Source organism: Narcine bancroftii, chromosome 3 (assembly GCF_036971445.1).
Source record: "Narcine bancroftii isolate sNarBan1 chromosome 3, sNarBan1.hap1, whole genome shotgun sequence".
NCBI lineage: Eukaryota > Metazoa > Chordata > Chondrichthyes > Torpediniformes > Narcinidae > Narcine > Narcine bancroftii.
In genome coordinates, this window is record NC_091471.1 from 228,530,393 (window position 1) to 228,674,571 (window position 144,179).

The window sequence follows — 144,179 nt, forward strand, 5'->3', positions numbered from 1 at the left end:
AAGCAAAAGAAAGTCCCCCCAGAGTCACTGAGTGTCCTTAGATTCCCCTCCAGCACTTCCACAACCCCAGTGTAGTCCAGTCCAGTCCAAGCCATTGGCAGCCTGAGCTCCAGATCCACACCTCCGATAGGGTCAGGAATCCTTTGGTGCCCTCGGCACCTCCTCGCACCCTGGTTCTGATATTTGGTACCCCTCCAGCCAATTTGAGCCAGTCTCCAGCAGCCCACAACTTCAATGGGGTCCTCGCCTCGAGTCACCAGCAGCCTGCCGCGTGCACTGGTCCCTCAGCCGCAGAGACCCCTCACAGGACCACCATCATGTTCAGTGTCCCCATGAGTCATCTCCTCTGCTTCTCCCTCTCAGACGGTGGATGATATTCCTGTCCTCTGGTACTCTGCTCAAGTTCTCTGTCTTCCCCAGGGTCTACAGCCCATCATGGCTGCTGCAAATTAATAGGCGCTGCCATTTTGGCACAGATCTGCGGTCACGGGATTTCAAATAAAAACCGCCATCAGGAGCACTGCAACTTCACTCTCTTGATACCCTTGGGTCCACCACATTGGCAGCGTTGCCTTGACAGTGGCTCTGGCAGCGTCGCCATCTCAAAACAAAAGGCAAATGTTATGCTTCCATGATTGGTCACCAGTTAAGTGAACTCCAAGGAACTTGGTGCTCTCTACTCTGTCTACTACAGAGCTGTTGATTCACAAGATTCACAAGACAAAGGAACAGAAGGAGGCCACTAGGTCCATCGAGTCTGTTCCTTAAATCTACACTAAGCTACTCTACACTAGTTCCAATTTCTGGCCTTTTCCTAATGCCCTCACTTATGAGATACTTGTCTATTTCTTGTATAAAAACTTCCAGTGATCTTGCTTCCACTGCTGTATGCGGCAGTGAGTTCCACAGATCCACGACCCTCTGGCTAAAGAAGTTCTTTCTAATTTCTGTTTTATATGGACAACTTCTAATTTTCAAACTATGACCCCTTGTTCTCGATTCACCCACCAAAGGAATCATCTTACCCACATCCATCCTACCTAAACCTTTCAAAATATGAAATGCCTCTATGAGATCTTCTCTTATTCTTCTACACTCCAATAAATACGATGCATGAGCTGCCAAACGCTCCTCGTACATTAGCACTTGTATCCTGGGAATCATCCTAGTAAATCTCCTCTGCAACCTCTCCAACAACATCACATCCTTTCTAGGATAGGAGGCCCAAAACTGCACACAGTACTCCAAATGAGGTCTCACCAGTGCCCCATAGAGCCTCATCAACACCTCTTTACTCTTGCACACTATTCCTCTTGATATGAAGGCCAACATAGCATTCGCTTTCTTCACTACCAATTTCACTTGGTCATTAGCTTTTAGGTTTCCCTGCATGAGGACACCCAGGTGTATAGTGGACGGTGGTCATTCCTAGTCCTCCTGAAGTTCACGGTTATCTCCTCCATCTTGTCAACATTGAAACTCAGGCAATTAATATTGCACGATTACATGAGATTTTCCACCTCTTCTCTGTAGTCCAACTCATTGTTGTTTCTGATGAGGCCAACCACTGTTATGTCATCTGCAAACTTGATGACACTGTTGGAGCTGAAGCTGGCAATGCAGTCATGGGTCAGTGTAAAAGAGTGTATGATAGTTGGCACACACTGGATTGGCTAAAACAGTGGTTTTCAACATTTTTCTTTCCACTCACATACCAATTTAAGTAATCTTTATGCCATAGATGCTCTGTGATTAGTAAGGGATCGCTTAAGGTGGTCTGTGGGTGGAAAAGAAAAGGTTGAGAACCTCTGATTTAATTGTACTTCATTGACCCCTTATGTGCACAGTTTCATAACTCCAATGGGCCAATGATAATTTTTCTCAAGCAAAATGTTTAAATAGGAATTGAGTCTAGAGCAGTGATTCTCAAACTTCCCTTCCCACTCATCATTTCCTTACTAATCACAGAGCACTGATGACATACAGATTGCTGAAGGTGGTCTGTGAGTTGAAAGAAAAAGGTTGAAAACCACTGGGCTAAAGTATCTGATCCTGTACCATATAACTTCATAATTACAGGAACCTGAAGACGAACACCCAATGGTACAAAAACAACTTCTTCCCCTCCACCGTCAGATTTCTGAACGGACAATGATCCACGGACACGACCTCCCTTCCTCTTCATTAATTTGTGTACTGTATTTTTAAAAAATGCAATTTATAGCAAATGTTTTGCACCTGTAATGCTACTGCAAAAGAACAATTTTTTGTGACACGTGCTCGTGTCAATAAATTACTATTCTAAATTACGGTCCTACAGCTCTCCCTTTTTTACACCTCAGCTCCAGTCTGGGAGGCCAGTTGGTCACCCTGCTCACTTCTTAAATATATTTCCTTATCTTATTAGTAGTTGGCAATAAAACGGAGCAGAATGGTAACTCTTACAATTACTGTTACTCCAACTTCATGAAACTTGCGGATCTGGATGACAAAATGTGAGAAATTGGATCAACACATTTGCTGATGACAAGATAGGAAAAGGATTTTTCAAAGCTTGCAGAGGGATTTGGACCAACTGGGAGAATGGGCCAAAAATGGCAGATGGAGTTTAAAGCAGACAAGTGTGAGGCGATGCATTTTGGAAGGGTGAACCAAGGAAGGACCTCCACGGTGAACAGTTGGGCACTGAAGAGCAGAGAGATCGGGAAATACAGATACATTGTTCCCTGAAGGTGGTGTCATAGGTGGGCAGGGTTGTAAAGAAAGCATTTGGTATCTTAGCCTTTATAAATCAAAGCACAGAGTATAGGAGTTAGGATGTAATGTTGAAGTTGATTAAGACATTCAGGGTATTGTGTGCAGTTCTGGTCGCCCACCTACAGGAAGGATAGAGTCGCAGAGAAGATTGACTAGGATGCTGCTGGGTCTTCAGGAGTTGAGTTACTTATAATAAGACCCTTGGAAGTGCTGGGTTCTCCAGAGACAAGTGAAGAAATGGGAATCCACATGTAAAGACTCTTCATTTGACTTGCTGCCAGCCATTAAACAGGGGCCACTGAGAGATAGTTCAATGACCATGACAGGGGTCACATCCGAAATCCAAGGTCAGGAATCAGGAACACAATCAGAATCAGATTTACTGACGTGAACATGTGTCGCAAAATTAGTTATTTTGGGGCATCAGTATTGAGAATTACAGGGTGCAAAATGGCAACAAATTACAGTCCTGTGAATACAAGATTGAAAAATATAATTAGTGCGAAAAATAGAAAAGTGAGATAGTGTCTGTGGTTCAGAAATCTGATGGCAGATGGGAACAATCTGTTTTTGTACCATTGGGTCTTCACCTTCAGACTCCTGTACCTCCACCTGATGGTAGGCGTGGCCTGGGTGGTAAGGATCCTTGATGATAGAGGCTGCTTTCTTGAGATGTCCTTAGAGGACAATAGACAATAGACAATAGACAATAGACAATAGACAATAGACAATAGACAATAGACAATAGAGAAGACTGATGCTCATGATGGCACTGGCTGAGTTGACAACCCTCTACAGCCTGTTCCTGTCCTGTGCATTGGCACTTCCATACCAGACAGTGATGCAACCAGTCAGAATGGTCTGAATGGTACCCCTGTAGAAATTTGCAAGTCTTTGATGACATACCAAAGAGTAGGTGTAATGTCAATTGACGAAGAAGGGCTCAGGTGGTAGGAGTTTGGTGTGAGGGTTCATTTCCAGAGACTAGCGGAGAGGGAAATTACAACTCCCAGTTGTTAAGTAGGGATCAGTTAAGTAAGGGAACAGAGATCATGGAAGGATTGGCAGCAGGAGTCAGGGTCAAGGTGAGGTACCATCAGCTTAGCGGATGGTCATTTTGCAGAGGGGGCAGCCTTTGAGCAGGGGTTCCACAGGAGAGTCATTGGCATTGCTTAAAATGAGGTTGAATCCTAAAGCTGGGCTGGGCTCTGTTCAGGAAGGTCCACTTTAAGTGATACAGAAGCAGATTCTAAATGTTTCATAGAAGGTCTCAAAGGAAAATCTGTAACTTTATGACCAGTGCAATAGGTTCCCAATATTGCATTTTGTTCTGTTTTTCATTGAAGTGGAATTACACAGCACACAATAAAAAAAGTGATGTTGATGGCCTCAATTCTCAGCAAGAACACAAACATATCGGGCCAAATGATCTCTTTTAGCTTATGAGCTATTTTCTGATCTGCCAGTTGTCTTCGATTCAAGTAGGGAAAAGTTCAAATGATGGGTATAGCTAGATATAAATGCTTTTCCAAGGTTCCAGGTTCCTTTTATTGTCACATAATAATACATTAAAAATGTAACATGCGTGATAAACTTTAAATTTTTCCCTGCCACAAGATTAAGAACCACTATTAGTATCGCTTGGCATCCCCATTTGCAGTACTCAAGACAAGAAAGCAAAAGAGAGTCCCTTCAGAGTCATTGAGAGCTCCCGCAGCTCCTCCCACTGAGGGTAGGTGAGATGCAAATTGGAGGGCACGGATTAAGGGTGAACGGGGGAAACGTTTCGGGGGAACCTCAGGGGAATTTCTTCGCACACAGAGAGTGGTGGAAGTGTGGAATTTGAAGTGGTGAATGCGGGCTCAATTTGAGCATTTTAAGAATGTTTGCACAGGTACATAGATGGGAGGGGTATGGAGGGCTATGGCCTGGATGCAGGCCCATGGGACTAGGCATAACTTTGAACAGATTAGAAAGGCTAAAGGGCCTGTTTTCTGTGCTGTAATGTTCTATGATTCCAAAAGTATCTGAAATGGAGTATTGTTCAACAATCTGCAATTTTTAAAAACTCAATTGCTAAGTAGTAACAATACCTGTCACCAGGTCACCAAGCCTGAAAAATCAGTTATGTATCTTTATCTTTGCTTTATAGAGGACACTGTTTGACCTGCTGAGTTTCTCCAGCATTGTGTTTTTTCTTCAATCACAGTGTCTCCAGACTTGCATTTAGGGAATCAAAACCAAGGACAATGAAAGAAGTATCAAAAGTGTGGTGTGGATTACAGATTCACATCTGTTGAGCTACTGACACTGCACTGTGATAAATATTTCTTTTCAGCATGTCATGAATGACAGTCTATTACAGTTTTAAATTCACAGAAGTTAAAGGGGGAGAGAAAGATTGCCCCTCAGGTCGTGAGTTGAACTTACCAGTGCATACGCAAGAGGTAAAACACAGGATTCTGTCTACACAGTGGTTAAATGAAAAAACACCCAAATGCTGTAGAAACTCAGCAGGTCAAACAGTGCCTTTATGTGTGTGGTGATACACCACCAGCCTACTACAGAGGGCAACCTCTGTACCTGCAGGAGTGTAAGGGGACAGGACAACACCTGGCTGGCTGCCAATCAGTCGGCCTGAATGGATCAAGCCTCACCCGGTCGGGTGTCAATCACTCTCTGGGATATAAGCCTGTGCTGGCCTCCCAAGGCCTCACACTGAGTTGCTGCAGGCACAGCCAGCCTGGCTCTGTGGAGGTCTTTGTGAATTAATGCCTGTTGTTCAGTCTTTACCTTGTGTGTGTCTGATTCTGTCTAACAGCGCACCACAATGTGGCAAAGGTGAAGATACATCACCAATGTTTCGAGCTTGAGCCCTTCATATGCAACGGTTGTAACTCTGGGATATTGTTCTGCCCATGTTGGCCCACATTGTAATTGTAATGAGATTTCACCATGATTATTTTACAGTCTTACAACCAATTTCTATTTTCTCGTGCTCAGGACAAAGACTACGATGTCTGAATTTCTCATCAGTCCCTTGTTTTGATTAGATTGAAGGGAAAAGCTACAATAGATTTCTAACCCCTCAAAACGTGCCCATGTTCCACTCATAAGGTGATTAGTCTCATGTTGGCCCTTGTAATGTCTTTTTGCTGAATTAATAAAATATGGTTATTAGTAACAATCGTGTGGGGGAAGAAAATATTCAAATTATTGTTCTCTTTCCCCAACAAAACGGCTGTGAGTCAATGGTTTGCAGTAGAGCAGAGCAGAAACAGCGTAAAAATAAATGTCTTTCAGCGCAAAGTTCTGAGGGAATTCAAGGGAGCAAATGTAAATTAAGGGACATGTAGAGGTTGTCAGGTCCCCGTCCACATAGTAGAGGTGATATTTAGCATCTAAAGGACAGTTATGGTTATCTTAACAGCAATGGTGATAAAGCTGTCCATTTTCTTCATTTCATCTGTTATGTCATTAAGAACAACCCAATAGCTGTCCGGGACTAGGTGTTCACAAGCTGACCTCCCAAACCAGTTTCACCATTTACAAGGCACAAGCTAAGAGTGTAATGAACACTTAGCTGGATGCATAAATTCCAACAACATTTGAAATGCCAGGTCAAGGTGACCTATTTGATTGGCAACCATCCCACCCGAGTACCTAAGCATTCATCCTCTCCACCTTTGCCACAGTTTGTATATTCAAAAGAATGCACTACATTTACTTGTAAACGTTATTCCCAAGCCTGCAACCTCTATCACCGAGAAGGACTAAGGCAGCAGCGATGTCAACACCGCCATAGGATGTTTCCTCTCGTATGCAAACTTGATAATGTCTCTAATATTCCTAATTTGGCCACATATCTGCCTTGCTCTGTCATCCTGTACTGTAAGTGGTGCCAGGTAATAGTAATTGTGACCCTTTCTCTGCCTTATGGCAAACTGAAGGAAGTTACGTGCAATATTACATCTTCTGTTTTATTACAGGATAATGAAAGAATGTTGAATACTGTATATGGCAATGTATCAGACAGTCCTAGAACTTTTAAAAAACTCACCCCCACCAGGGTAGTCTATACAGCAAGAACGAAATCCCAAACTTAACAGTGAAGTTTCAGCGCTCCCCGCAGGATACATCTGCCTAGTCTGACTGCTGTCAGCTCTGTAAAGGCTTAAACATCCGGTTAAAGGAGCTGACAGTGGTTTATTTTAGAATATGCTAATAAAATTTAAACCTTGACTGGATAATTTGCTTTTAATGTATTGTTAATTCGTATATTAAATAAGCCTAGCAGCATCAGTCCACTTGTCAGCAGTAAATGGGTTGTCTAATAGAATGAGTATAGTGCAAAACCTACATTTAAGGGGTCACCTCATACACGGGTCATCTGATACACCAGCGTATACGGTTAAATTATCTTGAATCCTTGGTTTAAAACCTTGAAGTTCCCTAACCAGGATGGTGAAAGAACACAAGAGTTTGAGTAATTGAAGAAGGAGAAGTCAGCTTATTAATTTTGGGTGAGGCTCTTACAACATCGTGAGGACCTGGTAAATACTAAATAGCTCACAGGCTATTTCTGAGAGTAAATGGTTTTCGAACCAGAAGGGGAAAGATGAAAGAGGGGCCTGAGGGAAACAGTTTTAAACAGAGGGCAGTCCGTTTCTGAAATGAGCTGCCAGAAGAGGAAATGGGATCTGTTACAATACTTAAAAAGCATTTGGACAAATTTATAGACGGGAAGGATATCGACCAAGCGGTCTGTCCCTGAATATCAACTTGGTGGACTGGTGAGCTGAAAAGGGCCTGTTCCATGATGTCTCACTCTGATATCTATGATTGAAATAACGAGACCTTTTAAAGGAAAATATGGAATGGTGTTTTCATCTCAAGGACTCAATGGATTGTTTACGGTGACAGGCACAAATAGAGTGGGGGAGAGGGAGCACAGGCAAATGAGACAGCTATCATCTGCCCAAGAGGTGGGAGGTTGAATTCCTTTCAGAGGTAAAGCAGAGACGAGGATGGAATGTAGCTGGATCATCCTTTCTATCCGCAGAGTGTTTTTAATTGATGGACTTTAGTACGGCTGCCCGTTTCAGTGGAGGTCAGAGCCTTCTCCAAAAGGAAGCACTACCAGGCAGTGAAGCAGTGGCTTAATGAACGAAGGTGACAAGGTTTGGGGGGTAGGCTGGTGGTTTCATTACTCTGTATTTGAGGCTGAGAAAACGATGGTGTCAGATTAATTCCTTTAATAAATAAATGATGCCTTTGATGTATGGGGGTTTCGGCTGGGGCTGCTGGAGGGGCAAGTGGCAAGGAAATTATCTCACTAAAATCACAGTGAGAGCTGGAACTATATTGAAGTAAGAATGTCAAAATATAATTTGGAATAGCGGGTTTTGATGGACTTCAAACATTTCACACAGAACAGGGAAAAGGGATTCTTGTTTGTTTTTCTGCCAGGTTGGCCACGATTTGCTGGAAAAGCAATTGACTGACAAGGGCAACCGAATCACAGGGTGAGCTTTCTGGTAGGTCTGGCAATTAATTTATTGTTTCAGATGCTCTTTCTCTGCCCTTCCTCATGTTAATGGATTCTCTCTTATTGTTTACGAACAAACTTCCTGGGGTGGAGGATGCCTGGGAATTTCATAGCAGCAGCTGTCCAGTCACTGGGCCCTGGCTGATTTGTTTAAATCACTTCACTGTTGAAAGTTAAAATGAGGCGATTGTCACTCACTTTAAATTCCTGATTCCAATGTGTTTATCTTAAGACTCTTTAGAAACAGTCTGCTATTTGCCTCTATCTTCTTCTGTCGTCCAAGAAGATAAGCACATCACAAGCTCAATGTGTGCACTGAGAACCTTTCATAACTGACTTTAAGCACTGGTTCCCTCTGCTGTGTTGAAACCTCTGCACATTTTCCTGTCAGCACTCATGGGTCTAATTGGTGTTGGATTGTTATAACAATAGTGACTGCTGTTTACATAAGTGAGTTCTATGACCAGTGGAGATGGAAACAGAGCCCTCTAGTTTTGCAACCAACACAATCTAAAGTAGTTTCAGCTGCTCCCTCGTTGAACAAAATCCAAAGTTATTTAGTTCATTAATCCAATTCCCCAGCTGCCAGGTAGTGTGAAGAGAAGTCTGCAAACCACTGAATTGATTCATTGCTGGTAGCTGATCCGGCGGGGACGGCTGCAAATGTGCCCTGTCCCAAAACACACTAGTTCACCAGAGTGATTGTATTTACTGAACTATTAAGAGACTAAGTGAAGTCAACCTGGAGGCAGAAGCAGGTCAAGAGCAAGGGGCAACGACTGAAGAGAGGACATCAAGAGCACTGCACCAGCGACAGAGGAAACCATGGAGGAGAGAGCTCAGTGGTTCGTCAACACAAATAAATGCAATCGTTTTAAATTTCCATGGAGGTTATTTATTTAGACATACTGCATGGTAGCAGACCCTTCCAGCCCATGAACCCCTGTTGCCCCATTACACCCAATTTACCTACAACCTCTGTGTGCTTTAAAGGGTGGGGGGAAACCCACGCAGACATGGGGAGAGCGTACTCCTCACAGCCAGCTCCCCATTCTAACCCGGGTCGCTGTTGCCGTAATAGCGTCGTGCTAAGCATGATGGACATCGACGCTGACTGTGCTGTCCATCCACGCTAACCGTTCTTCCACATCCTAGTCCAGGACTAGGATCTACTTGCACACTTCCTGCCGGGTTTCTGCTAGTCGGCCATTGAAGTCACAGTAAACATTTGGGAGAAACCATGGATACAGGGAGAGAAAGGATCACGATTACAGAGGAAGTTGCTGGGACAGGAAAAAGCATAAATCAAACGAAGGGTAGAGAAAGGCTTACAAGACCTATCATGCATGCAGATCATTAGACTTTGGGGCAGCGTGGGAGGACAACAAATTCACAGGGTTAAAGTAAACCAGCCACAGAGATAGATCAGATTAAAAGGAGAGAGCGAGGGAACACAAGACACGCAAACATAGAAGCAAAGCCAACTATAGACATAGGCTGAGCTAATAAATGGGAACCACAGAGAGAATAATGTACCACACAGGGAGATAGAGACGGAGATAAAACCACAGGCAGAGAGTAAGAACAAATCGCATTCTCGGGACAAAGTGACCCAGATAAGAAAGAGGAGAAATAACTTGCCTTACCCATCGGTGCCATTAAAACATTTCAATGTATTTTATAATCAATGAATTAATGCCCAGAAAAGTAGCATTCATAGACATGAGATCTTGAATTAAAGTCTTGCCTCAAAGGCAGTAGTACCACCGTATTGCATGATTAGGTACTAAAAATCCGTAATGGGGTAACATTCAACCTCCTAAATTAGAGGTGGAACGTGTGCTAAATGAGCTATCCACCATGCAATGATGACGAGACAAGTCAGAGATTGAGGGAACTGAAGAAAGGGATAATGTCGTAAACAAACTGAGAGACATGGGAAAAGAGAGAAAGCACAGCCGCACAGAGTTAAAAGCAAACGGGAAACTATGAATGTGTGCGGAAAGAAATAAAATAAGACGAAAAAAAAAAACAGCCCACAAGCTGATTTTCTCCTCAAAACCAACTTGTGAGTGAGCTCCAGATTAAGGCGATTCTTAAAAAAAACTCCGAAACAATTTGTCGTCCAGTTTCCAACAGTTGGAATATTGCCCGTCTGCCATTCGCGCCTCGCTGAGTGAGTGGTAAGAGCGATCAGTTTGACTCCTACCATCTCTCTCAATTTCAACGAAGTTTTTCTCCTCCAAAATCGCAGGATTAATTTTAGTAGGACAATGATAAGTCATGACTTTATTTTTTTATTAGCTAATTCTAGGTACATTGATCCAGCTTCTCTACAATTGGTATCAGAAAATAAACCTATTTCAATAAAACTGCTGTTCGTTGTGTTTGGACATGAAGAATAAAATCCGCAATAATGGGAATGGAGATCATTTTCTCTCTTGATTCTTGTGCGGTTGTTTACTCGGTGTCCCTTGTGCCCCGCGCCTCTGTGTGTGTGTGTGTGTGTGTGTGTGTGCCTGTTACTCTCTGAATCTCTTTCTGGGGTTTATTCCTTCTGTGCCTGTCCCAATGTGCATCTGTTATTTTCTGTAATACAGTGGCTCCATTTTGTGCTTTCAGTTTGTGTCTGATTATTCTCTCTTTGTATCACTGATGACATTTAGTGGTTCTTTGTCGCCGTCTCCCTGTATGTTTGCAGTTCCTTCTTCTGCCGTTGTGTAGGCATATAAACCTGCATCCCCGTGTGCATTGGTTGTCTTTTTTTTAATCCTTTCTCTCTGCGACCCCTTTCTGATCCCATGTGGGCTTGTGATTCGTTCTCAATACATCAATGTGTGATTGCATTTCTCTTTCTCTGGCTGGCTGTCTCCTTCTTTCTCTTGTCTTTTTATGAAAAGAAGACAATATCAGGTAGGTTATGTTAAATCCAGACTATCTCCGACTTGGAGGACGAAGCACAATTCTGATCTCTGCAGCGATACACCATGAGAGAAACAATAGGGAAGACTTTCAGGGACATCACCAAAGCCAAGCAACAATTGGAGTGAAACATGAAAGTCTGCAAATAAAAGTCTCTAATAAAAAAGCACAGTTCACGCGGCATCCATAGGAGGTAAAGATATATAATCGACGTTTCGAACCTGACCCCCTTCCTCAAGGTGTTTAGGAAAAGATTTGGTGGGAAAATTTTCCAAAAAGGAGAAATCTTGGGTAGATGTAACGAGGTCTTCAAAGCTGTGGAAGAGTTCTGATGTACCATCAATAATCACTAAAGGTTGATGTGGTGAAACTATCAGGCTTTTATTAACGAAAAAGTGGAACGACCATCGACCTCATTGACCTATCGAAGCAAAGAGAAAGGGGAACATGCAAAGGGACTGTGGTTAGGAACAATCTCAGGAGGTGTGTCCAGCCATCATGTTAAATGTGAAGTTTAAGATAAATATTTTTTTTGGAAAAAAAACCCAGAAAATGTTGGAAATACTCAACAAGTAAGGATACATGTTTGGAGAAGGAGAGTTATTATTGCAGGTTTATGTCCTTACAATGTATCAGGAAAAGTTAGAAATCAACTGTGTTAAGCTGTAAAAAGCCAGGGAGGGTTGGACAGTACAAACCCCTCACCTCCCCCCCCCCCCATCCACTCAACTCCGAGAGACCGGGAGCAGCACAGGGTCTGTTTCCCCCCCCCCCCCCCCCCAGCTCCAGGAGTCGAGGAGAAGTGCAGAGTCTCTTCCCCACCCTACCCCCACTCCCCCCAGCTCAGGGAGACTGGGAACAATGTAGAGGTAATTGCTTGCCTCACTCTTCCCCACCTCCCCCCCCCCCCACCCAGCTGGGGGAGACCGGGGAAGTTCAGAGGACATCACCCCAGCTCCAGGAGACCATGAGCAGTTCAAAGGCTGTTGCCCCCTCATCCCCCCCCCCCCCAGTTCCAGGAGAAGGAAAGGACACGCCAGCCAGGAGACAGAGAACCAGGAGCACACACAGACTGGCCCCCATCGACACCAGCAGCTTCACCCGAAAAGACCCCACTCCCAGAGGAAGATCTCTCCCTGTTCCTGAGCCAAGAATATGTTCTGCAGTTCACCGAAGGGGTGAGCATAAGGTTTCAGACTGATTGACACTGGACTGTAAGAAATGTGAACTAGAGACTTTAATAAATAACTATAAAGATTAAAATAGCAACCCTCAATGTGCACAGTGTCAAACGTATCATGCAATACCTGGCGAAGATCAAGGCAGATGTGATGTTCATGCAGGAGCGTGGGCTGCCACACCTCAGGAACTATCGGAGGTGGTCGCGATGGTGTATGGTTGGGGGGGTTTGTGGGGGGTGGAAAAATTCTCGTGCATCTGGTCTGGGTATCTTGCTGCAGGGAGGCCACCGTAAACGCCAAGATTAAGGAGGTTGTTGGGGGACAGCTCCTTGTGGTGGACCTAATGTACCACCACACCCCACTCCGGTTGATGAATGTGTACACCTTGCCTGTGCAGAGTGAGAGACTGGGCTCCCACCATTGAGCAGAATGGTCATTCTCACCAGTGAATTCTACTACATCATCAATGCAACTGGATGATCTGGCGGTGCCAATAGAACATTACACAGCTCGTCCAGACTCCTGATGGAGATGGTAAAGGATTTATAGATATGTGACTCCTTCAGCAGCCCTTCAGGTGGAGCACAGCCTCACCCCACCTTGTCGAGATCAGACAACTCAACCTGGACTCGGATAGATGTGTCAAAGGCCTTCATGTTCAGATCCACCAACATCAAGCCAGTGTTCTTCTCTGACCACTTCCTTCCTTTAAACCTCCTGTCCCCTACAGAAGGACAAGAGGGCAGGCAGGGGAATGTGGAAGTTGTTGACCCCAGAGGTCATAGGGAAATGTTTTCAATTTTTTAATAGTTTAAATTTGGACATACAGCACGACAACAACCATTTTGGCCCACGTCCATGCCGCCCAAATTACACCCCATTAACCTACACCCATGGTACACTTTGAATGGTGGAAGGAAACCAGAGCCCCCAGAAAAAATCCCATGCAGACACAGGGAGAACATACAAACTCCTTACAGACAGCACGAGACTCGAACCCAGCCCGGTCCTGATCGCTGACGCTGTGAAAGGCGTTATACTAACCACTAGGCCAAATGCGCAGCCCTTATTAACTCTGCTTCTTTACTGGAACTAAAGCAGGAGAACCACGTAAGCCTTCTTTGACTCCCCAGTGAATTGGTGGGATGTGATGAAGGAGAATATCGTTCTTTGTCCTCAAACGTGTGCAGAGACCAAAACAGAGGAAAAGGGGAACTGGGCCAACTCCAGACTGACCTGCAGAAACTTTTCTTTCTGCAGATGAGAAAAGTGGATGTGGGAGAGGAACTCCAAGATCATTTTTCAATCCAGTAGAAAAGGATGAGGCATCCTCATGCTTCTTCTTCCAAAATGTTCACCGAGAAAATTCTATGATCCACGGTCTGAACAAAGAGGATGGTTCAGTCACATCCTTGCCGACGGACACAAGGGAAATAATCAGATACTTTTATGCCAGAATGTACAACACTAAGGCTACAGACCGAACTTACTGTCCTCAATAAAAGAGGTCTTAGGTGACAGCAAGTGGGAAAGTCTGGATCAGACAATTACTCTGGGGGAGTTGACAGGCTCCATCCTTTCCTTTGGGTTGAGTAAAACTTCCAGAAATGATGCTTTGTGGGATTGGGTGGGCCCAGACCTGATCAAAGTATACAATGCTCCTGGTCGGATGAAGGGCCATTATCAACCTGATCTTCAAACACAGAGGGATAAGGAGGACATAAGGAATTGGCGACCCATTTCACTGTTAAGCATGTACTACAAAATCCTATGCAAAGCCATAGTCAATTAAGTCAAGTCTGCCCTGGGACAGATGATGGATCCAGATGAAATCTACACAGTTCCGGGCATGAAAATCTCTGTCAGCCATGTGCTGGTCAGAAATACCATCACCTACTTACAGGACAGTGGAGTGGAAAGCTGCCTGGTCGACCAGGAGAAGTCTTTTGATTGAAGGAAGCAGCTGATTAGAGCAAGAGAGGTGAGGTAACCTGAGGGATGGCAGCAGTTAAAATTTACAAAGGGGCAAGGCAGGAGCTCAAAGTTGATTGGAGGAAGAAACCGAGTACCCCTACAAAAGTGAGGGAGTGTGTAGCGGTCAGAGTGGACTGAGTCAGAGTGGTAAGGCTTTGGTGCAACAGACTTTGGAGAGAGCAGGCAAGGGATAGAGGGAGTTGAAGTAAGAAAGGGCCACCCTATTCAAGGAAGAAAAAGGATTCACCAGACAAGCACAGGTAAGGGCAGATTTTGTTCCTCTAATCTTAAACAGTGGCAGCCAAGGCAATGGACTGCTCCTGTTGCTGAAGGTCAGTCATCAGGGAAGCCAGTAGTATCCCTGATGACTTCATCTGTGAGAAGGGCGGCACAGATGGCATAGTGGTTAGCACAACACCTTTACAGTGCCAGTGATCGGCAACAAGGTTTGAGACCTGCGCTGACTTTAAGGAATATGTTCGTTCTCCCCCTGTCTGCTTGGGTTTTTCCTGAGGGCTCCTGTTTCCTCCCACCATTCGACTGTACCGAGGCGGGGGGTGGGTGGTGGTGTAGGTTAATTAGATGTAAATTGGGTGGCATGGATTTGTGAGCCGATATGGCCTGTTCCCGTGCTGTATATCTACATTTTTTTAAAAAGTGCATCCAGATACAGTTCCTGACAAGCCACGTTAAGGAATTGGAGCTCGATTTGGATGAATGCCGGATCATTCAGGTGCAGAAGGGGTAATAGACAAGTGTTATAGAAACACTCTCACACCTGCGAGGGAGAAGGAAGGTAGATGGACAACAGTCAAGAGATATAAAGGGAATCGAGAGGCGGTGCATGGCACCCCTGTGGCCATTTGCCTCAAGAACAAGTATACCATTTTGAATACTGTTGGGGGAAACAAGCCATAGTGATCAGGTTTCTGGCACGGAGTCTGGTCCTGTGGCTAAGAAGGGAATGGAGGAGAGGAGGCGAGCTGTAGCGATAGGTGATTCCATGGTTAGGAGGATAAATATGAGGTTCTGTGGAAGATATTGAATCTCCCAGATGGTAGTTTTCCTTCTTGGTGCCAGGATCTGAGATATCTCAGATGGAGTTCACAGCATTCTTAGGAGCAGCGTGATGTCATGGTCCATGTAGGGACCAATGATTTGGGTGGGAAAATTGAGGAGGTCCTGGGAGGAGAGTTCAAGGAGTTAGGCACCAGGCTGAAGGACAGGACCTCCAGAGTAGTGATCTCAGGATTGCTGCCCATGCCACGTGCTAGTGAGGTTAGAAATAGGAGGATAATGCACGTGGCTAAAGACGAGGTGCAGGAGGGAGGGCTTCAGGTTTCTGGGTCATTGGGCTCTCTTCCAGGGAAGGTGGGACCTGTCTGATGGGGCTGTTTGCAACTAAACAGGAAGGGGAATAATATCCCTGTGGGAAGGTTTGGTAGGGCTGCTCCAATGAGTTTAAACTAGATTTGCAGAGGGATGGGAAGAAGAGTGTCAGAGCAGATAGAGGAGAAGAGGAGGGAAGAGATGATATGAAAGTTCAAAATTCAAGATTCAATTTATTATCATAGAATAAAAGTGTCATATTACATGATTTTTTTTCTGCTTGCTGCAAGACCAACAGATTTGCCACCGGCAGGAATTGCCAAGGTGGCTCTTACTATCAGACGTAGTCAGAGAGAGAAAGAGGGAAGCAAAAGAGAGTCCCCCTGGAGTCATCGAATGTCCTTAGATTCACTTCCTGCACTTCCACAGCCCCTACAGCCACACAGAGACCAGTCCAAACCATTGGCAACCCAAGCTCCAGATCCGAACCTCCGACCTTTCAGCATGCTTGGCAACTCCTCACATCCCTGTTCTGATACCTAGTACCCCTCCAGCCAGTTCGAGCCAGTCTCCAGTGGTCCACAGCTAGGCAGGTGCCTCCCCACAACAGTCTCCAGTAGCCCATCACATGTACTGGTCTCTCGGCTGCAGAGCCCCTTCACTAGTCCACTGTCGAGGTCACTGTCCCCACAGGTCGTCTCCTCTGCTTCTCCCACTCAGATAAATGAGGTGATCTTCCTGTCCTCTGGTCCCCTGCACCAACCCTCCACTTCCTCAGAGTCTGCAGCCCCTCATGGCTGCTGCCGATTAATAGGCGTCACCATTTTGGGCACAGACCCCGGCAGTCACGGGATTTAAAATAGAAACCGCTATCGGCTCCTTCAATGGGCCACTGAAAGCCTATGTGGAGCCGACGGCAGTCGACTGGGTGGCTGGACCCCTAGAGTGCTCAGGTGGTGAACTTTAATATTTAAGAAGAGTTTGGACAGGTACATGGATGGGAGAGGTGTGGAGGGCTATGGACTGAGTGCATCAGTGGGACTAGGCAGCAAAAAGGTTCAGCATAGACCAGAAGGGCTGAAGGGTCCTCTCTCTGTGCTATAGTTTTCTATGCTTCTATGACCAGATATCACACAAATATATGATGGATGTGCTCTCCAAAATGGGCTTGTGGGAGGGAATCTGGAATTGGATTTAACTGCTCTACATGGACATCCCTAGTGCTGTCCAAATCAATGGGAGGGGAACAGATAGCTTCCTCATCAAGTGTGCAGTCAGGCAGGTTTGCCTTCTCTCTGCAGTCTCATTTGTGTGAGGCAGGAGCTATTTGCTAAATCTATCAGGAAGGACAAGGACATAAGAGGAGGGATGTTGTCAGGCAGTGGAGCACTTATGTCAAGGCCTCCCTGTACATGGACGGAGTTGACGACTTCTGTTCGGACACACAATCAATCTATTGACTGATCCGCATCTGTGATCACAAGTCTAGAGTTCTTCCATTAACAGGCATTGAGGGTAAACTAGAAGAAGAGTGAGGGAATGCTTTTTGGTCACCGGATTGACCATCCCCTTCTCAGTCTGATCTCTCTGTTGGGGATCTGGCTTGGAAGGGCCAAGGCATGCAGCATAAATTGGTTGGAGCAGATCTCACAAAATTGTGTCAGTGGACATGGTAAGAACCTGGTCATCGCTGAATGTGAATAGGTTGTGGCCCATCCCCCGCAACTTCACCTTCCTGGTCACCAAATATGGATCCAAGATGAATATGTTCCAAAGGGTCATCTTGTACAAGTTCCCAGATAACAGGGGCAAGGGCGCATCCAACGTGGTCCTCATTCTGATGACCACCTTCCTGTATGGCTCCACCAGGCTGTGCGTGGAATCAAAGTACGAGGGCACCAAGTGCCACTACCTGTCCCAGATGTGGCAAAGGATGGGCCTGACCCTGTTTCCTTGTAATGTCCCAGTCAACTGGACTTTGCCACATCACCCAGACAAACATCTTCAATCACAAGGCCATTAGCCATTGGTCAACACAGAAAATCCTGCCAATATTGAGAGATAAAGAATCGATGGACATGGTGGGGTGGTTCCTGGAACAGTGCATCCAGGTCACCTGGCTGATTGCCTCAGTGCCAATGCTTACAAACAAGCACCAGGATGTGGCCTGACTGTTAATGAGAGGGGCTCTCCCAATAAGATCCTTCTTGTACAACTGGAGAATCACCCTCCATAATGATATCCTCGGGATGACTGTGGTGGAGGGTATGAAGAAGGCTGCAAGAGTCCTTGTCATAGTTCATCCCCAGCAGCAGCGTGACAGAAGACTCTTTGATTTACAGGCTGTTCCCATAGATGAACAGAGTCAGACATCCAGAACTGCTGGAAGATCATCAACTCGATGAAAGACGCACTTTGGTCTTCCCGAAACCTGTTAGTCTTTCAGCAATCAAAGATGTCAGTGAGGGAATGCAGCCAACTGGCATATTCCAGGCTGTAGGAGTACATGCTAAGGGATGCACTGAGACCTGGTGCAGCCAATGTGAGGGCACTATGGGGAAGGGCCACAAGTCTAGAGTTCTTCCATTAACAGGCATTGAGGGGCTTCCCCTCAGACTCAAAGAAAACAGAGGTGCCACAGGGGTGGCAATGGTGTAAATAGAAATGAATGTAACTGTGATGACATGGATACCTGCCATTTCATCACTTGGCCACAGGGTGTCACCTGTGGCCACTCACTATTTCTTCTTCTCTTCTTCTTTGGCTTGGCATCGCGGATGAAGATTTATGGAGGGGTATGTCCACGTCTGCTGCAGGCTCGCAGGCATGGTTGCAGCGGTTACAAGGGAAAATTGGTTGGTTGGGGTTGGGTGTTGGGTTTTCCTCCTTTGTCTTTTGTCAGTGAGGTAGGCTCTGCGGTCTTCTTCGAAGGAGGTTGCTGCCTGCCAAACTGTGAGGCACCAAGATGCACGGTTGGAGGCAATATCAGCCCACTGGCAGTGGTCAATGTGGCAGGCACCAAGAGATTTCTTTAAGCAGTCCTTGTACCTCTTCTTTGGTGCACCTCTGTCTCGGTGGCCAGTGGAGAGCTCGCCATATAACACGATCTTGGGGAGGCGATGGTCCCCCATTCCACCCAGTGCAGTTGGTTCTTCAGCAGCACAGATTTGATGCTTGCGGACTCTGCCAGCTCGAGTACTTCGATGTTGGTGATGAAGTCATTCCAATGAATGTTGAGGATGGACCAACCCTCTTTACTATCTTCTTCAGCATGATGCTGAAACAAGCCACAAAAGACCACAACAATGAAGACGCTGTTTACATCTGGTACCGCACGGATGGCAGTCTCTTCAATCTGAGCGCCTGCACGCTGCTCTCCATTGCAGGCAAAATCTTCGCTAGGATTCTCCTTAATAGACTAATACCTAGTGTCGTCGAGAATGTTCTCCCAGAATCACAGTGCGGCTTTCGCGCAAACAGAGGAACTACTGACATGGTCTTTGCCCTCAGACAGCTCCAAGAAAAGTGCAGAGAACAAAACAAAGGACTCTACATCACCTTTGTTGACCTCACCAAAGCCTTCGACACCGTGAGCAGGAAAGGGCTTTGGCAAATACTAGAGCGCCTCAGATGCCCCCCAAAGTTCCTCAACATGGTTATCCAACTGCACAAAAACCAACAAGGTCGGGTCAGATACAGCAATGAGCTCTCTGAACCCTTCTCCATTAACAATGGCGTGAAGCAAGGCTGCGTTCTCACACCAACCCTCTTTTCAATCTTCTTCAGCATGATGCTGAAACAAGCCATGAAAGACCTCAACAATGTAGACGCTGTTTACATCCGGTACTGCACGAATGGCAGTCTCTTCAATCTGAGGCGCCTGCAAGCTCACACCAAGACACAAGAGCAACTTGTCCGTGAACTACTCTTTGCAGACGATGTCGCTTTAGTTGCCCATTCAGAGCCAGCTCTCCAGCGCATGACGTCCTGTTTTACGGAAAATGCCAAAATGTTTGGCCTGGAAGTCAGCCTGAAGAAAACCGAGGTCCTCCATTAGCCAGCTCCCCACCATGACCACCAGCCCCCCCACATCTCCATCGGGCACACTGAACTCAAAATGGTCAACTCACTATTTAAATGTGAGACAATTGCCTATTGAATACTTCTGACCTTCCTGGCTAGAGGCAAGGCTGTGTTAGGTTTCTTGGTTGATTAAATTGTAGTTCCCTTTCAATTTCATGCTCTACTTGTTGATGTGGTGCTTCAGTAACAATGTGCAGTGAGGGAAATGTATGGATTCAAAACTAAAATTGGGAAGAGGCTTTGAATAGATTTCCTTTTGATAATAATTTGTCGTGAACAAAGTCTATTTTTGGTTAGAAAAAATATTATCTGCTATTTACATTTCATCAAGACATCTGTTGTGGTCAACACAGTCTCAATCAGTGTTACTCAGTCTCTTTTCCATTACAGACATTCTTTCCACCTTTCATCCCTTTCTACAACTTAAAACAAATTTAACCTACATTTTATTACTTCTGAGAAAAAAAAAGATGTCAACCTGAAGCATGAACTTTGTTTCTCTTTACCTTGAAATTGTCCTTCTTCTAGGAAAGGTGAGGCTGACACCAAATCAATAATACGAGTAAAATCTTGAGCGGTTATGAAACTGGGAAAGCATAGCGGCTGAACGCCACTTGCACATGGACAAGAACAATCCTGAGGAGCACTGGTTGATCTAAATGCACTTCTTTTGTTCCATCATTTTTATACACTTCTGAAAGCCTTTGATACCCTTCAACGAATAACTACTCAAATCGGATTTCATACCTGAACATATTTGCCTTTCCTCTCCAACTCATAAAAGTGCTAATTATTCTTCAATCTTCCCACTGCACTAGAGCATTCTGAAGTAGATACATGAACTTTTGAGTCCACACTGCTAATTGAATGCAGTGCTCACATTTACATTTGGCTTGTGATGACACTCAGAAATAATCGAATTCAAGGCCAGTTTTTTCCACTCCACACTCTATTTTTACCCAGAAAGAGACACTGCAGAAGCTGGTAACACACAGGAAAATGGGAAATGCTCCCTCCGCCATACCTTCTGTTCAAATAATGTTCTCACGTTTCAGAATCCAGATTCATCATCCACATGATGACAAACCAATCCTGTGATTGTGATATTTTCTGCATGTTTTCCCTTATTTCCCCAGGGTTCTTGTGTTGGCTGCATTTTCTCCATGTTAACAGAATTCAAACTAATGCAGAAGTACTGAAACATTATTATTTCTCATTTCCCTCCTCAAAATTGTTGAAGAGATTTACTCAATGTGTGTGAGGGTTGAAGTCAATCCTTGTCAATACAAATTTGCACAAAATTTTAAATGAAGGGCTTACATCTACAAGGCTTTGCTTGCAATAAAGCCTGGAGTCCACGGAAGAATTTTCAACTCATAAGTATGTGATTGAAGCTGACAGGCGTTGCCCTAGTTCCATGTGCTCCATGTTTAGCAACTGATAGCCGTATATGTTTCTGATTGCCTTGCTTTAAAGTCCACATGACCCCTTTCATTATTGGTGCCAGAGGCAGTCAAGCGGAGTTTTGCAGTGTTGGAGATAAGACAGCTCCACCTTTGTTATCTACCTCCTCTCCACCCCTCTGCAGCAGAGGGACTTTTTAAATTCAAAACATCCCTTCATCTGACACAACTGAAGCTAGCATCTCTAACACATCATAAATTCAGCATCACTTCTGAGTAGATGCTTATTCCAATCAGTGGATGTCAGGGCACAAGTGATCTGAGCAAATGCCCTGGTAATTTAAATTCCCTCTCCGACACACTAATAATAGGAAATAATGCCAATGTTGATTTGATGAATCTATTTAGTTGAAATTAATTAACACTGCTAAAACTACGAGCAACATTTTGGTGCATACACTACAGTTGCTACTGCTGCTGGCCAGCTTTAATTTCTGGGCTGTGTACTGTTTCAATATTATTAAGAAAAGAGCAACATACTGCTCAGGCCCATCTCTATGGTATTTTTTCTGGCTCTCTGTCCCATAGGATGATGATGGTTCCTTTCAGCCAGTTTGCGAGGTTTGATATAAAGATACCCCATCCCTCAGAAAAGGGCTGCATGCGCATAAATAGATTTTAGGCGAGTAGGGGGGTTACACAGATACAGACCCACCCTATCGACATCCCCTCCTGGATCCAGCGGCATAGGGGAAGTTCTGTTGCGGTGAACGGCCAGACCAAGCTTCACCACAAGGATGCCCTCTCCGCGCTTCATGGCACGTCTTTGCTAGATGGCCGTTGACCTTACAAGAGGGTTCGTCCTCCGTTTTACAGGTCTTGTTTTTCACCCTGCAGGGTGTCTAGCCTGGTTGAGGGAGCCGGTTTAGTCACCAACCACCTGACCATGTGACAGGTAGCACTCGGACTAAACGTATGGCTGCATTTTAAAACTTTTTAATTCAGACACCTATTTGCTCCTTCCTCATACATTGAAGAAGGTCTTAGGCCTGAAATGTTAGTTATATCTCTTTACCTTCGATGGACGCTGCAAGGCCTGCTGAGTTCCTCCAGCATTTCAGAGTTTTTACTACAATCACAGAACCTGCAGACTTCCATGTTTCCCTCTTTTAAAGTTTATTGCTATGTATTTCTATGGAATTTCTCCCAATTTCATTCATTTAAATACATCCCTGCAGATTCTTTATCAAATTTTAAATAATGATTTTTCATTAATGGGGGCAGCTAATGACAAATCTACATTTAGTATCGAGTGTATGCATAAAATCTGTGAAGAGTATTTTTGTCTTTTTCAGGACATCTAATGTCAGACTGATGCAAAGGATAATCTTTCCTCGATTTCCTGTCAGGACTTTTTACCTCCCAGCTCAAAAACGACTTGCATCAATCCTCGTCAAATCACCTTTGTCATTATTTCTTATCACAAATCTGAATCAGTTAAGCTCTTACATATTTTTGGACTCTCCATATGATCTGCCCTCAACAAATTAGAAAAATTACACGTACAGCACAGTAACAGGCCCTTTTGGCCCATGAGCCTGGGCCACCCAATTAACCTACAACCCCCATGCATTTTGAAGGGGGGTGGGGTGAGAACACCAGTCTCCCTGGGGAAAACCCACACAGACACAGGGAGAACGTACAAACTCCTGCTAGTCAGCACTAGATTTGAACTCAGGTCACTGGCACGGTAATGGCATTTTTCTAACCATGCCACCCTGAAAAAAAAACACTCGCACATTACTCTTGCACATGAATCACATTTTCATATTTTATTAAGTAGAATGAAGCAGCTGGTACAGAGAACTCTAACGTTACTCTGCATGGGGCTAAAAGGCATTTCTGGTATGAGATCTTACCCTCATAGTTTTTCATTGTGGCAAGGAGTTGGTCTGGAATGACAGAGTGCTCCATCTACTGGAAAAGAAGCAATTTATAACATTCATTTTACTCAGTCAAAGACTTAATTCTCAGTATGAGATGGGATTTGACCCCATAACCTTTTGGAATAAATGTCCTCCATTCCACTGCCTGATCCACAAAGCCACTTTCCAATTATAAGTTCTTGCCTGAAGCTCAAATCCTTGGCAAATTATTCCAAGTATTGTTTTCCCCCTGCAAAACTTGATATGAAGTCGGTCGTACGAAGCAGCATTTTGTGAATGATGTCCGAGGAGTTTGTCCAATTGTCAGAGTTCAGCTTTACCATGTCAGAGTTTACCTGAGTTGATTATTCCCGCCTGCAATCTGTCGAGATAGAATGCGAGATAAGTGGGTTTCGGCAGTTGGAGTAATCTCCTTCCCATTCTCCCCTCCCCCTTCCTTTCCAGTGAGAAAACAAGAACTAGTTTGTGTTTTTTTTCAAAAATTGATTTATTGAGAGTGACATTCCGGTTTTGAGTCCCCTGACTCAATGATTGACAGCCAGCCCTGTAATTTCTGACATCAGCATCTATTTTTTCTCCCTCTCTCATGATTGAGTAAGTCACATGAAATAAAAGAGCTTGGTCGCTGATATCAGCTATTAAACCATATCTCTTTTGCAAATTTACAAATTTTGGAACAGTCGATCATTTTGTGGATGATTATTATTGAAGCCTACAAAAGTGTTGCAAGCACAAGTACACAAGAACTAAGATGATTTTTCAAAAATGAGGTTTGCCTGTGATAAAATGGAACATCTACAATGACCTTGTATTTTGCAATTATAAAATTATCCTTGAGGAAACATGTCAAATTTACTTGATGACCACTCATGGGTTTGAGTAATATTTCTGGACTTCTTTTGGGGAGGGGGGAGGAGGTGATGGATGGAAGAAAGAATTGGTTGGAAATATGGGCTGAAACATGAAAGCCTGCATATGCTGAAGCAAGTCTGGATGAGTACGTGATTGTAGAACTTGAGAGCAGCGGGGAGTGCAGATGGAGAGCTGTGAGAGAGACTCTCATAGAACTCCCTTCAAAGAGAGGAGGAGTACTTCTTCAGCACAGGCAAACCTCGAAGTGATTTTGCAGTGGAGCTACTCAATGGACTGAAACACGAAAGTCTGTGTAATGGCGCTTTGAAACCTGCTGAGCTCTGTGATGTTTATTTTATTGTAATAAAGAAACTTGGGTTCTTTTATAATAACTATACTTTATTAGCTACAGTACTCATTACCTCATGGAGGCATCTATTTCGAATCTTCTCTTAGCTGCAACAACTAATCTCTGACTCCCTCTAGTGGTCAAGATTATTGCTAGCACTCTATATTACATCCCTTTTCCTTGAGACATTTACTCAAACATTATGACACACTAATACAGTATTCATTTCATTTTAAAGTTCAACACAAATGTAAACATGAATATCAGTAACACAAACTTTAATAGTGTGCAGTTTTTTTTCTATTGTGTGTATAGTGTGTACACTTTCACTTCTGTTATGTTTCCCTTTGGAAAAACATTGTTTTGCACAATGATTCTATGCTTTGCACTTATTACAGACTTTTCCATAGGCTGGGCATTGTTTTAGTGCATGTTTAGTGCCACATTGTTTACAATTGAATGTCTCTCCACCTTTTTGTTGTTTCCTATATCTCATTTTTTGCTTATGTGTGTGTCCAGACATTGTGTCTGTGACTATGCCTTCATTTTCTCCAGCTTTTGCACTATCACTCAACTTTTTCACATGATGCAGAGCTATTCACTGGCGTGGCATAGCTTCACAGCTCCAGCCAAGATAAGTTCTGTCTCTCGCAGCAACCTTTCTCTCACTTTCTTATCAATCATCCCAAACACAATTTGATCATGAACCATTAAATCATGCAGTAATCCAAAATTGCATGTTCTTGCATTTAATGTTAAGTCCATTAAAAAAGTATCAAAGCTCTCTCTCTGCAGTTGTATGTGCGAGTGAAACACATACCCTCTTGAATGTGTCATTTTTCTTTGGTGAACAGTGTTCATCAAACATCTCAATAACCTTGTCGAACTTACCCTGGTCAGCTGCCTCGGAAAAATGAAATGTGTTGAAAACTTCTAGTGCTTGAGGTCCCACCACAGTAAGCAGCAGTCCTATCTTCCGTGCATCAGGTTTTCTGTCCAGTCCAATGACTTGAAGGTAGAGCATAAATCGTTGTTTGAACAACCTCCATGTGATTGACATTTTCAGTCCAATTTACAGCATCAAGATTCTTTACACTCTCTTTTTTTCTGCTGCTATTGACTGATTCACATTCTGCACCCTCCTGGTGTTTCTTTCACTCATGGTATCATGAGATGTTTCTTTTATTGTTATAAAGAAACAGGTTCTTTTATAGCAACCATACTTTATTCGTTACAGTGCTCATAACCTCGTGGAGGCATCCATTTTGAATCTACTCCTAGCTGCAACAACTTGTCTTTGACTCCCTCTAGTGGTCATGATTATCACTAGCACTCTATCATTACAGGTTCCTCTAGCATTACTGTGTTTTTTTTTAATAGAAAAGATAGTCTGCATCTGTAAAGATTCCATATATTGTGGAAATATTGTCTCAAATATAAGCATAAACTGAACTTGTTAAGGCTGTGGTGTAGTGGGCTAAAGGCAGAGTTTGGGGTTACTTGTACGGCAGAGGTGCCTCTTTTCTTTGGAATCTTCTTTGGACTGAACCAAAGCAAGAACAGCAGGATGAAAGGAGGTGTGGCCAAAAATAAATATTTTGTAGCAAGGGTTAACACTATGATATAAAAGTGAGAAGGGGTTTATAAACTTCCTGATGAACAGACTGCCATCCTAACTAGCAGTGTGTATGCAACTAGTCTGGAACTTGCAAAGATTTTCAAAGGTTTTAAAGTTTTCTCAAATGAATAAGGCAGGTGACATACATTTCTGGGGCATTTCTTAGAGATTGTCTCTTCAGTAATCATAGCATATAACCCCTGTCACAAATCTGATGGTTGTAGGAAGAAACACTATAGAAATATGGAGTGCTGGGCTGTGAGGAGGCAAGTGAAGTGAACTTAGAGTTATCGGAAAAGTTAGTCTGGAACATGATACTGACACAATTTCAAAAGTAAGAAACGAAAGCACAGTAATAGATAATTTCAATAAAGTATAAAATCCTACTTCATACAAAGAGGGATGAACATATGAATTTGGCACAGACTAGTGTAGAGGGAGCAAATTTCTTGGACACTTTCAAGAACCAATTTGATGCTTTAGAGCAGAATGTTCATGTTGCTTAGATGAATTAATTAAAATCAGCCAAATGGTCTATGTTCACAGTCATTATATCATGGGGGAGGTTCACCTACTCCTTCTGAACATCTCACAGCAACTTAGCCCAATGATTAAGCCCGATATGAATTAACGGTACTGACTGAAAATTAGAAACGTGTAACGTTTAATCGACACATTTTGTTTCTGTGGTTGTAACAATTTCTGACATGATCTTCACAGTTTCCCGAATCAAATGAAAATATCTGTATTACAGCTTGCACAGCTCAACCTTTCCAACCTTTAGCCTTGTCGGTTCATGTTGAATGAATGAAGGAAGTGCAAGTACGTCCCACTCCTCCAAAGTTTTAGACTGAAAGACCCAAGTAACAAAACAAAAATCTAGAAATTAGGTCATAAAATGACATTGAAAATGTCAATGTTCTAAAAATAATGGAAATTCAGTCATTAATATAAGGTCTTCTTGTTCCACACACTGTATTATCAATAGAAACATATTCAAAAGCATTAAAAAACTGAATTTTGTTAAGTTAGCAGTGCATGAAACCTCTTTTCACTTACCTTCAGCAAAGTCAAGTTCCTCTGACCTTCATCAGTGCTGGAAGATATCACCCTTGTGACCCCAATACTTTCTCCCAGATGTCTTCCACCAGAGCACATAAAGGAGGCTAAGTTATTTGTCAGTTGCAGCACCAATGAAATATTAATGAAGTATTTATAGTATTTTGGAGTCTTGCTTTTAGCTTCACCGATCTTACTGACGTGGTGTAATGGATAATCAATTGACAGAATGTCTCGTAAAGTCCTTAAATCTATTTTTGTCTTGTTATCTCCATGTGTACTTTTCAAGTTTTTCAATAAAAAAATATTTGTGACCTTCAAACTCTGTCAATTTTTGGGGTCAAGGAGAGGTTCCTAATCTCCCTGCCAATCACTTGCAAACATGCGTCAACTGTTTAAGTGGCCCAACCGAGCAGTTTGATATTAGCCTACCACTTTCTTGGAAGTAAGCTATAATTGCTCTAACTTGCCCCTTCCAAGTGCAGAGCAAGCTCGAAGCAAATTTAAAAAGAAAACTGCTGTGCTTAGAAATTTAATCATATAGCACTTCCTTTTTGAGGATTTCTAGGTGTGAATCACAGTCTAGCCACTGACCTGATTTCCATGGGCTATAAAATCATGGATTCATACAATACAGTCCATGGTATACATAAGTAATTTGGAGGAGGGGATTAAGTGAAATGAAACAAAGTTTGCAGATGGCACTACATTGAGTGGAATATCAAATTCGGTTAAGGAAACCAGTGGCACGGTTGGTGTAGCGGTTAGCGCGATTCAATTACAGAGCCAGTGACCCTTCCTCAAACCCAGCACTGTAAGGAGTTTGTGTATTCTCTTCCTTGTGTCTGTGTGGGTTTCTCCTGGATGCTCCGGTTTCATCCCGCCCTTCAAAACATACGGGATTGTCAGTTAATGTGGGTGTAATTGGGCAGCTTGGGTTTAAATGGCTGAAATCACCTTCTACCATGCTGCAAATAAAATGTTTTATAAACCTGTAGTGTTTGCATACTGAGATGGAATATTTGGAGATGTTTTTGGGAGATACATTGGTAAAATTAGAGTAGGTTGCATACATACATCCACTTTAAAACAAATCTTATTTGAAATACTGAAGAATTCACATCCAGTGACTTTACAAAAACTATGGAGAATGCTATGCACATTTCACAAGTAGGTGCTAATTGAAATGATGTCATGAAATGAATAGGTTATTGTCTTGGAAGAGCCAGGTTGTCTTTGTTGGACCTTTTTGCAAGACTTTTGACCTCTCTGCAAAGTGCTCATTCAGAGGTCATTGAGAGGTTTGTGTACCTAAAACAACAGATGGACTAGAAGACTGGCTCCTATTATTTGCTGAAGAAGGAAGGGGTTTTGCAAGTGAGAGAGAGAGAGAGAGAGGAGGACATGTGGCTGGCAGTTGGAATCTCAGAGAGAGGGAGAGACTGAACAGTGTCAGCCAGGAGAACCTTGTTGGAACTGAAACAGAAGCTCAAGAGTGGCGGGTGGCTGGAAGTGCTATCTGTCTGATGTTTCTCTTGGAATAAGGGGAAAGATAGGAACTCTGTAGTAGCCTGAAAGAAAGGGGTTATCATCTGGAGAACCCTCATATGGCAAGTTTCATCAGCAAGACATTGAGGTGATTAATGATGGTATCTCAATTGTGGAAATCCTGGAACAACACATCTCTCGCTGTAAAACTACAAGAACCTTACTGAGCTGTAAACAACTTCAACATTGAAGAAATGACTTAATTGTTTCAGAATCAGGGTTTATTGTCATTAACATGTCTTGAAAGGTGGTGTTTTGTGGCAGTGTTATATATGCAAAATATTGTGATGATGTGGCGCTCTGAGGAGCTGAAGTAAATCATGTTGAGGGTCGTTAACGACTCTTTTTATTCAAATTCAGGATGCCCCTTTAAGGGCAGCATGAGCTCAGTCACCTGGTGCATTGTGACATCATACTCGCTGCCCCGGGTGCGAGCTGGAAGGGATGCTGGAGCCAGAGAGAAACCTCTGACGACGCCATTTCCCTGTGGCTGCCCCACCATGTGGTGATACAAGCAGGGCCAGTTCGCCATTAGGCTGTGTGCCGCTGCAATGAATTATATTTGAAAAGTAAGTAAATTAATGCAAGAGAAGAGAAAGAAAGGCAGTGTCAGTGGTTCACTGATTATTCAAGAGTCTAATGGCAGCAGGGAAGAAGCTGTCCTTGTGCCATTGAGTTCTTGTCTTTAAGCTCCTGTACCTCTTTCCTGGTGGTAGCAGAGTGAAGAGGGCATGGCCTGGGTGGTGGGGGTCTTTGAGGATAGAGGCTGCTCTTTTAAGAGACCCCCTCATGTCAATGTCCCCGATGCCTATGATGTCGCAGGCCAAGTTAACAGCCCTATGGAGTTTTTTCAGTCCTGAGCATTGGCACTTCTGCACCTGACAGTGATGCAACCACCCAGAAAGTTCTCCACGATACAAACCGAATCTCCTGAAAACACCTCACAAAGTTTAGCTGCTGGTGAGCCTTCTTCATGATTGCATCAACATGGAGGCTCCAGGATACACCCAGGAATTGGAAGTTCTTGACCATTGCTGACCTCTCGATGAGGACCGGTTCATGTTCTCCTGACTTCCTCCTGAAGTTTACAATCATCTCTTTGATAATGTTGAGTGGGTTATTGTTTTCATTCCACTCAACGAGCTCCTTATTGCTTATTGCTATTTATGATTCTGCTGACAACCAAAGTGTCATCTCATCTTTCCCAAAAATAGTTCCAATATTGTAAAGATCTGTTTCCCTCCTACTCCATAAACAGACATTCATCTGACCTATCTGCAATGGAGGGTCAATCTAGAGATTATAACTTTAGAGTTATTCAATCTCTGACCTGGCTCTCTGAACTAATGTTACAAGATTTCATCTGTTTGCTTACTGAAGTAATGGTCAAACCACATCTCACGAGCCACATGCGACTCTGTGACATATAGTGTTCAGATCATGGAAATATGTTGATTAGAGGAGAGACCAGTGCTCCCGAAGGCGCCCTGGGACTCTCTGAATCCCTCATCCAGACCGGGAGTCCTGGGACAGTCACAGCCCGGGCTGTGTGACAAGAAGAGGGCAGAGGGTGGGACAGGGAGGAGATGTGGACCCCTTGACCTCACCCTGCCACAGGAGGCAGCTTTGAATTGGGTCACTTCCTGCATCATGTGCTGGACTGTAGGCACTGCAATGGTGCAGGTATTTGCAGAGGCATTCCTAAAGAGAATGCCTCAGAAACAAGGTGTCATTTATCTGGCCCATTGAGCCTGTTCCCACATTCAGTGAGCTCACAGCTGATTTGGCCATGGACCCAGCTCCACCTTTCCCCCATAAACCTTAATTCCCCAATGATGCAAAAATCTATTTACTGTACCTCAAATATATTTAATGAGGCAGTATCGACTGCTTCCATGGGTAGAGATTTCCACATAAAATCAGTCAGGATTTTGAAAATATTTGGTATTAAATGCATACATTTTGATTACTGAAACTAATTCAAATTTAAGAACAATATAGATGAATAAATATTACTAAGTAAATTTTTATATTCAATTTTTGTAACAAAACATGCATGTAAGAGGAAAAACGTACGTGTACTATTTCTTCATGTCTTGGAGTCCTCAAACCACTGAAGTTTATCGTGTGCGGCTGTTGCGTTAAGCAGGTTCAGCCACCCCTGACTTACAGTATTAGTACTATTAGTTCCAGTCAACTCCCCCTGTTAGAATGATCCGCAGTCACTCTGAGACATTGATGACAAGGAAGCAAAATACCAATCAAGGACCTCCTTTGTGGCAAACAAAATGCCTGCTTGCTCTCCTCGCAGTGGAGCCATCTATCACCACAGCCCTACTCTTACCCAAGCTCACAACTCGGCTCTTGCTGCTTTCCATTAAGAGGCCATTCCTTGCCCCGATCTTATATCTCCTTGAGAGGTGGATAAGCAGGGAGATCTATTCCACAGCTTGAGAGGAGGATGAGCATGGAGATCTATTCCACATCTTGAGAGGAAGATGAGCATGGAGATTTATTCCATTGCTTGAGAGGAGGATAAGCATGGAGATCTATTCCATTGTTTGAGAGGGGATGAGCATGGAGATTTATTCCACTGCTCGAGAGAGGGATTACCATGGAGATCTATTCCACTGCTCCAGATGGGATGAGCATGGAGATCTATTCCATTGCTTGAGAGGGGGATGAGCATGGAGATCTATTACAGAGCCACAGCTTGATAGGGGGATGAGCATGGAGATCTATTCTACTTCTCGAGAGGGAGATGAGCATGGAGATCTATTCCACTTCTCAAGAGGGGGATGAGCATGGAGATCTATTCCACTGCTCGAGAGGGAGATGAGCATGGAGATCTATTCCACAGCTTGAGAAGGGGATGTCTGTGGAGGGTTCTTCCACTGTTGACGGCTCAGCAGATGGTAACCCATCACTCTTCCATCTGTGAAACCAATAATTGCGTAGCGGGATGAGGCGGGACCAGTTTTCTGTGTATGTCAACCATAAATGTCTTCAGCATCTCCATCTGTGCAATCTAGTCATTCAGGGGCTGCACCAGGCTGGAATTCTAGCAAATAGGGACATCACAGGTACTTGAGGTGTCCCTGGTCTCCAATGTGGCACGGGATGAGATCACCTCCTTTATGGACCCTGGAATTACCTTTTCACTCAAGGGAATATTAAAATATTGTCGGGGGCTTGTATAACCCTCAGCACAATTTACCTTTACTCAGAGAATTAAAGCAGCCATTATAGGTGAAATATACTGTACAACACAAGATACCAATACACACATATATGTTTACTTAAACCACTATATTGTATATACACATGTCTAAATATCATAGTTAAATAAATGTAAAAAAAATACATACACAGGTAATAATAGTAATTAGACTGTATGTGTACTGGACTTAACATGAATGATGCTGAAGTGTTGGCAGTGTTATCACTTTTGAGCCCATATGTTGAATGCATGACTTCACATCTGCTAACGCCGGCCAACATTAGTCCCAGTGTAAATTTTAATTAAGCCCTCATGGTGACCTTGGATGTATCTGATATCAGACATTACTCAATCGGGAACAAGTCAAGGTTTAGCTGTACCCACTTCTGCTGCTCACATAAAACAGAGAAGAGTACCACACAGGAACAGGAACTACAGTCCATTTATCTGTGCTAAACACTGGATCAACTTAAGCTAAACCTCTGCTGCTTGCACAAGATACACATTCGCCTATTCCCTGCAAACCCCCAGCAAAGCCCATACTTGGAGATCACTTCTTTCTGTGATCTGGTCTGCAAAATCATTAGTCCTTTCATGGACTATTTCATGGAAAATCAAATCTAGTTGTCATGGGATTAACTGTTGTCAGATATTCCCAGAACAATGGAATTCTGCCAACATTATGCTGATTATCTTGTTAAGCCCTAACCTTACCTTGGATCATGCGCCAAAGCCACCCCTTCCCCATTAGCATGCAATGAAAAGTCAGTCATTTCACAAAGCTCATCCCAACCCTTTCCACAACTACTTTTGCATCTAGATCCCTCTCCTGTCATCTCCCATTTTATAACCATATAACCATTACAGCATAGACACTTTCTCGCACCTAACCACCCCACTGACCTACACTCAACCCGCAACCCTCCATTTGTTTCCCACCCTTAGACATATACAACTTCTCCTTAAGTGCTAATATCAAGCTTGCCTCAACCATTTCGTCTAGAAGCTTGTTCCACAAACATACCACTCTCTGAGTAAAGACATCCTCCCTCCCACTCAGGTTTCCTCTAAACTATTGCCCTCTAACTCTCAGCTCGTGCTCTCTTGTTTGTATCTCTCCCTTTCTTAAAGGAAAAAGGCTCTCCACGTCAACTCTATCTATACCCCTATATCCCGAATAATTTTAAATACCTCAATCCAATCCCCCCTCAACCTTCTATGCTCCAAAGAATAAAGATCTAACTTATTTAACCTTTGCCTATTACATAGACCCTGTAACCCTGGTAACATTCTGGTAAATCTTCTCTGTACTCTCTCCAAATTGTTGATATCTTTCCTATACTTTGGTGGCCAAAACTGTACACAATACTCCAAATTTTGCCTCACCAATGCCTTGAACAAATTTTACATAACATCCCAGCTCCTATATTCAACGCTCTGATTTATAAAGGCCAACTTCAGCATCTTATCCACATGTGACTTCCCCTTCAGGGAACTATTTATCATTATTCCTAGATCCCTCTGTTCTACTGCTCCCTTGAATGCCGTACCATTCACCATGTATGTCCTATTTTGATTAGCCTGACCAAAATGTAGCACCTCACACTTATCTGCATTAAACTCCATCTGCCATCTTTCAGCCCACTCTTCTAACTGGCTTAAATCCCTGTGCAAGCTTTGAAACCCATCTTCATTATCCACAGTTTCACTTATCTTAGTATCATCCGCATTCTTACTAATCCAATTTATCACCCCATCATCCAGATCATTAATGTATATGACAAATAGTAATGGACTCAATACTGAACCCTAAGGCACACCACTGTTCATTGGCTTCCAATCTGACAAACAGTTATCTACCACTACTCTTTGGCATCTCCCATTTAACCATTATTGAATCCATTTTACTACTTCAGTATTAATACCTAATGATTGAACCTTACTAACTAACCTTCCCTGAGGAACCTTATCAAAGGCCTTAGTAAAGTCTATATACACACACCCACTGTCTCATACTCATCAACTTTCCTAATAACCTCCTCAAAAAATTAAATAAGATTTGTCAAACATGATCTTCCCTTCTCAAATCCATGTTGGCTGTTCGTAATCAAACCCTGCCTATCCAAATATTTATATATACAATCTCTAAGAATACTTTCCATTAACTTACTCAACACTGATATCAAACTTACAGGCCTATATTTACTAGATTTACTTCTGGCACCTTTTTTAAACAATGGGTCTACATGAGCTACCCTTCAATCCTCCGGCACTATTCCCGTTACTAACGACATTTTAAATATGTTCATCAAAGCCCCTACTATTTCTACACTAACCTCCCTCAAGGTCCAAGGGAACATCTTGTCAGGACCTGGAGACTTATCCCCTTTTATTTTCCTTAAGAATGCCAGTACTTCCTCTTCTTTAATCATAATCATTTCCACAATTCCCTAGTTATTTGCCTTACTTTACACAGATCAATATCCTTCTCCTTAGTAAATAATGAAGAAAAAAAAATGTTCAAAATCTCCCCCATCTCCTTTGGCTCCAAGCATAGTCTTCCAGTCTCATCTCATCCACTTTTCTCCAATTTCCTTCAGGGGCCATGTCCAGATTTACCCACCTCCCTATGCCTTAACATTACTGATCACTCAACTGCACAATGAATGTCTTTACCCATGGCTTAAGGACATTTAAGGATTGTTGGTGGGACCATGGTTGCTTTTTATCCATTTCAATGATCTGGATGATAATGTGGTAAATTGGAGCAGCAGGTTTGAAGATGACACTAAGATTGGAGGCATTGTGGACAATGAAGAAGGTTTTCAATGCTTGCAGAGGGATCTAGACCAGCTGGAAAAATAGGCTGAAAAATGGCAGATGGAATTTAATGCATTTTGTAAGGACAAATCAAGAAATGGTTTTACCATGGTAAATGGTAGGGGACTGCGGAATGTGGTAGAGCAGGGGGATCTGGGAATACAGATTACCCAATTATAGGAAAGATATCAATAAGATAGAAAGAGTGCAGAAAAGATTAACTAGGATATTGGCCGGACTTCAGAAACTGAATTACAGGGAAAGGTTTATTCCCTGGAGTGTTGAGGAATGAGGAAAGATTTGATAGTGGTATTTAAATTATGAGGGGGATAGACAGAATAAATGTAAGTAAACCTTTTCCACTGAGGGTAGGTGAGACACAAACCAGAGGACACAAGTTGAGGGTGAAAGGGGAAAGGTTTATAGGGAATATGAGGGAGAACTTCTTAATACAGAAAGTGGTGGGAGTGTGGAATGAGCTGCCAACTGAAGTGGTGAATACGGGCTCAATTTTAAAAACAAATCTTTTTATTATTTTCATAATTTCAGGCAATTTCGGCCCATTAGTCCATGCTGCCCAATTTACACCATATTAACCTACACCCCCAGTACATTTTGAATGGTGGGAGGAAACCAGAGCCGCTAGAGAAAACCCACACAGGCACAGGGAGAGCATACAAACTCCTTACAGACAGCAGGGAATTTGAACCCTAGTCCCAATTACAGACACAGTAATGCCAACCGTGCCTTCCGTAAGAGGAATTTGGACAGGTACATGGATGGGAGAGGTATAGAGGGCAATGGACTGAATGCAGATCAGTGGCACTAGGCAACAAAATAATGTTTTGACACAGACTAGATGGGCCAAAGGTGCCTGTTTCTGTGCTGTAATGTTCCAAGGTTCTATGGTTATTATTAAATTAGGTGGCATCTTGAATAAAGTAAATTAAATTGAATTAAAATGAATTAGAACATCTCAAAACCTCGAATGACACTTGGAACTGTTTTTGATAGTTCGTTTTGACATTATTGTCTTCATTTTAAAAATGTGAAATAGGCCATTTTTTTTATCCTATTGCTTGAGTGCATAGTAACTAATTGGATTTGGCTGCCAATATTTCCAACTTCCCAAAGCCACCGGAAGAACAATGTTCATTTTGCAGGGCATATGATAGTTTTTTTTATTATCATCCTGTCAGAGAAACAGCTTTAACAGTTAGAGCAATGCACAAAGTGATGGAGGAACTTATTGGATCAAGCATCATCCTTGGGAAGTTTTCTGTGGATCCAACCTGATCCACTGCAGTAATTTGTGTGTTACTCCATTTTTCAAACATCTGCAGACTTCTTCTTTACCACCTTAAGAAAGCAGAAGGCAACTTGGGTGGCATGGACAAGTTCAGCCAAAGGGCCCATTCCCCTGCTGTATGTAACTCTCTGACTCCCTGAGACATAAACAAGTGCAGATGCTATAAACTGGAGCGAAACAAAAAAAAACTTCTAGGGGAACTCAATGGGTCAGGCAACATCTGTGGAGACAGAGGGGTGGTCAGATGTTTCTGGTCGAGAACCTGCAACAGCAATGGGGAATTTCCTGTCCATTCTTCCTGGCCATTATTTCCTTTCTTAGTTGTCAGATCATCACTGAGAAGTCAGAGCTAACCTGGAAATTCCAGTGGGATGGTTCATTCTCTCATTTTCGGTAAACAGTAACACTGTGTAATACAATAGTTCCACCAATTCAAAATCATTTCTGAATCTCACTAAAATGAAAACAGGAATTTATTCTCATCCAGAATTCAGTTGATAGTTTCATTAAATTGTGGACCCTTCAGTGCTATTTGGACAGAAAGATTTCACTTTTAGTTGCAAATATTTATCTTTTATTTCTGAAGATCAGCAGTTGCAATGTTTGTACGTATGTCGCCTTCATTCTCAAGTTTTTCCTTTGGATCTGTACACCCCAGCATCAGCTCAAAGTTTATGGGCCCCCTTCCCTGTGAAGCAACCAAGTTTTTGTTTCTTCCAAACTTCTTTCCCACCAACTACAGAAAAAACATACAATTTTCTTGCAATCCATGTTGCCCACCCCCCCCCCCCCCCCGCTTTAAATGAGCTGTTGAGAATAACCATATAACATATAACCATATAAAAATTACAGTACAGAAACAGACCATCTCGGCCCCTCTAGTCCACACCGATTTAAGTGAAACTCTACTAGTTCCACCTTCCCGCTCCCTGCCCATAAGCCTTCAACCCCCTCACATCCATGCACTCATCCAACCTTCTCTTAAATGACAAAATTGACCCTGCTGCAACCACCTCTTCCGGAAGGTCATTCCACTCAGCCACCACTCTCTGTGAAAAAGTTTCCTCTTATGTTACTTCTAAAGTTTTTCCCCCTAACCCTTAACTTATGACCCCTTGTTCCAATCTCCCCTACCCTCAAGGGGAAGAGCCTATTCACATCTACTCTATATATCCCCCTCATAATTTTAAATACCTCTATCAAATCCCCTCTCAATCTTCTACGCTCCAATGAATAAAGACGCAGTCTACTCAATCTTTTTTTGTATTGTATGACTGGTTTAAATCAATTAATGTACTGAAATACACTGAAGTACATTTAAAAAAAAATTTGATATAGATTTTGGTGGTGTTTGTACTGCAACCTGTTTCCCATTTGTGCTAAATCACATGATTATGGATTTGCTTCCATTGTGTAATCAAAACAATATTCTGATATGTCTGTGCCAAGATAATCAATCATAACCTTTCCTGACAAGAAAGCAAGAACTGAGGATGGGATCTGTGAACACAATGGAATATTATTGATCAAATCGCCTGTTTGGAACTAGGTTCAAAGAACTAAGAACAAAACACTTTGCACTCAAGAGGTTCAAAATCAGACTTTATTGTCATGAACAAGTCATGAAATTCAATGTTTTTGCTGCAACATCATAGTGTAAACATTCATATCATAACCATCTTACAACATTACTATAAATAAAAAAATTAAAATAATAGTGCACGAAAAGTAAGGCAATGTCTTCAATTCATTGATTATTCAGGAATCTAATGGCAGCAGGCAAGAAGCTGTCCTTGTGCCGCTGAGTGCTCGTCTTTAGACTTCTGTACCTTTTTCCCGATGGTAACAGAGTGAAGAAGGTGTGGCCTGGGTGGTGGGGGTCTTTGAAGATAGAGTCTGCTTTTTTAAGTCACTGCCTCATATAGATGACCTCAGTGGAGTGAGGTCTGGTGCCTGTGATGTGGCGGGCTGAGTTAACAATCCTCTGGAGTTTATTCTTGTCCTGAGAGTTGGTGCATCCATACCAGGCAGTGATGCAACCAGCCAGAATGATCTCCACGATGCACCTGTAGAAGTTTATGAGAGTCTTTGGTGACAGACTGAATCTCCTCAGACACCTCACAATGTATAGCTGCTGGCAAATCTTCTTTGTGACTGCATCAACATGGAGGCTCAAGAACAGATCCTTGGAGATGTTGACACACAGGAATTTGAAGTTCTTGACCCTCTTTACTATTTAGCCCTCAATGAGGACTGGGTTTTGTTCCCCCAACTTTCTCCCGTAGTCCACAATCATCTTCTTGATTTTGCTGACGTTGAGTGCAAGGTTGTTGTTGTTACACCATTCATCGAGCTGATCTATCACCCTCCTGTACGCTTCCTCATTGCTCCTTGTGATTTTTCTGACAACTGTGGTGTCATCGGGAAACTTGTAGATGGCTTTGGAATTGTGCCTGGCTACTTAGTCATGGGTGTATAATGAGTAGAGCAGTGACGTAAGCACGCATCCTTGGGCTGTGCCTGAGCTGATAGCCAGTGAGGAGGAGACACTTTTTCCAATTCGTACTGACTGTAGTCTTCCAAGGATCCAGTCCAGTTTCCTACGCATCACTGACAATTTGTGCATGAATTTATAATTGACTAGCTACAACAACAATATATCTAAAAATGTAATTTTCAAATGCCATTGACCCAAAATGGTTCATTTTTGGTCAGACAACATTTGAACATTAAATGAGGATTATAAGGATAAAGTTAATGAAACAAATATCCTCACTTTATGAAATATCTTCAAGGAACATGCTGATCACATTTTATCCTGAAGTTAAGAAAATCCTGTTATCATTAAGATTCTAAAACAATGGCTATATAAACTCCCAAGAGTAGTTTCCAGGAATTCAGCATTTCATTCAATATCTCAACAATCCAAAGCAATAGGTCTAAATAAGCAAACTTTTAACCAAAATGCCCGTTCATGGAAAAAGACCTTGTCCCACAGCTAAAATATGCTTCAAAAATGTTCTTACAATTTTCTCAAGTCCATGCATCCTAAGCCTACTGTCTAAACTGGAAATTAACTGAACATTAATCTAATTCTTTGCCCCTGGGGTCCTTTGTGTTTGTTTTTTTTTGTTCCAGAATGTAGATATTGTTGATGAGGACAGTGTTTATTAACCATCTCTAGTTGCCCTTGAGAAAGTTGTGAGCAATTCTTCTGGTCAATATCCCCCCCTCAATGATAGTCATTGGGGGATTCCAGGATTTAGTTCAGAGACAAAGAAGGAACAGTGTAATATGTCAAAGTCAGGAGTCCAATGTGGAGTGGCATCTATATGGGTGATAATGATCTCATGTGCCTGCTCCGTTGGTCCATCTTGGTGGCTTTGCTGCTTTGAACAGTTCTGTGAGAACATCCCAAATAAGTAACTCAAGACAGTGCACGCTGCAGCCATGGTACACCAATGAACGAGGGAATTAATGTTTTGTTCCAATGGTATTCAGCTTCCTGAGTGTTGTTGGAGCTGGCATAATCCCATCGCATTCATGACTTGTCATGATAGCTCTGGCTATCCCTTGTAATTGAGGATGATGGCCTTCATTCCATTGATCTACAGAGTGAAGACGCCTGTGTGTGTATTTGTTTAATGTGTACATGATGCGGCACCCCAAGAAGCACACAACACTTCACAAATCAACCAACTAACTCCAATGGCATGGAAACCATGATAATTGGAGCTAATTGATTTGTTGCAGCCTTTGTCCGCCTTCACAGCCGTTGAGTTCAGAGTAATTCCATCTGTCTGCTCCACCATTGAGGACTTGGTTGGATGGTTCTTTGTCAGGGACCTTAGTGCCAGACGGCATCACTTTCGGGATCTCAGGACCACACAAGCTTCTCCCCCACGACAAGGTGACAACCCGCGGAGAAGCCTGACTTGTACCTTGTAGGTGGTGAAATGGTTTTGGATGTCAGAAGGTGCAGATAAGTTGCCCCTATCTGGCCTTGAAGCTAAATTATATGTGGCTGGACTAAATTAATTCAATAATATTCCCTATAGATGTTGATAACTGGGGAGTTGGTGATAGTTCAGCTATTGAATGGTAGGTGGTGAGACACTCTCATTGCCTGGCGGAGTTATTGCACAGAGTTATAGAACCAAAGACTTGTTGATCCAAACCAAGGCTTTTATTAACTAAAAGACTGGAGCATATCACAAGTAGGTCGACCAGTCCAGAATGACCTGGTCTGGCTAGGAGCAATCCTTTAAGACCTGCCAGTAGGTGTGGCTACACACTCAGCCAATCACAGTCATCTTACACTACCATGTGTACATATACACATTGGTGATAGAATCTGTACTATCACAATGGGGTATTTTTTTCCCCTTTTGATATCCATTGACTTCATTTTTACCTAGACACCTTAATGCTGCATCGGGTCGGGTCAAATGCTGCTTGACCACAAAGGCCATTGCTCTCACTTCATCTCGAGAATTAAATTCTTTGGTCCACATTTGGTCCAAGGCTGTGATGAGGTTTGAAACCAAATGCTGCTGGATGAACTGAATTGAGCCATGAGTGAGCAGTTTTCTGGAGTAAATGTGCCACTTGATAGCGCCTGACAAAAACATTTCCCATTATTTTGCTGATAATTGAGAGTGGACTGATTTAACAGCAATTAGATGGGTTCGACGTCCCTTTCTCTATGAATGAACATGACACACTTCGGCAATTTTCACATGATTGTCAGTTGCCAGTGGAGCGGGGGATTCAGGAGAGCCGTGAATGTCGGGAACCAGCTGGAGGTGAGTGCAGTTTCAAAGGCAGCAGAGGGCAGGTTAAGGCTTAAACGGAACAGTGATTGATGGGTGGAGTAATAATGATAAGGGGGAGTGACACATAAAAAGAGGGGCCGCTCAAACGAAGGGGCCAGTGTGTGAGAGGCCTAGTGTTGGAGGCTTTGGTGATCAGAGGCTTTGGAAACCAGAGATTGAGGATGAGCTTGTTTCCAGCAAGGTAAGGCCAGGGAGGATATCTGCATTTAAATTAGGAATAGTTAATGGAGACAGCAGCTGGGGCAATGGAATGCTCCAAATGCACCATGTGAGAAATCTGGGACAGCATAATTGTCTGCGATGACTACACCTGCAAGAGGTGCATCCAGCTGCAGCTCCTGGGAGGCAGAGTTAGGGAACTGGATAAATTCCAGATTGTTCAGGAGGCAGAGGCAGAGATCGAGAGGAGCTTCAGGGAGTCAGTCACCTCCAAAAGGCAAGAGGCTGATAGCTGGATAACTGTTAGGAGAGGGAAGGGGAATAAACAGACAGTGCAGAGCATCCCTGTGGCCATTCCCCTCAACCAAAAGTATACTGTTTTGGATACTGGGGGGGGAGTTGAAATGATGTACCATGGACTAGTTATGGTGGTTACGTCTCTGGTGCAGAGGCTGGCCTCCTGGCTCAGAAAGGGAGGGGGAGAGGGGAGCTATGGTGATTGGTTAGGAGAATAGATAGAAAGTTCTATGAATGAGATCGAGGCTCCAGCATGGTATGTTGCCTTCCAGGTGCTAGAGTCAAGGACGTCTCTGAGGGAGTTATGCAAGAAGTTAAAAAACAGGAAATCAAGGGTGGTAATCTTGGAATTGCTGCCTGTGCCATGGACCAGAGAGGATAGAAACAAGAAGTTGTAGCAGATGAATTAGAGGAGGGGGCAGGCGTTCAGATTTGTGGATCATTGGGACCTCTTCTGGGGAAGATCTGACCTGTACCAAAAGGACAGGCTGCACGTGAATTGGAAAAGGACCAATATTCGGGCAGGTAGATTTGCTAGAACTGTTGCGAAGGGTTTAAATTAGTTTAGTGGGGGGAGTGGGAACCAGAATGTGAGGGCAGAGAATAGGGCAAAGGGTCAAAAGCATGATGCCATGTGTTCTGAGTTGGTGAGGAAAGACAGGTAGGGGACAAACATATAAATGTAGCCAGTTAGAGGGGTTGAAATGAATCTATTTCAACACTAGGAGTATAAGGAATAAAGGGAATGAACTTAGCATGGATCAGTAAGTGGAACTATGATGTTGTGGCCATTACAGAGATTTGGCTGGAGGAAGGGCAGGATTGGCTGATGCAGGTACCAGGGTTTAGGTGTTTTGAAAATAATAGGATGGGAGGTAAGGGGTGGGTGGGGGTGGGAGTAGCATTAATGGTCAGGGATGGTGTCATGGCAAAAGAAAGGATGGAGGCTGTAGAGGGAATGTCCACTGAGTTGGTGTGGGTAGAAGTCATAAATAGGAAGGGAGCAATCACTGTGCTGGCAGTAGTCTATATACTCCCAAATGTCCCTGGGGACACCAAGGAGTAGATAAGAAGGCAGATTTTGGAATGATATAGAAAATACTGGGTTGTAGTTCTGGGTGATTTCATCTTCCCTAATATTGATTGGCACTTCCTGACTGCAAGAGGGATAGATGGGTCTGAATTCATCAGATGTGTTCAATATGGATTCCTGAGACAATATGTGAACCAACCAATGACAGGAGAGGCCACACTCGGTCTAATTCTGGGTAATGAACCTGGTCAGGTGGCGGACCTCTTGATGGGGGACCATTTTGGTGAAAGTGACCACAACTCCCTGAGTTTTAGCATAGCTATGGACAAGGGTAAAAGCAGACAAATTGGGAAAGTGTTTCATTGGGGAAGGGCAAATTATGATGGGATGAGGAAGGAACTAGCGAGAATAAATTGGAAACAAATGTTCAAGAGAGAAAACACAGAAGTAATGTGGAGGAAGTTTAGGGACCACGTGTTGGGTTCAGGATAGGTTTGTCCCATTGGAACAGGGAAAAGATGGTAGGAAAATGGACCGTGGTTGTCGAGACAGGCAAGGCAGCTAATCAAGGGGAAGAAGGAAGTGTATATTAGATATAAGAGGCAGGAAACAGGAAGGAGCTTAAAAAGACTCAAAGAAGTCCTTGGCATGATGGATTAAAGAGAACCCCAAGGCATTCTATGCATATATGAAGAACAGAAGGATAGTGAGAATGAAGGTGAGGCCATTAAAGGATAAAGGAGGCAACATGTGCCTGGAGGTGGAGGAGGTTGGGGAGGTCCCAAATGAATACTTTGCTTCAGTATTCACAAGAGAAAATGATCTGGATGAGTTCGGAATAGAACGGGTCTGTGATCTGCACAATGTTGAGAATAAGGAAGAGAGAATGTTGGATCTTCTTAAAAACACAAAGATTGATAAGTCCCCAGGGCCAGACATGATTTACACCACATTACTGTGGGAAGTCTGGGAAGAGATAGCGATGATCTTTGAGTTTTCTTTCTCTGCAGAAGAGGTGCTGAGGGATTGAAGAATGGCAAATGTAGTCCCTCTGTTTAAAAAAAGATAATAGGGAGAATCTTGGGGATTATAGACAGGTGAGTCTTACATCAGTGGTGTGCAAACTACAGTAGGCAATTCTTAAGGATAGGATCTATGAGTATTTAGTCATCACGAACAATTATGCTGTCCCAGATTTCTCACATGGTACAGTCTACCCAAGGATATACAGCCTGGCATTTTGAAGGGTAGGTCATGCCTCACGAGCCTATTTGCATTTTTTGAGAAGGCAACAAAACAAATTGAGGGTAAGGTGGTAGATGTGGTCCACACGGAACTTAGCAAGGCATTTGACAAAGTCCCCCATGAGAAAATCGTTCAGAAAGTCATGAGGCAAGGGATCTATGGAACCTTGGCTGTGTGGATTAAAAAAAAATGGCTTGCAGGTAGAAAGCAGAGAGTAGTAGTGGAAGAAAGTATTCTTCCTAAAGGTTGGTGACTAGTGGAGTACCACAGGGATCTGGTCTGGGACTCATGCTCTTTGTGATTTTTATTAATGACCTGGATGAAGAGGTGGTGAACGGAGATCTTGGGCTGATGACGGCGGCCAGGGATCTCGGGCTGATGACGGCGGCCGGGGATCCCGGGCTGATGACGGCGGCCGGGGATCCCGGGCTGATGACGGCGTCGGGGATCCCGGGCTGATGACGGCGGCCGGGGATCCCGGGCTGATGACGGCGGCCGGGGATCCAGGGCTGATGACGGCGGCCGGGGATCTCAGGCTGCAAGGGGGATTGGGGATATTGGGCTGCCACAGGGAACGGGGAGTGGGGACTTCAGGCTGTTGTCAGGAGTGGGGAAACCACTGTATACAGTACTTTCAAGACAAAATATGTACAGTAGTTTTAAGAAAGATTTTTTTAAAATGTTGGTTGTATGCATGGGTGGACATAACTCACGTAGGTCAGAAGTTGTGGCCTACCGGTACAAGTGCCTGTAATGCCTGAAAATATTTTCTTTCATTGTCAAGTTCCATAATATCCCTGATAAAAGCAGAGAACGCTGGAAGCACTCAACAGAGCAGATAACATCTATGGAAAGAAAAATCTGTTACTGCTGCAGGTCATTTACATTAATGGTTCATATGATGGAGTGGTAAAATTGATTAGTAAATATATAGACGATACAAAAATAGGGGGGAGTTGTGGATAGTGAAGATGGTTTTCAGAGACTGCAGAGAGATTTGGACTGCTTAGAAGGGTGGGCTAAAAGATGGCAGATGGAGTTTAATGTAGATAAGTGTGAAATGTTTTATTTGGGAAGAATAATTTTAAAAAAGGACGTATGCAATGAAGGGGAAGGTGTTGAGGAATGCAGAGTAACAGAGAGATCTTGTAATAATGGTTCATCATTCTTTGAAAGTGGAATCTCATGTGGATAGAGTGGTAAAAAAGGCTTTTGGTATGTTGGCCTTTATAAATCAAAGCATAAAATATAGGAACTGGGAGGTGATGTTCAAGGCATTGATGAGACCAAATTTGGACTATTGTGTGCAGTTCTGGTCCCCAAATCGTACGAAGGATATCAATAAGATAGACAAGGTGCAGAGAAGATTTACTGAAATGTTGTCTAGATTGAGTATCTAGAATGTGGAGAAAGATTGAGTCGACTGGATCTTTATTCATTGGAGCGTAGAAGGTTGAGGGGGGATTTGATAGAGGTATATAAAATTATGAGGGGGATAGACAGAGTAGATGTGAATATGTTCTTCCACTTGAGGGTAGGTGAGATTGGAACAAGGGGACATGAGTTAAGGGTTAGGGGGCAAAAGTTAAGAAGTAACATGAGAGGGAGCTTTTTCGCTTAGAGTGGTGGCTGAGTGGAATGGTGGTTGCAGCAGGGTCAATTTTATCATTTAAGAAAAGATTGGATAAGTGCATGAATGTGAGGGGATTGGAGGGTTATGGCAGGGAGCAGGTAAGTGGGACTAGAGGAGATCAAGATGGCCTGTTTCTGTGCTGTAGTTATTATATGGTTAAAAGTGAGGAGTTTTACATTGTAGAGAGGACAGAGTAGAATGAAAAGGGCAAAGGCAATATCTCTGATAGAGTAGGTAGGTGTTACCAATTGAAATCATCTGGGCCTCCTTTCTCCTTTCCTCTAGTTCTCTCTCTCTCTCTCTGTTCCCTTTTTCCTCTGTCTCCTTTCACAGAGCCAAAATCAATTCTCACCTTTCTTCTTATCATATCCAACAAACACATTTTGTCTGTTGGTCTGGACTCCTCCCCCTCCCATCCTTCCTCCTTTCTCTCCCCAGTCTTTATCCAGGTACTTGCCAGCTCTTTGCTTGTACTTTGAGGAAGTGCTCAAGCCTGAGATATCGGTAATACATCTTTAACTCCTATGGATGCTACGAGACAGGCTAAGTTCCTCCAACATTTCTCTAGGTTTTTACTATAATCATAGTGTCTGCAGACCACACATGACCCCTTCAGGGACATTTCCATGGTCTTAATAAGCCATCTCCCCCTGCCCTAATCATCTCAGCAATTTCACAGGTGTTGCCTGGCCTAGAGTTTCCAGTATTTTCTGTTTTATTTTAGATTTCCATTATCTGTAGTATATTTTTATTTTCCTTAATGCTTCTTAATGTTCAGATGATGTCCAATAACAGGGTCATTGAAAATTGCAAGCTGCCAATCAGCTGGATCTAGTAGTATTTAATATGAATCTTCTATATTAAGATACCTATTCAGATTATATTGGATGTGCAATGAATTTAGGAGCCTCTATATTGGTTTAAAGATATATGTGCATGGATTGCCGAGGCTCCAATTTGTAGTGGGCATATTGATTAAATGTTGTACCACCTCATGAGGAAAAAATGACATTTGACCCGTTCTCTCTGGAGAAATTATTGGAAATAAGATTTGAGGGGGCTTGACAGAGTTGATGATGTGATGGTGTTTATTTCATCTCCTGGGGAACTCCAGAATATAATCTCAAGCTCAGGGGCAGATCGCAGCATTGAAGGGAGAGGGAATTACTTGTCTCAAAGATTTGTGACTCTTTAAAATTCTCTCCTGCCTCTGAGCTAAGGGCAGAGAGTTCATGCATCAAAAGCCAGAGACCTGAACACAGGGGGACAGCTGCACTGTTGGAGGCATCGTCATCTGAAGCTAGAAGTATACAGTATTGAAACTGTTTTTGTGAATGATTAAAGTTGATCCCAGATTCAAGAAATGCATTTGACTCAATAGGGATTCACGTCACAAGAACAGATTTAAAGATAACATTTGTTAAATGGCCAACATGGAAACAGTTTAATCTCTCATTTCCTAATTTGATGTCATATTGTCAATTGGTATTGTGATTACATTCCTTGTTGAACATACAAAACTCTTTGCTTCTTGAAGATATGGATTTATTTTTTTAATTTTTAAATTTAGACATACCCAGGCCATTTTTGCCCCCGAGGCTGTACCGCCCAATTTACATCTTATTAACCTACACCCCGGTGCATTTTTCAAAGGGTGGGAGGAAACTGGAGCTCCCATTAAAACCCATGCAGAATGTAAAAACTCCTTTCAGACAGCGCGATATTCGAAACCCGGTCCCGATCGCTGGCGCTGCAAAGGCACTGCATTTACCACTACGCCCACCATGCTGCCCTTGGAGGACTATTAGCTCTTTTGATTTTTTTATTTTTTTTTTTTTTCCCAGGCAGCAGAAAAAGTGACTGAGGTTATACTAAATATTGTTTGTGCAAAAGTTAATTTGCAAATGGGAAATTCTGCTCCTTTTAACCCCATACTGCTTAAGAATAAATGTATTACAGTAAAACCCCTGTTATCCCAAATTCAAGCAACCTGCAGCCTCAAGAAACTGGCAAAAATAAATAGGTAAAAAATATGGAAGTTTAAGATCGCCACATCTTGCCGTTAGTTCACCAATCCACGCAAAACACAATCTCAAGCAACTGAAAAATTCACTTATCTGGGATCTACCAATCCCCATAGGTGCCAAATACAAGGGGTTTTACTGTACTTGAACTTTTAACCTGGATGCATTCAGATAGCTCAGCATTGTACTCAGCTATAATTTGATTCAAAGGCTGTCTTCCATTATCATCAAGAGAGCAGAAAACATGTTTCTTCGTAATAGGTGTTGATATCCATGTGCTTTCAGCGTGTAAGTGCTTCATACATTTTGAACATGTATTACAACAATTAAGGCTATTAGCAAGAATTAAATGTGAAATTAAATAATTTCAGTGGTTTGCAATATCAGCACGGTTGGCGAAACTGTTAGCTCAACACCTTTGCAGTGCCAGTGATCGGGACCGGACCGGGATTTGAATCCTACGCTGTTTGTAGGGAGTTTGTACATTCTCACCCTGTCTGCGTGGGTTTTCTCTAAGGGCTCCAGTTTCCTCCCACCATTCAAAACGTACTGGGGGTGTAGGTTAATGGGGTGTAAATTGGGCTGCAGGGGCTCGTGGGCCAAATGGCCTGTTACCGTGCTGTATGTCTAAATTTTAAATTTAAATGCATGTATATTGCATTGCAAAAAGGATGCTGAACTCCAGCAGAACCTTTTTGCCTATAGTTGCACAAGACAACATTTTTGCAGACCCTTGGTGATAAGAACAGGCTCGTGGGTGGCAATCTGTGAGGAAATTTTAGTTCTCAGAGGGTTAGGAAAACATTCAGTAACAACGTCAATCAATGTGGCTCAAGGGGATGAAGATGGAAGGGGACAGATTTGTGTTGATTTTAAAACAAGACGCAAATTGAGAACTTACTCCAAACTAATGAAGAAGAAAAGACCACAGAGAGAACAGATCATGCTTCCATATGTGGAGCAGAATGCAAAGCCTCTTTGCTCCAGTGGGGACATTACGAGTTCCTGACTGACTGTTGGAACAAGTTCAGGAATGTCCTTATCAGCCCAAAGACAAATGAGTGTACTCAGTATAATCTGTCTATTTTGACTTGTCACATTATTTACTTACTTGAGAATTTCCCTGTAATGAAGTGCAGATTATTTCATGATAGATTTGGAGGAAGTGACTGTACATCATGGCCATTAAACCAGCAGTACAAATATCATCATACATCAAGTGCCTGTGCACTGATATTTGTCATGGGCTCTGACAGCCATCACCAGCATCAAATTAGAACCATGAGTGAATTAGTTCAGCCTCCTCATGTTGAAACTGAATGTATTACTTTTTTTAATAAAAATCCAAGACAGCAACTTTAAGAGAGTAAAAAGAAAACTGCTGGAGGATCTCAAAGGGGTCAGGAGGTATCTGCCAAGCGAAGGGATGGTCCATGTCTCCAACCTAATCACAGGAACAAATCAACATTTGTGAACCATTTACTCCACAGATTAAGGCACTGTGAAAATACTTAAATTTCTACCATCTTGGCCATTGTATCTATTTTAAAATTGGTTGTTGAAGGGGATGCAAGGATCATTTAATGAAAAATGGCAAACATTTAAAATGAAAGATGGCCCTTTCATCATTTATGTCAGTAGTAGGACCCAATATCAGTTTCACTTTTAATAGTTTTAAAATCAAAAATTGGGAATTAGTTGAATAAAATCTGGTCATCTATTTAAAGAAACATAATTTTCCAATAAATACAATTAAGAACAAAGTTGTTAAATTTTTGAATATTAAATTTCAGTAAAAAGTAATCAAGTCAATTTTATTTATCATCCGATTTTACAAGTGTAGCTCGACCAAGCAGCGTTCTCCAGTCCACAGGGTAAATAAAACACGACAAACACACATATAGACCTAACACACATACAGACGAGCGATACATATACATAGTGCATTATACAGATATTAAGATAAATAAATATTATTTGTCCAATAAGTATATCAGTCATGGAGGGTTTGCATGAGCAGTTCATCAGTTATTCAGGAGTCTCACTGCCCGTGGGAAGTCTCTCAGCCTGGTGGTTCTGGCTCTGACACTCCTATATCTCTGTCCTGACAATAGTGGCTGGAAGATGGTGCGTGCGAGGTGGTAGGGGTCCTCTTTCAGTGACAATCCTGGTAAATCATGGTCAATGGGGTGTGGGGGGGAGGGAGGTGGGTGGTCAGATGTCACTTTGAACTGCCCGCCTCTTGAACTTGCTTTTCACTAAAACTCCAGAATACAGTGCAGTTCGAGGGAGCTATGTCAAATGAAGTGGCATCTCTAGCAGGCACAAGACAAAAATGTAGGACGAGTTGAATCTGTGCCACATCTGACACTTTGTGGCTTCATGACCAACTGCTTGTCAGCAGTGTGAAGGTGGAGAAATGGCCTGCTTTACTAATGCAGGTTTAGGGATAAATTTTAACCTGGGCACAAGGAGAACACCCATTAATCTTCCTTAAACATGATATGATCTTAGTTTAACATGCTCCAAATCTAATCTTGCCACAGAAATAAAGAGTGAGTACTTGGGTCTCTGGAATCAAACAGTTCTAAGATACCATATTAACATTTGTGGGCTCTTCAGAAATCAATTGGTTATAGTTTTTCTGTCACAATTTGATTGGTGATGGATGAAATGTCATAAGCACTCACCCTCCTGGAAAACGGGGACTCGTATGTTTGAATGCTACTTCAGTTCGGCACTCAACACAGTCTTACCTCAGTACCTGATAAGGAAGTTGAGCCCTGCTGGGTCTAAACACCTCCCTCTGCAATTGGATTCTTGGCTTCTTGTCTAGGAGAACTCAGGCAGTCCAGATCGGTAACAGCACCTCCAATACTGTGCTCACACTGAGCACTGAACATGCGCCCACCCCCACAAACCAGGCCTGCGTGCTTAGTCCACTGTTGTTTACTCTGCTGACCCACGACTGTGCAGCTCGAACTACATCATCAAGCTCACGGACGACGTGACCATGGTGGGCCTGATCAGTAAAACGAGGAGTCAGCCCACAGAGATGACGTGCAATTGCTAATGGGCTGGTGCATCACCAACAACCTGTGCCTGCTTGTTTTAAAAAAAACCAAAAGAGATAGTTGTCAACTTCAGGAGGGCCCATGCTCCACCGACCATTGATGGCTCCACCATTGTAATCATCAAGGGTATCAATTTTCTTCTGGTGCACTTGACAGAGAATTTCACCTGGTCCTTTAACACCAGCTCCACAGCCAAGAAAGCCCAGCAGCGCCTCTACTTCCCGCGAAGGCTGAAGAAAGTCCATCACCCACCCTCCATCCTCACTACATTCTACAGAGGATGTATCGAGGGTATCCTCTACAACTGTATCACTGCCTGGTTTGGAAGCTGTACCACCAAAGACCCTGCAGAGCATAGTGGAGTCAGCAGAAAAGATCATTGGGGGCTCTCTTCCTACCACAAAGGACACCTACAACACTCGACACAGGTGATAGGCAATAAACATTGTGAAAGACTCCACACACCCTTCACGTAAACTGTTCTCCCTTCTGCCATCTGGTAGGAGGTACCGCAGCACTAGAGCCCTACATCCAGATTGGGCAACACCTTTCTTCCACCAGGCCATCAGGCTCCTGAATTCCCATAACATATATGGATAGTGTAACGTGGATTTTTACTGTATGCGTCTTAATATTTTAATGTTTCAATGTGTTTAACTTCTATATTTATGTAAATTATTCCATGGTCCTGGAGAAATGCTATCTCATCTTTACCATGTGAGCATGGCATGAATGATAAATAAAGGTGACTTGACTTGAGACTTGAAGTCTGTGAAATCACTGCAGCCTTCAGATGAAGGAAGCAGACCCTTTCAATGAAGGGCTATCATCCTGATTCTACTGCCTGACCACATGATCAACCTCCTCATAATTAATGGCACCAACAATTTTGATGTCATATTTTAAATTTTTGTTTTTCTTAATTTAAAGTTTTTAATTTAAATTTCCAAAAAAGAAACTTAAAAAATGTAGATTTTGATGTTTTTGATGCTTTCTCTTATTTCAGATTTCAGAAGGGTGGCTGGGTTGGTGTAGTGGTCACCGCAACACCTTTTCATCCCCAGCGACCGTGTCTGGGATCCGAATCCCGCGCTGTCTATAAGGAGTTTGACTGTTCTCCCTGTGTCTGCATGGGTTTTCCCCGAGGCTCCACTTTCCTCCCACCATTCGGGGGTTGTAGGTTAATTGGGTGCAATTGGGCAGCACAGAGTCGTGGGCCTGAATGGGCTGTTACCATACTGTATTTCTTTTTTTTTTTAATTCTGGTACATCCACAGATTTTTTGTAGAATTATTGATTTCTCTCATGTCTATCGAGAGGCAGCAGTTCTAGAAAGAGCAGCAACGTTTATTGCTCAGAAATCTACCCCGAATCAGCATAACAGCATCCAATCAGCTGTTGTTTGCTGTTTGAGGGATTCTGCTTTGAAAGAATTGCTGGTATACTCATTTAGATGGCGTGACCCCACCACCAGACATATCTTCCCTGCTCCTCCCCTCTCAACCTTCTGGAGGGCCCACTCCCTCCTTAACTCCCTCGTCTAATCATCCCTTCCCACTTGAATGCAGGAGGTGTTCAACATGCCCACACCTCCTCCCTCACCCCCATTCGGGGCCCCAAACACTCCATCCAAGCGAAGCAGCACTCCTCTTGAGAATCTGCAGGGGACATCTACTGCAGCCAGTACTCCCATTGTGGTCTCCTTGCCTCCTAGAGACTGGATGTGGGCTGGGAGATCATTTTGTTAAGTGCCTTGGCTCCATCCACTGCGATAGTGGCCAGCCATTTCAATTCTCTGCCCCATTCCCATGCCAACATGTCTGTCCAACTGGCAGACTGAGACCAGCTGCAAAATGGAGGGAGTACACTTCATTTTTCGCCAGGGCACCTTCAATCCGAATTGGTTCAGCTGGGAGTCAGAGGAGGAGTTTGGAGAGAGTCGGGCTGTGAGTCAGAGGAGGAGGAGCTTGCTGAAAGTGAGGAGAAGGTAAGCTATTAAAGTTGGGGGATTACCAGGGCTTGGGCCTACTTGGTTTGGCTGGGAGTCGGAGGAGGAGCTTGGAGAGAGTCAGGCTGTGAGTCAGAGGAGGAGGAGTTTGCTGAAAGTGAGGAGAAGGTAAGCTATTAAAGTCGGGGGCTTACAGGGCTTGGGCCTACTTGGTTCGGCTGGGAGTCGGAGAAGGAGCTTGGAGAGAGTCGGGCTGTGAGTCAGAGGAGGAGGAGTTTGCTGAAAGTGAGGAGAAGGTAAGCTATTAAAGTCGGGGGCTTACAGGGCTTGGGCCTACTTGGTTCGTCTGGGAGTCGGAGGAGGAGCTTGGAGAGAGTTGGGCTGTGAGTCAGAGGAGGAGGAGCTTGCTGAAAGTGACAGGGTTAATTGGTCAAGGGGCCAATAAAAGGAATGAAAGGGGAGAGAGCGGCTAGCGAGGAGCAGCTCAGTGAGTCAGGCTTCGGCGAAAGCAGGCAAGGAGAAAAGGTAAGCTGAGTTATTTGCCTTCGTATTCAGAGTCATGCCAATAGGGTTAGTGCTCTGTACTGGGTGTTAGATCTGGGAACAATGGGTGACTTCCACCCTCCCAAATGGCCACATCTGCACCAGGTGTACCGAGATGCAGTTACTAAGGGAGCGAATTAGGGATATGGAGTTGCAGATTGATGACCTGCGGCTTGTAAGGGAGAGTGAGGAGTTAATCGACTCAACTTTCAGGGCAATAAATACTCCAGAATCCGTGTCAGGCAAGTGGGAAACCGTCAGGGGAGGAAAGAAAAAAGTGAGAAAAACGGAGAGCACACCAGTGACTATTCCACTCAGCAACAGTTATGTTGTGTTGGATTCTGTTGAGGGAGATGATCGGACAGAAGATGGCCATGGGCAACAGGTCAATGGCAATGAGCCTGGCAGAGTGATGCAAAAGAAAAGGAAAAGGAGAAATGCAGTAGTTATTCGGGACTCCATTGTCAAAGGTACAGACAGGAGGTTCTGTGAGCCAGATAAGTATACCCGCATGGTGTGCTGCCTCCCTGGTGCAAGGGTATGAGATATCACAAATCAGGTCCAAAATATTCTGAGAGGAGAGGGAGAGCAGCCTGAGGTCTTGGTACATGTGGGTACAAACGACATTGACAAGAAAAGGGAGGAGGTAATGAAATGGGATTACAGTGAGCTGGGATGAAAGCTGAAAGACAGGAATGCTAGGGTGGTGATCTCGGGATTACTACCTGTTCCAAATGCAAGTGATGAAAAGAATGTAAAGATAAGGAAAATGAACGTGTGGCTGAGGTGCTGGTGTACAGGGCAAGGATTTGGCTTGTTGGATCATTGGGATCTCTTTTGGGGAAGGCATGATCTTTAAAAGAAGGACGGGTTGCACCTAAATCCAAAAGGTGTCAACATTTTGGCAAGTATGTTTGGTACAGCAATGCGGCAAGGTTTAAACTAATTTGGCAGAGGTATGGGAACCAGAATGATAGGGAAAAGGGTAGGGAAGATAAAGTAATGGCCAGGAAAAGTAAAATAGGAAAAGTAATGTTGGGAGGAGAAAGTAAAAAATCAGATGGTGCAGTGAGTTTTCGGGTTAATTATTGGTGGGTGTTATCTTAAGAAAATTACAAAGAAAAATAGTGGGCAGAAAAATCAAAAGAAAAGGTTACAGAACTCACTAGATATTAAAAGGACAAAGAGCATAAGGGCACTTTATCTGAATGCCCGCACTATTAGAAATAAGGTTAGTGAACTTGAGGCGCAAATCGGTACCCATGCCTATGATTTGGTAGCCATCACGGAAACATGGCTACAAGGTGACCCTAAATGGGAATTAAACTTTCAAGGGTATCAGGTGGTGCAAAGAGATAGACAGGATGGTAAGGGAGGTGGAGTTGCACACTTAATCAAAGATGAGCTCCAGGCTGTAGTGAGGGATGATATAAGATCTAAAGAGCATAATGTTGAGTTCATTTGGATAGAGATAAAGAATAACAAAGAGAAAAAATTATTGGTGGGTGTTATCTATCGCCCAACAAATAACAATAGTTTAGTGGCACAGGAAATAAATAGAGAGATAAGTGAGGCATGTAATAATGATACAGCAGTAGTCATGGGGGACTTTAACTTCGACATAGATTGGGAAAATCAAGTTGGTCGTGGGAGTCTGGAAGAGGACTTCATAGAATGCATCCGCGATAGCTTTCTTGAGCAGCATGTTAAGGAACCCACAAGAGAAAATGTTCTCCTGGATCTAGTGTTGTGCAATGAGATAGGTAGAGTAAATGATGTAATAGTCAGAGACCATCTGGGAAATAGCGATCATAGTATGATTGAATTTCTCATTCAGATGGAAGGGGAAATAGTTAGATCTAAAGCTAATATATCATGCTTAAACAGGGGTGACTACCATAGGATGAGGGAGGAATTGGGCAGAGTGGACTGGGAGCATAGGCTAATTAATGAAACAGTTGAGGAACAGTGGAAGATTTTCAAAGAAATATTTTGTAATGCTCAACAAAAATATATTCCGGTCAGCAAAAAGGGCAGCAAGGGAGGGAAAATCAACCGTGGTTAATAAAGGAAAAAAAGGAGAGTATAAAATTGAAGGCACAGGTGTACAAAGCTGCAAAGAGCAGTGGGAAACTGGAAGATTGGGATAACTTTAAGAGACAACAAGGGGTTACAAAGTGGGTAATAAGAAATGGGAAAAAGGATTATGAAAGTAAATTGGCACAAAATATAAAAACAGAAAACAAAAAATTTTATAAATATATAAAATGGAAGAGGGTGGCCAGAGTTAACATAGGACCCTTGGAGGATGAGAAAGGAAAACTGGTAGCAAAAAATAAGGAAATGGCCGAGGCATGGAACAAATATTTTGTGTCAGTCTTCACGGTGGAAGACACGTCCAGCATGCCCAAGTGCGGAGTTAAGGATACGAATGTTGGGGAGGGCCTTGATAAAATAGTTGTTACAAAGGAAGTAGTGATGGAGAAACTAATGGGACTAAAGCCAGACAAATCACCTGGTCCTGATGATATGCATCCAAGGGTTCTGAAGGAAATGGCAGAAGTTATAGTTGAAGTTATAGGTCATATACCAAAATTCCTTGGATTCTGGGCAGGTCTCGGCAGACTGGAAGACGGCAAATGTCACGCCACTTTTTAAGAAGGGATGTAGGCAGAAGACTGGAAATTATCGGCCAATTAGTTTGATGTCTGTAGTTGGAAAAATGCTTGAAGCCGTCATTAAAGATGAAATAGTGAAACTTTTGGAATGTAAGGGTTCAATCAGGCAGACACAGCATGGTTTTAGAAAGGGAAGATCTTGTTTGACAAACTTGTTAGGATTCTTTGGGGATATAATGGGTGCGGTGGATAGAGGGGAACAGGTTGATGTTGTGTATTTGGATTTCCAGAAAGCGTTTGATAATGTGCTGCACAAGAGACTTATCAGTAAGTTACAGGAAAGTGGAGCCCGGGGAAGTATATTGGCCTGGATTGAAAATTGGTTGTTTGACAGGAGGCAGAGAATCGGGATAAATAGGAGTGTTTCCAGGTTGACAGAGATTGGTAAGTGGGGTGTCGCAGGGGTCAGTGTTAGGCCCACAACTGTTCATTATTTACATTGATGACTTGGAGGAGGGGACAAAATGTGGTGTAGCCAAGTTTGCAGATGACACCAAATTGAGTGGAAGAGCAAATTGTAATGAGGATGTGGAGAGTCTGAAGAGGGATATAGTTAAGCTGGATGAATGGGCAAAGGTCTGGCAGATGGAGTACAATGTTAGTAAGTGTGAGGTTATCCACTTTGGCAAGAAAAATAAAAGAGCTGAATATTATTTAAAGGGTGAAAAACTACAGCATGCTGTTGTGCAGAGGGACTTGGGAGTGCTTGTGTATGAATCGCAAAATGTTAGGTTGCAGGTGCAGCAGGTTATTAAGAAGGCAAATGGAATGTTGGCCTTCATCGCTAGAAGAATTGAATTCAGGAGTAGGGAGGTAATGTTGTAACTGTATAAGGTACTGGTGAGACCGCACCTGGAGTACTGTGTCCAGTTCTAGTCTCCATATTTGAGGAAGGATATACTGGCTTTGGAGACGGTCCAGAGGAGGTTTACTAGGTTGATCCCTGGGATGAAGGGGTTGACTTATGATGAAAGATTAAATTGTCTAGGATTGTATTCGCTCGAGTTCAGAAGAATGAGAGGAGATCTTATTGAAACATATAGGATTATGAAGGGTATGGATAGGATAGATGTAGGAAGGTTTTTTGAGCTGGCCATGGAAACTAAAACAAGAGGACACAGTCTCAAGATTCGGGGAAGTAGATTAAGTCAGAGATGAGGAAAAATAGTTTTTCCCAGAGAGTAGTGAATATTTGGAATTCTCTAACCAGGGAAGTGGTAGAGGCTGCTTCATTAAACATATTTAAAATTCGGTTAGATAAATTTTTACATGATAGAGGAATTAGGGGATATGGGGAGAAGGCAGGTAGGTGGAGTTAGGTCATAAATTAGATCAGCCATGATCGAATTGAATGGCGAAGCAGGCTCGATGGGCTATTTTTGGCCTACTCCTGTTCCTACTTCCTATGTTCCTATGTTCCGATGTATTAACATCGACTTCTCAGGTTCCTTTTTGCAAACCCTCCCCCCATCTTTCCCCATCCCTTATCCCTTTCTCTCCTTGAGCTCTGTCTGTCTCTGTCTCTCTCTCTCTTTCCCTGTCTCCTTTCCTCAGCTCTGCATGCACAGAGCCATCCCCTTCCCATATCAATTCTCATCTTTCCTCTCCTGTCTTCTTGACCTGTTCTCCTCCCTCTTCCCTTTCTTCCCTCCTCCACTAGCCCTCTTATCCAGCCCCCTGCTTGCTTTTTAGTCAAATTTTGATGAAGCACTTGGGTCTGAAACGTCGGTTATATATCTTTACCTCCTATGGGTGCTGCGAGACCTGCTGAGTCCACCCAGCATTTCTGTGTCTTTACTACCTGAGTGAGTGTATGGCCATTAATCATCAACCAGTTTGGCTCATCAGAGGGACCTGATAGAGGAGTCAGATGTTATTTTTAATGCTGTTAACCACAAGAAGAAAACTGACTCATATTTTTAATATAACATATATGAAGAGGCGAGGGAAAAATAGACAACTTTGAAGGTGCAGGAAATAATTTGCGCATCTTGTTCTGCTGTTGGCTTTGATTGGGGTTGTTTGAGGTTGTTCAATGATATGCTCAAGAATGTTATTTGCACTGACAAAGTACAAGGACTTTGTAAAAATATTTAATTTGCAATTCAGCCATAGTGAAATTACTTAAATTGAAAGTCGGCAGGGTGGCATAATTAGCTTAGCAGTCCGGGCAACACTATTACTGTGCCAGTGACGTAGATTCGAATCCAACGCTCTCTATCAGGGATTTTTGCATTCTCCTCGTGTCTATGTGGGATTCCTCCAGGTACCCCTGTTTCCTCCGCCTCTACAAATGTACGGGAGTTGTCGGTTAATTAGGGTGTTTGTGCAACACCGGATTATGGGCTAGAAGGGCCTGTTACCGTGCTGTAAGTCTAAATTTAAAATTTGCGTTTAAAAATAAAGAAATCATGTCTGCATGCCACACATATTATGAGTTAAATTTTAAATTTAAATTCAGACATATATACAGCATTGTAACAGGCCAGTTCAGCCCACCAGTCTGTGCCACCCAATTTACACCCAATTAACCTACACCTCTGGTATGTTTTGAAATTTCTTGTATAAAATGTCCATAAAATATTGTATGAGTTATATTGCATATAAAAAGTACCATGTTCATTAAATTGACTCTCTTCATTTGAATATATATTTTCATTTTAATTGTTCACCTCAAAATACTTCCATCAATCCATTTCAGTTCCAGAAGATTTACTGATAGAAGTATTTTTGTGAACTTGCTTTCCATTGAAAATGGCACAGAGAATGGAAATGTTGTCCATTTCACATTGTTGTGATCAGTGCCTTCTTGAAAGGCAACCACTGCCATCAACAAGTGCCAGTCCAGCTGAAGTAACTCTGGGCTCTGTGCGCCACATTTCATACGGGTGTGGCAGGCAGCAGAAGCCCCAAGTTGTATTCGTTTGCTGCATGTACATTTCTTGGTGCCATTCAACTGGTCTAAAGGGATTTCTTAATTGAAAGTTGCCAACAATTGCCAGAAACTGAATCACGTCCAATTTTAGGCAGATGCTGCAGAAGAGAGAAAATCGAACATATTGCAAAAATGCAGACAATTCTTGAGATTTTGGGACCTTGAAATTTGTAAACCATTCATGGCAAGATCAGGTGAACCAAACTTGCATTTGAAGGAGCTGAATTTTTGCAGGAAGAAGGGAAGGCAACAGGAAATAACATGCCTAAGTCATAAATTAGCGCAGATGAGGGGGGGGTGGGGTCTGCAGACAGATGGGAAATGCATCCAAAATAAAAAGTCAGTAGAGGGAAATAGAGATTCTGGTAACTGAGTAACACCGAAAAAACACCTGATGAGGCAGGCACGGTTCACAAAGCAATCTGTGCACAAGAGGATTGAAGTATATTCCCTGTCTAGTAACATTTCCAAACCTTTGGCTGTCAATCAAGTCGTCAAGTTCATTATTATCTGATTGTACAAGTGCAACCTGACAAAACAGCATTCTCTGGTCATCGGTGCAAAAACATGCAGGCACACAACCAGACGTAGCACACATATGGACAAATAATGCATATCCAGGACAAGTATTATATCTATAAAAACAAATAAATGAATACTCTTTTGTACATATGAGAGTCTCAGATGGTTTAGTGTGAGCAGCTCCTTTGGCCGTTCAACATTTTAACAAGTGAAAAACTGAACCTCTTTTTCACCTTCTCAGGAATAAACTAAAAGAGGCTTTGAACACAACTTTGACTGACCTTCAGTAAGTGAGAGGCCCCCTTGACTACGAGAAGGAGGAGGAAGTTGGTCAGAAACTCGAATGACTGTGGTTCTCTCCTTTTGTCTGAATCTTTCCATAGTCTAACCTCTGTGACTGAGAGAGTTCACTGGACATTGGTCACCTGAAAGTAAAGCTTTCTATTTATGACTTATCTGAATGTGGAGCCAGTTGAGTAGTACAGCTAATTGAAGCTTCTGAGGTATCATACCTTCAGTTCATTCCACCTCTGCCTCCCCCTTTTCATTTATCATTCCTCTTACAACTTTTTAAAATGACCTGTAAGTTGATATCATTGCTTATCAAATACATTTTGTTATGACATGTAAGACATAATTCTGAAGAAATTAAATTAAATCTTATTAAATTTTTCAGGTGTTCAATATAGTTGATGTGAAAAATTATATTGTACCAATCTGTATCTTACATTAATAATTTTAGTCACATTATCTTTACATAACATTTTCCAATCATCTTTGTTCTACCTCAATCATTTTCCCACTTTAATCTTGATTTATGAATGAATATCTAATTAAGATATTGTATTGGCAGCTACTCTGCTCCTGCAATAACACATACAACCAGACGGGTTGAGATCAGTGAACAGACTAGTTTATTGCAGGCTCCTGGGCTGCACTTATACTCCCAGCCCAGACCAGACTGAAAACCGTGCTGGAGGGCGCTGACAACACCCAGGCGTCATGTGGTCCCCAAGCGCGGGTTTCTGAGCCCCGAGCTGGAAGGAAGGGAAACCCCCGATGGCGCCACTTTTGCCGGCTGTCCCGCCACCTGGCTTACAAGCGGGGCTGGTTCACCTGCCTTGTGGTGAGCCGCCACACAGCCCCCCACCAGAACCGGTGCAATGTTCTTTTTTGCCGGGCTGCCTTGCTTCTTGGGCTGGGCAACAACCACGGGCTCAGTGGGATCGAGGTGCACTGGCCTCAGCCTGTCCATGGTAAATAGCTCATACCTGCCGCCCAAGTCCAGCGTGAATGTCAAACTGGAACGCTGTATAACCCTGTACGGCCCCACGTACAATTGCTGCAGAGGTGCCATGGTCAGGCCCCACCAAATGAGAACGAACTCCACGGAAAGCAGCTCGCCAGGAATGTGAGACGGGCCTGGGTGATGGTGGGGGTTTGAAGGAGTCCGTGTGCCCTGAGGCGAGGAAGTAGTTTGTGCGGTGACCGCTAGGGATTGTGAGGTGCGTTGACGAACTCACCAGGTAGTGCCAGCGGTGCACCATAGACCAGCTCAGCTGATGACGGCTGCAGATCTTCCTTGCAAGTGGAGCAGATGCCCAGGAGCAGCAAAGGCAGTTCGTCTGTCCAGTCGGGACTGGTGAGGGGGGCCATGAGCGTCGACTTAAGGTTAAGGTGCAGACATTCGACCACTCCATTGGACTGCAGGTGGTAGTCCATGATGCTGTGTAGCTGGATCCCCAACCTGTTGGCGAGTTGTTCCCAGAGTACAGATGTGAACTGGGCACCCCGATCACTGGTGAGGTGAGCCAGGATGCCGAACCGGGCGACCCAACCATGCAACAGTGCTCAGGAGCAGGAGTCAGTGGAGGTGTCTGGCATCGGGATTGCCTCGGGCCAGCGAGTGGTGCGGTCCACCACCGTAAACAGGTAACAGTTGCCCCGGGAAATAGGTAAGGTCATGATGATGTCCACATGAATGTGGCTGAACCGTTCCCGGACGAGCTCGAACTCCTGTACGGGCGCCCTGGTGTGCCTGTGCACCTTGGATGTCTGGCAATGGGTCCTTGTTCTGGCCCAGTCTGCGATCTGCTTCCACAGGCCATCCCATACTAACCGTTCTACCACCATCTGGACAGTTGACCTGATGGACGGATGTGAAAGGTCGTGGATGTGATGTGGGTCTTCACCTGCCTGTGCCACTACTGGGGAACCACTGGCTGTGGCTGTGCAAGGAGATATCGCACAGGATGGTGTCTTCGCCGCTTGGAGTGAGGGGTTTGTGGTCGGTGAAGATGGTAAAAGTCCTCCCCTCCAAAAAATATCAGAAATGTTGCACTACAGGTACATGCCCAGTAACTCACGGTCAAAGGCACTATACTTGCGTTCCAGCGGGTGGAGCAGGCAGCTGAAGAATGCCAGTGGCTTCCAATGCCCATTCACCTTCTGGTTCAGGATGACACTGACAACTGTGGCAGAGGCATCGGCAGAGAGTGCCATATGCAGGTCGGTGTGTGGGTGGGCGAGCATGGTGGCCTTCGCCATGGCATCCTTGGTGGCCTCAATGTGGTGCAGGCTTCTGGGTTCCAAGCGAGCATTTTGTGCTTGGCTGCAATGAGGGCAAACAGCGGCTGCATGATGCACGCAGCTCCCGGGATGAAGCGGTTGAAAACGTTGACCATACTCACAAACTCCTGCAGCCCCTTGAGGCTGTCTGGGCATGGGAACTCCCTGATAGCGCGATCTTTGCAGCAGTGGGTGTGGCTCCTTCGGCCGTGATGGTATAGCCCAGGAACTGCATGGACTCTTTCCTGAACTGGCACTTGGCCAGGTTGATGGTTAAGGCTGAAGTCAGCCAGCCGGGAGAAAAGGGCACGTAGGTGGGCCTTGTGTTGCGCCCAGTCCTTGCTGGTGACGATGATGTCATCCAAATAAATAAAGACGAAATCCAAGTCCCTGCCCACAGAGTCTATGAGGCGCTAGAAGGTCTGAGCGGCATTCTTGAGCCCAAATGGCATGCGCAGGAATTCAAACAAACCAAAGGGAGTGATGATGGCCATCTTGGGTATGTTCTCAGGATGATATCCATGCACCAGGTCAACCTTGGAGAAGACCCTCACATCATGCAGGTTGGCCGTAAAGTCCTGGATGTGAAGGATGGGGTAACGGTCAGGGACGGTTGCCTCATTGAGCCGTCAATAGTCTCCGCAGAGATGCCAGCTGCTGGAGGCTTTTGGAACCAGGTGGAGCAGTGAGGCCCATGGGATGTCGGATCGCCGAATGATCCCCAACTCCAACAGGTGTGAAAACTCCTCTTTCGCTACATGGAGCTTGTCAGGTGGGAGCAGGCATGCCTTGGCATGAACCGACGGGCCCTGTGTGGGGTTGTGGTGGAACATCCTGTGGCGCGGCAAGGCAGAGGAGAAATGTGGCTTGAGGAGTGTCGGAAACTCATCCAGGATCTGCTGGAACTCGTCTCTGGGCCTGCTGATCATGGCCATTTGCGGTCGCTCTGAGCGGGCGGCATCGAGGCAAACGGCCTGGAAGGTACGGGTGTCCACCAGGCACCTAACTCGAATGTCCACCAGAATCCTGTGTGTGAGGAGGAAGTCTGCACCCAGGATGCCAGTTGGGAGGGACGAGATGGTGAACCTCCACGCGAAATTCCATTGGCCAATCTGGAAGTGGACTGTCTTGTCTCCATACATCCGGATTGCCGTTGTGTTGGCCGCACAGAGGAGATGTCCACGAAGTCAGTTCCTGGACTCGATGGGAATGGCCAGGATGACACTGATCTGGGCTCCAGTATCAACAAGGAAGTGCCGGCCACTGACTGAGTCCTGCAGGTCGAGAAGGCTGTGTCCTTGGCCAGCCGCCACAGCCACTAACAGCAGACAGCCTGGTCATTTTCCTGGAGTGAGCAGGGCTGACAACACTTCTGGGCTTTGGCTCCCCATTGCTGGTGGTAGAAGCAGAGGCCTGAAGCAGATGCTGTGACCTTGGATATGCTCTTGGGGGCCCCTGCAGTGGCCAGGTGCTCTACCGTAGTGCTAGGGGCGGGCTTGGTGTGATCATGCCCGTGCATTGTGACTTGCTGGACCACTGAGCCTTCCGAGAATTGTGCGAGCCATAGCTCCTGGGCCTTCTGGATGACCTTCCTCGGGTCAGTGAAGCTCTCCTGAACCAGCAGCGGGCGGATGTCCCCAGGCATATGTTCGATGAAGTTGCACTCGAAAAGTGGACAGTTGGTGTGTTCACCCATGAGTGCGAGCATCTTGTCCATCAGTACCATCGGGGAACTGTCCCACCGGGTGTCGAGGTGCAGCACCTGAGTGCCACACTGGTGTCTGGATAGTCCGAGGGACCCGGTAAACACTCGCTTGATGGTCTCACACTTGTACTCGGCAGATGGGTGCTGAAAAAGGTGCAGCACACATCTGGCGGTGGCCTGATCCAGGGCAGTGACCACATGGTAGAATTTGGTCATGTTGGACGTAATCTGGTAGAGGTTAAACTGGGCCTCCATGTGGCTGAACCAGGTCTCCGTCTCCTGAACTCAGAATTCAGGCAGTTTTATGGCTATAGCGCTGATCCCAGGCTCACTTATGATGGGTTCAAAGACGTTTGAACCAGTCGAGGTCACCAATTTTGGTGGTGGTTACACTGCTCCTGCAATAACACACGCAACCAGATAGGTTGAGCTCATTGAGCAGACAAGTTTATTGCAGGCTGCTGGGCTGCACTTATACTCCCAGCCCGGACCTGGCTGAGAACCGCATTGGGGGGTACTGATGTCACCCAGGCATCACGTGGTCTCCAAGCACGGGTTTCTGATCCCAGAGCTGGAAGGAAGGGAAACCCCAAATGGCGCCATTTTGGCCGGCTGCCCCGCCGCGTGGCTTACAAGCGGGGCCGGTTCGCCTGCCTTGTGGTGAGCCACCACAATATTTTCCTTTGAAGTCATTTATACATTTCTGAAATAAATTTATTAATTCCTCCCCCCTTTTGTAAGCAAAGTTTCTAACTCAGATTGTCTAGATAATCTTAAACTTTGACCTAATTCATCAATTAAAAAAGCTTTAACTTGATAATAACAAAAAATGTATTATTTAGAACATTATATTTTTCTTTCATCTGTTGAAATAAAATAAAATAGCCATCTTCAAAACAATCTTCCATCTTTCTAATCCCCATTTGACTTCATATCTTTAAAAATTCATTACTGATAGTAAAAGAAAAAAAATATTTTAATATAATGGTGTTTTCCATGAAATCTTACCTTTTCCACCTATCTCATAAGAGAAAGGTTGCTTCTTTCACCTGAATGGTAGCCTTTTTGAATACAAAATAGATTATTTTGGAAAAAGTGTTAAAGTTAAAACTTCCATTAGATCCAATGTTATTTTTATTCAGGAAATATTAAATTGTAGAATTTCAAACTAAGGTCAACTATGTATCAAATTGAATTTTATCAAATGGCTTTAGCTGTTTTGAGGAACTGTGTAGCTATTACTTGGAAGTCCGATATAGATTTAGGGATGCAAAGATGGCATGTGATCTTGTATTCTTCCTGAGTACGTAACATAATTTATGTGATAAATATCAAGTTTTTTTAAATATGGAGCCCAAATTTGCAACAAGTTGGTTTGAACATATAAACTCTCAATAACTTGTCCTGGGTCGTATTTGGCTCCATGCCAGCTAATTAGAATTTATATATTCATTGATAATCTCTTTTCTTCTTTCTTTCTTTGGGGAGTTTGAGGGGGGAGGTGGGTGGTGGGTAAGGGAGGGGGTGGTGGGGAAGGGAGTGATGGATATACTACATGTAGTGTTTTGTATGTATAATCCTTTATTAATTGAATATATTGCTTGGGGGGGGGGTTCAAATTTTAAATAAAATATTGAGAAAAAATGTTTTGTTAGAAATACAGCATGATAACAGGTCCTTTTGACCCATGAACCCATGCCATCCATTTAGGCCCAATTCACCTACAAACCCCAGTGCATTTTTCAACCATGGTGGAAACGAGCTCCCAGAGAAAAAACACACAGACATGGAGAGAACTTACAAACTCCTTTCAGACAGCACTGATTTTGAACTCGGGTCACTGGTGCTGTAATAACTCGTGCCAACCATGCCACCCTAAATATATCCAGCTTAAACTTATGAGCTACCATGGGAGAATTTGCACATTTCCTGCTACACCAAACATTTAATGAAAGCCAATTTCAGGCAGGATGGAGACCTTGGGGAACTGATTTCTGTTACTCACAGTACATTTCTTCCTGAGCATTTCAGATTTCAGTTCATTTTTAAGCTTTTCTTCCTGAGCATTTCAGATTTCAGTTCATTTTTAAGCTTTTCTTCCTTTTCTTCCTGAGCATTTCAGATTTCAGTTCATTTTTAAGCTTTTCTTCCTGAGCATTTCAGATTTCAGTTCATTTTTAAGCTTTTCTTCCTGAGCATTTCAGGTTTCAGTTCATTTTTAAGCTTTTCTTCCTGAGCATTTCAGATTTCAGTTCATTTTTAAGCTTTTCTTCCTGAGCATCTCAGATTTCAGTTCATTTTTAAGCTTTTCTTCCTGAGCATTTCAGATTTCAGTTCATTTTTAAGCTTTTCTTCCTGAGCATTTCAGATTTCAGTTCATTTTTAAGCTTTTCTTCCTGAGCATTTCAAATTTCAGTTCATTTTTAAGCTTTTCTTCCTGAGCATTTCAGATTTCAGTTCATTTTTAAGCTTTTCTTCCTGAGCATTTCAGATTTCAGTTCATTTTTAAGCTTTTCTTCCTGAGCATTTCAGATTTCAGTTCATTTTTAAGCTTTTCTTCCTGAGCATTTCAGATTTCAGTTCATTTTTAAGCTTTTCTTCCTGAGCATTTCAGATTTCAGTTCATTTTTAAGCTTTTCTTCCTGAGCATTTCAGATTTCAGTTCATTTTTAAGCTTTTCTTCCTGAGCATTTCAGATTTCAGTTCATTTTTAAGCTTTTCTTCCTGAGCATTTCAGATTTCAGTTCATTTTTAAGCTTTTCTTCCTGAGCATTTCAGGTTTCAGTTCATTTTTAAGCTTTTCTTCCTGAGCATTTCAGATTTCAGTTCATTTTTAAGCTTTTCTTCCTGAGCATTTCAGATTTCAGTTCATTTTTAAGCTTTTCTTCCTGAGCATTTCAGATTTCAGTTCATTTTTAAGCTTTTCTTCCTGAGCATTTCAGATTTCAGTTCATTTTTAAGCTGGCAAAGCATTTCTTCCTTTGACTGGCTTCTATGTGAGGCAGTGAATATCATATAAAAGTATTCAATTGTTAATATTTTCTACAAGAAACCAAATGCCAAAACAAATTGACCTGAAGCAGTTTATTGAACTATCCTAACATGAATAATGTTTGATTGAGCTTGTGATAGGGAAAAAGTGATTGTTATGTGGACTGTGAAGTCAGCTGAACTTTCAAACAGCTTCTCAGACATAAGGGGTCAGGAGGCAAGATGTTATTTTTCAATAAAAACATTAAAGTTATAAAATAGTTTCAGTGAAGACTTTTTGTGTGTGTAACCTTCAGCAGAACATTGCCATATTTTCTTGTTTTATACCCTGACAGGCCCATTGAGCATTTCCTGCATTTTTGCATTTTATTTTGACAATTTCCACATATGTATTTCAGTTCCCATGTCTTTTATAAACACCAAAGTCAGAATCCATTCTTTTTGCTCTGCTAAGCCTGCGCTGTTGACAAAGCTAATGATCAAACGAATCCTTTGCCGATATTTGTGATGTTGGCCAAAAAGACATTGCAAAGCATTAAACATGCAGGAAATTGCAGATGCTGGATTCTGAGGTGAAACACGATCTCACAGAGGAATTCAGATGGGGGGGGGGGGGGGTGTGTTAAGCACTATCAGTGAGAGAAAAACCATGGTAAATATTTTGGGATGAAACCTTCCATCATGTCAACAAATGATCAGAGACTCATTTAACGACTCTTACTATGCACATTATTTATTCATGAATATTTATGTTCTTTGTGTCAGAGTCGGTTTGTTTACATTTCTTTCTTTGTTTACTTTTCTCTTTTTTTGCATACATATCTTTTCTTAGTACTGTTTTTTCACTACTGCTGAGTAGAAATTCTGCCTGGCCCACGGGAAAAAGAATCTAAGGGTATTTTTTTATGAATAGTTTATTTATAAATTTTAAACCACAATATAATTGCATTACATTTATCCCCCTCAACCCAAAGAAAAGGAAGAAAAAAACTGGAGAATGCTCAGATTAACCATTTATACATAAAAATCTATTGGAGGTTACCAAGAAGTGAGGTCCTCAGTGAGTTAAACATATGTGCAAACCAAAATTTTATAAATATGGGCTCTATATTTTCCAAAACACATTATAATTATCTTGCAGATTATGTAATTTTCTCAAATGGTATACAAATACCAAGTTCTGCATGCCATATTTCCATACCTAAATCTATTTCTGAATTCCTTGATATTGCCATACATTTCCTAGCAACTGCTAAAGCAATTAACACAAATTCAATTTGATAAATATTTAAATTTAATTTTGGCCTTATAACCTTAATATTGCTCAGTAAAAATAACATCAGGTCCTGTGGGAATTTGATCCCATTAATTCGTCCCAAAAAATTACCTACCCCTGACTAAAAATGTCTAACTTTAGGGCATTCCCAAGTTGAATGAAAAAAGGTTTAAAGCTCAGATCTACATCTAAAATATAAATCTGATATGGCAGGATTTATTCTAATTACTTTATTGCAGAGTCAAATATGACTGATGTTAAAAAGTTATATTGAACTAACCTATATATTAATCTTGAACAAATCTATCCAATCCTTCTCACTTACTTGAATATTTAAATCTAATTCCCATCTTAATCTTGATTTATGCACCCCAATTTTGGGGTCATTAGTTTGAAGTAAATTATGTATTACTGAGATAAATTTATTTACAGTAGTGTTAGAAATCAGTAATTCTAACTCCTTTTGATTAGGTAACTTCAAAATAGAATCTCAGGGTTGTATCTGATGTCATGTATGTAGTTTGACAATAAATCTGAACTTTGACCTTTGTAATCTTGATGAAGGGTTTCAGCACAAAGTGCCATCTATGCATTTACTCCCACTGACGCTGCTCAATCTGCGTGGACAATATTGCCATATTTTCCTGATGAGTCCATTGAACTTTTCCTGCACTTCACTTTGCAATTACAGCACGCTGTTCAGTTGCCACGGCTTCAAGATGGCCGCTTTGTCTCATGAATGTAAAAGTCTGATTTCACTCTTTTTGGTCTGCAGATTGTGTTTAGTTGCAAACATTTAGTGTGGTTTACATCTGAAAACATGCTGACACATGATTTCCAATGAGACCAAGCTAAACTAAACATCATTTCTGATCATTTGCTGACACATTTGGCCTTAATCCTTTTGATACATGCTCACCTTGACAATAAAACCTTATAATTGCATGGGAGAAAGAGAGACTGCAGAGGAATGGGAGAGAGGCCCCAGTTTAAATCCAAGTCTTGATCAGATACAGAGGAAGCAGGAAAGAAGTCCCGTAAGTCAGGAGGGATTCAGGGTCCCCTCATGAAGAGCCCAGCTGTGATGCACTGAGGTAGCAGCAAGTAAGCACAAAACTCAAAAGACTGTACAACAAGCTTTATTCAGATAAAAGTCTGAACACCAGTTCATGTTTCGGTGACTCCCGTGTAACTGGCTCAGGAGGGGCCGGCTCAAGTCTATATTCGGGTTGGCTGATTGACAGCTGGCCAGGTGGAGTCAGCCCTTAGGTGGTCTTCCTGCAGGTACAGAGATCGCCCCCTGCAGTCAGCTGATTGTCGTATTGTCACACCAGCTCAAGATAGTTGGTTATGTATCGAGATCTTTTCTATACAAAGTACACTACTGAGTTTCTTCAGTCTTGTGTTTTTACTTAAATCTGGCAACTGATGACTCGCATTGTTCCAAGAGTGAGAATCCAGTTTCATCAGATCAATCCAGAAATAGGCTCCATAAACACACATGCAATATCAGGGTGTACGCTAACTGCTGAAATGCTGGTTTGGATTGAGCTCTAATTCATCAGATTTCACATTTAATGTACATTACTTGTATACATGACATCACATGCACCCTTGAGATCCTATTTCCTGCAGGTAAGGCAGAATTATCACAAAAAAGCACTCAATGTACCTGTGAACATATAAAGAAATGTGAACTGATATCAAATGTAAACAAACTGACTGTGCAATACACAGAGAATTAAAAAAATCATTAAAGTGCAAAAATAAGAATCTGTGGTGGCGCACATCCTCATGGAGAACCTGCCCTGCGTTATCGCCATGTGGCAGGGCAGCTATGGGGAGATGGTATCATCAGGGGTTTCTCTCTGACTCCAGCATCCATTCCATCACATGCTCTGGGCAGCGATTATGACATCAGAACATGTGTGGTGACTGAGCCTGAGCTGCCCTTAAAGGGGCAGGTGCTGAGTTCGAATAAACAGTCGTTAGCGATCTTCGGTGTGGTGACTGCTTCAAGCGCCACAGTGGTGACCCCGATGCGTCCAAATGTCTATCTGGAGCCAGTTAACGATGCACACAGCCGAGGTAAATGCTGTAGCCCTCAAACGTACCCCTTTCTGGCCCCTTCGCCCACGGACATGGTTCAGGCAAGCGGAGGCACAATTTCACCTGCGCAACATCTCAGCTGACGCCATGAAGTTTTACCATGTCATGGGCATACTGGATCAGGACACGGCGGCGAGGGTGGATGACTTCATTCATTGACCACCAGCAGTGGGTAAGTACACCGCCCTCAAAATCCTGCTCCTGGGGAAGTTTGGCCTCACTCCCCAGCAGTGTGCATCCAGGCTCTTATACATGGATGGGTTGTGGGCCACAGTTGGCCCTGGTGGAGGATGAGATTCTGGCCCTGGCGGAGAATCATGAGCCATGTTTCCTCTTCTGCCAGATATTCCTTGAACAGATGCCTGAAGATATTCGGCTATATCCTGTCTGAAGAAGACTTCTCTGACCCCCACAAGGCCACAGCCTGGGCAGATGCCCTCTGGTGAGCAAAGCAGGAAAATGAGGTGGCCCTCAGCCAGGTTTCCAAGCCGGGGCCCCATCGACCGCGGGAATCCCCCAAGCACAAGCCAGAGGAAACTCAGTCAACATGGTGCTTTTACCACTACCGCTGGGGAGTGAAAGCCTGCAAGTGCCGCCAACCCTGCGATTTACAGGGAAACGGCCAGGCCAACCGCCTTTGATGGTTGCAATGGTTGGCCACATGAGCAGCCTCCTTGACATCACAGATAAATTCATAGGCCTCCAGTTCCTGGTGGACACAAGGGGCGAGCTGAATGCCCTCCCCCCTACAGTGCTGGAGACTTGAACCTGTACCCCTGGTCCAACCCTGCGGGCTGCCAACGGCTCCGCAATCAAGACCTATGGCACGCGTAGGGCACAGATACAGATCGGGGAAGAAAAGTTCACATGAAGGTTCATCCTGGGCTTGTTGGGCACTGCGCTGTTGTGAGCCGACTTCCTGAGGGCTCACAACCTGCTGGAAGACGTGAGGGACAGGAGGCTGTTCAACACCCGTACTTTTCACTCGGTGTGACTGGGCACGGCGGATGACAACAAACCCAGAATTTCAACAGTAGCCAGCGCCACAGATGAGTATGCTGAGATCCTCAGCGAGTTTCCCGCTATCCTGGAGCCATATTTCAACGTCGCTTTCCCCGACATAAAGTTTTCCACCACATCTCCACCCAAGGCCCCCCGTTACATGCCAAAGTTAGATGGCTGCCACCGGAGAAACTGAAACATGCAAAGGAGGAATTCTCCAGGCTCCAGGAGTTGGGCATCATCCAGTGGTCAGACAGTGCCTGATGCCACAATTCCAGAGAGGTACCCAGTCCCCCATATCCAGGACTTCGCGGCCAACTTCCATGGCATGCGGTTCTTCTCTAAAGAGCGTTGATACCACCAGATCCCGGTTCACCCCAATGACATTGGAAAAACCACCATTATTACCCCTTTCGGCTTATTCGAGTTCCTCCAGATGCCATTCGAGTTGAAGAACGTGGCCCAGACATTCCAGCGCCTCATGGATGCAGTGGGTAGGAATTTGGACTTTGTCTTTATCTACCTAGATGACATCCTGGTAGCCAGCCTCAGCCGCAAAGAGCACAAGGCCAATCTCTGCACCCTGTTCACCCGGTTGGCAGAATTCAGCCTCATGGTTAACAAGGCCAAATTCCAGTTTGGGAAATAGAAATTGCAATTCCTGGGGCACACGACCTCAGCGTCTGGAGCAGCTCCGGCACCGGAGAAAGTGGGAGCTGTCCAGCATTTCCCCAAACCCTCCACCCTTAAGGGCCTACAAGAATTTGTGGGGATGGTAAGTTTTTCATAGATTAATCCCCAACGCCTCCCGCAACATGTACCCTCTATTCGCCCTGATCGCAGCAAAAGAGAAGACACTGGCCTGGTCGGAGGAGGTGTACAAGGCCTTCGCTACAATGAAACAGGCCCTGGAAGGGGTGGCGTTGTTGGTACACCCACGACTGGAAACACACAAGGCACTCTCTGTCAACACTCCCACTATGGCAGTCAGGGGAGTACTGGAACAGTGGCTGGATGGACAATGGTGCCCACTGGCCTTTTTCAGTAAGCAGTTATGACCGCTGGAACTTAAATACAGTGTGTTCGACCAGGAGCTCCTGGCGCAGTACCTGGCATTCGCCACTTTTGATATTTCTTGGAGGGCAGAAATTTCACTGTTTTTACTGATCACAAACCCCTCTCCCAAGCACTGGCTATGGCGAAGGAACCGTGGTCAGCCAGACAACAGTGCCACCTTTCCTATGTGTCCGAATGCACCACGGACATCCAGCACAGGGCGGGCAAGGACAATGTGGTCACGGATGCGCTCTTCCTCATGGCCATCAACAAGTTAACTCCCGGCCTGTACTATGCACAACTAGTGCAGGCCCAACAGCATGACGCTGAAACACATGCTCTCCGGACCACCATCTCAGGTCTGCACCTCAAGGATATCCGGTTTCCTGACTCTGCCCGGATGCTGCTCTGCGACACCTCCATTGGCTCACCGTACCCGGTAGTTCCACAGGAGTGGAGGGCAATGGTTGTCAGCTTCATCCATGATCTCACCCACCCCTCAGTGAAAGCAACCGTGAGGATGGTGGCGCAACAATTCGTCTGGTATAGCCTCAAGAAAGAGATGGCAGCGCTGGCCCGCAACTGCTTCAGGTGCCAGACATCTAAAATCCACAGGCACATGCAGGCCCCGTTCAACATTTTATCTCAACAATGTGGAAGTTCCAGCATATCCACGTGGATGTCATGGGCTCCTTGACGGTGTCCAGGGAGTCCCAGTACCTGTTCACCATAGTGGGCAGAGCAATAAAATGTCCGGAAGCTATCCCACTCCGTTAGGCATCAGCGGAGATGTGTGCCAGACCCCTGGTCAGCCAGTGGATTGCTCATTTCAGCGTGCCGGCGCACATCACGAGCAACGGAGGCGCCCAGTTTACCTCTTCACTATGATCTCAGCTGGCAAGGCTTCTAGCAGTAACACTTCACCACACCATGGCCTACCACCCACAGTCTAATGGGTTGGTAGAGAGGTTCCACCAACATTTAAAGTCTGCTCTGATGGCAAGACTTTCCGGCCCCGACTGGGTAGATGAGTTACCCTAGGTCCCCCTCCGGGTCAGAACAACGCCCAAGGAGGACTTGCAAGCCTCATCGGCAGAGATGTTTTATGGTGCGCCACTCTCCCTGCCAGGTGAATTCTTCAGCCCAGAGGCCTAGGACCTCTGCAAAAGACTGGCCAACATAACCCCACCACCCCCATCACACCAAGGCACCCGACCATCCCATCGACCTAAAGAAGTGGATATGGTGCAGTTTGTATTTGTCCAGAGAGAACCACAAAGGGCCCCATTGCAGCGCCCATTCAAAGCGCCGTATAAGGTTCTCCGGCGGTCGGCTGGGACTTTCACCTTAGATATAGTGGGAACTTTTTACTGTGGACCACTTAAATGCTGCTCATTTGGTTTTATCCCAGCCAGTGCATGTGGCCATGCCCAAGTGCCGGGGCTGGCCGCCAAAGTGGCAGGACACTCAGCCTGTTCTGGGGACGGGGGGGTTGTGTGGCGGTGCACATCCTCATGGCCAACCAGCCCCGCGTGTATCGCCACATGGCAGGGCAGCCATGGGGAGATGGCATCATCAGGGGTTTCTCACTGACTCCAGCATCCCTTCCAGTGTGCTCCTTGGGCAGCGATTATGACATCACCACATGCATGGTGACTGAGCCCGAGCTGCCCTTAAAGGGGCACATGCTGAGTTTAAATAAACAGTCATTAACAATCTTCGGTGTGGTGACTGTGTTTTTATTCAGCTGCTTCAAGCACCACAAGTCCTTAAATGAGTCTCTGATTGAGTTTGTCATTGAGGAGTCTGATGGTGGAGGGGTAGTAGCTGTGACTGCGAGTCTTGAAGGCAGCAGTGAGAAATGAATGTGCGCTGGATGATGTGGATCCTTGATATTAGCTGCAGCTCTCTGACAGCAGCGCTCCCCATAGATGTTCTCAAAGGTGAGGTGGGTTTTGCTTGTTATGTCCTGGACTGTGTCCACTCCATTTTACAGAGCTTTCGACTCTGTAGAATATGATGCAGCCAGTCAGCACACTTTCCACCACACCTCTGTAGAAATTTGCCGGGGTTTCCGATGTCATACCAAACCTCTGCAAACTCCTGAGGAAGTTATGGCACTGACGTGCTTTCTTCACAACACCATTAGTGCATTCAGTCCAAGAAAGTTCCTCCGAGATAGTGATTCCCAAGAAATTAAATTTTCTCACCCTCTTCACCTCTGATCCCCCAATGATCACTGGATCGTACACCTCTGGTTTTCCCTTCCAGAAGTCAACAATTAGCTCCTTGGTTTTGGTGACATTGAGTGTGAGGTTGTTGTGGGTGCACCATTCAGCCAAGTTTTCATTCTCCCTGCTGTATACTGACTCATCCCCTTCCTTTATACAACCTGCTATTGTGGTATTGTTAGTGAGTTTATAGATGGTTTTGTTGTTGTAGTACCAAGCCACACAGTCGTGGATGTAATGTGAGTAGAGCAGGGGGCTAAGAACACAGCCCTGTGGTGCTCCGGTACTGATGGAGATTGTGGAGGAGATGTTCTTACCAATTCTCTCTAGTTGTGATCTGGTCATGAGGAAATCCAGGATCCAATTATGCACTGGGGTGTTGACCGCAAGGTCTTGGAGTTTGCTGGGTAGTTTTGAGGGGACGATGGTGTTGAATGCCAAACTGTAGTCGATAAGGCGCATGCTGATTTATGCTTCTTTGCTGTCCAGATGTTCCAAGGCTTTCTGTAGAGTCATGTAATGGTACAGAACATGTAATATTACACAAAATTTCTTTCTTCCAGCCATAAGGCAGACAAAGAGTCCCCATTTGTATTGCCCAGTGCCCTTTACAGTAATAAAAAGAGAAGCAAAAGAAAGTCCTTTCAGAGGCACTGAGTGTCCCTGGATTCACCTCCAGGGACACTCAGCTGCCAGACTCCTGTTCAATCTATCAGCAACACGTTCCAAATCCAAATCACACATGAGCAGAAAGCCTTCAGTGGCCGAGGCCCCCCAGGATCCATTCTTGCCCTTGATTCCCAGCTCTCATAACTGTTTCCCATGCTCCAGTATCCAGCAGAGAGGGTCCTTTGGCGCTGGTCTGCCGCAGTACTCTCGATCCTATAGGGTCATCTCCTCTGCTTCTCAATGGGGCAAGGGGTGGGGTGGAGGGAGGGATGGGTGTGGGGTTTTCTCCCCATTCTGGAGCCCAATCACCTGCTGCTCCCCAGAGTCTGTAACCCACTGAGGCCTCTTCTGAGCATTGGCACTGCCATCTCAGGTGCAGAGCCTTTAACGGGCTGATTGACCCCTGCACAGAGCCATTGGCATTGTCTGGACTGTTGGACCCTTTGGAGCAGCGCTGCATCTCCACCCTCTGCTCTCGTGTGTCTGCACCTGCCGCAGTGCTGCCATTACAGCCACTTTTTTGGTGAAAACTGACACGATGCCTCTCTTTCTCATTCCACAAATGCTGAATGGAATGTCAAGTATGGAATGGTTTTATTTCAGATTTGAAACATCTGCAGTTTATCTTTTGCTTTCCCATTATTCTTTATCATTTTTGGTCATCCTGCTGTTAATTGGTAAACAGTGTGGGTAGTTGTAGACTGGAGTGTGCAACAGTCCTCTTCAATGCTCTCACGCACCTTGTGAAATGCATCTCTCTGAAAAATAAGCCTCCATTAACCCGTGCAGCCAATGTGTGCTTCTGTGCTGGGCTGATTGATGATGCTGCTGGCGTTCTGCTGGGAGAGACTGCATGGCCCTCCTCTTTCTGCTGTTCTTCAGCTTGGGCCCTGAGCCCCTCAGCTTCTAAGACTGCACAGCTCTTCAAGTTCAAATTTATTGTCATCTGACTACAAGTGCAACCTGACATAACAGCGTCTCTCTGGACCATGGTATGGACAGACTTTCCTTCTTTTAATACAGCCAAATTTCAAAGTGACATCTTCCAGAGTGTAAGCTATGATATCCCAAATTTAGATCTCTTTAATCCAACAAGTCAAACTCTGTGGCTGTTACTTTATGGAATTTTAATTTGCTGATAAAATGGATAAACATTTTGCATAGCTTCGCATTAAAACATTCATAACAACGAATAACAAAGCATTTACTCTATAATAGAGATACAAAAATATATGAAGATACAAATGTTATAAAAAGCTTTTAAAGAGATACTCATGCTTACTTCACATCTTGTAGAATGAAAGAGTAAGCGTTATGACATATTACATTATAGTCATTACATTATGGTAACACTACAAACAATAGTTCTCTTCAAGAGACAGACACTAAATTAACTAAGAACTAAAAACACAAAGTTTCACCCTTTACACATGGTGCTCACACATACACACACTATGCACAGCACAGGATAAGCTCATATTTACATAAAGATACAATTTAAAATAAATATATTTAAATATGTTGAAATAAGTTGCTCAGTTACAGGAGACTGTTCATCAATCTCACAGCCTGTGGGAAGAAACTATTTCCCAGCCTGATTTTGATGCTCCTGTACCTTCTCCTTGATAGTAGTTTGTTAAAGATATGGAGGATGGACAAGGTCTTCTATAATTCCTTGAGCTCTATTATAACAGCATTCCCACTAAATATCAGGAAAAGGGAGACTCTAGTAATCTTCTCAGCTGTTTTAAAGATCATTTGTATTGACTTCTGGTCCAATGCTTTGCAGCTACCACACCACACAATGATGCAGCCAGACAGGGCACTCTCTGTTGTGCTCCTGTAAAATGTTGTCATGATGGCGGGGTTGGGGGAGTGGGGGCACTGGTTTTGTCCTCCTCAACCGCCCTGGGAAGTGCAGGCACTATTGGGCCTTGCTGATGAGGAGATGTTTTGAATCCAGGAAAGGTTGTCCTTTATACATGCTCTCACCGGAACTTTGCGCTCTCCACTCTCTCCACAATGGAATGGTTGATATATAGTAGAGAGTGGTCAGCAGTCATCTCCTTTGTTTCATCCATGCTGAGATTCAGAATGCTGTTCTTGCACCATTTTGCAAACCCGTTCATTACCCTTGACTTTCTCTGGATGTGGTGTGACCTCCTGAGTTTCTCTAGCACAATTGTGTATTGCACTCATTAGGGTGTAGGCAGAGTGGGATGGAGTAACATGGCTGACAGAGTAACCACAGGGATAAGCTGCAAACAAGGTCAGCAGGTCAATGAGCGAGATTCAGAGAATGCAAATACAAACAAAAGGATATTGGCAAGCGAGTGTCAGATTTGCAAAATATACTGATGAAGGCTCCCCGACATGAAACATGGGTGGCACAGTTAGTGTAACATTTATTTTCTGTTTGGAGCAACTCTCCCTGCCTTTCCTAAATTAGATAATGCTGGTATGTGAATCTGAATTGTTTTCTTCTATGTAGTCATAATAATTTTGTTCCTGAGAGCTTTTTACATTGAAAATCTGATTCTGGGATAACTTCCAGTGGGAAGTTTTTCAGGGGTTTATTGATTTGACTATGAGCGGCTGCTGTGAGCAGGAGAAATTCCTTGAGTTGGGGGAGAAGGGACTTAGCTTGGGGTTTTGAGTGGTTTTGCTGGCTTTTAGTATGGAAATTGTCATCTCTCTGAAAGCTATGTTTTTTTAAGTGTCTAGATGGCTAAAAGTTTAAAGATAATGTGGAATATTTTTTGGTTGAATCACCTGGTCAAACACCATAAGGTTTTTTTCACACATTAAAAAATTTCAACCACAGATCATTTTTTTACAAGAAACTCATCTTCCTATATCTGACACTTCCCACCTCCTGAGCATTTGGAAGGGACAACATTACCACTCAGTGTTTATCACAAATTGAGGGGAGTTTCAATTTTGATGGATAAATCATTGCCATTTATTAAGCATGAGCTTATTAGTGATGCCAATGGTCAAGATATAATCTTATCTGGTAAACTGTACAAAATTATTTTGTCAATGGTCCTAATGTTGATGATCCACAATTTTTAGAATGTCTTTTTTCTTCTTCTTTGCCAGATTTAAATGCCTACTCTTTGGTTTTAGCCAGTGATTTAAATTGCTGGCTTGATCTACACTCGACCGTTCATCTTACAAAACTGTTTCTTCAAATAAGTGAGCAATACTGATAAATTATTTTATGTTTCTATCTGAATTTATTGATGTATGGAGATTTTTAAATCCAGATGATAAAGAATTCTCCTTTATTCACCATATATACTCACATATTGATTACTTCCTTACTGGCCAACAATTAATTCCAATGGTTGATTTTTGTATTTATGAAAGTATATTAATTTCTGACCAGTCTCCTGTGATTTTGTCTCTAAATATCTGAGACTTACTTAGAACTACCAGACAGTGGAAGTTTAATTCTTTTTTACTATCAGACCCTGAATTTTTAAAACATGTTGACGATCAAATCATCCTTTATTTAACTGAAAATTCCTCTTCAGAGGTTTCTGATTTGATAGTCTCAGATGCCTTCAAAACTTTCATGAGAGGTCAAATCATTTCATACATGGCTACTTGGCTATTCAATTGAACATCAACAATATGCCTTAGCTCTGAAACCTGAACTTTTTAGAAGAAGCGTTGAACTCAAAACAAAATACGATCTCCTTCTTACTTATCCTATGTAAACCCAACTCAAGAATAAATCTAAATATTATGTGCATAGGGATAAGGCTGGTAAACTTTTTGCTATCTAAATTAATATCCAAACAGCTTATTGCCAAGATCCGTGCAGCCAATGGTCAGATCACTAGTGATCATTTTGAAATAGATGAAACTTTTTTCAATTTTATTCTAAACCAGTGGTTTTCAAACTCCTCCCCCCACCCCAAACTCGCATTATTTTTAAATAACCCCTATGCCATAGGTGCTCTGTGATTAGTAAAGGATTGCTTAAGCTGGTGTGTGAGTGGAAAAGATAAAGTTTGAAAACCATAGTTTTAATCGTACCTCATTGACTCATTATGTGCAGGGTTTCATTACTACAAAGGAAATGGCCCAATGATAATTTTTCTCCAGCAAAATATTTCAGTAACAATTGGTACTAGAGAACCTTTTTACCCCCACCCACATACCACCTTAAGCAATCCCTTACTAATCCCAGAGAACATGGCATAGCAATTGGTTAAGGTGGAATGTGAGTTTAGGGGGACAATTTGAAAACCATTGTTCTAAACTATATCGTTCTGATTTTACTCAAGATCGAACTCCAATATGGAAGTTTTTAGCTAAATTGACGATCCCTGCAGTTTCTTCAGCAAACAGATTTAAATTGGAACAGCATATGTCTCAGCAGGAGATTGCAACAGTGATTAAATCTTTTCAGTCCGGCAATAGTCTTCATCCAGATGGATTCCTAGTGGATTTCTATAAATCTCTCTCTCTCACTTTACTGATACCCTATTTGGACTCGGTCTTTGCTCAATCTTCAATTAGTGGAAAGTTGCCATGAACACTTCCATCTCCCTTTTTCTTAAGGATCTCTTAGACTGTTCTTCTTGCAGACCAATTTCCCTTCTAAATGTTGATGCCAAGATTCTGTCTAAGACCCTGCACTCAAGGTTAGAGAATGTTATGCCTCTAATTATTTATAAGGATCAAACGGGATTCATTAAAAGATGTTACTCCCAATTCAATATTTAACGTCTTTTATGTATCCTTTACTCTCCAGCAGTTTCATCCTCTAAATGTATTATCTCTTTAGATGCTGAAAAAGCATTTGATAAAGTGGAATGAGAATATTTATTTTGTGTAACTAGGTTCTCAATTCATTAATTGGATTAAATTGATATATCTATCCCCTACAGCTGCAATTTTCTCTAATTCAATTAAATTCAAACTGTTTAAACTGCATCATATAACTAGACACAATTGTCCTTTAAGCCCTCTTCTATTTAATGTGGCTTTGGAACCATTAGCAGTCACTTTTCAGAAATCAGCAGAGATCTCTGGAATCTCTCGAGCTGGAAGTATTCATTAGGTGTTTCTCTGCTATACGCATCCAATCCTAACTGTTCAATTCCATATATTTTGCTACTTCTCAGTAAATTTAGTCAGTTTTCAGGCTATAAATTAAAGAGTGAAATATTCATTTTTCAACTCTTCCTGCTCCTTAGATTCCTCTGTCCCTTTTAAAATTATTAATATCAATATAATAATTTGTATAAGGAAAGTTTCCTTACCTTATTGAATTATGTCTCCACTGTGATGGCTTTAATTGGATGTCTTAATATTATCAACATGAATATTTTTCCTAAATCCTTTTTTGATGCTTTAGGTTCTCTCATCTCTTCTTTAGTTTGGAAAAACAAGCACAACTACCTCAAAAAGGTTTTCCTTCAAAATACTAAAACAAATGGAGGTTTTGAATTTAGGATTTTATTACTTGCAGTTAATATTAGATATATTAATATTTGGATTCATCTTTGATGAATACCAAGGTGCTTCAAATGCATTGACCTAGAGATTAAGTCTACTAAAAGGTATTTTCTCCTTTTGATACTTGCAGCACCCTTGCCTCTTGTGCTTCCAAGTTAACTGCTAATTTGGTCATCACTTTGAGAACTTGGTTTCATTGAGAAAACATTTTGGTTACTATAGGTTTTTATTGATTTGCCCTATTCTATGTAACTCCTTTTCTCTACCTTCTGTCCAAGATATCAGTTATACTCAGTGGCTAAGCCTGGGTATCTAATCTTTTCCAGATCTATATATTGATCAAAATGTGGCTTCTTTTGAACAATGATCTATTAAATTTAAAATACTTTTTTCATAATTTACAGGTTAGGAGCTTCTTAAATTCTTTAACATTCAAGCTTTTACATCTAATCATAAAGGACTGCTTTCTGCCTTTTATAAATTAATTTTAAGATCTAAGGATAGTTCCTTGGGTGGAATGAAGGAAATATGGGAACAGGACTTTCAACAATAATTTGCCAAAACTATGGGGGAAATCCCATTTTGAAATGTGTTCACTCATCTTCTCTTTATACTAGGCACTCATTAGTTCAATTAAAGTAGTCCATCGGGCACTTTTCTAAGTTTCAGTTAGTTAAATTTTATTCTAACGTCTCCTCTAAATGTGATAAATGCATCACTGAAGGATGTATGTTGTATCATGGTTTTTTTCATGACCGCTTAGTTATTATTAGTCATGGGCTCCTTAACTTGACCAGCTGCCCTAGTAAGGTGGGGTTAGATTATTCATTTTGAAATATGTTTGTTTTCTCTATCTTTCTCTTTTGTTCCATGTAAATAACATAGGTTCATAAATACCGTGTTCATTGTTATTTGAGACTTGTAACTTGGACCAATGTTTTTGCATATGTTAAAACCAATAAAAAGATTGAAAAAGAAATAAAGAAAATAAACTGTTCACAATGTACACATGCAAACAAATAAAGAAATGTAAACAAGCTATGCTACACAAAGTGAAAAACATCAATGGAGTGCAAAAGTAAGGGACCTTAAATGAGTCCCTGATTGAGTTTGTTGTTGAGGAGTCTGTGGTTGGTGGTGGGGGGGGGAGCAGCTGTTCCTGAACCTTGTGGTGTGAGTCTTGTGGCACCTAGCCCTCTTTCCTGATGGTATCAACCAGAACAGGGTGGTTGCTGGGTGCTGTACTTTCCACAGTGCATTGGTAGATGTTTGATTGACATGCCAAATCTCCTAAGAAAGTAGAGGCATTGGTGTGCCTTCACCATGGTGGTCTCAAAATGCTGGATTCCCAGGAGACTGACATTTCTAACCCTCTCCAACTCTGCCCCATTTAGTGCTGACATGTCTGTGGTTTTCGGCTTCTCCTGCCAAAAATCAACAGCAGGTTCCTTGGTCTTGGTGCCATTGAGAGCAAGGTGGTTGTGCTGCCACTGCCCAGCCAGGTTCTCCATATCTGCTCTCTATTCTGACTCATCATTCTCATGATTCAGCCCACAACAATGGCGACATCAGCGAATTTGGAGCCCTCCCAGTTTAGACAAAGAGACTTCAACCTGAGATGTAACTCTGCTCTTCTTGGCATGGATATCACCTGATATGCTGAATGTTTCCGATATTTTCAGTTTTTATTTTAGATTTCCATCCCCTGCATTTGTTTTTGATTTTCAATGATTCCTCTCTCAACCCAGGTGAGAGAGATGTATCCCATTTTGAGCTGACCAATGGCAATGACAGCAAGTACTCCTGTACTTGTGTGACATTTGTTTGTCCCTGAGGTTGTGTAAGAAGACAGAGAAGTGGAGCACTCTACTCTCCAGCCCAAATGTCTAGTAGCCCATTTTCCCTGAACATGCCATTTTTGCCTTGAGAAGATGAAATTGTTTCCCATTCCAGGTTAATACTGACAACTTTTATGGGCCAACAATTGCCATCAAAACAAGAATTGTTGTCTTCAGGAGAGGTCTTCTGGATCCCCTTGAATCTGAATGTTCTAACCTCTCCAAATCCGCCCCCATCATCGTGCTTCTGTGGTCAAGATGCTACCCCACTTCCATGTGACTGGCATACAGGTTAAATCACTTCTCCACAATTACCATGCTGCAATGGAGAGGTACCATCCACCATCTGGTCGCATCACTGTGCTCCTGTTCGGAGGACCCACTACCTGCCAATCAAGGTCAAAGACTCACCCCCAGCCATCAAGGTGACCCTTGTGATGGGCCCACCTAAATCACCAGGTGCTGCAGTCCAAGCAGCCTGCCCAGACTCAGCCCTGACCTTCACCCCATTGGCCAAGGTGAATCTCCTTGGCTAACCCCTGCTGAGCCCTACACTTGGCTTTGAGCCATTGGCCTCAGCAGCCAATAGGACCCTTACAATTTCCCCCCCCCCACCCCCAGTACTGCCTCCAGAACTATAAAGGACCATGTGCGTCTTTGGACTCCTCGTGGCACGTAAGTAGCACCTTCCACACTGGGTTGGGTGAATACCAAGATTTAGTAGCAAGAGCCATGTCTGTACTGGTCAAGGGTTGGGGGCACGTAGAATCACCTTGATCCTGATTATTGAATGTGTATGTCCATGTAATTTCCCCCAGACTCTGTCGGTTCCTCCTTTGTTATCCGAAATGTATATTTACCCCCTGCATATTGTGTGGATGGCTCACCTTGCAAAGCCATCCTGGCCAGAGAAAAAAACAAGCCTTCCGTCGTGCATGCAGCCATTTTCAGCGTAAACTCCGGGAGATCCAAAATGAGTGGTGGACAAGCCTCGCCAAACGAACCCAGCTCAGCGCGGATATTGGCGACTTCAGGGGTTTTTACTTCGTGATGCCACCATCATCACCCTGTACAAAAACAAAGGCGAGAAATCAGACTGCTCAAACTACAGGGGAATCACGCTGCTCTCCATTGCAGGCAAAATCTTGGCTAGGATTCTCCTAAATAGAATAATACCGAGTGTCGCCAAGAATATTCTCCCAGAACCACAGTGCGGCTTTCACGCAAACAGAGGAACTACTGACATGGTCTTTCCCCTCAGACAGCTCCAAGAAAAGTGCAGAGAACAAAACAAAGGACTCTACATCACCTTTGTTGACCTCACCAAAGCCTTCAACACCGTGAGCAGGAAAGGGCTTTGGCAAATACTAGAGCGCCTCGGATGCCCCCCAAAGTTCCTCAACATGGTTATCCAACTGCACGAAAACCAACAAGGTCGGGTCAGATACAGCAATGAGCTCTCTGAACCCTTCTCCATTAACAATGGCGTGAAGCAAGGCTGTGTTCTCGCACCAACCCTCTTTTCAATCTTCTTCAGCATGATGCTGAAACAAGCCATGAAAGACCTCAACAATGAAGATGCTGTTTACATCCGGTACTGCACGGATGGCATTCTCTTCAATCTGAGGCGCCTGCAAGCTCACACCAAGACAAAAGAGCAACTTGTCCGTGAACTACTCTTTGCAGATGATGCTGCTTTAGTTGCCCATTCAGAGCCAGCTCTTCAGCGCTTGACATCCTGTTTTGCGGAAACTACCAAAATGTTTGGCCTGGAAGTCAGCCTGAAGAAAACTGAGGTCCTCCATCAGCCAACTTCCCACCATGACTAGCAGCACCCCTACATCTCCATCGGGCACACAAAACTCAAAACGGTAAACCAGTTTACCTATCTCGGCTGCACCATTTTATCGGATGCAAGGATTGACAACGAGATAGACAACAGACTCGCCAAGGCAAATAGCGCCTTTGGAAGACTACACAAAAGAGTCTGGAAAAACAACCAACTGTAAAACCTGACAAAGATAAGCGTATACGGAGACGTTGTCATACCCACACTCCTGTTCGGCTCCGAATCATGGGTCCTCTACCGACATCACCTACAGCTCCTAGAACGCTTCCACCAGCGTTGTCTCAGCTCCATCCTCAACATCCATTGGAGCGACTTCATCTCCAACATCGAAGTACGCAAGATGGCAGAGGCCGACAGCATCGAATCCACGCTGCTGAAGATCAAACTGCGCTGGGTAGGTCACGTCTCTAGAATGGAGGACCATCGCCTTCCCAATATCGTGTTATATGGCGAGCTCTCCACTGGCCACCGAGACAGAGGTGCACCAAAGAAGAGGTACAAGGACTGCCTAAGGAAATCTCTTGGTGCCTGCCACATAGACCACCGCCAGTGGGCTGATATCGCCTCAAATCGTGCATCTTGGCGCCTCACAGTTCGGCGGGCAGCAACCTCCTTTGAAGAAGACCGCTGGGCCCACCTCACTGACAAAAGGCAAAGGAGGAAAAACCCAACAACCAACCCCAACCAACCAATTTTCCCCTGCAACCGCTGCAACCGTGTCTGCCTGTCCCGCATCGGACTTGTCAGCCACAAACGAGCCTGCAGCTGACGTGGACATTTACCCCCTCCATAAATCTTCGTCCGCGAAGCCAAGCCAAAGAAAAGCTGTGTACGGCCCCTCATCCCAAGTCTAAAGCCCGCTGCGCAGCTCAGACGGCAAAGTCCTCCTCAGCGACAAGATCTCCATCCTCAACCGATGGTCAGAATGCTTCCAATCTCTTTTCAATGCCAACTGCTCAGTCCAACAATCCGCCTTGCTCCAGCTCCCTCAACAGCCCCTAAGGCTAGAGCTGGATGAGGTCCTTACCCGGGAAGAGACATATAAGGCAATTGAACAACTGAAAAGTGGCAAAGCAGCAGGTATGGATGGAATCCCCCCCCAGAGGTCTGGAAGGCTGGCGGCAAAACTCTGCATGCCAAACTGCATGAGTTTTTCAAGCTCTGCTGGGACCAAGGAAAACTGCCTCAGGACCTTCATGATGCCATCATCATCACCCTGTACAAAAACAAAGGTGAGAAATCAGACTGCTCAAAATACAGAGGAATCACGCTGCTCTCCATTGCAGGCAAAATCTTCGCTAGGATTCTCCTAAATAGAATAATACCTAGTGTCGCCGAGAATGTTCTCCCAGAATCACAGTGCGGCTTTCGCGCAAACAGAGGAACTACTGACATGGTCTTTGCCCTCAGACAGCTCCAAGAAAAGTGCAGAGAACAAAACAAAGGACTCTACATCACCTTTGTTAACCTCACCAAAGCCTTCAACACCATGAGCAGGAAAGGGCTTTGGCAAATACTAGAGCGCCTCGGATGCCCCCCAAAGTTCCTCAACATGGTTATCCAACTGCACGAAAACCAACAAGGTCGGGTCAGATACAGCAATGAGCTCTCTGAACCCTTCTCCATTAACCATGGTGTGAAGCAAGGCTGCGTTCTCACACCAACCCTCTTTTCAATCTTCTTCAGCATGATGCTGAAACAAGCCATGAAAGACCTCAACAATGTAGACGCTGTTTACATCCGGTACTGCACGGATGGCAGTCTCTTCAATCTGAGGCGCCTGCAAGCTCACACCAAGACAAAAGAGCAACTTGTCCGTGAACTACTCTTTGCAGACGATGCTGCTTTAGTTGCCCATTCAGAGCCAGCTCTTCAGCGCTTGACATCCTGTTTTGCGGAAACTACCAAAATGTTTGGCCTGGAAGTCAGCCTGAAGAAAACTGAGGTCCTCCATCAGCCAACTTCCCACCATGACTACCAGCACCCCTACATCTCCATCGGGCACACAAAACTCAAAACAGTCAACCAGTTTACCTATCTCGGCTGCACCATTTCATCCGATGCAAGGATCGACAACGAGATAGACAACAGGCTCGCCAAGGCAAATAGCGCCTTTGGACTACACAAAAGAGTCTGGAAAAACAACCAACTGAAAAACCTCACAAAGATAAGCGTATACAGAGCCGTTGTCATACCCACACTCCTGTTCGGCTCCGAATCATGGGTCCTCTACCGACAACACCTACGGCTCCTAGAACGCTTCCACCAGCGTTGTCTCCTCTCCATCCTCAACATTCATTGGAGCGACTTCATCTCCAGCATTGAAGTACTCGAGATGGCAGAGGCCGACAGCATCGAATCCACGCTGCTGAAGATCAAACTGCGCTGGGTAGGTCACGTCTCTAGAATGGAGGACCATCGCCTTCCCAAGATCGTGTTCTATGGCGAGTTCTCCACTGGCCACTGAGACAGACGTGCACCAAAGAAGAGGTACAAGGACTGCAAATCTCTTGGTGCCTGCCACATTGACCACCGCCAGTGGGCTGATCTCGCCTCAAACCGTGCATCTTGGCGCCTCACAGTTCGGCGGGCAGCAACCTCCTTTGAAGAAGACTGCAGAGCCCACCTCACTGACAAAAGACAAAGGAGGAAAAACCCAACAGCCAACCCCAACCGACCAATTTTCCCCTGCAACCGCTGCAACCGTGTCTGCCTGTCCCGCATCGGACTTGTCAGCCACAAACGAGCCTGCAGCTGACGTGGACATTACCCCTCCATAAATCTTCGTCTGTGAAGCCAAGCCAAAGAAAGATTGTGTGGATGTGTGTAGAGGTTCACCTACCATGTTGACCCTGTTCTGTTTGCATCCCCGAAATAAACATGTGCTTTGCACCTCAACTTTGGTCTGGTTCTTAACCCACGTGAACCTGAACAACACGTGCCTGCATGTTCCCTCTGATTTGCTGTAGCTAGCAGCAAATTTTCTGCGATGACAGAGATCTGCTGCATCCATTTAGAACAGTCCTGTGGCAAAAAAGTTGTCAATCAATGTGACCTTGAGCTCAATGAAGAGGACACTCTCGGCATGAGGAAGTGGCTGAAGGTCACATGACAATAGCCATGGACTAAAACTCTAAATGTGTTCCTCACCCAAGAGTTCCCGGAAGGTTTATTTTTAATTACAAACTTGGCATTATTCACAATAAAAGTAATCAGAACAAGGTCATTTCATATTTGTTGTGTAATATGTGTATATACAAATAAAACTGTGCAAGGTTTTATTTCAATATTCGTGGAATCAATTTGGTATTTTCATTTCCAATCGGTAGATTCTGGCTCTCATCCTCATGAGGTATTTCTTTGCCTCCTCCACTGAAGTGCCTGGCTCACCCAGTATTCCCACTGATCCTCCAATGTGGAGTTCTGCCAACAAGCCAAGCTGGGTCGGTATTATTTTATGGATCATTTGTTTAATTCCTGGGGAATGTTGAAACAAAGAATGATGGAAAGAGTCAGCATCTTATTTATCTCATCACAGGAAGGAAGGTAAATCAGAAGGGATAATGATCAACTAATCTGCCACATCTCTTGACCTAGAGTAACAGACAACGGTCAGAGTTCATTGGGCAATATATTACCCATTTCACGGTGGCTGCCGGCCTCTCAGGGGGATGGATGTAAAGTGGTGCAATAAATATGAGCTACAGTGTGGCTGAATTTCCATATGGTTTTAATCTACACTTGAAGTTCTTAGGTTGAGAAGACTGGAAGAACCATTAAAATGTAGTTTGTAGTCATTTCATTCCTGAAGCTGGCAGCAAATTAGTGGTGCCCAGTGATAAATGGCACCAGTGGTGTCACTAAATTTGGTGTCACCCAGTGCAGTAGCTCATGGAGTCACCCTCCCCCACGGACCGAGTGCACGAGTGCACCGAGTGCAGAAGGGACAGGTGTGTGTTCTCCGTATGTCTGGGGTGGCGGCAGCAGCACTGAGCGGGGGAATGGGGGGTGGTGGTGGTGGTGGTGGAGGGGCTCTGACCAGAGAGGATGAGAAGGTTCAAAAAGTAAATTAATATAGAGTTTTATCCTTGTATGTATGTTGATACATGGAAGCTGGGCTTGCGAAGAATGTTTTTGTTGTGATTACAAATCACAAGGATATTATTATAGAAAGCAATACATTTCTGATTAAAGACAGAATAAAAAATTTATAGACAGTCATTTCGATGTCACCCCCTTCTGGTTGTGTCACCCAGTGCAGTCCACACCACTCCCCCCATCCCCGCAACCCCATAATGAGGCCAGGGAATGGCACAAGGATTTTTTAAAATTTAGAGATACAGCTTAGTAACAGTCCTTCTTGCCCATAGGACCATGCTGCCCCGATACACCCATGCGACCAATTAACTGAATAACCTCATGCGTCTTTTGAACAGTGGGGGGAAACCAGACCTGCCTGAGAAAACCCATACAGACATGGGGAGAACGTGCAAACTCCTTACAGACAGCACCGAACCTGGGTCGCTGGAATTGTAATAGCATTGTACTAACTACTACACTAATGGTGTCACCCTTTACTTATAAGCAACTAGGAAAACAAAACTTCTTTGTTGCAATTTCAGGGAATCATGTTGTGACTTAATTTGAGGACCATTTTTGCTATTATAAGCTGCGATGAGTAATCATTATTGGACAACGCTCCTCATACACGGAAAGAAGACCAATGAGAAATGATATAGACTAGGTGCCAAGCAGAGGAAAAGCTGACAATTTCACGATTATCCTAAAAATAACAGATTACACATTTTGATTGTGACTCAATGGAACCATATCTTACTGACCCAGCTATGATTCAAAAACATATTATTTAATTTACTGTAATTTCTCTTCAAGGAATCCACACCAAGAATCCATTCCAACCTTTCCAACCGAACTTCCATTTGTCTCTGTTCTTTTTGTTCACTTTTCCTTGAACTTTACAACATGTTTTACTTCAAACTTTTCCCATTTCTGTCCTCCCTCATTTACATCCCATTCCCCCTCATCCCCTCCCCTACCCCTTCCACTTCCCCTTCCCCTCTCCCACCCTCCTCCTTTCCCTCCCACTCTCCCCTCCTTTTCCCCCTCCTCCTTTCCTTCCCCTCCCCTCTTCTCACCCCCTCCTCTCCCTCCCCCCTCTCCTCCTCTCCCTCCTCTGAGTCATTGCAAAGGCATTGATCTGAAATGCTAGCTCTGCATTTCTCTCCATGTGGTGATGCAAACATTACACTGGGCCACACTCCTACTGGCCTACTGCAGGGGGCAACCACTGTGCCCACACCTGCCGGCTGCCCCGGCCTGCTGGCTGTCAATCACCAGCCCATATAGAGACTCGAGCCGGCCCCTTCAGGGACAGTCAGACACGTGGAGTCAGCAAAGATAATGAGACTAGTGTGTACAGGTTTAAGCTAATTAAAACCTGTTGAACAGTCTGTGGACTTTGCGTCAGAATTATTCGCACATCAGCGATCACACTCCGGAAATATCACTTGACCAAGGCGTTCTTGTTTCATTTTGATTTCCAGCGTCTGTGGTGTTTTGCTTTCTGCAGCTTGTCGTTCCTTTGCAGGAATTGCTTCAAACAACACTCGAAGCCTAAGTTAGCAGAGTGAAAATCAAGGCTGTCATATGATTAGAAGTAAAAGATGAAAGTCTGCAGGCACAGTGGTCAAAGTAAAATCACAATACTGGAGAAACTCCAGCAGTTCAAAAGGTATATGTTATATTGCAAACATAAAGATACATAAACATTGAGTAGACTGGGTCTTTATTCATTGGAGCATAGAAAGTTGAGGGGGGATCTGATAAAGGTATTTAAAATTATGAGGGGGATAGACAGAGTAGATGTGAATAGGCTCTTCTCCTTAAGCATCGGTGAGATTGGAATGAGGGATCATAAGTTAAGGGTTAGGGTTATAAAGTTTAGAAGTAACATGAGAGGGGGCTTCTTCACTCAGAGAGTGGTGGCTGAGTGGAATGACTTTCCAGAAGAGCTGGTTGCAGCAGGGTCAATTTTGTCATTAAAGAGAAGGTTGGATGAGGGGATGTGAGGGGATTGGAGGGTTATGGACAGGGAGCAGGTAAGTGGGACTAGTGGAGTTCACTTAAATCAGTGCAGACTAGAGGGGTCAAGATGGCCTGTTTCTGTACTGTAATTGTTATACAGTTATATGGAACCAATGTTATGGGCATGAGCCCTTCATCAAGGTATGAAAAATTGTAGGCAGGTGTCCAAACAAAATGGACTTCAGCTCAAAGCTGCATTTACATCAAGTTAGGATGTAAAAAAAAATACTGAAATGCTGGAGGAACTATGCCAGTCTTTTCAGCGTCAATAAAAAGCAAACACATATCAGGCCTGAGACCTTCTTCAAGAAATAGGCAGAATGGGAAATCTCAGAGAGTCTCAGAATTCGGACTGTGCCAGCTGGGGGAGGAATCCGGACCAACAAAAGGTGTTCTTTGGATATGATAAGGGTCGAGGCGAGAATTGATCATGTTTGTGTGAAAGGGGATGGAATGGGGAAGATAGAGATGGGGGAAGGGGACAGGAGGGGATGGGGGATGGTGAGGTTACCCAGAGGTCAGCATGAATACCACCTGGTTGGAGGGTTCCAAGCCAAAAGAAATGAACTCACCTACATATTCTCCATTACCTGCACATCTGCCTTGGCCCCCTCTGCCCACCCCCCCCCCCCCCCCATACACAGCAAGGGCAGGATTCCTGTGGTTTTACCATAATCACAGCATTTGCAGACTTTCACGTTTCACTCTGTTGCTCACTAGTTCCTCCCTTCAATTTGATGCCACCTCTGTCTCTGTGAGCACTGCCATGCAAAGAATTCAGACACAAGGTCCATGGAGTGTACAGCAGGCATTAATCAGCTTAAACTTGCGCACACCAGGCCTCAGTACTCTCCTGGGTCTAAGTGCCTGACAGCTCCCGAAGGGGCCAGCTTGAGCCTTTATATGGGCCAGTGATTGACTGCTGGCCAGGTGGGGCCAGCCTCCCAGGTGGCCTACCTGCAGGTACAGTGGTTTCCCCCTGCAGTCGGCTGGTAGGAGTGCAGCCAGTGTAGTGGTTGTATCACCGCAGTCTCATAATTAACTAGTCTTAGGTAAGGCAGAAGTCTAGTTTCCCCAACATCGGTGCACAACAGAAAAAAAAGACTCTATCATGAAAATGCCAACAAATCCCATAAAGAAATACTGTGAAATTGAAATAAATTCAGCTATGAAACTTTTAAGATCTTGATCAAGCCTAGAACTTACATTAAATATATTTCAGATGTGTAAGGGGAACATATAGAGTGAAATACGAAAATCCGCAGATTGTAGTAAAAATACTGATATGCTGGAAAAATTCAGCAGGTGTGACAGCATCAATGGGAGGCAAAGATACCAAGAAGAAGGGCTCAGGCCCAAAATGTCAGTTATACGTGTACCTTTACCTCCTCGGGACGCTGCGGGACCTGCTGTTCCTCCAACATTTGTGTGTTTAAAATATATGTAAGTTCTGACGATGTGTGGATCCGTATGTATGGAAGGGGGGGGGGGGAGGGAGTGACGGACTGTTTTGTTTTTGTTCGTTGATGTTTGAATAAAAAGTTTAATATAATGTGATATTGAAAATTTTATTTTGTATATTTTTGAAAAAAAAAATCAAAACTAAAATGTTGAAGTAAAAAAGAAATAATTGCCTTATTAGGTTACCTTTCATGTTTCTCTGGAATGTTTCAAACGAATTTAGACCAATAAAGTGCCTTGGTTTTGAAATTTAGGAAACATGAAAATTAATCGCACCCGTAGCAATGTGATCGCAACCAAATAATCCTTCTGTTTTTGTCATGTTAGTCGAGGGATAACTATCAGCCAGATTTCTCACCCATCCTGCACTTTTGTCCTCATGTTCCTGTAGAGGAGTTTGAACTGACACTCAAATCAGAAGTCAAAGAGCCGCTCACAAAGTCACTGCAATAATGAGGTCTTGTTTTGCTAAGTGAAGTGATATGACCACCAGCCAACTGCAGGGGGCGATCTCTGTACCTGCAGGAAGACCACCTAAGGGGCTGACTCCATCGAAACCAGTGTTTTGAGGCCTACCCTGTGGCAATGGGGTTTTTATAAAATAACACAGCTTTATAGCATGGTGAAGTCCACCCTCCTTCAATAGGCCTGTGCCCAACACCTCCTCCCAACCAACACAAATGACAGTGTTCATTGTCATTTAGAAGTTAATAACTGAATTATTTCTCAAAACATGCAAGTTGGAGGCTTTCAATACTTGTTGAGGATTCAATAGTCTATAAGGAATAGATGGCTGTGATTGGATCATTCCCTTTGGATCAACACCCTGTCCTTTTCTGGGGGAAAGAAACAGAGTTTTGGTTTTCGATCCCTCTCCTTCTTTGCCATCTATATTGGATGCAACTTTTAATGTCAGATGAGACATAATCCTAAATTACATTCCAGAGAGTCATACACAATTCCAAGTGTTACTGTGGAAATATGTTTATCTACTTCAAAGGATTGAAACTTCCTTTATTATCATGTAACATAGTACAGAACATGTAATTTTGCCTTCTGTAAGGCAGGCAAAGTGTCTCTATTAGAGTCACCCGGTGCCTCTTACAGCACAGTTACAAGTGGAAATAAACAGTTTCAAATGTAATTTCATGTGTTTACAATAGGATAACATGTCGGGTGAGGAATGTAAAAACTTCCTTGCGCTTACACTCTATTCCAACAAAGCTAACCACAAATATCTTAGACAACACATCACCCATATTTCATAGCATTAGCAACGCATTATTCACACAAAGGGCCTCAAATGGAAGCCACCATGGTTGCAGTTAATACTGTGAGGAAGCTATATCATGTGAGCAGTGGGGAACAGCTGAGAATACAGCATAGGGGTAAGGATATGCAGTAGTTGCCCTGATTAAGTCGGATTAAGTGGCTGGTGTCTCACAGAATCTACCAGTTTCACTGCAAGTAGATTTAATGGCAAGAAAAGCCAACATCTTCCATGAAATCATTTGAAGGGAACAGAAATCCAACTAAATCAGCTGATTTTTATTTGAGTTTGGTGACATTTTTAAAACAGCACAGTTGGAGTAGCGATTAGCGTAATGCCTTTACAGAGCCAGAGATTGGGACCAGGGTTCGAATCCCACTCTGTCTATAAGGTGTTTGTGCATTCTCCCCATGTCTGTGTGAGTTTTCTGCAAGGGTTCTGATTCCTCCTATTGTCCAGAACATAGGTTGAAGGTTAATGGGGTGTAAATTGGGCAGCACGGACTCATGGGCTGTAATGGCCTGTTACCGTGCTTTATATCTAAATTTTTAAAATTTGAACATTCAGAGTTTTCGTCAGCTGAGATGTGTACCCATGACTTGTGGCTGGAAAGAGGAGATACAAGGAGGTTTGCCATCTTGCAGAGGTCCAGCCATATCATCCCCTCCACCCATGTATTCTTCAATCCATTATAAATGACAACATATGCATAAGTAATTGAAAGTGTGTGTATGTCTGCATGCATGTTAAGGGAGTGTGTGTGTGTGTGTGTGTGTGTGTGTGTGTGTGTGTGTGTGTGTGTGTGTGTGTGTCTGTATCTGTGTGTCTGTGTGTGTGCACGCATGTATGTTTAAGGAGTGTGTGTATGCCTATGTGTGTGTGGACGAGTGAGTGCATGTGTTTGCATGCATGTGTGCGGTGTGTGTGTGTGTGTACATGCATTTGTCTGTGTGTGGTTTGTGTTCACATGTGTATGTGTTTTGTATGTGCATTTGTGTGTGTGTATGCATACGTAAGTGTATGAGTGTGCATGTGTTTATGTGTATGTGTGCACGTGCATATGGGTGCATGTAGGAGCATATGCAATTTTTTGCATGTGTGTGTTTGGGTATGTGTAGGTTTGTGTCTGTGTGTTTGAGTGTGTGCATGTGTATGTGTACTCATGTGTGTGGGTGTGTGGTGTAGGAGTGTGGTGTGGGTGTGTGTGTGTGTGGGTGTGGGTTGTGTGTTTGTGTGTGTGTTGGTGGGTGTGGGTTGTGTGTTTGTTGGTGGGTGGGTGTGAGTGTATGTGTCTGGGTAGGTTGCGTGCATGTGTGTGCGAGTGTGCATGTGTGTGTGCGTGCATGTATATGTGTATGAGTGTGCATGTGTTTATGTGTGTGCGTGTGTGTGTATGGGTGCATGTAGGTGTGTGTGCACATGTGTTTGTTAGTGGTGTGTTTGTGCAGGTGAGTGTGTGGGTATGTGTAAGTTTGTGTGTGTGTTTGGGTGTGTGGGTGTGTGTGTGTGCTCATGTGTGTGTGTGTGGGTTTTTCTGCATGCATGTTTAGTGAGTGTGTTTAGCGAGTGTGTGTGTGTACAGTTAAGGAGTGTGTGCATGTGCTGATGTGTGTGTACACATGTGAGTGCATATGTTTGTGGTATGTGTGTGTTTACATACATTTGTCTGTGTGTGGTTTGTGAGTATGTGTTTTGTGTGTGTGTGTGTATGTGTGCATGTGCATATGGGTGCATGTAGGGGCGAGCGCATATGTGATTGTTTGCATGTGTATTTGTGCATGTGTGTGTGTCTGTGTAGATTTTTGTGTGTGCTTGAGTCTGGATGTGTGTGTGTGCTTATGCATGTGTGTGTGTGTTCATGTGTGTGTGTGTGTGCATGTGTGTGGGTGTGGGTTGTGTGTGTGCATGTTTGCATGCATGTGTGTGTGCGTGTGTGTGTGGGTGTGGGGTGTGCATGTGTGTGTGTGTGTGTGTGCGTATGTGTGTGGATGTGGGGTGTGTGTGTGCATGTGTGCGTGCATGTGTGTGTGGGTGTGGGGTGTGCATGTGTGTGTGCATGTGTGTGTGGGTGTGGGGTGTGTGTGTGTGTGCGTGTGTGTGTGGGTGTGGGGTGTGTGTGTGCATGTGTGGGTATGTTTGTTTTATTGTGTTTCTCCAAAAGTGGAGAAATCAAAATTTCTGCATTGATATCCATCATCGCTACATTTCTTCATAAATGTTAAGGAATCAGCAGAAAGTAGCATTTAATCTCAACCAACAGTGATATAAATAGTAATGCTTGAACTTTAAAAGAATTTTGTAACACGGTAATTTGAATAAGATTTGTGATTCACATCAAGGTTTCTGCACTCGCCTTTATTCAAGGGAAAGAATATGTTTTGATGGTTATTTCAGGACATATGAACCAATACGCAACAAATAAACCTAACTGAAGATTCAACATATGTGAATGCAGCTCATGGCTTTCAATGTGGTGAATCTATTTGTTCCCAGGGCAAAAAAAAAACCCTGTAAACATTGCACCATTGTTTTGGTATTGGCTCATTTTCAAAAGCATCTTGTATTTATCATACATTTCAATTACCTCATTACTCTCTTCCTATCATGTCTGCTATTAAGGCAATTTAATAACTTACAAATGGTTGATATTTTCTATTCTCTGCTGCAATACATTGACTTCATGATACACATCTTCAACTAAAGAAACATTTGCACAATGAAACACACTGTGCTTTGTGCCCAGTGACACTCATACATCCTACTAATACACTCGTACACACTAGTTAATAATACACTAGTACATACTTGTGACTGATACACTCATACACACTAGTGACTAATACACTAGTTCAAACTAGTTAATAATACACTAGTACACACTTGTGACTGATACACTCATACACACTTGTAACTAATACACTAGTACACACTAGTTAATAATACACTAGTACATACTTGTGACTAATACACTCATACACACTAGTGACTAATACACTAGTTCAAACTAGTTAATAATACACTAGTACACACTTGTGACTGATACACTCGTACACACTAGTTAATAATACACTAGTACACACTTGTGACTGATACACTCATACACACTAGTTAATAATACACTAGTACACACTTGTGACTGATACACTCATACACACTAGTTAATAATACACTAGTACACACTTGTGACTGATACACTCATACACACTAGTGACTAATACACTAGTACACACTAGTTAATAATACACTAGTACACACTTGTGACTGATACACTTGTACACACTAGTGACTAATACATTAGTACACACTAGTTAATAATAGACTAGTACACACTTGTGACTGATACACTCGTACACACTAGTTAATAATACACTAGTACACACTTGTGACTGATACACTTGTACACACTAGTTAATAATACACTAGTACACACTTGTGACTGATACACTCATACACACTAGTGACTAATACACTAGTACACACTAGTTAATAATACACTAGTACACACTTGTGACTGATACACTTGTACACACTAGTGACTAATACATTAGTACACACTAGTTAATAATAGACTAGTACACACTTGTGACTGATACACTCGTACACACTAGTTAATAATACACTAGTACACACTTGTGACTGATACACTTGTACACACTAGTTAATAATACACTAGTACACACTTGTGACTGATACACTCATACACACTAGTGACTAATACACTCGTACACACTAGTTAATAATAGACTAGAACACACTTGTGACTGATACACTCATACACACTAGTGACTAATACACTCGTACACACTAGTTAATAATAGACTAGTACACACTTGTGACTGATACACTCATACACACTAGTGACTAATACACTAGTACACACTAGTTAATAATACACTAGTACACACTTGTGACTGATACACTCATACACACTAGTGACTAATACACTCGTACACACTAGTTAATAATAGACTAGTACACACTTGTGACTGATACACTCATACACACTAGTGACTAATACACTCGTACACACTAGTTAATAATAGACTAGTACACACTTGTGACTGATACACTCATACACACTAGTGACTAATACACTAGTACACACTAGTTAATAATACACTAGTACACACTTGTGACTGATACACTCATACACACTAGCGACTAATACACTAGTACACACTAGTTAATAATACACTAGTACACACTTGTGACTGATACACTCATACACACTAGTGACTAATGCACTCATACACACTAGTTAATAATACACTAGTACACACTTGTGACTGATACACTCATACACACTAGTGACTAATACACTAGTACACACTAGTTAATAATACACTAGTACACACTTGTGACTGATACACTTGTACACACTAGTGACTAATACATTAGTACACACTAGTTAATAATAGACTAGTACACACTTGTGACTGATACACTCGTACACACTAGTTAATAATACACTAGTACACACTTGTGACTGATACACTTGTACACACTAGTTAATAATACACTAGTACACACTTGTGACTGATACACTCATACACACTAGTGACTAATACACTCGTACACACTTGTTAATAATACACTAGTACACACTTGTGACTGATACACTCGTACACACTAGTTAATAATACACTAGTACACACTTGTGACTGATACACTCATACACACTAGTGACTAATACACTAGTACACACTAGTTAATAATAGACTAGTACACACTTGTGACTAATACACTCATACACACTAGTGACTAATACACTAGTTCAAACTAGTTAATAATACACTAGTACACACTTGTGACTGATACACTCATACACACTAGTGATTAATACACTCGTACACACTTGTTAATAATACACTAGTACACACTTGTGACTGATACACTCGTACACACTAGTTAACAATACACTAGTACACACTTGTGACTGATACACTCATACACACTAGTGACTAATACACTAGTACACACTAGTTAATAATAGACTAGTACACACTTGTGACTAATACACTCATACACACTAGTGACTAATACACTAGTTCAAACTAGTTAATAATACACTAGTACACACTTGTACATAATACACTCATACACACTAGTGACTAATACACTAGTTCAAACTAGTTAATAATACACTAGTACACACTTGTGACTGATACACTCATACACACTAGTGACTAATACACTAGTACACACTAGTTAATAATACACTAGTACACACTTGTGACTAATACACTCATACACACTTGTGATGAATACACTAGTACACACTTGTGACTAATACACTAGTACACACTAGTTAATAATACACTAGTACACACTAGTTAATAATACACTAGTACACGCTAGTGACTAATACACTAGTACACACTAGTGACTAATAGACTCATACACATTCATTACTAATAAATTAATACTAATACATTAATACATTTTAACTCAGGTGAGAAGGTGGTTCACAAGATCTAGAAACATATCTAATGAAGGCAAGAGATTCCTCCACAGTACAGGCTTAACTTCTGGAGACACACCCACTCCAGAGCTTGTGATATGTCAATTTCACAAGCTCCTTGCCTGTTGAATGCTGCACAGAAGTGCATGTTGGGTGATGGGAGGGAGTTTGCTGGGAGGGTTTCAATGTCAATTCTGTCAGAAGCTTGAAAACTTGACTGTGGTGTGTCGACATTCTGGCTCCAAATTCCATCTGGGACCAATTGACCAGTTTCACAAGTAGAACATGGAGTGGGTGCCATCTTTGTAACTTGAAGTACTAACGAGGAAACATCATGGGCAGCGTTCCGATGAGAGGTTGCCAAAACAAAACAGCAGCACTATTTGTTTCTCTACTGCTGAGTCTTCTCCAAATTTCCCCACATTTTCTGGTTTTAATTCTCTTCAGCAGTTATTTACACATAAATATTATTGGCTTAATCTTGGTCAGAGTGATGAAAAAGGTGAGACAGAATGTATAGATAAGTTTTTGGGAGATAAATTGGGAAAGGTTTGTCAGAGAAGGTTACATACAAACACTTTAAAACAGATCTTATTTGAAATACTGGAGCTCTGCTAACGCTAGACATCTCAGGGCTACAGATTTTGCAAGAGCTTTGGAGAGTGCCCAAGAGACTTCTCTAATGGATTGTTGTTTACAATAAGCAACAGATGAAATATTTTGTCAGAGCAGCCTTCTGTCTGGATTAGAGCTTGCTGTTCTAAGAGAGTAATTGGTTTTGCAAGCAGAGAGATTCAAGCAGTCTTCTTCACTAAGAGAGAGATAGAGAGATAGAGACAGAATTCTACAATATTACAGCCAGCAGAAACAGCTGGGACAGGACAAGCTGGCAAACTTATGGAAAGCCCCATTTGGAAGATGGCCTGGTCAAAGCCCTTGGGGTTCATAAAAGAGGAGAGGACTGGCTGTCTAATGTTTCACTTGGAATAAGGGAAACTAAAAGGAACTCTGTGGTGACCTGAAAAAAAGAGGTAATCAGCTGGAGAACCCTGAAGGAGCAGGTTTTGTCAGAAATACACTGAAGTGGCTGATGGAAGTACATCAGTTGTGGATGTTCTGGAACAACACATCTCTCTCTGAAAACCGACAAGAATCTTCTTGAATGGTAACCATTTACCTTTAAAGCACCAAAGCCTGGTAAACTTTATAAATGTTAAATTCTGTGCACAGAATAAGAATTGCCTACAACCAGTGAACTTCGAGGAATGAGAAGTGAGATTGGACTGTAAACCAAAAAACTTTTCTGTACTTACACACACATTACATACACGAGTGCTTAGAATTAGAAGGGTGTTAAGTTAGGTTAGTTAAGTTAAAGTGTGATTCTGTTTTCATGTTTAAAGAAATTAAAAGCAATTTTTGTTGAAGTAATTATTTGTCTTGGTGACTATCTAATGTTGTTGGGCTTTGGGGTCCTCTGGGCTCATAACAAAGGAAAGAGGGTTTTGCATCTGATGGAACGACAATTTGGGAGCTTTAATTTCAAATCCTTGGGCTTCTCTGGGTGGAGTCTGCATTTTCTCCACTTCCCAAAGCGTGCATTTTGTTAGATTCGGTGGCCACTGTAAGTTGCCTCTGGTATGAAGGTGAATGTTAGAATTTGGGGACCGGAGGAGAATAACATGGGATTAGTGTAAGATTTGTCAAGTTGGTGCAGGCTTGGTGACCCCAAGGTTTTGTTTCTCTATGCAATGGCTTCATGGCCCCAGCTATTAATCTAAGCATCCCTAAAATGCTACCAGCAAACAAACTTCATCCAAAATCTCCAAAGCAATGTTATTTAAATGCTTAAACCAGTCAGTCATGCTGCTGACAGCTAGTGTCTACAAACATCAAGTAAATGGTCCAGATACTAGGGTTTAAATGCTTCAAAAGGGTTTGGAAGGAGGTATAAGAGCAAGAGGAGTAGCGTCTCTAATCATAGATAGTATCGCAGCTGCAGAACGGAGGGCCTTGTGGAGAGATTGTACACTGAGTCAGTCTGGGAAGTTGGCTGGAAGTCAGAAACAGGAAGGGAGCAATCTCTCTATTGGAAGGAGTCTATAGGTCTCCAAATTGCCTTTGGAACATGGAGGAGCGGATGAGTAGGCAGATTTTGGAATGGTGCAGAAATAACAGGATTGTTGTTATGGGAGACATCAATTTCCCAAATATTAACTGGCATCTCCTTACTTCAAGAGGGATAGATAGGGCAGAGCTTGTCAGTTGTTTCCAATGATTCCTGGCACCGTATGTGGACGAGCTGACTAGAGGGGAGGCTGTACTGGATCTAATTCTGGGTAATGAACCTGGTCAGGTGATAGTCCTCTTGGTGGGAGAGCACTTTGATGATAGGTGACCACACTCCCTGAGCTTTCCCATAGCTATGAACAAGGATAGAAATAGACAAAGTAGTTAAGTGCTTAATTGGGGAAGGGCTAATTACTATGGATTAGTCAGGAAACTGGGAGAGTAAATTGGAAACAGATGTTCTCAGGAGAAAAGCACAGATGTGGAGGCTGTTGAGGGAGCTTTGTATGGGAATCTGGATAGGTTTGTCCCACTGAGACGGGGAAAAGATGGTAGGATAAGGAAACTATATTTGACAAAAGAGGTGAGACAGCCAGTTGCAAGGAAGAAGGAAGCTGGCATCAGGAGCAGGAAGCAAAAATCAGGAAGGGCTCGGGAGAATCACATGATAGCCATAAAGGAACTTAAGAAAGGAAAGCAGAGGTAGAAATGGGCATGAGAAAGCCTTGGCAAGTAGGATTAAGGAAAACGCTAAGGAGTTCTATGCATATGTGAAGGAGAGAGTGACAAGAGTGAAGGTAGGGCCACTTAAGGATAAAAGAAGAAGGGATATACTGTATGAATTGATGCAGAGGAGGTAGGGGAGGTCCTAAATGAATACAAATATTTAACAGAGAGGACCATGGCCAATGTGAGGTCAGTATAGAACAAATTTAGGTGCTGGAGCATGTTGGTGTTAGAGGAAGCGCCGGATCTTCTTAAAAACATTTAGATTGTTAAGTCGCCGAGATATACCCCAGATTACTATAGGAAGTGAGGAAGGAGATTGCTGAGGCATTGGTAATGATCTAGGTATCTTCCCTGGCCACAGAGGAGGTACTGAAGGATGGGAGAACAGCAAATGTAGTTCTCTTGTTTTAAAATAAGGTAATAGGGAGAATCCTGTGAATTACAGACCAGTGAGTCTTATGCCAAACTATCGAAACAGATTCTTAGGGACATGATTTATAAACATTTAGAGAAGCTAATTGGCCTTCTCAGGGAAAGTCAGCATGGCTTTGTGAAGGGAAGTTCGCAATTGAGAATTTTGAGGAAGTAAGAAATTGATGAAGGTAGGTTGGTAGATGGGGGTATATGTATTTTAGTAAGGCATTTGGCAAGGTCCACCTTTCATTCAGAAAGCCATGAGGCATGGAATGCATGGAAGTTTGGCTGTGTGGATCTCAAATTGTCTGGCCTTCAGAATGCAGAGAGTAGTAGTAGATGGAATGTATTCTGCTGGGAGGTCAGTGACCAGTAGAGTTCCACAGGGATCTGTTCAGGGACCCCTGCTCTTTGTGATTTTTATAAAGGATCTGGATGAAGAGGTAAAAGATCAGTCTGTTTGCAGATGACATGAAGGTTTGAGGTGTTGTGAATAGTGTCATAGGTTATAACCGGATATTCACAGGACACAGAGTTGGGCAGAGAAGATGAGGACAGAGTTCAATCCAGATAAATATGAGGTGATGCCTTTTGGAAGATCAAACTTGAAAGTGGAGTAAGTGATTACTGGCAGGGCTCTTAACAGTGTGGAAGAACAGCGGGGATCCACATCCATACCTCTCTCTCTCTCTCCGGGTTGCCACACAGGTTGATCAGGGAGTAAAGAAGACTTGGGGTATGCTGGCTTTCATTCGTTGAAGGATTGCGTTCAAGAATGGTGAGGTAATGTTGCACTCTGGTTCAACCACATGTGGAATATTGTGTTCTTTTCTGGTTGTTTCTTTGCAGGAGGTATGTGGAAGCTATAGAGAGGGTGCGGAGGAGATTTCCCAATATGTTGTCTGGATTAGAGAACACATCTTATGAGGCACATTTAACAGAGCTACGGCTTTTCCCTTTAGAACAAAGGAGGGTGAAAAGTGACTTAATTTGAACAGACGAGCCCTGCAATATCACATGCACACATTTTTCCAAGAATATTAGTGAAATCACATGACTGCACTTTGGCGAGTCTGATCACCTGGCTGTATTCCCAGTGTACAAGCGAAGACTGAGGACTACAGCACCAGTGATGAAGATGGTGAAAGTATGGTCATCTGCAGGACTGCTTTGAATCGGTGGACTGCTGAATATTCAAGGAAGCATCCTCAAACTTGAATGACTATGCCACGGCTATCACCAACTTCATAAAGACTTGTGGGGATGAATGTCTGCCCACACGTACATACCATGGGTAACCCAACCAGAATCAAAAGATTTGTAACCTGCTGAAGGTGAGGTGAAAGTCAATTAAGACCGGTGATCTCGGTCCTTACTGGAAATCTACGTACAACATGTAAGGCGGCACGATTGGCACAATGCCTTTACAGCACCAGTGATCGGGACCGGGCGGGGGGGGGGGGGGGTGGAGGGGGCCAAACCCCATGCCGTCAGTAAGTAGTTTGTATGTTCTCCCTGTGTCTGCATGGATCTTCTCCGGGGCCCCATTCAAAATGTACCAGCTGTGTAGGTTACTTGGTTGTAAGTGGGCAGCACAGACCCGTGGGTCAAAATGGCTTGTTACCATGCTGTACGTCTAAATGTCAAATATAAAAAATAACCCATGGAAGGCCATCTCAGCAGCAAAGACTCAATTCTGAGTGAAGCTAGAGACAAAAGTGCAATGCTCACCAGCTATGTCCAGGATTGCAGGCTGTTACATATTAAAAGGCAAGATCGAACACTGTAAATTGATGTAATGCCTTGCTGCACAATGAACTGAAACACCTTTTATGCTCACTTTAAGAAGGAGAACTCAACAGTACCTGTTGAATCCCTGCAAAACCTGAGGTCTCTGTGATATATGTCTCTTGAGGTCTCTGTGATATTTGTCTCTGAGGTCAATGTCAGAACATCCTGCAAGGTGTCAGACCTAATGGTGTACCTGAAAATCTGTGCCGATCAACTAGCTGGAGTGTTCAACAATCTCTCATTGTTCCAGTTGGAGGTTCCCATCTGGTTCAAAATGGCATCAATCATCCTGGTGCCCAAGAAGAGTGGAGTGAGTCACCTCAATGACTATGGTCCAGTAGCGCTCTCATCTACTGTGATAAATTCTCTGAGAGATTGGTCATGGCCAGAATGAACTCACACCAAAGATGTGGACCCACTGTAATTCGCCTATCGATCGTTGCAGAGCAAATGTAATATCACTGGTTCTCTACTCAGCGGTGGATCACCTAGGCAACACCAGCAGGTACATTAGGCTACTCTTCATCAACCAGAGCTCAGCTTTGTACACCATCATCCCCTCAATTCTGGTCAACAAGCTCCAAACCCCAAGTCTCTGCACCCACTTCTGCAACTGAATCCTAGACTTACTCATTAAAAGACCACAATCAGTACAAATTGGAAGCAACGCCTTCTCCTCGCTGACTATCAACGCAGGCACACCCCAAGGATGCGTGCTTAGCCCACTGCTCTGCTCGTTATACACCATGACTGTGTTGGTAGGCACAATTCAAATGCTATCTACAAATTTGCTGATGACACTGTGATTCTTCGTAGAATCACAGACGGAAATGAGGAAGCGTATACAAGTGAGATAGATCAGTGAGCTGAATGGTGTAATGACAGCAACCTTGCGCTCAACGTTAGAAAAACTAAGGGACTGATTGTGGACTTCAGGAAGGGTAAATCAAGAGGACACAAACCATTCTTCATCAAAGGGTCAACAGTGGAAAAGGTTAAGAACTTCAAATTTGTGAATGTCAATGTGTCTGAAGATCTGTCCTGGGGCCTCCATGTTGATGCAATCACAAAGAAGACTCAGACATTTCTGCAGGTGTCTAGTGGAGAGCATTCTGACCAGTTACACCACTGTCTGGTACAGAGGTGCCAATGCACAGAACAGCAAAAGTCAACAGAGAGTTGTAAACTTGACCTGCAACATCATGGGCATCAGTCTTCACTCCATCAAGGACATCGACAAGAGCCGGTGTCTCAAGAAAGATGCCTCTATCCTCAAGGGCCCCCACCACCCAGGACATGCCCTCTTCACTCTGCTACCATCAGGAAGGAGGTACAGGAGCCTGAAGACGAACACCCGGCAGCCCAAAGCTAGCTTCTTCCTTCCACCATCAAATTTCTGAATGGATTATGAACCACAGACACTACCTCACGTTTGTCTTTGCACTAATTTATTAGTTTTTTACAATGTAATGCATAGCAATTTTTGCATCTATTAACACTGCTGCAAAACAACAAATTTTGTAAAATGATCATGATTTGGATATTAGGAACCTTTTGCTAATGCTTTAAATCATTCTCTACCAATGATTGAATTGGAGAGTTTCAGCACAGATATCATGGTGCCTGATCAACATGACCCATGATTTATACCAGAGGTTTTAGTGTGTCAGAAACTGACCACACTGACCCCTCTGCCCTGTTCTTTGATCTGCATTCTCAGCACTCAAGGGCTCTGGGCTGTGAGCAGACCTTTGTCCAGCTTACACTTTCAGTTAATTGAAGACTAAGTGCATTAAAGGAGCTAAAAATAGATGAGAAGTAGATGACTAAAAGTGGACTCTAAAAATAAATAACACTGTAATTTTTTTGTTCCCAAGCACCATGCTTGGGTAAAATTGCTGACATCAACCACAGGCAGGATGGCCCTGCCGCTGGCATCAGGTCTCAAAGTGCATCATTGTTTTCGGCAAGAATTGGTGATGACAACTCAGTCGTTCCAAAGCAAGATTCATGTAAAATCATTAAAATGAAGGGATGAATTCCTTTTGGTGTAAAACAGTTTGAAAGAAATCTCGTCAACTAGGCAGGAGGGAATAATTCCTATTTCAGAAGAAAATCTGACCTGCAGGCATCAGTTGCTGGCCCTGAGGATAATAATTTTGATTTGTGCCAGAGATGTAGCAATGGTCAAATTTTACTGCACTGCTCACGGTTTATCTTAACTTCAGTTACACCACGGCATAAATTATGCAAGGCTGCTCAGCTCGGAAACTTAAGTGGGGAGATTTCAGATCAAAGAACTGAGTGGAGAGGTCGTTTGACCAATTTCTGGCAGGCTGCAACCTCTAGTCATTAGTCAGGAACTGTGTGATTAGGTACCGTAATACCTGAATGTCGAACTCCATAATAGGGGATAAATGGTTTATGGGAGGCAGATGTGGATGTGGTTCAACAGGTGAAATTTTCAATACTTTGGAAAATCCCACCCTCTAAACCATTTCTTAATCTGTTTTCAAATATCCATCCAGCAAGCAAAGAAGGTAGAAAGCCTATTTTTTTTTAAAATTATTTATTGATCAAAATTAAGTCATACAATCAAAATACAAGTAGATACATGATAGCTATCCCCCATAATCCCCCACCCCCCCTCAAACCTAACACCCCCCCCCCGCACCCCTCCCAACCCCCCCTCTAATCTACCCCAAAAGAAAAAAAGAAAGAAGATAGAAGAGGAGATCAACCGATGTAACAATCATCAATTATTGCCATGGTTTGGTGCAACCCCAACACCCGTGAGAAGAAGAATTATTACAAATTCAAACCCATATATCTTATAGACGGGTTCCAAAATTTAACAAAGAATGGATAATTATTACATAAATTATACATTATCTTTCCCAGTGGGATACAATACCTCATTTCCGAATGCCACCGTTGAATACTTAAATCAGTCTCATTTTTCCAAGTAATTGCCAAACATTTTGTAGCCACAGCTAATGCCAATCTCAAAAAAGCAATTTGAAACTTATCTAATTTTAATTCCAAACTCAATTTCTTAATATAACCCAATAAAAATGCCATAGGATCAAGCAAAATTTTAAATTTAAATAAAACTTCTAAAAGTTCCTTATTTCTATTCCAAATAGGTTTCACTGTTTCACATAACCAAGTAGAATGCAGAAAAAGAGCCAACTTGCTTATGTTACCTAAAACATAAATCAGAAGAAATAAACGTATATTTCCTTAACTTCTCAGGAGTTAAATATAACTGATGTATATAACTATAATGGACCAATCTATATCTTACATTCATTAATTTAGTCATACGGTCCTCAAGTATCTCATCCAATCATCCTGAGAAAGATATAGACAAATCCTTTTCCCATTTTAACTTAGATTATAGGTAGAAAGCCTATTGATCACCTGTCAGTATTGATTGGAAACACTACTCCCTTGTCAATGGCTAGCAAGAAGGAGCTCTCATTTTCTCATGTGTACTGAAATCAGTAATTCCCAGTGTCAACCATTGTCTCCGATGTTCTCCCAAGCTTCCATTCACTGGCCCAATCTAACGAGTGCTGCTGCCTTGATGTCCCATTCTTCCAGACCCTTCTGAAAGACCCCAATGCCAACTTCAGACCCCAATCATTGTTTTGTAAGTATGTTAGAAGAGTTGTTGAAACTTCTTGGTCTGACTTTGACGGGTTTCCAAGGAAAAAGAAACAAAATAGGATCAGGGAGAAATTTGTCTTCAGTTCCTGGCACTCAATCTGAAATGGATGTGGCATTAACAAACAGATGCATTTCTTCTCCAAATTTCCTGCCCATGTTATTTTCTCAACTAAAACACAGAAGTTAAACAATTGCATACATTGTAAAATTGGAAGGTTTGTGTAATAATGTGAAATATATTGTTAATTTTTTGGCTTCTTTCAAAGCCTGCATGTACCTCATTCTGGTAGCTTTGAGGTATTTTCTTCTTCTTTGGCTTGGCTTCGCGGACGAAGATTTATGGAGGGGGTAAAAAGTCCACGTCAGCTGCAGGCTCGTTTGTGGCTGACAAGTCCGATGCGGGACAGGCAGACACGATTGCAGCGGTTGCAAGGGAAAATTGGTTGGTTGGGGTTGGGTGTTGGGTTTTTCCTCCTTTGCCTTTTGTCAGTGAGGTGGGCTCTGCGGTCTTCTTCAAAGGAGGTTGCTGCCCGCCAAACTGTGAGGCGCCAAGATGCACGGTTTGAGGCGTTATCAGCCCACTGGTGGTGGTCAATGTGGCAGGCACCAAGAGATTTCTTTAGGCAGTCCTTGTACCTTTTCTTTGGTGCACCTCTGTCACGGTGGCCAGTGGAGAGCTCGCCATATAACACGATCTTGGGAAGGCGATGGTCCTCCATTCTGGAGACGTGACCCATCCAGCGCAGCTGGATCTTCAGCAGCGTGGACTCGATGCTGTTGACCTCTGCCATCTCGAGTACTTCGACGTTAGGGGTGTAAGCGCTCCAATGGATGTTGAGGATGGAGCGGAGACAACGCTGGTGGAAGCGTTCTAGGAGCCGTAGGTGGTGCCGGTAGAGGACCCATGATTCGGAGCCGAACAGGAGTGTGGGTATGACAACGGCTCTGTATACGCTTATCTTTGTGAGGTTTTTCAGTTGGTTGTTTTTCCAGACTCTTTTGTGTAGTCTTCCAAAGGCGCTATTTGCCTTGGCGAGTCTGTTGTCTATCTCATTGTCGATCCTTGCATTTGATGAAATGGTGCAGCCGAGATAGGTAAACTGGTTGACCGTTTTCAGTTTTGTGTGCCCGATGGAGATGTGGGGGGGCTGGTAGTCATGGTGGGGAGCTGGCTGATGGAGGACCTCAGTTTTCTTCAGGCTGACTTCCAGGCCAAACATTTTGGCAGTTTCCGCAAAGCAGGACATCAAGCGCTGAAGAGCTGGCTCTGAATGGGCAACTAAAGCGGCATCATCTGCAAAGAGTAGTTCACGGACAAGTTTCTCTTGTGTCTTGGTGTGAGCTTGCAGGCGCCTCAGATTGAAGAGACTGCCATCCGTGCGGTACCGGATGTAAACAGCGTCTTCATTGTTGGGGTCTTTCATGGCTTGGTTCAGCATCATGCTGAAGAAGATTGAAAAGAGGGTTGGTGCGAGAACACAGCCTTGCTTCACGCCATTGTTAATGGAGAAGGGTTCAGAGAGCTCATTGCTGTATCTGACCCGACCTTGTTGGTTTTCGTGCATTTGGATAATCATGTTGAGGAACTTTGGGGGACATCTGATGCGCTCTGCTTATACTACTGATTTATCACTTTTATTAGTTTTATCAGTTCGGCAGGCAGCAACCTCCTTTGAAGAAGACCGCAGAGCCCACCTCACTGACAAAAGACAAAGGAGGAAAAACCCAACACCCAACCCCAACCAACCAATTTTTGCTTGCAACCGCTGCAACCGTGTCTGCCTGTCCCGCATCGGACTTGTCAGCCACAAACGAGCCTGCAGCTGACGTGGACATTACCCCTCCATAAATCTTCGTCCATGAAGCCAAGCCAAAGCATCACTTTGGACTTTTTCATGATCATAATTAACCTCCAATTTGTTTCCACTTCTAGCAAAACATCTTTCCCGCTTCTTTGTATGTAATCTGCAAAATAAATTATAATCTTACTACATAAAAAAAGGTGAAAAATAGATAACATAAATGGGATTTATTCTGAAATATTCAAAAGAGAATGTAAATATTTGTGGCCGTGTGTACTGGTTATGTATAAGTGTATGCATAAGTGTGGCTCTAAAGATTTCCATAGCTGAAGGGTGGCAGTGAGGACGAGCTCCCACTGTACACAAATGCTCTTCATGGCATGTGACTCAAACAGCCTCTGGCAACCAAGTCCAACCACTGACCTTCATGTGTGGCATAGTTCTTATGCCCAGCAAAGCTGTCCTCACTGATGGGAGAAGGGGGAAAGGTGGGCAACTGGTGCCTTGAAACCAGGTGGATGGGCCTCGTTAACCATGGATGGTAACTCATCCAGGGGAGGGAAAACTCCGATTTCAAACCTCCGCTGCCTGTGGCTATACCCGCTTATGGGAAAGGCTTTGGGAGTAAACCCCAAGGAAAAATCCAGAGTCAGAATCCCTGTTGTACCCAGCACTGGCACGGTAACTCCTGGGATAATGCTGGTCCCAAACTTTATCGTCACTCCTTTGGACCTGTCATTAGCATGGGGGGGGGGGGGTATCCCACTACACTGGCAACAGACGGATCTCCATATCAACCTTTCCCTGGCTTGTATCCTGGAGAGGCCACTCCAGCTTTGCTTTATTGTCGGTCGTATATGTGTATAAGTATGTATATCAGATTTCAGATTTCAAATTGTTCTCAGACTACATACAGGACATCACATACAACCCTGAGATTCTTTTTTTTCTGCAGGCAAGGTAGAATGACCACTTATTGGCAGAGCAAAGAAAAACTGTACACTGCATATTCGTGTAAAGAGCAAGATCAAGATTCAATTCATTATCATAGTAATAAATCAGATACATATTATGTAAAATTTCTTCGTGCCTGCTGCAGACAGATTCGCCACTGGCAGGAATTGCCTAAGCTCCTCTTACAGTCAGAGAGAGAGAAGCAAAAGAGTCACCGAGTGTCCGTAGATTCGCCTCCAGCGCATCCGCAGCCCCCACAGCCACAGAGTCCAGTCAAAATTATTGGCAACCTGAGGTCCAGATCCGAACCTCTGATAGGGTCAGGAACCCTTCACTGCCCTCAGCACCTCTTTGCATCCCAGTTCCGATACTTTGTACCCCTCCAGCCGATTCGAGCCAGTCTCCTGCAGCCCACAGCTCCCATGGGTACCTCGCTTCGAGTCATCAGCACCCCTCCCCATGCACTGGTCCCTCAGCTGCAGAGCCCCCTCTCTGGTCCGCCACCGTCATCACCGTCCCTATGGGTTGTCTCTTCTACTTCTCCCCCTGAGACGGAGGTGATCTTCCTGTCCTCTGGTGCCCTTCTCCAGTCCTCTGCAGCCCCCCCTTGTGGCTGCTGCCAATTAATATGTACCGCAATCTTGGGCACAGACCCACGCTCACAGGATTTCAGCTAAAACCACTGTCGGCTCCCTCATCGGGACGTTCAAAACTCATTTGGAGCCAATGGCAGATGACTGGGCGGCTAGACCCCATGGGAGCACTGTATCTCCGCTACGTCATGCCCCACAAGCCCACAAGTCCGCTCAAGCAGCTGTGTCACCGCTCCAGTGGCGCCACCATCTTGATCATAAACAAATAAAGAACTGTAAGCAGGTAACAAATGTAAACAAACTGTGCAATACAGAGAGAACAAAAAATAAAATCAATAAAGTACACAAGTAAGAGTCTTTAAATGTGTCCCTGATTGAGTTTGTTGTTGAGGAGTCTGATGGTGGAGGGGTAGCAGCTGTTCCTGAACCTGGTGGTGTGAGTCTTGTGGGACCTATACCTCTTTCCTAATGGTAGCAGTGCTGTGTGGTGTCAAACCTTGATGATTGCTCCTGCTCTCCGACGGCAGTGGTCCCTGTAAATGGTGGTAAGGGCTTTGCCTGTGATGTCCTGGGCTTTGTCCACTACCTTCTGGAGCGATTTACACTCAGGGGTATTGGTATCCGCATACCAGACCATGATGCAGCCATTCAGCACACAGTATATCTGGATGTTTATGTGGTGTGTGGGTACATAAGTATGTGTTGGGATATGTTAGGATGTATGTGTGTGTACATGTATATCTGAGTGTTTGACTTGCATATCTGTTAACACATTTGAGTGTGTGTACATACTTTTGTACATAAATTTGCATGTTTTGTGTGTGTGTGTGTGTGTGTGTGTGTATCTTTTTGTTGTATATATATATATATATATATATTCATAGGCCTGCAAAGTAAAATACTGAATGCATTCCTGATCCAAAAGATAAAAGGCAATTAATATTATCTTGTTTGCCTTGCAATTTGCAGTGGAGTTGATGAACTGCTGGCAGGTGCACCCACTGTTTCAAAAATCTCCAATATGGTTAACTTTTGCATGCCAAGTAATTTGGCTATGCTCTAGGATAATGATATAATATTTGGCTTTTACAGTGTTGGCTTTCCTGCAATGAAATTAGATTAAAACAGTTGCTGGAAGCCAAATCATTTCAAACTGGATCACTTCCAAAATCCATACTTGGACATTATCAATGCTGCCAAATTTTCTCTGGCACACTCCACAGCAGACTAATGTACTAATGGGCTATTGTTTAATTGGATCATTGCAAGCTGACAGGTTGTTGGGAACAGACGGTAATCTGTAATACAGAGACATTGCATTTGATTTTGAGAATATTGTTGACAATAAAGTAAATGGGGTATGTTCTGTATGAGTATTTCCAACAAGAACTACTTTGTCACCTTGGAGTATTAGGGACCTGTTTACTTGTAGATTCAGTTAAACCTATAGTAATATTAGATTGTCTGGACTGCTACAAGTCTACTACTACATTGTAATATTTATCATGAATATTTTAACATTCCCTTACATTAATCATCCTTGACACTCAGCCAAATTTACAATCATCTCCGCAGAAGAAAGAGCCATTTCGGAACTGTATTTGGAAAAGTTGTACTTCAATGGAAGATTGAACTTTTTATATTGTGTCAACATCAGGATATCCCACTGAGCTCTGACTGATGTCCAATAAATGGATGTTAAACAGATTGGAGGACAGATTGAAACACCAGCCACACACAGTCAAAACTTATTTTTTTCTTTTGGAACCCTATTTTGTTTTACTGAAATGAAATCCCTTCTTTCAATCCTGCCAGACTTTCATTCTTCTGAGGTCAGGCTCTTATGTTACCTTAAGTACTGGTGAGGAAGTGATTGTAGAGTGGAGGTGAAAATTGTAATTTAGTTTTCCAGAGGCCATGTACAGCGTGGATGGTCCTCGGCGGGCACCTGGTTGGAAGTCAACTCACCTGCCAATCAAGGTCAAATGAACTGAGAGGTGAGGCTACCTTATGATTGCCTCTCCTGGATACATTACCTCATTTGGGCATATCTGAGCTGCACCAACCACCCACCCCCCCCCCCCCCCGCCTCCAGCCGGCTGCAGTATAAAGCCCACCACGTGCAGAAGAGTAGCTCCACTCAAGGTTGCGAGCCATGGGTGATGCTGGGGAGTCGATTGTACGATATGTGCTGATACAGGGTGGGGTGGGGGGTGTAGTGGTATTGTGGTGTATCCCTGAGAGGCCTGTTGTGCCTTATTCATTATTATCAGTGTAATTGCACTCTGTAGTTAACTGGGATGTTGTACCTGCTGGTGAGAGAGGGGTGGCGGCTATTATTTGTTCATCTGTGAGAAGCACAATTAGTAGTGATCTGTTGGGAGTAGCGAGTATCGATTGTTCAGCTGTGTCCGATGCGCATGAATTTTGTGTAGTTCCTTTGTCTTATGTTTGACTGTGACCCCTGCTGCAATTTCCATCCACTGCCCCCCAGTAAACAATATGAGTGAATTGTGCGTGCTAATAAATTAATTGCATGCAAATGTATGTAAGATACAAAACATGTCAAAGTAGATGACTGTTCCTTGAGCATATTCCCCCTTTAATAACATCAAGGTTCATCTGACTATAAATTCAACCCTGCATTCCCACCTATCCCTCATAACGTTTCATTCCATCCTAATCAAGACTCTATCTTACTTCTGGTACTTCATCTAACTCTTTTCCCATCCCTTTGTTCATGAGTGTTGCAAAAACCCCTGGCCCATTCAAAGGGGCACTTAAACAGTAAATTACAGAGGCTGGAGAGAATATTGTTGGGCCCATAAGCTTCAACATAAAAGTGTCTATTTGAAATATTAATGGAAAAATATATTAACTGGCATGAACCAAGATAACATTGAGATGAGACACTCAATAGCTTCTGAAAGTCCAGTGATCCAAAAAGCTTGAGGTGGATTTATTGCGTGGTTAGGGTAGCGGTAAGTGCAACACCATTACAGATCCAATGACCCAGGTTCGAATCTGACAATATCTGTAAGGAGTTTGTGCGTTCCCCCCATGACCTGCATGGATTTCCTCCAGGTGCTCTGGATTCCACCCCGCCCCCCCACCCCCCTGCCAAAACATGCATGGTTGGTAAGTTAATTGAGTGGCACAGGTTTGATGGATTGGAAGGACTTGCTACCTTGATGTATTTTTAAAATGAAAATGCTTTTTCTCCTGCTTCTGTTGCTCCAACTCCACTGACCCTATTTGGCATGGGCTGTCATCTTTCTTCTTCAGGGACAAGCCGGAATTGCTAAACAAATCAAGCATTTTCCCAATGGTTCTCCATTAGGTGAGACGAGATGAGAGTTTATTGTCATATATTGTATGTAATGTGCAGATACACTGAAATTTTTACATGATGCAACTACACAGGCATTAAGTACCACACAAGACAAAAAAAAAAATTAAATCACGGTGGCACATTTGGCACAGTGATTAGAGCAACGCCTTTATAGCACCACTGATCGGGACCGGGATTTGAATCCCACACTGTCTGTAAAGAGTTGGTATATTCTCCCCGTGACTGCATGGGCTTTCCTCCCACTGTTCAAAAAGTACAGGACTGTAGGTTAATGGGGTGTAGACGGTACAGACTTGTGGGCCAAAATAGCCTGTTACTGTGCTGTATGTCTAAATTTAAATAAACATGTAAAAATAAATATACATAAATAGTTAAAATTACTGCAATATAATGCAACGCTAATGCAAAGAGATCTTTGGTGTTCTTGGTTAGAGTAGCATGAGGCACCAGATTTCAGGCTTCTGCACCTTCTGCCTGAAGATAGCAGCAAGGAGAGAGTATGACCAAGGTGATGGGGGTCCTTAATGATGTTGGCTGCCTTCTTGAGGCACCGCCACACACAAAGATGCCCTTGATTAGTGGAGAGTCAGTTCCCATGACAGACTGGCTAGATTTGCCACTCTCTGCAGCTTTTTGCATTCCTGACTACTCAGATTGCCAATCTGGGTCATGATGCAACCAGTCAGTCTCAAGTTTTCTGAGGATGTTAGCAGGAAAGTTGATGAAGGAAAGGCCATGGATATTGTCAGCGTGGACTTCATTAAGGCCCTTGGCAAGGTTGCACATGAGTAGTTGGTCAAGAAGGTGCAATCGCTCAGTTTTCAGAATGAGTTAGTAAATTGGTTTAGACATTGGCATTGTGGGAGAAGCCAAAGAGTGGCAGTTGGCCTGTGACTAGTGGCGCGGCTCATTTCTGGGCCAATTGTTGTTTTGTCATCTCTATCAATAATCCAGATGATAATGTTGTACATTTGATCAGCAAATTTGCAGATGATACCAAGATTGGAGCTGTAGTGGACAGCGAGGAAGGCTTCAAAGCTTGCAGTGGATTCTGGACCAAATGGAAAAATGGGGTGCAAAATGGCAGATGGAACTTAAACAAATGTGAGGTGTTATGTTTTGGGAGGACTTGCACTGTAAATGGTGGGGTAGTGTGGAGTGTAGTAGAACAGAGAGATCTGGGAATACATATATTTATATATATATTATATATCCTCAACATCCATTGGAGCGCTCACACCCCTAACGTCGAGGTACTCGAGATGGCAGAGGTCGACAGCATCGAGTCCACGCTGCTGAAGATCCAGCTGCGCTGGATGGGTCACGTCTCCAGAATGGAGGACCATCGCCTTCCCAAGATCGTATTATATGGCGAGCTCTCCACTGGCCACCGTGACAGAGGTGCACCAAAGAAAAGGTACAAGGACTGCCTAAAGAAATCTCTTGGTGCCTGCCACATTGACCACCGCCAGTGGGCTGATAACGCCTCAAACCGTGCATCTTGGCGCCTCACAGTTTGGCGGGCAGCAGCCTCCTTTGAAGAAGACCGCAGAGCCCACCTCACTGACAAAAGGCAAAGGAGGAAAAACCCAACACCCAACCCCAACCAACCAATTTTCCCTTGCAACCGCTGCAATCGTGTCTGCCTGTCCCGCATCGGACTGGTCAGCCACAAACGAGCCTGCAGCTGACGTGGACTTTTTACCCCCTCCATAAATCTTCGTCCGCGAAGCCAAGCCAAAGATATATATATATATATATATATATATATACATATATATAATTCTTGAAAGTGGTGTCACAGGTAGATAGGGTAATAAAGAGAAGTTTGGCCACATTTCCTGCATAAATCTAAGTATTGAGTGCAGGAGGTTGAGGTATGAGGCTGAATTTGTATCAGACATTTGTGAGGCCAAATTTGCAGTATTGTATGCACCTCTGGTGATATAATGTGTCTCTCTTTTTTTTTTGAGTACTGTCAGTTGTCTTCCTATACCCTTTGGTTTTCTGTTAGGAGTACAATTTTTGTGTGTTGGTCATGGTCCAAGAGCATTCAGCATAGATTGGCTTTGTGTTTTATGGAAAGCTATGAGGCCCTGCTGTACTGAGTTAGCCTTCTTCTACGGTGCCCTGGCACCTTCACAGCATTCGCTGCTTTTCCACCACTCTTTGGAAAATAGGTGATTTTGTTGCAGTATTACATGTTAGTACCTTGAGAACTTCATAAGTTGACAACTGATCTTTTACTTGTGATCATCATCTCAAGGTTCCCATCTCCAGCATGAATTCTGTTGAATTTTCAAACCACATTGATGATTTCAAGATTCAAGATTTGAGATTCAAGATTAAATTGTTCTTGCCTGCTGTAAGGCAGACAGATTCGCCATCGACAGAAATTGCCTGAAGTGCCTCTTACAGTTAGAGAAAGAGAAGCAAAAGAGAGTACCCCCAGAGTCACTGAGCATCTGTAGATTCACCTTCAGTGGTTCCACAACCCCCACAGAGTCCAGTCCAAGCCGTTGGCAGCCCAAGCTCTAGATCTGAACCTCCAGCATGCTCACCTTCGGCATCTCCTCGCATCCTAGTTGTGATACCTAGTACTCCTTCAGCCAATTTCGAGCCAGTCTCCAGCAGCCCGCAGCCCAGCATGAGTCTCTGAACCACATTCTCCTGCAGCCCACAGCCTCCATGGATTCCTCACCCTGAATCGTCAGCAGAGCGCTGCCATGGAGCCCCCTCACAGGTCTGCTGCTGTGGGTTGTCTCCTCTTGCTTCTCCCTTTCAAATGGGGGAGGTTCTCCCTGTTTTCTGGTACCCTGCACCAGTCCTCCATTCCCCTAGAATCTGCAACCCCCTCGTGGCTGCTGCCAATCAGAGACACCACCATCTTGGATGGGGGCCCCACGGTCATAGGATTTTAAATAAAACTACAGTCGGCTCCTTTAATGGCTGTTTAAAGTATGACAGATTATGTTATTTATGTTTGTATAGATATGTTTTAAAGCAGATTAATTGTGTCAGGTTTTAAAGTTTAGGTCATATACAAACACTTCAAAACAGATCTCAGTTAGAATGCCAGAGCTCTGCTCAAGCCAGACAGTCCAGGCTCCCAGTGCCTTAGTAAAGACAATGGAAACTTTGCTGAAGGGCTTCACAAGTAGGTTTTAATTGGACATGCTGTGGAGTAATGGATAATTGCTTTGGAAAGCAAGAGGTGAATGATCTCAGAAGAATGGGGCTGGTGCTGCAGTCTGTCTGAGTGGAGAGAGAGAGAGAGAGAGAGAGATCAACAGTTCAGCAGCAGCAGCTGGGACGAACAGGACAAGCTGGCAAGCTTGTGGAAAAACCCCATTTTGAAGATGGGTTGTGAGTTCTTAGTTCAGCCTGGTCAAAGCCCTTGTGGTCCATACAAGAGGAGAGGTCTGGCTGTATAATGTTTCACTTGAAATAACGGAAACAGAAAAGGAACTCTGATGACCTGAAAGAACGAGGTTATCATCTGGAAAACCGTGATGGGGCAATTTTCTTTGGCAAGACACTGATATGACTGGAAGGAATTATTTTATGTCCAATGACCAAAAAATCTCTCTCTGATAACCGACAAGAACCTTCCTGAGAGGGGAGGAGTCACGTGATGGAGTAGTGGCCGGATGGTGAACTCCAGCCCTCTCCAGAAAAATCGGGAAAAACAAGAGAAAATACAAAGGCACAGAAATACAAGTTAAAGAAAAGTGAGTATAAAGGTGGAAAGAAGATGGAGACAAAAGAAGAAAAATCAAAATCAACGGTAAGAAGAGAGGAAGAGAAGACAACGGAGGAAAAAGGTGAAGGCCTTACCTGTCCGAAGAGGCCCGCTGTGGAGAGAGGAGCCCACTACCTCAGGTCGCTAGAAAAAGAACTACAACAATGGCTCACAGAGCCGAGTAAAAGTGCGCAACCGCGCATGCAAAAAAACACACCGACGGGAGGGGGGACCAGCTGGGGAGTCGATCTCCACAGCCGGCAATGACAGCTGCAGAACACCTGCAGCAAGAAGAGACCACAGAAGACAATAGAAACAAGAAAGAAGAGGAGGAAAGGGCATCAAAGAAACAACAGATGGCCAACCCAGAGGAAGAAGAAGAGGAAGAATACAGTGAAATAGATAAAGGGAAAGGCAAGGTAAAGGATATACTTGCTCTTGTTAGAGGATACATGGAGTCATTTAAAGAATGGCAAACACAGGAATTCAATGATTTAAGAAGAAGAATAAACAACACAGAAGAGAAAGTGAATAAAATAGATATGACCTTAACAGAAATGGGGAAAAAATGGACAAGATGGAAGAACGGGCAGTAGCAGCAGAAATGGAGGTAGAAGACTTAAAAAAGAAATTGGAGGAATCTAATAAAAAAACTAAAGAGACACAAGAACTACTAGCTCAAAAAATAGATATAATGGAAAATTATAACAGAAGAAATAACATAAAGATAGTGGGCCTTAGGGAAGATGAAGAAGGCAAGAATATGAGGGAGTTTATAAAAGAGTGGATCCCTAAGACCCTAGGATGTCCAGAACTACAGCAAGAAATGGAAATAGAAAGGGCACATAGAGCATTGGCCTCTAAACCACAACCACAACAAAAACCAAGATCTATTGTAGTAAAATTCCTAAGATATACTACAAGAGAAAAGGTACTGGAGAAGACAATGGAAAAAGTAAGAGAGGGCAACAAACCACTGGAGTATAAAGGGCAAAAAATCTTCATTTATCCAGATATAAGTTTTGAACTCCTAAAGAAGAGAAAAGAGTTCAATACAGCAAAGGCGATTTTATGGAAGAAAGGGTATAAATTTACACTGAAGCATCCTGCGGTATTGAAAATATTTATTCCAGGACAACACAACAGACTGTTCTCGGATCCAGAAGAAGCACGAAAATTTGCAGAACAATTACAAAAATAGACTGAGGGATGAAGACGGGTAATGAGAGTAAAAATGATCATGATTGATATGTATGTGGGTAAAGACAAAAATAGACTGAGGGATGAAGACGGGTAATGAGGGTAAAAATGATCACGATTGATATGTATGCGGGTAAAGAGGTATAAGAGTGAATAGAGACAATGGGCATACGTGAAAGTATCTGTAATTAGAGGAAAACATAGATAGCATAGACAAAAATTAATAAGGGAATGTAATGGAATAGAGAGAATAAGGAGGGAATTAAAAGAGTGACCTTTGTGACATATGAAAAGTGAAATCTTTTCTGGGGGGGGCTGGGTGGGGGAAAAGAGCGGTCACTGCAAAATCAGTTGACGCTTGCGAGTGGATTCGCAAATCCAAATGGAGAGGGGAGATGTGGTTGTCCGACAAGGGATAAAGGACAACTCAGGAGGGGAAGGGGAGATTGGGAATAAAGAAGATAGAAATAGGAGAATAAGGAAAATGTTGGATGTTGTAGGAATGTTGTCAGGTAAAGAGTTGAAAATAAGAAAACAGAAATGGAAAAGGAGGAAAGGTAATGATGGAAAAACGGAAAGAGAAGATAAACAAAATATAAAATGGCTACGCTGAACTATATGACTTTAAATATTAATGGAATACATAACCAAATTAAAAGGAAGAAACTACTTAATTTACTGAAAAAGGAAAAAATAGATATAGCATTTGTCCAAGAAACACACTTAACTGAATTGGAGCACAAGAAATTAAAGAGAGATTGGGTAGGACATGTAACAGCAGCATCGTATAATTCAAAAGCAAGAGGAGTGGCTATATTAATTAGCAAAAATGTGCCATTTAAAATATAAGAGGAAATAATAGATCCAGCAGGGAGATATGTAATGATAAAATGTCAGATATATTCGGAGCTTTGGAATCTACTTAATATATATTCACCTAACGAAGAAGATCAAAAGTTTATGCAAGATATCTTTTTGAAGGTAGCTAATACGCAAGGGAACATACTAATAGGAGGGGATTTCAACCTGAATTTGGATCCAAATATGGATAAAACGGGGAAAAAAATTAACAGGAAGAACAAAGTAACCAAATTTATAATTAAATCAATGCAAGAAATGAAACTTGTGGACATATGGAGGAAACAAAACCCAAATGAAAAGGAATACTCATACTACTCGACTAGACATAAAACATACTCAAGAATAGACCTATTTTTGTTATCAGCTAGTATGCAGGATAGAGTAAGAAAAACAGAATATAAAGCGAGAATGCTATCGGACCATTCACCCTTAATACTGACAGTAAAGCTAGAGGACATCCCTCCAAGAATGTATAGATGGAGATTAAACCCCATGCTACTTAAAAGACAGGATTTTAGAGAATTTATTGAAAAACAATTAAAAATGTACTTTGAAGTAAATACGGAATCAGTGGAAGATAAGTTTATACTATGGGATGCAATGAAAGCATTCATTAGAGGACAAATAATAAGTTATGCAACCAAGATGAAGAAGGACTATAATCAGGAAACAGAGCAGTTGGAAAGGGAAATAGTAAACATAGAAAAAAAATTAGCAATAAAGGAAGATACAACCAAAAGAAGAGAATTGGCGGATAAAAAAATAAAATATGAAACATTGCAAACATATAAGGTGGAGAAGAATATAATGAAGACAAAACAGAAATATTATGAACTAGGTGAAAAAACACACAAAATCTTAGCATGGCAGCTTAAGACAGAGCAAACTAAGAAAATGGTATTGGCAACAAGGAAAAAAGACAAACAAATTACATATAATCCAAAAGAAATTAAGGAAAACTTCAGAGAATTCTATGAACAATTATACCGAACTGAAAACGAAGGGAAAGAAGGGAAAATAGATGAATTTTTGACTAAAATTGAACTACCAAAACTACAAATAGAGGAACAAAATAAATTAACAGAACCATTTGGAACAGTAGAAATACAAGAGATAATAAAAAAATTACCAAATAATAAGACACCAGGAGAGGATGGACTCCCAATAGAATTCTACAAAACATTTAAAGATCTATTAATACCGCCCCTCCTGGATGTAATCAACCAGATTGATGAGACACAAAACTTACCAGATTCATGTAAAACAGCAATAATTACAGTGATACTAAAACAAGGGAAAGATCCACTCTCACCAGCGTCATATAGACCAATATCTCTGCTAAACACAGATTATAAGATAATAGCTAAACTATTAGCGAACAGATTAGCAGAACAGGTACCAAAAATGGTAAATTTAGACCAAACTGGATTTATCAAAAAAAGACGCACAACAGACAATATTTGTAAATTTATTAACTTAATTCATGCAGTAGAAGGAAATAAAGCACCTGCAGTAGCAGTTGCTTTAGACGCAGAGAAGGCCTTCGACAGAGTAGAATGGAATTACTTGTTCAAAGTATTGCAAAAATTCAGTTTACCGGAGAAGTATATTAATTGGATTAAAGCGTTATATAAGGGAACGTTAGCGAAAGTGACAGTAAATGGACATGTATCAAAGCAATTTAACTTAAGCAGGTCAACGCGGCAGGGATGCCCACTATCACCATTATTGTTTGCGCTAGCTATAGAACCACTAGCAGAATCGATAAGAATAGATAATAATATAAAAGGAATAAAAATAAAAGACAGGGAATATAAAATCAGTCTATTTGCGGATGATGTGATAGTGTACTTAACAGAACCAGAACTATCAATAAAAGAACTATATAAGAAATTGAAGGAATATGGAGAAGTGTCGGGATACAAGATAAACGTAAATAAAAGTGAAGCAATGCCTATGAATAATGCGGATTTCTCAAAATTTAAGAAGGAATCCCCATTCAGATGGCAAATGCAGGCAATAAGATACCTAGGAGTACAAATAAACAAAAATCTAGGCCAATTATATAAACTCAATTACAATCCACTAATGAAAAAATTACAGGACGATTTAGAGCATTGGAAAGAGCTACCACTAACACTGATAGGAAGGATAAACTGTATTAAAATGAACATTTTTCCAAGGATACTATACTTATTTCAGGCATTGCCAATACAACTGACAGAAAAATTCTTCAAAGAGTTAAAGAAAATAATAAGGAAATTTTTTTGGAGAGGGGGGAAACCGAGGATAGCATTAGATAAATTAACAGAATGGTATAAACAAGGAGGCTTACAATTGCCAAACTTCAAAAATTATTATAGAGCCGCACAATTAAGGTACCTATCAGATTTTTATCAAACAAGGGAAAAACCAGACTGGACGAGATTAGAATTAGATAAAATAGGGGAAAAGATACCTGAACACATATTATATAAATGGGACGAAAAATTGGTACAACATAGAACTTCTCCAGTATTACACCATCTCCTCAATATATGGAAGAAGATTCATGTAGAAAGAAATAAAACAAATTATCAATTACCAAAGCTAATATTGATGCAAAATAAGCTACTCCCTTTTACAATAGACAACCTTTCCTTTAGAAAATGGGAAAAAAAAGGGATTAAAAGAATAGAATATTGTTTTTCAGGAAGTAGATTCTTATCCTTTGAACAAATGAGAGATAAGTACAATATAACTGGAGATACAGCGCTGGCATATTACCAACTGAGATCCTACTTGAAAGATAAATTAGGAAGCAATTTGAGTTTACCAGAGGGAAGTAACCTTGAATATGTGATTACAGATACAATGTTAATCAAAAGATTTATAACAAATATGTATATTAAACTGCAAGAAAAGGAGAATGAGGAAACAAATGGTAAAACTAAACAAAAATGGGAACAAGATTTAAATATAAAGATAAATTATCTTAAATGGGAGAAATTATGTTCTGGAACGATGAGAAATACAATAAATACGAGGCTGCGTATGATACAATATAATTGGTTACACAGACTATACATTACACCGCAAAAGTTAAATAAATGTGACCCAGCAGTATCTGATAGATGTTTTCGATGTAAAAAAGAAAGGGGAACAACAATTCATGCAATCTGGACATGTGAGAGAGTAGAAAAATTTTGGGATGATCTCAATCAGATATTAAATAAAATAACAGAAAACAATATACCAAAGAATCCAGAGATCTTTCTCCTAAGTAACATAAAAAATAAAGAATTTGGAATTGACTTGGAAGATGCACAAAAAAGATTTGTTAAGATAGCCCTAGCCGTAGCAAAAAAATGTATTATGTCAACCTGGAAATTGGAAGATAATTTGAAAATACAACAATGGTATATAGAAATGAATAAATGTATTCCATTAGAAAAAATAACATATAGTTTAAGAAATAATATTGAAATATTCGAACAAGTATGGGAGCCTTACATTAAATACAATAGCGAAAACCTACCGGGGACAAACATTACCTAAGTTGATGGAAGGAGAAGGAAAGAAAAGAATGAACTCTGTAGAATTTCTGGTGTATTTTTGTTGAATGACAACATTGTCTGACTGAATTAATGCAACCTAGATTGTATACCTAAAATGGATGAGGGGGGGGGGGTGGGGGGTGGATTGGGAGGAGGGGGGGGGAGAAAAAGTCACTGTAAATGTGTGAAAAAGAAAAAGTGTATATCATGGCTATTGTGATTTATGGTGTGAAAAATAAAAAAATTAAAAAAAAAAAGAACCTTCCTGAGCTGTAACCATTTATCTTTCCAGCACCAAAGCCTGCTGAAATTCATAAATGTTAAATTCTGTGCACAATATAAGAATTGCCTGCAACTAGTGAACTTAAAGGAGTGAGAAGTGAAATTGGACTGTGAATCAAAGAACTTTTCTGAACTTGCACAAACATATTAAATACATGTGCACTTAGAATTAGAAGGGGGTTAAATTAGATTAGTTAAGTCGGTAGTAATAAGTTAAAGTTTGATCCTGTTTTCATGTTTAAAGATAATTAAGAGTAACTTTTGTTGAAGTAACCATTTGTCTTGATGAATTTCTATTACTGCTGGATTTTGAGATCATCTGGGCTCGTAACAAAAGTCTGTGTAGAGCTGAAGGTAGTTGACTGAGCAGTTGGACCCAACAGGAGCACAGTATCTCCGCTCCTTGCTCCCCCTGGGTCCACACCAGTGGCAGCATTATCATTTCCCCATGTTCATATTCAAGTTAAAGTTTATTATTATTGCTGACTATACATGTACAACAAGATGGCAGTCTGCCTTCAAACCACAGTGCACAAACATGCACACGCACACCTCATACAATCACATAATAAACACCCATGAGCATAAAAAGGTTATATAAAATAAATACGTTTAAATATTTCAGAATAAGTTTGTGTTGTTTCTGAAATACACTTTGAATGATGCTTCATTGTTACCAGATAAACTTTGTCATTTGAATAAAACAGATTTGACATGACTTGTGCCCAGTGTTTGCCTGGAACCAAGTGAGAATGCAACATTTTCTTTAGTAGGTTCTCTCTCTGATAGAAGCAGGGCTCCTATTTCTGTGCAAAGTTTCCCACTCTCTCTGTTTTTCCCTGGTCACTGGATAGTTTACTTTCTCATTTGGGAGCAATCACCCTTTCACATGTGAAGATCTTGTTAACTTGATTGACTAGTTCATTTCTTACATGGAAATGTGGTGCCTCCCACTGTATGTCTTTGCATTTGGTCTCAATCACTTGCTGCAAGTCCTGTATTGCATTGTCTAGTGGGGTAGCCTAAACATACACCTCTATTAGTGGCTGAGTAATTAGAATGTGACTCAATACATTATTTGTCTCAGTTTATTCTTCTCAACATCTCATGTGTCCTTGAGGTAGGATCTGCTGAGCTGGTCTTTGCCTTGACTGTACTAACACCAATGCTTCATGTCTGCTTCCACACTGCAACTTCTACATCCTTTTTGGTGATTCATGAAGCATAGAATATAGGAGCTGGGAGGTGATGTTGAGACTGTTCAGGGCATTGGTGAGGCCAAGTTGGGAATACTGTGTGCCGTTCTGGTCTCCAAATTATAGGAAGGATATCGATAAGGTAGAGAGGGTGCAGATAAGATTTACTAAAATGTTGCCTGGATTGCAGTATCTAGAATACAGAGAAATATTGAGTAGACTGAGTCTTTATTCATTCGAGCATACGAGGTTGAAGGGGGATTTGATAGAGCATATAAAATTATGTGGGGGATAGACAGAGTAGATGTGATAATTCTGCTGGTGAGAAAGTCCCAGGGTTTAGGTTCACCAATGATGCTGGAGGAGCAATAAATGCCCAGATCAGGATGGTGCACAATATGAAGAAGATGATGGTGTTCCCACACGTGTCAACTCCTCATGTTTCATAGTGGTAGAGGGTGAATGTTTGGGTGTGCTGTTGCTGTAGCCTGGGCAAGTATCTGTAGTGCATTTCATAAATGTATTGTGACCATGATTCCCACCAATAGTAGAGACGGTGATATGACTCAAGTGGGCTGACTTGCCTTGGATAATGCTGAGCTACAACGCATCTAAACAAATGTGGAGCATTTTGTCATTTTGTGATTAATGGAAAGGGTGTCACGAATAGTTCTAACTTGCTCTTGTGCCACAATATTTACATGGCTGGTCCAATTGAATTTCAGATCAATAGTGACTCAAAGGTGTTTAGATAATGGGGCTCTCGGTCATGGCAATGACATTGAAGGTCAAGTATTTTGTTGAACTTTCTTAAATTGGAATAGAACATTTCCTAGCACTGAGGTTGTATGAATATTATTTGCAACTTATTAGTGCAGACATGCTGACCATGGTTTTTTTGTATGCTATCTTGGACTACCTTATTTGTTCAGGAGTTATATATAGTATTGGACATAGTAATCATGTTAATATTCCCATTTCTGACATTGTGATGGAAGAAGAATCATTGATGAAACAGTAGAACATAATGGGGCAGAGGAGAATTTACCTTCAAGAACTCTCACAGTAATACCAAGCAAAATACAATCTGCTGGAGGATCTCAATGGGTTAAGCAACATTAATCAGAGAAGATGAATGATTTTAGGCCTTATCAAGAGATATAGGGGGCATATATCAGATGCAGGCAAAAAGGTTTGTGGGAATCTCTTGAGGAATGAAAAGAACGTGGGGACATATTTAAGAGAAAATAAGGAGAGCTGATTGAGATTTATTGGCAGACATTGGAAGGGAGAATGTGAAATATTTAATGAGTATGTTAACAATGAAAGGTTCATGAAGGAAAGAGTAGGTCCCCTTTAGGATTAGGCAGAGTGTACATGTATCGAGCGAGAGAAGATGGGGAAGATCAAACATGCATATTTTGTTAATGTGCTTACTGTGGGGTGAATGAGGTAACTAAAGATAGTCTAGGGCATATCTAGATCAGTGAGGCTAAATCAGTCGGACATGGAAAAGCTGGGCCTGTGAGCCTGGATCCGTGAGGTACAATTGGATGATTCTAAAATCCAAAGTGCCCATTGGTGAACAACCTATTGGTGAGGTAGTGCCACTTGATAGCATGGTGCTGGCACCTTTCTCAGTACTTCTGTGGCTGCACACTTAACATTTCCGGCCTTGGATGGATCTGCAGCTTTACCCACTTTCCTGGAGCTAATTCTGTCTCACTTTGCAGCAATTCCTCAGGTTGAACTCACAGACTCCACACATAATCCACTCTTTGATGACTGAATCTTTCACATCTGTAACATTGTTGACAAGGCAACAAAATATTCTCCCTGAAACTGTCTGTCTGTAAAAAGCCAATCATGGTGGAGTGGCTAATTTCTAGGTGGGTTGCACTGTGCTGATTTGATGACTTTATGGTATGGTAAATTTCTCTATGCTTGTGATTAAAGAGAGCCAATGGTATCTTCACTTCTGTTTGCACTGGTTTATTTATTATAACAAGGTCAAAGAATGGTGCAAATGGTTTCCCCATTCTTTAGTCAGCATTTACAAGAGGTTGTGCACATGGCAAGAATGAAAAGATGACATCAATTAAAGCAACATTTATTGCTTGCCAATAACAATTATGCATTATCTTTCACACACCTTTTGCAATGATATTATGTCCATTTAAAACCTAAGAAATAAAAGCAGGAACTTGCTCCACAATTCAGTGCCATCATGGGTGACTTATTCTTGGCCTCAGCTTCATTGATATCCATATCTATTGATTCTATAAGTCTATCCAGATTTCAGAGATAGTGGTGTTTCCTTACCAGACCATGATGCAGTTGGTCACAACACACATCTATAGAAATTTGCCAGGGTTTCTGATGTCATACCAAACCTCTGTAAAATCCTGAGGAAGTAGAGCAGTGGTTCGCAACCTTTTTCTTTCCACTCTGTTACGAGCCAAGAGGACCCCAAAACCCAGTACCAATAGATATTCACCAGACAGATGATTACTTAAACAAAAGCTGCTTTTAATTATCTTTAAACATGAAAACAGAATCACATTTTAACTTATCACTATTGACTTAACTAACCTAACTGAACCTCCTTCTAATTCTAAGCGCACATATATGTAATGTGTATATAAGTTCAGAAAAGTTATTGGGTTCACAGTCCAATCTCACTTCTCATTCCTCCAAGTTCACTGGTTGCAGGCAATTCTTATATTGTGCACAGAATTTAACATTTATAAAGTTCACCTGGCTTTGGTGCTTGAAAGGTAAATGGTTACCACTCAGGAAGGTTCTTGTCAGTTTTGAGAGAGAGATTTGTTTATTCCAGGAGAGCCACAAAAGATTTACTTCCATCAGTCACTTCAGTATCATGTTGATGTAACTTGCCCCATCAGGTTTCTCCAGATGATATCCTCTTTCTTTTAGGTCACCACCTAACTTTTTTGTTTCTCTTATTCCAAGTGAAACATTAGACAGCCAGTCCTCTCCTCTTGCATGAATCACAAAGGCTTTGATTAAGCTGAACTAAGCCCTTACAACCCATCTTCCAAATGGGGTTTTCCACAAGCTTGCCAACTTGTCCTGTTCCAGTCCCAGCTGCTGTTACTATCTTACTATCTGTAACACTGTAGAACTGATCTCTCTCTCTCTCTCTCTCTCTCTCTCTCTCACACACACACACACACACACACACACACACACACACACACACACACACACACACACACACACACACACACACACACACACACACACACACACACACACACACACACACACAGGGAAAGCCTGCTTAACTCTCTCTGCTTGCAAACCATATGACCCTCTCAGAACAGCAAGCTCCACTGCAGACAGAATGCTGCTCCAACAAGCTCATATCACCATTTAACCATGTAAGAATTACAGTACGGAAACAAGCAATATCAGCCCTTTTAGTCCACACCGAATTAAGTGGAACTCCACTAGTTCCACCTACCTGCTCCCTGCCCATAACCTTCAACCACCACACACACATCCATTTACTCATCCAGTCTCCACTTAAATGATAGAATTGACCCTGCCGCAACTACCTCTTCCGGAAGGTCATTCCACTCAGCCACCACTCTCTAAATGAAGAAGCTTCCTCTTATGTTACCTCTAAATTTTTGTCCCTTAACCCTTAACTTATGACCCCTCATTCCAATCTCCCCTACCCTCAGGAGGAAGAGCCTATTCACATCTACTCTATCTATTCCCCTTATGTATTAAATATAATAGATGTATTATATATAATACATCAATTATATATAATTTTATATACCTCTATCAAATCCCCTCTCAACCTTTTACACGCTAATGAATAAACACCCAGTCTACTCAATCTTTCTCCATATTCTAGATACTGCAATCCAGGAAACATTCATCTGTTGCATTTTGTAAACAACAATCCATTAGTGAAGTCTCCTGGGCACTCTCCAAAGCTTTTGTAAAGGCTCTGAGGCCCTGATATGTCTCGCATTAGCAGAGCTTCGGTATTTTAAAGAAGATCTGTTTTAAAGTATTTGTATGTGACCTACACTAACAAACGTTTCCCAAAAACATCTATATTCTGTCACAACTCACATACCACTTTTAGTAATCCCTGTGCCATAAGTGCTCTGTGATTGGTAAAGGGTTGCTTAAGGTGGTATGTGAGTGGGAAAGGATGGTTGAGAATCGCTGCTCTAGTCCTAATTTTTTTTAAACATTTTGCTTGAGAAAAATTGTCATTGGTCCATTTCCTTTGGAGTTCTGAAAATGTCCACATAATGAGCCAATTAGGACCAATTAAAGCAGTGGTTTTTAAACTTTTTCTTTCCACCTACATACCTCCTTAAGCAATTCTCTTTCTAATCACAGAGCACCTATGGCATAGGGAATACTTAAAATGGTATGTGCGTCGAAAGAAAAAGGTTGAGAACCACTGAAGTCAAGGCACTGATGTGCTTTCTTCATGATGCCATTTTAGTTGGGTCCAGGAAAAATCCTCCAAGATAATGACTCCCAAGAACTTAAATTTGCTCATCCTCTCCACTTCTCACCCCACCCCACCTCCCAATGATCACTGGATAATACACCTCAGGTTTTCCCCTCCTGAAGTCCTTGGTTTCAGTGACATAGAATGTGAGGTTTTTGTTGGTGCACTATTCAGACAAGTCTTCAATCTCCATCCCATCTACTGACTCATCACCACTTTTTATACATCCCATTACCATGGTATCATCAATGAATTTGTAGATGGTGTTGTTGTCACTCCGAGCCACAGTGTTATAGGTGTAAAGCAAATGGAGCAGGGGGGATAAGAACGCAGTCCTATGGTGCTCTGGTACTGATGGAGATTGTGGAGGTTCTTACCAATCTTCACTGATGGTGGTCTGGAAGTGAGGAAATGTGAGGAAGTGAATTGGAACAGATCCATATGCTTCAACACCAGTCTTTGAAAACACTTCATCACTGCTGAGTGAGTCCCCACTAGTCGATAGTCATTTGACCAAGTTACTGCACTCTTCTTGGGCTCTAGTACAATTGATAACTGTTGAAACAGATGGGTACCACTCCCTGCTGGAGTGAGATGCTGAAGATATCCGTGAATACATTGGAAAGTTGGTCAGCACAGATTTTTAACGCTCAGCCATGTACTCCGTCCATGCCGGATGCTTTCCTCTCTTAAAGGAAAACCCTCACATCATCCTTGGATCCAAAAAGGATAGGGGGCATGGGGTGGTGTGGCATTTTTAAACATTTTAATATTTTATATTCCTATTCCCTCATGGGCACCATGATAAGAAACTTTGGAGATGGATCTCGTCCATCCATCACCTTCCAACTCATTCTCTCTTCATACTCTTTTTCCAGCAAATGCATACTGCGACTGTTCCACTATGTTTAAATATTCTCTATAGAGGGTGCCACATATTGTTCCACCAACAGTTGACCTACACTTGTACACCTGCAGCAGAATCTCATTGCATTTGCATTCTGAGCCTCCATTCCAAACTTTTATTTTATTTCTTCACTACCAGCCTTTAATAACCTGCACAGTGTATAGATACATTTCTCTGCTCTTTCACATGAAATGTGAGCATCTAAGATATATTTTCTCTCCTGATTTTTATGTAATTATATTTAATTTTTAAAAAAAGGTTTAGACATACAGCATGGTTACAGACCATTTCTGCCCTCAAGTCCGTGCTGCCCAACTTACACCCAATTAACCTACACCCTCCCCCATAACGTTTTGAATGGCGGGAAGAAACTGGACCCGCGGGGAAACCCACACAGACATGTGGAGAATGTACCAACACCTGATAGACAGCGCGGGATTTGAACCCCAGGTCCGCATTGCTGGCGCTGTGTAGGTGTTATGCTAACCGCTACATCAACCGTAGGGAAGTTTCTTTTTCTGTCAATTGTTAAACATACGGACTTAATGCACATTCTTATTGCCAACCTGTTTTCTATTTGATTCCATGAATTATCTGACAGATGTACAGCTGTGAATTTAAATCTTTAAGCATTTGACTGAACTTCAGACTGTGAGCTTTCGTTTCCCATGTGACTGGCACCACCTAATGGAATTTCAACAACATGACAAGATGTGCAGCAATATTGGCAACTCGACATGTATCAGTCAGTAAAAACACAGAAATGCTGGAGGTACTCAGCAGGTCTCACGGCGACCAAAGGGGATAAAGATATATAACTAATGTTTCGGGCCTGAGCTCTTCTTCCAACATTTGACATCCTCCAACCGGCATTAAAATCAACCTCCATTTTCCATTAGCCTCCCCAAAACCCCCCTCCATCATCTATCCCTATTTTTCCTTTCCTCTAGCTCTGTCTCTCTCTCTCCTTCTCTCTCCCTTCCTCCAGCTCTGCATTCACAGAGCCACCCCCTTCCCTGATCAACTCTCTCCTTTCCTATCCATGTCCAATTATCACCCTTTTGTCTGTTGGCCTGGGCTTCCCCCTTCCCCCCCACCCCCATGTTCTTTCTTCTCCCCCAGCCTTTTTATTCCGGTAGCTGCCCATTTTTTTTTGCCCATACCTTGAAGGAGTTGCTCGTGCCCAAAACGTCGTTTCCAAATCTTTACCACCTGTGGACGCAGCGAGACCAGATGAGATCCTCCAGCGTTTGCGTTTTTACTACAATCACTGCATCTACAGACTGTCCTGTTTCAACACCTGCCTCTGATCGTATCTGTGAACACGTACTCATTTTCCTGTTCATGATAAAATGGTTCCAAGTAACTTTAATGTTTATCGATGTTAATTCTTGTTATAAGCACAAGTCATTTAGAAGAATACCAGGGTGATTTAAGCTTTTTATTAAGTTTATCTTAGTTATCAGCATTTTCTTGTGTGGTCTAAACAGAAAAATGTGGGAAGGATTATGGAAGAACTCACACCATGGCAGCAACAGTAACACAATGAATCAGATTATGATAACCTTTCCACTTGTGTAGTCATGCCAAATTATAAGATGATGAAGAACAAATATTTTGACATGGTATATGAGCTATTCATATACTTAAACCACAGTATTTGTGCGCTGACATACACACAGTAATTCAAATATCCACATTTTCGCTGCAAGATCAGCTATTAACTTTCACACTGCTAAAGAATCAGGTCATTGATATTAAAGGGAGCAGTGGTCGCCAGTCACCTTCTTGCTAATCTCACTCATAATCTGAGCAGGGTTTCCAGGACAAATCCCTACAAGGAAGACAGCTCCAAGTTGATCATTGATGGTGTCTCGTCCAGCAGAAATTCTACTGCGAAGCTTTTAAATGTTTCAAAGCTACTTTCAACAGTCTGTGGAACTGGCCAAAGAAATTTAACAGAGACTCAGCAGGTATCCTCCACTGTCTTTCATGATATATTACCCCTCTAATTTCAACCTGCTGATAACCAGCTACTGTCTCTCCAATCTAACAGTCCAGACATGAACCTGTTTGTCTTCCTCAGTTTTTTCTTGTCTGCAGGCATAAGGTGAGACCTCATCTTCTCCACCACTTTATTCATCCATGTGATGTCCCCATTTCCTCAGCCCATTGCACTCTGTTTCCTTACCACTAATCCTGTCCCTCTTTCTAGAATGAGTCAAGCCTCTAATCAGTGTTTGTTTTTACATAGACTTTGTGGGATTTTACCATTAGGAAGAGTCTCCCGACATCTTGGCAGTGATCACTCACACAGGAAACACCAAAACTGCAAATCTCTGTTTCTGTCTTCGAGTTTAGATAGCGTACCGGCAGTGAGTCATGGAATGTCATCGCTACATTGTATTCATTAGCCCCTTGGTCATGGAAATCCTGCAGTTCAGTTCAGACTGCAGACATTCCAGGAAAATGACTAGGGGTCTAGGAAGCAAAATGTCAGATTGGGAATGGTACCCTCATTCCCAGCTTTTTGCACAGCATGTATTCTAGGAAAATGGGAATAATCCCCTGGAACACAGCGGCTGTGAAAAAAAACATAATTAATACATCCTCTAACCTCTGCATCACTACAATGTCCCAAGCAACATTACCTTACTTAGCCACGAGGTAATCCCCTCAGTGCCAAAACCATGGTAGTAAAAATGCTAGCCAATTCATACTATTTAACCAGGACATTCAGAACATCTAACTTGCATAGTCATTATTCCAGTGCTTGTTGATCTACACAAACTTCTCTTGCAATGTTTGTTTCTTAATGACAAACCCCTGGAAATCTTTCTCAAATGCTGTTCAGAAACCATGTTCAGTGATCCACGTCATTGCACTCTCTCTCTGAACACTTTATCATGACCTTTTCACTGACTAAGCTTTCAATTTCCTTTCTTAATCCATTCCCAGTTCAAGTTGGTCATCGCAACATCGTGGACATTGAAGGTCTCATACTGTGCTGTACTGTTCTATGTCCTAAGTTCATCTGACTATGCCGATAAAACCGATGAAGCAGTCTTTTTCTGGAACACGGTGCATACACACACACAATACACAGCACATAATACAATAAAACACCTGTTATCTGGAATTCAAAAAGATAGCAGAAAATAAAAACATAGAAATATTGAAGTTTAAAATTGGCATCCCTCACCAATAGTTCACCAATCACACAATCTCAAATAACTGGAAAATTCACATATCTGAAATCTACCAATCCTCATGTGTGCCAGATATGAGGGGTTTTACTGTAATCACATACATACATAAATTAATGTTTTAAATATATAGATAAATACTTTAGAAAGGCTTACTTGATTACAGAATATTGTTCATTAATCATATGACCTGCGGCAAGAAGCTATTTTCCAGCCTGGCAGTCCTGATTTAGCAAGGGGGTGGGCACCAGAATGGGAGGGCAGAGAATAGGGCAGAGGGTCAAAAGCACAATGCAATGTGTTCTGAGTCAGTGAGGAAGGACAGGCAGGCGACAAAACATAAATGTAACCAGTTAGACGATTTGAAATGAATCTATTTCAACACTAGGAGTATTAGGAATAAAGGGGATGAACTTAGCATGGATCAGTATGTGGAACTACAATGTCGTAGCCATTACAGGGACTTGGCTGGTGGTAGGGCAGGATTGGCTGATGTAGGTACCAGGGTTTAGGTGTTTTGAAAAGAATAGGATGGGAGGTAAAGAGTGGGTTGGGGGGGAGTAGTATTACTGGTCAGAGACAGTATCACGGCTATCGAAAGGGAGGAGGCTGCAGAGGGAGTGTCCACTGAGTTGGTGTGGGTGGAAGTCAGAAATAGGATGGGACCTATCGCTGTGCTGGGAGTAGCCTATAGGCCCCCAAATGGCCCTCAGGACACCAAGGAGCAGATAAACAGGCAGATTTTGGAAGGCTGCAGAAAATACTGGATGGTAGTCATGGGTAATTTCGACTTTTCTAATATTGACTGGCACCTCCTTATTGTAAGAGGGATAGATGGGGATGAATTTGTCAGGGTGTGTCCAAGAAGGATTCCTGACACAATATGTGGACCAGCTGACATGACGAGAGGCCATACTCAATCTAAACCTGGGTAATGAACCTGATCAGGGCGGACCTCTCAGCGGGGGAGAATTTTGGTGAGAGTGACCACAACACCCTGAGCTTTAGCATAGCTATGGAAAAGGATAAGAGGAGACATCATGGGAAAGCATTTAATTGGGGAAGGGCTAATTATGATGGGATGAGGCAGAAATTAACGAGAGTAAATTGGAACAGATGTTCAAGGGAGAAAGCTCAGAACTAATGTGGAAGAAGTATTGGGTTCAGGATAGGTTTGTCCCACTGCGACAAGGAAAAGATGGTAGGAAAAGGGAAATATGGTTGAGGAAACTGGCAAGGCAGCTAGTCAAGAAGAAGAAAGGCATACATTAGATGTAAGAAACAGGACACAGGAAGGGCTCATGAGAGGTATATGATAGCCAGGAAGGAGCTTAAGAAAGGACCTAGGAGAGCTTGAAGGGGGCATGAGAAGGTGTTGGCGTGTAGGAGTAAGGAGAACCCCAAGGCGGTCTATGCATATGTGAAGAACAGAAGGATGACGAGAATGAAGGTGGGGCCACTAAAGGATAAAGAAGGCAACATGTGCCTGGAGGTGGAGGAGTTTGGGGAGGTCCTAAATGAATACTATGCTTCACTATTCACAAGAGAAAAGGACCGTTATCAGGGTGAGGACAGAATAGAACTGGCCTGCGTGCTGGACAATGTGGAGATTAAGGAAGAGGAAGTATTGGATCTTCTTAAAAACATTAAGATTGATGTCCCTGGGGCCAAATGCGATATAACCCAGGATGCTGTGGGAAGTGAAGGAAGAGTTAGCTAGGGCAGTAGCTATGATCTTTGAGTCCTTTTTGACTGTAGGGGAGGTGCGGAGTATTGGAAATGGCAAATGTTGTCCCCTTGTTTAAAAAAGGTAATTGGGAGAATCCTGGGAATTAGAGACTGGTGAGTTTTACATCAGTATTATGCAAACTAATGGAGAGAATTCTTAAGGGTAGGATCAATGACCTTTTGGAGAACTACAGTCTACTCAAGGATAGTCAGCATGGCTCTGTGAAGGGAAGGTCATGACTCATGAACCTAATTGAGTTTTTTGAGGGGAAAGGTAATTGATGAGGGTAGGGCAGTTGATGTGGTCTATATGGATTTTAGTAAAGTATTTGCAAGGTCCCCCATGAGAGACTAATTCAGCAAGTCATGAGGCATGGGATCCATGAAACCTTGGCTGTGTGGATAAAAAATTGGCTTGCATTAAGAATGCAGAGCATAGAAGTGGAAGCAATGTATTCTTCCTAGAGGTTGGTGACTAGTAGAGTACTACAGGGATCTCTTCTAGGACCCCTGCTTTTGTGATTTTTGTAAATGACCTGGATGAACAGGCAAAAGGATGGGTCAGTAGGTTTGTGGGATACAAAGGTTGGAGGAGAAATGGATGGAGCTGAAGGTTGTTGAAGTTTACAAAAGTTATGGACAGGATTCAGAGTTTGGCGGAAAATTGGCAGATGGTATTCAATCCGGATAAGTGTGAGGTGATGCATTTTAGAAGGACAAACCAGAAGGCTGAGTACAGGGTTAATTGTCGGTTACTTGAGAATGTGGGTGAACAGAGGGACCTTAGGATCCAAATCCATACATCCCTCAATGTAGCCCCACAGGTTGATAGGATATTTAAGAAGGCCTATGGGTTTTGCTGGACTTCATTAATAGAGGGATTTAGTTCAGGAGTAGAAAGGTTATGTGGAAACTCTACAAATCTCTGGTAAGACCACACTTAGAGTATTGTGTTTAGTTCTGGTCACCTCATTGCAAGAAGGGTGTGGAAGCTATGAAGAAGGTGCAGAGGAGATATATCAGGATGTTAATTGGATTGGGAAATGTCTTATGAGGCAAGGTTAGCAGAGTTGGGACATTTTCTTTGGAGCGTAGAAGGATGAGAGGAGATCTGATAGAGATTTACAAGATTATGAGGGGTATAGATCATGTGGACAGCCAGCACCTGTTTCACAGGTTAGGGACTGCAAACACCTGAAGACATCTGTACAAAGTGAAGGGAGGAAAATTTAGGGGAAACATCAGGGGTGTTTTTTTTTACATAGAGTGTTTCAAGTGCCTGGAATGCCTTGCCAGGGATAGTGGTGGAGGCTGAAACATTAAGAACATTTAAGAGACTCTTAGACAGGCACATGGATGGAAGAAAAATAGATGTTATGGGCTAGGTAGCAATATATGGGTTGGCACAACATTGAGGAGTGAAGAGCCTCTACTGTACTGTAGTGTTCTATGATTTTGATGCTCCTGAACCTCATTTTTCATGGTGGTATCAAAGGTCCTGTGTGCTGGATGGAAAGTGTCCTCCATAATTCATTGATCCCAGTTTATACCACATTCCTGGCAAATGCCATCAATAGACAAAAGGCAGACCCTTGTGATCTTCTCGACCATTTTCATGATCCTCTGTATTGACTTCCGGTCTGATGCTTTGCAACTACCACACAATGATGCAGCCAGACAGGACATGCTCTTTCTTTTTTTTTGTAATAATATCTATCCTCACTTCCTAGACTGGAGTGGTATGGTGAAAAAGTTAGTACTTCACTTCTGAAAAAGAAAGTGTGGAAAAAATAACATAACATTATCTTTGAAATTATTATTTTTCTGGAAGTTTTGAAAAAGTTCACAAATGGTCCCCACTTATTTTGAAAATTAATATTTGTATCAGTTGCAGAGCATCGGATTTTCTCTAGATTAAGGCAAGACATAATTTCACATAGCAGTTGAACATTAGTGGGCAGAGAAGCATCCTTCCACCTAAATTGTATTACATACCTTGCCTTAAGGGAGCTAAAATATATAATTTGACATTTATTTCGCATTAAAGTCATGCCGTTTGCTCCAGTAGTGCCAAAAAATACAACTAAATGATTAGGCTCTAACTTTAAGTCAAGAATTATTGATAAAGTCTGAAAATCATCCATCCAGTATCTTCTAAGGCTCAAATAAGTACAAAATATATGGATTAATGTAGCATCCTCAGTGGTATATTTGTCACAATGAGCACTCATATTCAGGTAGATAAAAGAAAGTTTATCTTTGGACATGTGAGCTCTATGGACTACTTTAAATTGTAGATTGTTTTGTAATAATAATACTGAGGTATGTGAATGATGAGCACATCATGAATGAATTTAAAGATCAAATCCCAACTCCCAAAGATCTAAAAATTTAGGTAAAATATTAATTTTTATAGAATTGCTTCATCCAACTAAAGACAAAGAAAGGGGCAACTATTTCAATAACAACTGCTTCACCTGTTTTAATAAAGTAAGATTTTTTTTTTAATTTAAATAGATATTTATAATTTTTTGTGATTATGATACCAAGGTAAGTGAATTGATTACTCACAAACATAAAAAGGCCAGTATTAAGTAGATACTAAGAGATTTAAAGGAAAAAGCTCATTTTTATGAAAATTTTAATTAGTAATCTGAAAACTGACTAAATTGAGAAAGTAAGTGTAACATGAGAGGAATAGAAGTTTCAGGGTTGAAAATGAAAATCAGAAGATCACCTGCATGAAGAGAGACTTCATGAACAGTCTCCTTCCTACAGATTCATGAAATGTTCTCATATTCTTGAAATGCAATATCTAAAGGCTCTAAAACTAAATTGAATAGTAGAGGACTAAGAGAACAGCCTTGTCTAGTTCCACGATGAAGATTAAAATGTTTAGATCATTTTACCTGCCCCCCTGTGATAGTACAGATTCTATCACCAATGTGTATATGTACAGATTGTAGTGTAGGATGACTGTGATTGGCTGAGAGTGTAGCCACACCTAATGGCAGGTCTTAAAGGGTTACTTCTACCCAGACCAGGTCATTCTGGACTGATCGACCTACTTGTGAGATGCTCCATTCTTTTAGTTAATAAAAGCCTTGGTTTGGATCAACAAGTCTTTGGCTCTTTCAATGTGCTCTACACCCCCTCAACTCAAATTCCACCTTAAATAATCCCTATGGATTTGGTGCTCTGTGATTAGTAAGGGATTGCTTAAGGTGGTATGTGAGTGGAAAGGGAAGACTGAGAATCACTACTCTAAACCCAATTGTTACTGAAATATTTTGCTTGAGAAAAATTGTCATTGGCCCATTTCCTTTGGAGTTCTGATAATGAGTCAATGAGGTATGATTAAAACAGTTGTTTTCAAACTTTTTCTTTCCACCCATGCACCGCCTTAAGCAATCCCTTACTAAGCACAGAGCAGCGATGGCATAGGGATTACTTAAGATGGAATGTGAGTTTAGGGGAGCAATTTGTAAACCATTGGTTTAAATTGTTGAAAAATAGATGCTGTCAGAGATAAATATAATAACTTGTAATGAAACCAGATTCATAGATAAATCTTTTTAGAAATATTTCCACTTAGCTTTCTCTGCATCTAAAGAAATAACACATTCTGGGACCCCCAGTGGAAGGTGAATATATAATATTCTATAACTGACAAAAATTAAAGTCTGAAGAACGAATTTCAATAAAATCAATAGACAATAGACAATAGACAATAGGAGCTGGAGTAGGCCCTTCGGCCCGTTGAGCCAGCACCACCATTTTACAGATCATGGCTGATCACTACCATCAGTACCCCTTTCCAGCCTTATCCCCATAACCCTTAACTCCTTTGCCCACTAGAGTCTTATCTAACTCTCTTTTGAACATAATCAGCGAATCTGCCTCTACCACACTCTGTGGCAGAGCATTCCACAGATTCACACTTCCCTGGGTAAAAAAATGTTTTCTCATCTCCGTCCTAAAGGGCCTACCCTGTATTCTTAAACTATGCCCTCTACTCCTCGTCTCCCCCATCATTGGGAACAAGTAATCCGACTTCACCCTGTTTATCCCCCTGATAATTTTGTATACCTCAATCATGTCCCCCCTCATCCTTCTAAACTCCATCGGATACAAGTCCAGTTTTTCTAGCCTTTCAGCATATGTCAACCCCACCATCCCTGGAACTAACCTTGTAAATCTGCGCTGCACATCCTCTATAGCTAGTATGTCCTTCCTCAAAATTGGAGACCAGAACTGGATGCAATGCTCCAGGTGGGGTCTCACCAGGGCCCTGTACAACTGCAGAAGGGCGTCTCTGTTCCTATACTCCAATCCCCTCTTTATGAAAGCCAACATGCTATTAGCCTTCTTCACAGCATCTGGTCTTCGGGATAAGACATTCTCAATTGAGCTCTCAATTCAGCTTCTGTATCCAAATTTCTTTCCATGATTCATCTATCTTTTAAATTTCGACCTACAGCATGATCACAGGCCCTTACAGCCCACGAGCCCGTGCCACCTAAATACCCCAATTAGCCTACAACCCCTGTACATTTTGATGGGTGAGAAGAAACTGGAGCCCCCGCAGGAAACCCACACCCACACAGGGAGAACATACAAATTCCTGACAGACTGCACCAGATTCGAACCCCAGATCCTGGCGCTGTAACTGCTTCACTAACTGTACGACCTGCTACAGTATGTTTGAGATGTTATTGCCATCACTTTTCCAAAACGAAGTAAGAGTAGCTAATAAATGCCATTTTAAAAATGTCATTTGGGTCACAAAGACATTGCTTAATTTCAGTGCAGAAATGGTTCCTGTAAGCAGTACAGAAATTGCTTATCTTTGCCTGGTCACTGTGGATCATTCTTGGGTTGTCAACTTTCCTTTATCCCTGGTCAGGGTGTTATCCTGCTTGATGGAGCATCCAGCCGATTAGAATCTTTGAAATACCTCATTGCCACTGTGCAATATATAAATGTGTCGAAGAAGCTCAGCAGGTCACAAAGCACCCATAGGAAGTGAAAAGTAACCAATGATTCAGGGCTGGGCCCTGTGTTCTCCTGACCAGTTAACTCAACCAGAAGGACCCATCAGTGTTGTTTGTTTTTGGTGCAGACAATTGAGCAAACCTCAAAAAATCACTTGGATTTTACTGAAGTTTTACTTATTGACTATGGAATCATATTGCCATTTCTTCAGACACTAAGCTCTTGGATTCAAATTTACAAGTACAGTAGAATCCCCATTATCTGGAATTCAATTAACTGGCAACTCAAATAACCAGCAAAAAAAAAGAGGAAATAGATAAATAGGTAAAATTTCAGATGAGTAAGACTGAGCAAATGGTCACTGCAGGAGAGCGCTATGACTTGGTTAGGTATGCACAGGTTTGCCCCGCTGAACTAGCAAAGCCCCTCAATGCACACATATCATTTTTGCTGTCGACACTTGCGTGGAGGTAAGTTGCGTTGCCAGCAAGGAAGGTGCGCCGAGGGCCTGACCAGGACATCAACATGAAGGTGAGTCTGGTTGCACCCAAGGCCTGACCGGAACATTTGCATGGAGGTGAGTCCGGTTGTGCCAAGGGCCTGACCAGGACACTGGGATAAAGAGTCGGCTGATGACGATCGCTGCTGGGCTGACTCTCCCAAAATGTGTCCCTATCCCTGCCTAGTAAGAGTCTTAATCTTTATTCATATATTAGTAAGGCTTTAACTGTAAACTTGGAGGAGAAGGGGTTAATCATGATGGTGGCACGATTACTGTAACGGTTAGCACAACACTGTTATGGCGCCAGTGACTGGGTTCAAATATAAATATTTTATGTTATGGGAATTACATGATTAAAGTGAACTTTACATAATGAAGGATGACAATACTGATTTTTCTTCAAATTACTTGACATTTTGCATTGTCTTTTGTTTTTTAAACAGTTAACAGGTAGCCCTTGACTTCCAACCTATGTGAGTTATGTCCACCTGCACATACTAACAAATTTGATTTTAAAAATCTGCATGTCTGCACCTAAGCAGCTTCGCACTATATAGTGCAGTAGCCATTCTGTAGGCAAACTAGAAACATGGCAAGCAAGAGGAAAATATATCCCTCACTGATAGATCTGCTAAGAGACTGAGTAAAACCATAACTTTGGAGGTAAAAATGAAAGTCATTTACCAACATGACGAAGGTAGACAGGTCATTGATATTGCATGCAGTCTACAGTTGTCGCATTCCACCATGTTGATGATTTAAAAGGATAATGAAAGAGTACACGAGGCTTTAAGAGGATCTGTAAGTTTGAAGAGCACAATTTTAACTAAGCAATGGCGACGGCCCATACATGAGATGGAGAAGTTATTAATGGTGTGGTTGGCAAACCTGATTCAGAAATGCATGCCACTGAATGTAAGAACGTAGGCTAGAAGTCTTTTTGAGGTATTGCAGGAGCGAGCAGGAGTACATTGGGAGCTTCACCGCAAGTAATAGCTGGTTTAGTAGATTTAAAAGAAGATACAGCTTGCACAATGTACGAGCCTCAGGTGAAGCAGCAAGTGTCGATGAAGAAAGAAACGAATGGTGCAAACAAATTTAGGAATGTTCTTCTAATGTTCTTCATCAGCACCCTCCCCATCAACCCATGAAGAAGAAGACGAATTTGAGGAGCCACAGCTCAGTCCCATAATAGGTGCAATGATGGGATCGAGTTCAGATGAAGAGACTTCTGATTTAAAGCTTAAATGTTGAAAATCTTTATTAAAATTACTGTACATGTACATACTTTGTATTAAAGTACTGTACATATGTTAAGATTCTTTATTATTTACTTGAAGTTCATATGCTGAGTATCTTTATTAAAAGGAACTGTATATATTTTGAGATTCTTTATTAAATGTTCATTTGTTTAAAATCTTTTTTAAAATTGGTTTAAGACTTCATTAAGCCATGCATGGACGGGTGGATCTGAATTTCATCCAGTCTGAGTTACGACCAATCCTTCATTCCCGATTACATTCGTAAGTCAGCGAATACCTGTATTCTTAATCAGGTGTCTTGTAAGATTGAGTTTGAGTCAACCGGAAAATTTCACATTTCTGGCATCCACATTCCCCATAGGTGCTGGATACTGGGGAATTTACTCTAATTCACAAAGACCGAAAGAACAAGTTGGTGGACGGGTTCAGGAGATGGCTATGGTGGGTTTCATGCTTTTTAAGATATTTCAAGGGTTCATCTCCAAGCAGATTATTTCTTACTCTACAGCAGAGTTTTCCAAACTGGGTTCCATGGAAAAGAGTAAGGGTTCTGTGGAAAAAGTGACAGGGGTAAAACTCATAAATATAAAAGGCTCGTAGTAACGTGATACCTGATTTTTAAAAAAATCTTCTTATTTCTTCTGTCCTTAATTCAATTTGTTTCTTAAAGAATTGAAAGTTATTTGGGATGGCAGCAAACTGTACACTTTGCCCCCCTCCCACACCCCCAAGAAACAAAAGGACTCATGAGGCCTAACATCAGCAATGCAGACAGTACTTAGCATATTATTTTTAACCAATGAGAGTCCAAATTCTTCATGCCCTGCCATGAAGCCGATGAAGGAGCTGGCCATATTTTACTGATATTCTACGTTAACATTCCACATGGTGACAAATTTAAAGTGTTGATGTTTCTTGTCGGCTGATTATTATAATTAGTGTGTGTGCAATATTATGAACAATATCTTGATAGTGTTACTCTTTTTGAAATATGTTTAACCCATGGATTATTGTATTAAAAAAAGAAACTAATAGACAGGATAATTCATCTGAAGAATGTATTGAGATACCATCGCTTTTTCATGAAGAATCCTCAAATAAACCTATATCTAAAACAAATGGTTCTCAACCATTTTCTTTCCACTCACATACCACTTTAAGTATTCCCTGTGCCATAGGTGCTCTGTGATTAGTAAGGGATTGCTTAAGGTGGTATGAGGGTGGAAAGAAAAAGTTTGAAAACCACTGTTTTAATTGTACCTCATTGACTCGTTATGTGCACATTTTCATAACTCTAAAGGAAATGGGCCAACGACAATTTTTCTCAACTAAATATTTCAGTAACAATTGGGTATAGAGCAGTGATTCTCAACCTTCCCTTCCCACACACAGGTTACCTTAAGCAGTCCCTTACTAATCACAGAGCATTTATGGCATGAAGAATATTTAAAGTGGTCTGAGAGCAGAAAGAAAAAGGTTGAAAACCACTGATCGAAAGGTAAAGATTCCATTATTGTCACATAATATTACATTTAGAACGTAACAGACATGAATTTTTTTAACTTTACTGTAAGGCAGACAAAGAGTCGCCACTTTGTCCAGCGCACCTCACAGAAACCTACAGCACCTGGTGTTCCTAGGCGGTCTCCCCTCCAAGTTCTGACCAGGCCTGAGCATGCTTAGCTTCCATGATCAGACAATCTTAGGCATATTCAGGCTATTATCTGAAAAACAGAGTGTTAATTAGAGACAACAAATAATTTCAACCAGGAGAAATGGAAAGTTTATTTACTTTCTTACTATACTTTTTTACACACTATGCCCGGTATTGAAAAAGTGAAATACTTCTATTTAATCATACTTACCTCAAAAAAATCTGAAAGAATAATCAGAAAATTATCAAATATCACAATTTCTTAGTAATACAGAATTATTAGGTGCAAAATAAAAACCAAACTTAATTTTTTGAGAATAAATAAATACATGTAGGTGTAAAAAAGGATTCCACTTTTTCATCACTTTGTATTTTTAAATCTAAAAGTCAAAAGATTAATTCTCAAATAACACTTATTCAAACATTTGTTTGAACACAAGGTAAGTTATTTTATTTATCTCATTATTATCATTACCTGAGTGAGAGTTTCTCATTATTGTAATAACGAGGGAGCACTGTATTTCCGCAAACTGTACATGAAAATTAGGGTTCCTCCATTTCCAAGTGCTCCCTAAAAGGGTTCCATGAGCTAAAGAGTTTGGGAAAGCCTGTTCTACAGGGACGCAAAGTTCCTGATTAATGGCATGAAAATTTGGACAGTTGACACAGGGTAATAGGCTTCAAGTGGAAAAGTATATAGGCAACAAGTAAGATTAGAAATTAGCATCATAATTTCATTTAAGATGAACTGTTATGGGGACTGTTTCATAGACAGTCCTCAAATATTTTAACTTGGTTTTATAATTGTTATAAAGCATGGAAAGGAATAGATTCAAGATTCCTTTATTGTCATGTAATAGTGTAGAAAATTGACATTACATAAAATTTGCTTCTACCTGCCGTAATGCAGACGAAGAGTCACCATCAGTATTGTCTGGCGACCCGTTACAGTAAGAGAGAAAGATAAGCAAAAGTGAGATGCTTCACAGTCTCTGGATGTCCATAGATTCATCTGCAATGCTCCTGCAACCTCTGCAACTATACATTTTGATTCACCCGCAACCTCAGCTCCAGATCCAAACCTCCAACATGATCAGGAAGCCTTCAGAACGCTAGGCCCTTCGGGACCCCTTCTTGCCATCCGCACCCCCTCAAATCCTGACTCCAATACCTGATTCCTACGAGCCAGATTCCAGCATCCTGCAGCCCGTGCAGATCCCCCGACTGCATCCTTCAGCCCCTTGCTAGGGTGCTGCCATGGTCACCTTCATTGTTGGGTCATCTCCTCTGCTTCTCCTTCTCAGCAGGTTAGGT

At 42.6% G+C, this 144,179-nt stretch overlaps 2 long non-coding RNA genes across 5 annotated transcripts; one reads left to right on the forward strand and one right to left on the reverse strand.

The window, feature by feature from the left end:
• Nucleotides 1-23,017: 23,017 nt before the first annotated feature.
• Nucleotides 23,018-27,217, reverse strand: LOC138756397 (uncharacterized). The gene is made up of 3 exons (XR_011353043.1): nt 27,022-27,217; nt 25,236-25,352; nt 23,018-23,504 (listed from the first exon to the last, which is right to left on the reverse strand). It is a non-coding gene; the product is annotated as an uncharacterized lncRNA (long non-coding RNA).
• Nucleotides 27,218-29,033: 1,816 nt separating this feature from the next.
• On the forward strand, nt 29,034-87,334 carry LOC138756398 (uncharacterized). Of its 4 annotated transcripts, none has more exons than XR_011353045.1 (3): nt 29,034-29,138; nt 77,554-77,649; nt 86,943-87,334. It is a non-coding gene; the product is annotated as an uncharacterized lncRNA (long non-coding RNA). The 4 variants fall into 4 exon arrangements; XR_011353046.1 differs by lacking the exon at nt 29,034-29,138 and adding an exon at nt 72,536-73,499; XR_011353044.1 differs by lacking the exon at nt 29,034-29,138 and adding an exon at nt 72,549-73,494.
• The last annotated feature ends 56,845 nt before the right edge of the window (nt 87,335-144,179 follow it).